This window comes from Siphateles boraxobius, unplaced genomic scaffold (genome assembly GCF_051911475.1).
Source record: "Siphateles boraxobius isolate OS27281-9 unplaced genomic scaffold, OSU_SipBor_1 76, whole genome shotgun sequence".
In the NCBI taxonomy this organism is placed as follows: domain Eukaryota; kingdom Metazoa; phylum Chordata; class Actinopteri; order Cypriniformes; family Leuciscidae; genus Siphateles; species Siphateles boraxobius.
In genome coordinates this window covers 712791-856969 of record NW_027509204.1, presented here as the reverse complement: position 1 = coordinate 856969, position 144179 = coordinate 712791, and the positions used below count along the sequence as shown (strand labels likewise).

At 41.2% G+C, this 144179-nt stretch overlaps 4 protein-coding genes across 13 annotated transcripts; 3 read left to right on the top strand and 1 right to left on the bottom strand.

Annotated features, from left to right (window-relative positions):
- Window positions 1-2239: 2239 nt before the first annotated feature.
- Window positions 2240-6198, top strand: gp9 (glycoprotein IX platelet). The gene is made up of 2 exons (XM_077217775.1): window positions 2240-2389; window positions 5318-6198. The coding sequence occupies exons 1-2, from the start codon at window positions 2332-2334 to the stop codon at window positions 6010-6012; spliced, it is 753 nt and encodes a 250-aa protein (XP_077073890.1). The 5' UTR covers window positions 2240-2331; the 3' UTR covers window positions 6013-6198.
- A 25027-nt stretch (window positions 6199-31225) lies between these two features.
- Window positions 31226-37376, bottom strand: cnbpa (CCHC-type zinc finger, nucleic acid binding protein a). 4 transcript variants are annotated; one of them, XM_077217770.1, is made up of 5 exons: window positions 37290-37376; window positions 36125-36236; window positions 35974-36042; window positions 34132-34330; window positions 31226-32190 (listed from the first exon to the last, which is right to left on the bottom strand). In XM_077217770.1, the coding sequence occupies exons 2-5, from the start codon at window positions 36231-36233 to the stop codon at window positions 32073-32075; spliced, it is 495 nt and encodes a 164-aa protein (XP_077073885.1). In that variant the 5' UTR covers window positions 36234-36236; window positions 37290-37376; the 3' UTR covers window positions 31226-32072. The 4 variants fall into 4 exon arrangements, with proteins under 4 accessions (XP_077073885.1, XP_077073889.1, XP_077073887.1 ...); XM_077217774.1 differs by having other exon boundaries at window positions 35974-36039; window positions 37290-37375; XM_077217772.1 differs by lacking the exon at window positions 37290-37376 and adding an exon at window positions 36906-37249 and having other exon boundaries at window positions 36125-36252.
- Window positions 37377-38554: 1178 nt separating this feature from the next.
- On the top strand, window positions 38555-121545 carry LOC143724567 (RAF proto-oncogene serine/threonine-protein kinase-like). 7 transcript variants are annotated; one of them, XM_077217715.1, is made up of 18 exons: window positions 38601-38810; window positions 57229-57420; window positions 59957-60069; window positions 63815-63917; window positions 63999-64156; window positions 64462-64548; window positions 65385-65487; window positions 65669-65722; window positions 74810-74834; window positions 74917-75026; window positions 78489-78606; window positions 78679-78763; window positions 82763-82939; window positions 83044-83090; window positions 84335-84453; window positions 84557-84688; window positions 88296-88430; window positions 120909-121545. In XM_077217715.1, the coding sequence occupies exons 2-18, from the start codon at window positions 57253-57255 to the stop codon at window positions 120975-120977; spliced, it is 1803 nt and encodes a 600-aa protein (XP_077073830.1). In that variant the 5' UTR covers window positions 38601-38810; window positions 57229-57252; the 3' UTR covers window positions 120978-121545. The 7 variants fall into 7 exon arrangements, with proteins under 7 accessions (XP_077073827.1, XP_077073830.1, XP_077073826.1 ...); XM_077217711.1 differs by lacking the exon at window positions 120909-121545 and adding an exon at window positions 96306-96976; XM_077217712.1 differs by lacking the exons at window positions 65669-65722; window positions 120909-121545 and adding an exon at window positions 96306-96976 and having other exon boundaries at window positions 38555-38810.
- A 2275-nt stretch (window positions 121546-123820) lies between these two features.
- Window positions 123821-124503, top strand: LOC143724570 (uncharacterized). Its single transcript, XM_077217724.1, has 2 exons — window positions 123821-124133; window positions 124256-124503. The coding sequence occupies exons 1-2, from the start codon at window positions 123844-123846 to the stop codon at window positions 124482-124484; spliced, it is 519 nt and encodes a 172-aa protein (XP_077073839.1). The 5' UTR covers window positions 123821-123843; the 3' UTR covers window positions 124485-124503.
- The last annotated feature ends 19676 nt before the right edge of the window (window positions 124504-144179 follow it).

The window sequence follows — 144179 nt, the reverse complement described above, 5'->3', positions numbered from 1 at the left end:
GGGACCAGGTGGTGAACCTGCAAGCGCTGCCCCTGGAGGAGGCAGACCCAGCCTTGGACAGAACGCAGTGTTTCAGGACCTCAGACCAGCTCTTTGTCTGTTATGGTGGGAAGCTGAAGGGAAAGGCTCTCTCAAAGCAAAGGTTGTCTCACTGGATAGTGGACGCCATTGCTTTGGCATACCAGCAGCAAGGTCGACCGTGCCCCCTTGGTGTGACTGCCCACTCCACCCGGAGTGTGGCATCCCCTTGGGCTCTAGCGCATGGCGCCTCGCTAACAGACATCTGCAGAGCTGCAGGCTGGGCGACACCTAACACATTCACCAGATTCTATAATCTCCGAGTGGAGCCAGTGTCCTCTCGTGTACTCGCTTCAACCAGCTAGTACCGGACCCGCTCAGGTGTCTTCGCTTGCTCGCCATTCCACTCCACGGACTGGATACGTGCGATATTCTCCTCAGGTGAGCTTCCCCGAAAGCCCTGAGCTCCTCCAGCACTCCTGACGTCGGCGCCAGTGTCTATTGCCTGCGCGTCGGCTAGGTGCCTCCCGTGTGCACGGTCCCTCCTCTGAGCGATCCCCACATGTGTATTTCCACTGTAAGCCTCTTTGAGCATGTGTCTTTCCCTTGGCAAGCCACCTTGCCACCCCTGGGGTTGAAATATTCCACCTGCGGCTGGACACCCCAGTGTTCTCCATATGTCTCCTTCGGGTCATATGTGTATTCTCTAAGTCCCCCCTGGGTTGGCAGTAATTGCATATTTCTCCTAAACTTTGGGATATGCTCCCCAGTGTACCTTGGTATTCCTGTGCTAAATAGGAGTCCTTCGTCCGTGCCGGTCTCACGACAGGGATCTCAGATTTACGCAGGGCACTGGAAGACAGCTGAGAAGGTGGCGTGATTAGACTGGTAACCCCATTCGTCGTCATCCGACGTAACTCGGAGTGACAACGAAAGGGAACGTCTCGGTTACGTATGTAACCCTCGTTCCCTGAGTAGGGAACGGAGACGTTACGTCTGCCTGCCACTTTCCGCTGTACCGCGGGGATCGCCTGAGCTCAGTCTTGGCTCCTCAGCGAATAAACATATCTGCATGTTGCCGGCGTCCTCCTTTTATACCCACGAGGTGGGGCGGAGATACGCTATGCAAATTCCGTAGACCCATGGCATTTCTTTGCCATTGGCTCGTTTTGTAATACTCGAAGTTGATAGGCTTTCTAAGCGAAACCCCATTCGTCGCCATCCGACGTAACGTCTCCGTTCCCTACTCAGGGAACGAGGGTTACATACATAACCGAGACGTTTCATGTGGTTCTTCTCCCTCGCTGTATTATGGGTTTGCTATGTGGGGGGAAATTTGCTGGTTACGTTTGTGAGACAATCAACTAATTACTATTATTATATTGCGTATTAAGACCCTTGATCCTCACCTGACTATGGCTTTGTAAACTTTATCCATGATGTGGTTTATAATGGACTGTGGTACAGAAACTTGCTTTACTCTGGCTATTCTCTGCCGTCTCAGACGACGATGTTTGTCCTGTTTGAGACACCGTAGCTTCTTCGAAAGGGCAGGGGTGAGCAGTGGGCTGAGCCCTTAGTGTAAACTGACAACCGAACCGCTAGATGTTGCTAAAAGTCACACACTGCACCTTTAAACATGCCCTGTCTGATAACTTTAAGATAAACTGCCTCTGTTATTAGAGATGCATACAATCTTTAGATCTATTGTCCATACTTAATGTTTATATTTGACTATAGTTAGAAATTCACTTATACTTTTACTGCTTACTTATTTTCTTATTATTGTCTTTTTGGTGGTTGTAATTTATTGATGAACATATGCAGGCAGTGTTGTTGTTTTATTGTTGTTTTGTTTGTTTGTTTGTTTGTTTGTTTGTTTTGATTTTTCATTTCTCTGTTGTTATGTAGCTAATTATTGTGTTTTATGTTGGGACCCCCTCGAAAACGAGAGGATACTTCTCAAGGGTTTTATCCTAATAATAAACAATTTGAATACGAAAGTCAATTTTGCTTTGGTGGCATGTACCCACTGCAGGCTAAACATTCAGATATTCAGTTTTCAGTATTTTTGAACTGATCTCAACTGCAGATATAAACATGCAGGGCATGTCTGATGTGCTCTTGGCAGATAGTCTTATCCCCTGCTCACACAGGCCACCCAGTGATGATCACATGACCTGCACACTCATAGAGCTCTTATTGGTCAAGAAAAACTATTAGACATGAGAAAAACATTTCCAGTGGTTTAAGGTTTACAGCACCAGTTATGCCCATTTTAATATACAGAAACGTTCGAAAGAATAAACGTGGATGTTCCTCTCCGCCTACACCCAAGATGATTATCAGACACCCCCACATATGCTAAAAGGTAGGTCTTACATCCATTATGCATGCACAAGTCTGCCTATTTACACTTTTTTTAAAAGTGTGACTTAAGTGTCCAAATAAGGAACATTATGTTGTTATAGTTAGAGTGTTGAATTGGGCATTTCTGCTCAAAGGCTTGTCTGTTTCTGTCACACTTCTTAAAAATGAGGCAGTGCTCGTCCTTGATGCAACACATTTATTTCTGAAAAATAAATAATAAAGACACGTTATGTTGTGAACACTCTCCATTGCGTGTACACGAGCGCTCTTTCACTCTACTAGCGTCAGTTTTCTTAACCATGTATCAGAAATAAATATAATGTCCCATAGTGCAACCATTTATGCATATACATGACACTGGACACATTTTTATTGACACCGGTTACCTTCTCTAAATCCATAAACATAACACAATAAACATAAACGTGTTCTATAATCACTCTTACACGGCATAGAAGTATAACTGATAACAATATCGCATCACACACCTTTTACACAAAAACAGGTGAGTAATGCACAAACTCTATACTCATAACCATGAAAATGACAATTTAGTATATATTCACATAACTTCAGCATTTATAACTGTATGCACTTTGTCTTATTGCTCTTTTTATCATAATTTAATGAGTTAGTTTGATCACAGTTTCAACCCAATATCTGTTACTATATATTAACATCACATTCTCACTAAATTAATAATAAAAGCATTTTAAAACTGAGTCTGCCTCGAATTCTAATTGATATTATACCATGAAATGCTCTTTTTACAGCTAATGGCTGACTAAATGTCGTTAGTCGGGTGATTATAGGCCTGTGCACACGTACAATATTTATGTGTATCTCTTTAAACTGTCAAGAAACAATGAGGGCTACATTTCCATGACTTTTATTTTTTAAACCATATCTGTCAAAAAGCTCATACCTTTTATAAATTAGCCAATATATGTAGTGTCAGCGTGGCAGAAGCACACTCGACAGCCACAGTCCTCGTCAGTGCCGTTTATTATGTCTAACCTTGAGATGTATGACCTTTTCAGCATCACTGATAGACATACTGACGTTACATACTGATCTCTTTTTTGTAATAATTGTTTTGTTTTATTGTTGTTCTTTATTATTGAACTCCAATTCAAATTCAACACAAGTTAAGCTCTATGGAAAACATCTGTGACAAACAACAACAAACTGTGTTTACAGTTTTGAAATGTTAAAAAAGGATAAAGTGCTGATTTTAATTCTTCCAAAAATAAAATTTTCATGCCCATTTTTGGTGTATATTAGTTGTGCTAATCAGTATAGCCATTTTTGCTTGTTTCTACACATTTAAGGTTAGGTCGCAATTATTTTCTGTCCTATTCCCGCAAATCACAAATGATTTCAGTAGAGTTCGATGTTAGCATTTAGCTAAACTGTTCAGTTTATCAGCCTAAAAATACACATACAAATACTGGACTTTTTTATTACACTGAACATGTGTCATTGATTATTTTAGGTAATTATATTCATAATCAATGTTACTCTCCATCATTGTTAGATCTATTATCTTGGATTTATTTTATCACTATGCATTCTGGGTTTGTCTTATGAAAATCAGTATTGTATGCCTATTGTAGTCAAGTCATCTTTATTTCTATAGCGCTTTATATAATACAGAATGTTTCAAAGCAGCTCTACAGTGATAACAGGAAAATAATGATCAATGATGCAAACAAAATGTAATTCTGCTAGTGTGTACGCTCGAGGCAAAACATTTCAACACAGATCTTCTTTGTTCAGTAGAGTCTTATCAAGCTCGTATACCTGTCACAGATGCTGCTGATAGAGCTTTGCACTTGGTCGTGAACGTTCTTGTACTTGTTTAATATTACTTGATACTGATATAACCACATTCATGAACAGACAGGCCTTTCCGATGTTGAGAGGATTTTACAGTACCTCTTTTCTACAGTAAATCGGTAACACTCCACAATAAGGTTCAGTAGTTAACATTTCTTAATGCATTAACTAACATAAATAACAATAAGCAATACATTTGTTACAGTATTAATTAATCTTTGTTAAAAATTTTAAAATGGAAAATCCAGCTGTTCATTGTTTATGTTAGTTCACAGTGCATTAAATAATGTTAACAAATTTGATTTTAAAATGTTTTAGTAAATGTCGAAATTAATATTAACTAAGATTAATTAATGCTGAAGAAGTATTGTTCATTCTAAGTTACTACTAAAGTAGTTAACTAATGTTAACTAATGAACCTTATTGTAGAGTGTTACCAGTAAATATGAGGTTATATACCCAAAGACAAATGAATATCAGAAACTACTTAAGACTTGTAGGATTTTTAGGAACATTAGTTAGAATAATCACCTTCATTTATACAGCAATTTTAACAGTATGGATTGTTTCAAAACAGATTTACAGTGATAATAGAAATTACAGTAACAGAGATTGTTTTGGCTTAACAGCAGCTCTAGAATAAAGTTATTGTCCAGCTAAAGTTAGTTTTGATTGATTCACTTCCGTCGCAACGATCATTAGTTATTAACTTAGGAGCCGGTAACACGACACCGTTCTGACAGAAAACCCTTAATGCGGTCCGGCCGCTCATCCGCATAAAACAGTGCCTGGTGCTCGAGAACGAGACACTTAATGATCTTAATGAAGTTGAGTACACATAATTCTCTTCTTCTGAAGATCAGAACCAGAAAGAGCTTTATTGCCAAGTGTGCTTGCTCACACAAGGAATTTTCCTTGGTACTGAAGCCTTCCAGTGCACATATACAAATACAGATACAACAAGAAACATAGTAATACAAATTCTACAAATAAAATTATTTAAAAAAAAATACATGAAAATGCTATAAAAATATATGGTCACAGTTGGGATATGTCTAACTGTTGTATCATCTGTGTGTGTTCTCCACAGATAGGATGCTGTTTTCTCTTGTTCTGAGCTCAGTGTTTGCACACGTCAGCTGTGACTCCTGCAGGTGCACGACTGTCCTGTATAAAGGTGTGCGTGTGAACTGCAGCTCGCAGAGCCTGAGAACGCTCCCTCAGCTTCATGCCAACACCACAGATCTCCTGCTGCAGAATAACCTCCTCACCACCATCTCTCCAGGGCATTTAGACATGCTTACAAACCTGCAGCTGCTCAACCTATCCGGGAACCCGTTCCACTGCGACTGCAGGATCCTGTACCTGAGACAGTGGCTTCAGAGAAATAAAGCCGTCTCTGTGAGTCCGGTGTGTGCCAGTCCTCCAGAACTAGCCCACAGGCCCATCGATGAGCTCACTGATGCCGATCTGCCCTCCTGTGCCTCTGACTCCTGCTCTGAGTGGCTTTATAACACCATCTTATGCTCAATGCTCTGCTTTCTCATTGGTTTGCTGCTGTGGTGCGTGCAACTCGCAAGAAACTCTACCTTTACTCTGGGCATTGATGAGAGACACACTGGATTTGAGGCAGAATCTCTTCGATCGCTCAAACCCAAGCACAGAGCGAGGGTGAGATGTAGCATTGGGGATGACATGGACAAGCCTTTACTCAACATGGACATCCTCCCTCAGATACTGGACGTCCTGCACAAGCAACACAACATTAAGATTAAAGTACCATGAGAAACTGAACTCTACACTAATCCCCTCACTTGCTTGTGTGTAGTGGGACACTGCAATTGTGCTTTGATTTGATTTGTAACATGGACTGAGATATAAGGAAATTGTAAATCCTGCCAGTTACTTATATTTTTGCTCTGTAAGGTGGATTTTAGTCAGTGTACTGTGGTAAAAAAGAAAAGAAAACAACCTCTGATGAAAAAAGCATTAACTGGGAAGGGAAAACGTATTTTATTTGTTCTATTTGCCAAGACAATAAGTACTAATATAACTATAACTGAAATAAAAATGAATTATAAAAAAAACATATATACATATTTTATTGATAAAATAAAAAAAACAATAATAAAAAATTATATATATATAAAAAATTTTAATTATTAAAATAAAATAAAAGCTATAATAATATTGTAAGGTTTGTGGACTAGTTTTGGCCACTAGAGGCCCTCAGTGTTTCATTTCAGTTTCCCGCCATTTTATCATGTGCAATTGTTCTCACCTGTGCCTCATTTCCCATGATTGTACTGAAGTTGTTCTGTTTCTCTGTTTTTCTCTCAATGTTTGTAATGTTGAGATCAACCTCTCCAGTCTTTGGGTAAATTCCTCTTGTGATTTTCTCTGGATTTATTCGCTCTGTTTGATTATCTGACTTTTTCATTTTGTTGTCCTTATTTTTTACCCATGGAATGTTTTGGGATTTTTTGTTTTGCCTTTGTGTGAAACATAATTTATCCTTTGATGTTTCTAGACCCTCTTTGGGATTTTATGTATTGGTACATTTGGAGATTCTGTTTTGGAAGTACTTTCTGGACTAATTAAATTAGACATTAGGTGTATTCCCTGACTGAGCTCTCGTTTCTGCAACTGGGGAAGCCGCAACAAAGGGGGCGAGACCATTGAGAAGAGTTGTTGTAGAAGAGCACATTTGTGAGACTGCTAAAGCTCTCGCATTCCTCTTTTCACATTTATTGCAATACAATACGTAACACAAATGCAATAGCATGTTATAAAAGCAAGATGACAACATAAGTTATAACTGTAATTAAACTAAACGATACCTGTTCTTTCTTCATGCAGCATATAACTGTATTCTCTGGCTCTGAACCTTAACAGTTCCCACGCGAGCGATTTATAGATTATCATGACAGAATATTATAATAAATGACTTGAAGATAGTTAACTCCACATCAGTTACATAAATTCATCAATTTAACCATTCAGAAACATCATGTTGCATTCTACATGTTGTCATTTCTTTGAGTCTCTCCATCATTGTCCGACTCTTGAACATAAAAGGCAGAAGAGTTTCTGACATTTTAATGCCTGTGTGTGAGGTAATCAGAGCTCCTGACACACAAGCTCTTGAAGCTCCACCCTCTGTGCCGGGAGCAGCAGAACATTTGCATTTAAAGGGACACACACAAAAACGACGCAAATCTTTGCTCACCCTCAAGAACTGACAATTTTAACTTGCTATAAAAATCTGTGGGCTATTTTGAGCTAAAACTTCACATTGTGTATGGGGACATCAGAGAATTATTTTACATCTGGTAAAAAGGGGCATTATAGGACCTCTTTAATGTAACCTACTATCTATGTAATGTAAAACAGATAGAATATTCTGTGTGGGGTCCCTTTAAGAGTTTTTGACTGTACAGGCAGAAAACAGCGCAATAAAACAATACAAACATCCCCCTCAATTTTCAATTTCTTTTAAACGGTCAGATCCCTTCTCTTCCCCTCAACAAATAAACAGAAACTATTGTTTGAAAGATCTGGCTCACTCGTGTAATGCTAAGAAGGGAACGAGAAACTGCATAAGGAGCCGTCAGGGTTACACTTTATTTCGATAGTCACTTTAGACATTCTACTAACTATAAGTAACTTTTCAACTACATGTCAACTAACTGTCATTAGAGTATTAGTAGACTGTTGTAAACTGTCAGTAGACTTCTAGGTTATGGTTAGGTGTTAGAGTTCGGGTTAGGAGAAAAAGTTGACTTGTAGTTGCTAAGTTACTTATAGTCAGTAGAATATCTGTTGGGGGACCAACAAAATAAAGTGTTAGCAGATATTAAGCAGACAGCCTACTAATACTCTAATGACAGTTAGTTGACATGTAGCTGCAAAGTTACTTATAGTTAGTTGAATGTCTAAAGTGGACTCTCGAAATAAAGTGTTGCCACGGTCGGTATGAGGAACTCCTCCGGCATGACGGTGTAAGGGGATTTACTGTCAAAGACCCAGAACCAGATATGATGAATGAAGAACCCTGAGTCAGATTTATAATAAATTCAAGAAAAGTTTTACTGAAGATAGTTTGCAGTTTCATCAGCAGAAGTCAGCTTCAAGATTCACAAGGAGTTTGTAGGCCGCCCTGTTACAGTTACAAATATCACAGCAATTATACCCTACACCAAGGTCTAAGCCACGTCCTTGCTTCAGGTTGAATGATTCTCATTGGCTAAGAAATAGATAAACACAGTAATTTTCCACACATATACAGATAGACTGAAGCATATCTCCATCGATTATACAGCTGACACTCAGACCCTGAAGTTAGGCACTTCGTAACCTTCCCGGTTGCAGATTTGGGTTGCTGGATGCCTTAACCTGTTCCTCAATCTGTAACCAAAAAGACTAACACACACACCGACACACAGCGTTTTCAAGGTTGGATTTGGCCAGACTCTAATTATAAATAGGAGAGTCTTACCAAAACATCAAGATAATAAGTTCTTGATAATAATAATGACCAACACCATAAGATGGCATCTGCATCATCGCATCTTCACATAATCAGATTGTCCTGTCTGAAGGAAGATGCGCAGGCTTGCCTGGAGTATGGCAACAAGAAACAAGGTGCGTTCCATTCGACCGTAAGTGGACTACGAAGTGGACTTCACAGGGTATTTCGCCATCTTAAGTGAGATTCCAATCCGAAGGGAACGAAAATGTTCAGTTCGAAGGGCACTGCAAACGGCATAGGGAATAAGGGAACATCGATACATCACTTCACAGGAAGTGGAGAGCGTGATCACCCAACTGTCATTGCGCACCACGTCATCACCAGTCAGAGCAGTCATAAATAACAATGGAGGAGTTTACGTATGTGTGTAAGTATTCATACATTTTGTCATTATTATACAAATTTCAGTATTTTTAACGGTTATTGGGGTGAATATTACATTTACATATACTATTTTTGTATGTCCTAGGGACTTTATTTATAAATGATTATCATAATTTATCTCAGTGAATGTAGCCAGCTTAGCTAGTTTGTGAAGTTAACCAAATAAAAGTTTATTTTCAAATTGCATGACACTTACAAAAGAGTTTAAATTCTGTTAATAGTCAAGTAATAGCAGCAATAGTCAATTAAGTCTTTCAAATTAAGTTTAAACGTTTTTCATTATATTTAGCAGGCTACTTAATGTTTTATTGTATAGTGTATATATTTTAAATGTGATATTACATTAAATTAACATATTAATGTAAGCCTATATCTATTTATGATAATATCATAATCTGTGCGACCCCGTCGTTAACTTTCTTTGATGACGTCTGCAGGGCATTCCAAATGAGCGGTTATTGTCAGTGAAGTCCACTTCAACTGATATACCGTGCTCAGGGAGTAGGGAGCAGTGAACACTTGTGTAGGGACCCTGTCGAATGGAACGCACCTACAGCATCTTGTTCCCTACTCAGGGAACCAGGGTTACATGCATAATCGAGACGTTATCTTTCAATGCTGCGTCATGTGCTGATACTATGGGGAACTGTATACCCTCTATGCCATACTGCAAAATGCCTGCCCAACAAAACTGTAAAAAGGAAAGCTTGCAGAGGTTTTGAAAGGAAATCAAATAAATAAACATAAAAATACCTTAGAATCTGGGGTCGAATTCATGTTCAAGCTATAAAACCTGATAAATGTGTGTGGTGAGACCCAGCACAAATATCTTGCAAAGACATGCCATGGCAAGCATCTTAGACAAGGCCACAGTAGAGTGTATCTTAACTTCTATGAGTGAAGGATACCCATAGGCTAGAACAGGGATGGGCAAACTCAGTCCTGGAGGGCCACTGTCCTGCAGAGTTTAGCTCCAACCCTGATCAAACACATCTGAACCAGCTAATCAAGGTCTTCAGGATTAATAAAAGGCTATAAGCAAGTGAGTTTTATCCGGGTTGGAGCTAAACTTTGCAGCACAGTAGACCTCCAGGACCGAGTTTGCCCATCCCTGGACTAGAGCAATCGCATCCTTGATCCAATGCAACATGCAGAACCTGCATCCACCTAAGCACACCAGTACAGTAACTGACCTGATTTACGCCACTGAGCTGAGCGTTCGACGTAAATCTTCAGAGCCCGAAATGGTCCTGGAGCCTGTCTCTTGCTCCGACAGCTGGAACGGCAGAGGGAAGAAGGGCTGTACAAGCAGAATCTTCAGAACGTAATCTGGCCGAGGGTGCAATAATACTTTGCCTAAGTCTAAGCAGAATGAGGCAACTGAAAGCGCCTGCAAATCTCCCACTTCCTTTAAGGGATTTAAAATTTCTCAGACGCTGACTCCAATGCCAAGTTCACACGCCACGATTTTAGCCTAGATTTTCATTCGCAGACAGGTTTTGCAAAATCGCAGACAAATGTCTGAAATCTGAGGCAAAACGGTGCTTGATCACGCGAGTGACAATCACGCAGTGTGCATTGCATTATCAAAGGGAATTGGGATGAATCGCTGAGTCGCTGAGTCGCAGATGCCCGTGAGATATTTGGCATGCTAAATATCTGGACCTGTCTGAGATTTAAAATCCTGCTGTGTGAAATGTTTTCTGACAAAAAAATACATTGGCGATGACCTACAGCCAAGGACAGAGCAAGATACAGGGCAGCGGGAAGTTCAGGGAGGAGTTATAGACCAGAATATCAGTTTTTTAATATATATGTTTACACTTATATCAAACAGAAACAAAGCAGAAACATTTGCTTGACCAGCAGCAACAGCAGCACATTGCAAAATTATTTACTTACCCTGCGTCACCCCAACCATTTCCTCCATAATCTGTTTTTCTTTTTCTCCTTTTCACTACAAATCAGAACACAAACAATTTGAATCGCAAGCTTCTTGTGGGCTACCATTTTTAATAACAATTCCAGTCTCACGTATCTCACTTATTTCTTTATCACTTCTCACGTGTGTTTGGTTGTGAAACGTAGTTTGCAGACCAGACAGAAGTTGTTGGTAGTTTTGCTTTGGTCAACGAAAATTATGACTAAATATCGTCGTCAACGAACCTGTATCATGTGACGAAAACGAGACGAGACGCAATGTAAATGCTAGTCATGTGACGATGACTATAATTAAATGAATAATGCAATTTTGAACATTGTTAACGAATAAAAACAAGACTAAATGTGGTTTACAAAATAAAAACTATGCTAAAATGTCTCTTCATTTTCGTTGACCAAATTTTCAGTCGCGTTATTATTATTATTTTGCAGTATTTCTGTTTCCTGTGTCTCACTTGAGGGGCTGCATCAGGTTGCACTGCGCAGACGCAAGCGACGTCACTTCCTCAAGCCCCACTCGCGGCATTATTTAGAAGATGCCGCTGCGTGAGTTAGCTTAAACGACAACAAACAGTGTTAAGTCTGATACAGAGAAAGGGAACGACGGCCGGCCAGCCGGGGATCATCTTTGGGAGAAAAAGAAGAAACAACATTTGGAAAAACTTTCATTACATAGAAGTGGAAAAGAAAATAGAATGTGTTGTGGAAAAAGATCGGGAGAAATGCGGCCACAAAATCACAGGAAAAAACACCACGAATCTTAAAATAAATAAGTTGTAAATTCAAATCAGAGCGTCTTCCATGTCGGAGATGGATGTATTCTTGAGTCTATAAGGTAAGTCAAGTCAAGTCAAGTCACCTTTATTTATATAGCGCTTTTTAAAATACAGATTGTATCAAAGCAGCTTCACAGTGATAACATGAAAATAATATAACAGAGTTTGTTTCTAAAAGAAAATTGAGTCAACGTCCACCTTAAGTAAGGCAGATCAATAATATTATTGAATATTAAATGTCCCCAACTAAGCAAGCCAAAAGCCAAGGCAACAGTGGCAAGGAACCAAAACTCCATCAGGTGACAGAATGGAGAAAAAACCTTGGGAGAAACCAGACTCAGTCGGAGGGCCAGTTCTCCTCTGGCCAACGAAGGAACAGTGCATGATTTATGATTCGGGCAGCATTACAAGTCAGATTGGATCGGAACATTTAGAATATTTATCCATTTCCATCTTTTGGAAGTCCAAGTAATCACGCCGGTGTTGAGACGAGTTGTTGAGGATCAGTGCCGTCCACCATAGAGGGTCCATATCGCCGGTGTTGAGTCGTCTCTTCACAGGCTTTGTGATTGGGGTATCTGAAGTCTCTGTGAAAGGCTGGATACAAACTGGAGCTGACGAACGCCGTTTTTCTCGGGACTCGCGTCCCGAGATAACAGCAGAAAAGCAAAAAGCGAAAATAATTAGCGTAGCTGCTGTTCATAATGTTTTCCATAACACGAGCGTAAATGATAAAAAACATGAAGACAGTGATTCTTGCGTCCCAGAGTCACACCCCTCCGTCCCCCACTCAACTCAGCCCTGCTTACTGACCTCTACATCCCTCCTGCTGCTGAGACCCAACCACAATCTCAAAATCTCTCCGCAGCGCAACCATACGCGCCAACCCGTTTGACTAAGGCTGTCGAGCCCCACTGTCGTCGTTAAAGCAGGTTCAGTGGCAACGGTTCCGTATGGCATACCACCTACCGCAAAACACAATATCTGCCCAACCACCCGTCATTCACGCAATATACACAGGAACGTAATGACTGTAAATACTATGCAACCTATACAAATAACCTACAGACTCTTCAAGTTTTATAATATTAAATGCATTTGATCTGATTCAGCAGTGGTATAAAAGGTAAGCATTATGTAAATGCTTGGCTAAAGAGATGCGTCTTTAATCTAGTTTTAAACTGGGACAGCGAGTCAGAGCCTCGAACAATATCAGGAAGGCTATTCCAGAGTTTTGGAGCTAAATGTGAGAACGCCCTTCCTCCTTTAGTGGACTTAGATATCCTTTGAATGACCAGAAGCCTCGAATTTAGTGATCTTAAAGAACGCGATGGATTGTAGGGCGATAGAAGGTCCATTAAATACACAGGAGCTAAACCATTTAGGGCTTTATAGGTCAGTAATAGTACTTTGTAATTGATACGGAACTTGATAGGTAACCAGTGTAGAGATGATAAAATTGGTGTTATATGATCATATTTTCTTGACCTAGTAAGAACTCTAGCAGCTGCATTTTGCACTAACTGTAGCTTGTTTATTGAGGATGCAGGACAGCCAGCTAATATAGCATTACAATAATCTAGTCTCGAGGTCATGAATGCATGAACTAACTTTTCTGCATCAGAAACAGATAGCATGTTACGTAGCTTTGTAATGTTTCTAAGGTTGCAAAAGGCTGTTCTTGTAACATATGGAATATGATTTTCTAAAGACAAGTTGCGGTATAGTATAACACCCAGGTCTTTTACTGTAGTGGATAAAGTAACTGGACATCCTTCTATATTAAAGTTGTATTGTAAGTGAGTTTGTGGGTAGTTTTTTGGACCAATAAGTAATACCTCCGTTTTATCTGAATTTAGTAGCAGGAAATTACGCGTCATCCAGCATTTTATATCTTTGAGACACTCTGTCAAATTTGATAAGTTAGTGTTTTCATCTGGCCGTGATGAAATATATAATTGAGTGTCATCGGCATAACAGTGGAAATTAATTAAGGTAACAATAATATAATAAGATAACCTTGTTTGAAATGGGTTTGGCTAAAAGCAAATTTCGGTTTCGTCTATACTACTAGGTACTTATACTATATTGACTGGGTTAAATAAAAATTCAATTACTAAAAAGAGACTAAAATACAATTTTCTAAAACTAGACTAAAATAAATACAAATAAATTTCAGATTGATGTTTGAGGTCTCTTACCCCCGTTGTTGTCTACAAAACTTCAGTGCCGACACTTCGAAATAAAAGACAGGGAATCACATCCAGCCAGGAACCTCCGTTTCTCATAACAAGCGCGGGTGAGCTCCGATTGAAGCTCGTCCTCTGGCACTGGCTGCTGCTGGATTTGTAAATCGGGTTGGTCCGGTCCGAGATCCTTTATCCTTTTTTTTCTTTTTCAGCAAACGCCTTGTGAAAGGTTTTTTTTTGTAAATCAATGACAGAATTTGTTTTAACTGCTGCCATTATCTCTACGAAAGTGATCAGCCTAGCAAGTTCTGGCAGAGTCGCCTGCGCACTCGCAGTAGTGGCCAAGAGCGTAAAGTTGAATGACAGGTGACGAGAACCAATCCGATTGGATAAAATAACATGTATCCAATTCTGATTCGCCAGGGACGTAGCGACCTGGTTCCGTAGGAGAATCTTTAAGAAACCAATTAGAGACCAGCTTCAGGTCACATGCTGCCCGAAAATTTAAGGACTCAGATAGACATTGATTTGTCCGCCGTCCCTCGCCATTGAAACCGCATGAAACATATTGAAAAACATAGAAAATAGTTAACCGATTAAAGCCAGTTTTTTATTAAATGCTGAGGCTCTTATTACCAGCCTGCACATCGTATGAGTAAATTATTTTATTTTTTATTTTTATTTCATTTTTATATCATTTTTGTATGCATGTATATTTCTGGAATTTTGATGGGGGCGGCGCCCCAGCGCCCTCTATTGACAAGCCGCCACAGGTATGAATGTGACTAAAACTAATAAAAACTAAAATGACAGCTTGACACAAAGACTAGACTAAAACTAAAATTAAAACAGGTCGCCAAAAACAACACTAGTTGTCGGCAATTCTTCCTATTGTAAAGTCATGCAATGTGAAACCCTCTGTCGGCGATCCATGCAATGTGCACACAGCAGCAACTGAGTGCTATCCCAGATAGTCATGCAGTGTAAAAAGAACAGTGATCCGACGACTTCATGCAGTGTGAACTCGGCATAAGGGTTCAAATGGACTGCATAATAATCCTCAGGACTATAGAAATGTCCCAGGAAGGAACTCTCAATGGGCAGATAGGCCTCATCTAGGCCTCATGCCTTCCTAATGACGTGCCATCAATCAACACGTGTCCTGGCCGCTGCATACACCTTCAGTGAAATCCTTTCCATAAGTCCTGTAGTTGGGGGACAAAACACCACTCTTCCGTTTCGATAACAACATTAAACAGTGCTCCCCACTCAGTGAAACACCCACTGAGAATCCTGCTGAATGTGCCCTAGTTATTGGCGATTCTATTACATGGAACGTGAAAATAGAGACACCAGCCACCATAGTCACATGTTTGCCGGAAGCCAGAGCGCCTGACATCAAATCAAATTTAAAAGTGCTGGCTAATGCTAATTGTAAATTCTCTAAGATTATTATTCACGTCGGCACTAATGATGTTCGACTTCACCAGTCGAAGAGATCACTAAAATTAATGTTAAAGAGGTGTGTGAACTCGCAAGTACAATGTCAGGCACTGTAATTTGCTCTGGCCCCCTTCCTGTTCGCAGGAGTGATGAGATACTTAGTAGACTGTCCTCACTCAGTGGCTGGCTGTCTAAGTGGTGTCCGCAAAATAATATAGAATTCATAGACAATTGGAAATGTTTTTGGGGCAGACCTGACCTGTTGAAAAGAGATATTCATCCCTCCTGGGATGGTGCTGCTCTTCTCTCTAGTAATTTGGCATATAGTCTTAGAGCTCAAACATGACAATCTGGGGCTCAGGTCAGGAAGCAGACAAACTGGCTAAACCAACCGTCTGCTAGCGGCCTCACGTCACTGAGGTCAGATAAATCCCATCACATAGAGACTCTTTCACCTAGATATCATATAGAGACTGTCTCTGTTCCCAGAATTAGGAAATACAAAAAACTCCTAAACCCATTTAAGGGAAAAAATTTAATTGAGGTTCAACAAATAAAAAAGCAGATCTAATACGGATGAATAAATGATAAAGCTTGGGTTGCTGAATATTCGATCCCTTACTTCAAAAGCACTTATTGTTAATGATATGATTACTGAATATAACCTAGATGTGCTGTGTTTGACAGCAGGCTCAAACCAGACGATTAGATTACTTTAAATTTGTCCACCCTGCTAGATTACTGTTATAAACATGAGCCTCGTCTGAAAGGCAAAGGGGGAGGTGTTGCTGTAATTTATAGTAATATCTTCAGAATTACTGAGAAGTCTAGTTTTAAATATAATTATTTTGAAGTGTTGGTGCTTAATGTAACAGTATCTAATGTAAATGATAAATCACATTTGAGATTTGTGACTTTATCAACGAATTTGCTGATTTTCTATCTGGAGTTAGTACTGGCTGTAGATAAAGTCCTAATTGTTAGTGATTTTAATATACATGTAGATAACCCTAACGAAAAAGATGCATTGGGATTGGCATTTAAAGAGATTCTTAACTCTATTGGAGTTAGACAACATCTGTCAGGACCTACTCATTGTCGTAATCATACTCTAGATCTAATATTATCACATGGAATCAATGTTGATGCTGTTGAAATTCTGCAGCAGAGCAGTGACATCTCAGATCATTATCTAGTCTCGTGTAAACTTAATTTAGCCAAGGCTGCAAAGCCAACTCCGTGTTACAAGTATGTTAGACCTATCACTTCTGCCACTAAAGATTGCTTTATCAATAATCTTCCTAATCAGTTTCATCATCTCAGCATCCCAGATAGCATAGAAGAACTTGATATTGCAACAGAAACTTTTAACCCTCTCCTTTCCAGCACTTTAGACACAGTTGCTCCGTTGCGCTTAAAGAAGATTAAAGAAAATAGTCCAACGCCGTGGTACAACGAGCACACCCGGGCCCTTAAGAGAGCAGCCAGAAAAATGGAGTAATCATACTCTAGATCCAATATTATCACATGGAATCAATGTTGATGCTGTTGAAATTCTCTTGCAGAGCGATGACATCTCTGATCATTATCTAGTCTCGTGTAAACTTAATTTAGCCAAGGCTGCAAAGCCAACTCCGTGTTACAAATATTTTAGACCTATCACTTCAGCCTCTAAAAAATGCTTTATAAATAATATTCCTGATCAGTTTAATCTCCTCAGCATCCCAGATAGCTTAGAACTCAATATTGCGCCAGAAACCTTTGACTCTCTCTTTCCCAGCACTTTAGACATAGTTGCTCCTTTGCGCTTATAGATAGGTCATAGATCCTCTTCTTAATATCATTAAATCATCTTTGTCATTAGGATACGTACCAAAAACTTTTAAGCTGGCTATGATTAAACCACTTGTTAAAAAAATGCAACTTGATCCAACAGAATTAGTCAAATACAGGCCGATCTTGAATCTACCTTTTCTATCAAAGATACTAGAAAAGCCAGTATCCTCACAACTATATTTCTTTTTAGAAAGAAATGGTATCTACGAGGATTTTCAATCAGGATTTAGACCGTATCATAGTACTGAGACAGCTCTCATTAGAGTCACAAATGATTTGCTCTCATCATCCGATCGTGGTTGTATCTCTCTATTAGTGCTACTCAATCTTAGTGCTGCATTTGATAGTAAATGAAGAGATGTCTTATCGGTCAAAAGTTCAGTATGGTGTACCACAAGGCTCAGTACTAGGACCGTTGCTGTTCACTCTGTACATGCTACCCTTAGGAGATATCATTAGGAAACATGACATTAGTTTTCACTGTTATTCTGATGATACTCAGCTCTATATTTCTTCACGCCCAGACGAAACTTACCAATTCACAAAATAACGGAATGCATAGCTGATTTAAAAAACTGAATGACTAGTAATTTCCTACTACTTAATTCTGAAAAAACAGAGATTCTAATTATTGGACAAAAAACTTCCTCACGTAATAACCTAGAATACCGTCTAACACTTGATGGCTGCTCTGTCAAGTCCTCGTCGACGGGTTAGGAACCTGGGTGTGCTCTTTGATACCAATCTTTCATTTGAAAGTCACGTGTCTAGTATCTGTAAACCCACATTTTTCCATCTTAAAAATAAATCTAAATTATGTCATATGCTCTCAATGACAAATGTGAAACATTTAGTTAATTCGTTCATGACATCAAGGCTAGATTATTGTAATGATCTACTGGGTGGTTGCCCTGCACGCTTAATAAACAAATTACAGCTGGTCTAAAATGCAGCCGCTAGAGTTCTTACCAGAACCAGTAAGTATGACCATATTTGCCCGGTTCTGTCAACACTGCATTGGCTCCCTATTAAAGGGGTGGTTTACGGCTTTTTTTCTTTGCATGATTGTGTTTATGGGGTGCAATATAACATGTCTTCGTATTTTTTTCTTTTTTTTAAGCCTTATTTTTCATAAATTTCACCTTTATTGCAAGCCGCTTTCTCCTCTGTAATTTGAACGACCGGTTGACTTCCTGATTCTATGAAACCACTCCCTCAGAAACAGGCAATGGGCTCAGATTGGTTAGTTGTGTAGGTGTGTTGTAATTGGCTAAACTGAGTAGCGCACGTTGTCCGGAAACTTCACACCCATTACCTTTACAGGCGAAAGTTGCATGTGCTCTGGTCAAATGTAAATTATCTATTCACAAAACATAGTTTACTATGTGTATCGTTTTCTTTAGGTGTACATGTGGCAACTGCGGTAAAATGCCAACAGAACGTGAATTTTTAAAACTTTATACACGTTTGTTTTATACACACAAAATAGCATCGAACTAACTGGCTACTATAAACAAACAGCGTTGCCATTGGTTTACATTCTTGATCAAATTGAAAAATTATGTCATAAAGTATAAATGGAAAATACATTTACAAAATTAGTACATAATTACAAATTCAGGTCCAAAATGTTTGTACGCGTTTGTCATAGATACACGAAATAGCATAACTAAATGGCTACTAAAGCCAGCGCTGGCATTTGTTTACGTCCTTGATAAAAACTAAAACATTACGTCTAAAATTATACATGCAAATACATTTATAATTATTATGTCTTACTTACAGGTTGTGGCCCAACAACTGCTGCCTCTGGTTTTAAAGTTGGAACTGCTTCATGCTTTAGTAACAGTTTGTTGTTGAATCCGGCATGGAATTTGTGGAGATTCTGGAAGCTGTCTTCCGTAAAATGCGCAGCACAGAGAGCTAAATTACGATTGTAATTTTCTGGAACATAATCAAACATAAATTGTAGCCATTGTTGACGAACTACAGCGTCCGTAGGAAGCCTGAACACAGAAGACCTGACAGGTGGGTGAAAATAACACACTTTCGACGGCATGGCTACTACTCTCCACTATAACTCTTCCTCTTCGACAAAGCAGCAGAAATATGGCCATGCCTCCTTTTTTGCATATTCCGGAGGGAGGGTTGATTATGGGTTAGTTACGTATAAAACCCGGGAAGTATCTCGTTGTAGTCCAATTCGAGTCGTTTTTGTAGGCATTAAACTTCCTGATTTTTAAAAGACGATATCTCTGCTTACGTTGAACTTTCAGCGCAGCAACTTTGCAGATATAGTTCATGCACCAACAGCAACATTACACACTATTTAAAATGAAAAAAGTGAAATCGCAATCAACCACCCCTTTAAACATTGTATACATTTTAAAATATTGCTGATTACTTACAAAGCACTAAATGGTTTAGCTCCCCTGTACTTGAGCAAGCTTTTAATGCATTATAATCCTTCACGTCTATTGCAATCTCAAAGTTCCGGCCAGATAATACCTAGAATATCAAAATCGACTGCTGGCGGTAGATCCTTTTCCTATTTAGCACCAAAACTTTGGCAAGGCAAGGCAAGTTTATTTGTATAGCACATTTGCACATTAAAGTGCTTTACACAGAAGAAATTAAAATAATCAAAAGAAATCAGAATAATTAAAACAGTTTAAAATAAAAGATAAAATACAGAAATAATAAAATGAAATCAGATTAATTAAAACATAGAATAAAATACAGTACAAACAGTCGGACGAACAGTGGTACAGTGCTCATTCAGTAAATGCACAGCTAAACAGATGTGTTTTGAGTCTGGATTTGAATGTGACTACTCCAGGAGCACATCTGATCTCTTCTGGAAGCTGGTTCAGCTGCGGTTGGCATAGTAGCTAAAAGCAGACTCGCCATGCTTAGAGTGAACCCTTGGTATTTCTAGCCGATGTGATCCTAATGATCTGAGTGATCTGTTGGGTTTATATTCAGTGAGCATATCTGCAATGTATTGAGGTCCAAGGCCATGGAATGATTTATATACCAGTAATAATACTTTAAAATCAATCCTATATGTAACTGGCAGCCAGTGTAAAGACCTGAGGACTGGTGTGATGGGTTCATGTGTTCTGGTTCTGCTCAGCGTTCTGTATGAGCTGCAAGTGTCTTATGGTCTTTTTGGGAAGGCCAGTGAGGAGACCATTACAATAATCCACCCTACTGGTGATGAAAGCATGCACAAGTTTTTCTAAGTCTTGACTGGAAACAAAGCATCTAATTCTTGCACTATTTTTCAGGTGATAGTATGCTGATTTAGTTATTGCTTTGACATGACTACTGAAACTAAGGTCTGACTCTAGAGACACACCCAGATTCCTGACTTGATTTTTAGTTGTTTGACCCCTAGACTGAAGGTATGCGTTCACCTTGAGAACTTCATTTTTGTTTCCAAACGCAATGACTTCAGTTTTGTCTTTGTTTAACTGAAGAAAGTTTTGGCACATCCAATTGTTTACTTCATCAATACACCACCCCCCATAACATTAATATCATTCATATCATCAGTAACACTCTTAAGTTTTGACTCTCAACTACATGCTGAGTCAGATCAAAAGTGTTTAAAACAGTTATGATTTCTTTTGCCATATTGGTTTCTGCATTATCTATGTGAATGTTAAAATCTCCAGCAATGGCAAAGCAGTCAAACTCTGAGGAAATTGTTGATAACAGTTCTGTAAAGTCCTCAGCAAAGGCTGGAGAGTATTTTGGAGGCCTGTAAACAATATTAAGTAAAATGCATGGATCACCTTTTAACACAATACCCAGATATTCGAAAGACGGGTAATTCCGAATGATATTTGCTTACATTGATAAACATCTTTATAAAGAGCAGATAAACCTCCACCTCTTCTAACAGCTCTGCAGACACTCATAAAAGTAAAGTTAGGAGGGGCTGTTTCATTGAGGACTGTTGCACTGCAGCTGTCTTCTAGCCAAGTTTCATTTAGCAACATAAAATCCAGGTTGTAAGTGGTAATTAAGTCGTTGACTAAAAGTGATTTATTTTTAAGTGAGCGGATGTTTAAAAGTGCTAACTTAACAGTCCTACTTTTTGTCCCCACAGCAAACTTAGTTTGTCGAGTAATAGGCACCAGATTAGATGGGTTTGCTGTACGGCTTTTGAAGGCCTTACACTTTCTATCATGTAATCAAACAGCAATAGAGAAAGATAAAGATACAGGCACACTGGGTTCCCGCTTGTTCTGTAAACATTTGAGAAAGTTATTGTTATCATAGCGGGGACCCGACACATATCACTGAGAGCTGGTATCAGTTGTTTGTGGATCACCTGGAGCCGCTGGAGGAGGGTGTGGGCCCTGGCGCTGTGGCAGAGGCCGAAGAGCTCTCATAGGGGGAGGGGGAGGGCGAGCTGGGCCCGCAGGCTTTGGTGGTTGCAGGGCCTGCTGTTTTGGAACAATCTTCCTAACATTGTCCGGGAGGCAGACACAGTTCAGTTCAAATCTAGACTAAAAACACATCTCTTTGACTTAGCATACACATAACACATTACAGATTTCTATAATTCAATGTTAGGCTGCATAGATTAGGTCAGCCAGAACCGGGAACACTACACATAAATCCTGATGTACTTGTACATCATAAGAAGGATGGCGTCTACGCTAATATTAGTCTCTCTGTTTATCCTGAGGTTTAGACCGCATCCAGGCCGTATCCAGATCTGATGAAGGGCCAGCGCCTGGACACGACGACAACGCAGTCCTGAAGTGTGAACTAGTCCCTCCCTGTGAAGGCCTCCTTCCCTTTACCTCTGTATATGTAGCGTTGCGGTGCGAGCGATTAGAGAGGTGTGTTTACCACACTCTTTAAAAGAAAGAGGCCAGCAATGGTAATACAAGATCGACTACGCCACCCCGGACAACCAGGGAAATAATAGCCCTAAGGGCACACAGGTTCGTCTTGAATGAGTAGGTGAGAAGGATTACATGATCTAATCCAATTTAAGACATTTTTTTAACAACCAATTTTTAAGATTTGATCCAAACCGACAGTCGCAATTTGATCAGATTACTTTTGATCAACTGGGGCCCCGGTACTCTAAGTGAATTAACCTGGGCCATAAACCACCGTCAGTCCAAATCCGATTTTATATGTATCCGATTGGAATCTGATCTAAATGATTGACTGAATGATTGATTGTCTATCGCAACTGTTCAAATCCGACTGTGTGTTCCGTGGCGCTCTTTCGTTTTCCAGAAAATCTGCACTGGTTTCTATGGTAGTGACGTTGCATTGGTAGGCATAGGCCAAAAACAACAACAGTAACAACATGGAGGGGTTTGCAATACAGATGTCTTACATGTTTACTCTGTTGTAGTTAAAAAGGGATGTTGTTACTTTTGAAACTAAGCTAATAAAATATTTTCACTATAGATCTTTAATTTAAGTTTGTTTTATAGCTAATTTGATTGCATTTAATAATGCTTTTGCTCTTTTTATGTTTTCTTAGATGTTCTCTTATGTTTCACTCAACCCATAGGGGTCAAGTCACCTTTATTTCTACAGCGCTTTTTACAATACATATTGTTTCAAAGCAGCTTTACAGTGATAACATAATAATGCAACAGAGTTTGTTTCTGCTGTACAGCAGACCTAGAAGAAAGTCATTGTCCAGATTAAGAGTTCAGCATTGATTCATTTCTGTTGTAAAAATCATTAGTTCATCATTTAGGGGCCGTTTACACAACAACGAGCTTGTTAAGGGAAATCAATCTTCCTTTTTTGTAAAGATGAAAAAGCACAGTTTCACTATTGCCCTGGATGAAAACTTCTGGTCAGGAGATAAAATACTTTTCTCTCATGGTATTAATCGGTCAACGGGCATTGCTATACTTATAAACAATTTTCCTGGGAAGATTTTAACCACTGTTAGGGATACTTGTGGTCATTGGACAATCTGTGTTTTGAAATAGACAATATTTCTTTGATTTGGATTTGTAAAGGATTTATGTCAGAGGTATAATATAATTGGAGATTCAAATGACAATCTTCACTTGACAACATTTCTGTTGATAAAGCCAAAGGAGCATATATAAGATCGAGAGTGAAGTGGATAAAGAGCGTAATGCTGTAAAGACTCTGATAATCAATAATCAAGGACACATAGACCTTGATACGATGAAGGAAATGAACTATTTCTACAGTAAACTGTGCTCCTCCTGTTATTAACACACATACGCTGATACTCTCTCTGACCATTGGATCCCAAAAGAAGAGGAGTTTCAAAAATGTATGTGAAGAAGATATCAGTATGGATGAAGTGGAAAAGCCATGAAAAGTTTCTCATTAGACAAATCAATGGGATCAGATGGATTAACAAGTAACTTCCATAGGCATTTTTGGGAGTATCCTTATTTTTCATGTTAAAAGAAATATCTGAATCCTGCACTCTTCCAACTGCTATGAAGCAAGGGATCATCACTCTCATCCCTAAATCTGGGAAAGACTCTAAATTAATAGACAATCTTAGATCCATAACCCTGCTTAATAACGACTATAAAGTTTATGCCAGCAACAGATTATCAACATGACAGATTTTTAAAGGACACTTAATTTACAATAATATACCATTTGCGTTTGACATACTGGATTATAATTATTTAATTCAGGATGAAGCTTTTATTTTATTTTAAAATTTGTTTAAAGCTTTTGACACAATTGAACACAAATGTGTGTTTCGTACTTAAGAATGATTTGGATTAGGAGAAAACTTTATCAATCGAGATAAATGAATTTATAAGGACACTAATAGCTCAGTTCTATTACCACAGGGTCCATCTTCAAGATTTTCATCTGATAAAGGGATCAAACATGGTTGTACCATCTCACTCTTTATTGCTGGAGCAGAAATGCTCTCTATTCTTATAAAACAAATCTGATTCTGAAATAGTGTCAGTGTTCGGGCAACAGCTGTGGCTAATGACACAACCATATGCATGAAAAACATAACCACGTTCTGAAAATTCTCCAAACTATAACTCTTTTCTCTAGTAGAGGGCATATGGTTTAAAATTAAATCTTAAAAATGTGAATTACTACCAGTTCATAACTCCCCTCTGTCAACTTTTTACAATATTCCTGTTAAAGATACTGTTGAATACCTATAGACATTTCCAAGGATTATACCTCAATCATCTCAACAAGTGAAACTGTTATTTGAATTCATGGTCTCAGACATATTTCTATTATTGGCCAAATTTCTCTTACAGAAATGTAATGCATTTCTAGACTCATCAAGCTCATTTGCAATGAATGCAATAAAAGCCATAAACCAGACCAGTATTCATTTTATCTGGAAAATAAAACACTACATTAGAAAAAAGGAGTTTTGTTCATCGACATAAATTGAATGTATTAATGGTAATTTTAAAACGAATTGGCTAAGATTTTATTTTAAAAAAAACAATAGTTTTTGCTTTCTTATTCCCAGCCAAATTCGTGTGAGACTACGAGGCAAACATTGATTTAGACCCGAAAAACTCCCAGTTAAGTTATAATTTCATCAACAGGTTTTTACCTCATTGGAAAGTGATCTAAAAGCATTATTTCAGTCCTCATAACATCTGTTACATTCGGTCAGGAACGAAACGGAGAGTGAATCCAATCGCAATCTTTTTTAATAACATAAACAGGTAATCCAGGGAACTCAGAACAGGACAGAGATAGTTACAGGAACCATGTAACATTAAACAACAACCGACAGCCAACAACTGAAACACAGGGGTTTAAATACACAGACAAACAAGCTAAACAAGATAACAAGGGGGCGTGGTTAACAAGAAACACCTGGGGAGACTAATAAACATAGACGAGGAACACCTGTGGACACTGAGCAACAACAAACAAAAGACAAGACACATGGCAGGATCACATGACAAACAAGGAATCACGTGATATACAAGACACAACAAAAACCCACACGTAACATAGCCCCCACCTATGGGCGGCTCCCGACGCACCTAGTGTAACACACAAAAAAAATTCAGGAGGGTGGTGAAGCGGAGGCGGTCTTGGGGGAGGGACGGAGGGCCAGGTCTGCACAGGGAACGGGGCCAGGGCCATGGAACGTGGGCAAAGCAGGACGTGAAGGCGGTGGCCAGGGCGGAGCAGGCTGTGCGGGCGGCCAGGGCGGCGAAGACCCCTCGGGCGGCCAGGGCGGCGAAGCCCCCTCGCGGCGAAGACACTTCGGGCGGCACCGGCTCAGGAACAGACACCGGCTCAGGAACAGCAGACACTAGAACAATAACGGCCACAAGAACAGGCTCGGGAACAGACAACACACACACAGGCTCGGGAACAGACATCACACAAACTGGCTCGGGAACAGACATCACACACACTGGCTCGGGAACAGACATCACACACACTGGCTCGGGAACAGACATCACATACACTGGCTTGGCAACAGACATCACACACACTGGCTCGGGAACAAACATCACACACACTGGCTCGGGAACAGACATCACACACACTGGCTCGGGAACAGACATCACACACACTGGCTCGGGAACAGACATCACACACACTGGCTCGGCAACAGACATCACACACACTGGCTCGGGAACAAACATCACACACACTGGCTCGGGAACAGACATCACACACACTGGCTCGGGAACAGACATCACACACACTGGCTCGGGAACAGACATCACACACACTGGCTCGGGAACAGACATCACACACACTGGCTCGGGAACAGACATCACACACACTGGCTCGGGAACAGACATCACACACACTGGCTCGGGAACAGACATCACACACACTGGATCGGGAACAGACATCACACACACTGGATCGGGAAGAGAAAACACAGACTCTGGATCGGGAACAGGAACAGACTCTGGCTCGGGAACAGGAACAGACTCTGGCTCGGGAACAGGAACAAACTCTGGCTCGGGAACAAGAACAGACTCTGGCTTGGAGGCGGACATTTTGTCCGTAGACACTGGCACGGAGGCGGCCATCTTGTCCGTAGACACTGGCTCGGAGGCGGCCATCTTGTCCGTAGACACTGGTTCGGAGGCGGCCATCTTGTCCGTAGACACTGGCTCGGAGGCGGCCATCTTGTCCGTAGACACTGGCTTGGAGGCGGCCATATTGTCCGTAGACACTGGCTCGGAGGAAGTGACGTGAACAGTCTCTGGATCGGCAGAAGTGATGTGAACAGTCTCTGGCTCGGGAACAGGAACAGACTCTGGCTCGGAGGCGGCCATCTTGTCCGTAGACACTGGCTCGGAGGCGGCCATCTTGTCCGTAGACACTGGCACGGAGGCGGCCATCTTGTCCGTAGACACTGGCTCGGAGGCGGCCATCTTGTCCGTAGACACTGGCTCGGAGGCGGCCATCTTGTCCGTAGACACTGGTTAGGAGGCGGCCATCTTGTCCGTAGACACTGGTTCGGAGGCGGCCATATTGTCCGTAGACACTGGCTCGGAGGAAGTGACGTGAACAGTCTCTGGATCGGCAGAAGTGATGTGAACAGTCTCTGGTTCGGGAGACGTGACTTGAACAGTCTCTGGGTCGGCAGACGTGACTTGAACAGTCTCTGGGTCGGCAGACGTGACTTGAACAGTCTCTAGGTCGGCAGACGTGACTTGAACAGTCTCTGGATCGGCAGACGTGACTTGAACAGTCTCTGGATCGGCAGACGTGACTTGAACAGTCTCTGGATCGGCAGACGTGACTTGAACAGTCTCTGGATCGGCAGACGTGACTTGAACAGTCTCTGGATCGGCAGACGTGACTTGAACAGTCTCTGGATCGGCAGACGAGACTTGAACAATCTCTGTGCTGGACGGGGCCAGTGGCGAAGGCTCAGTGCTGGACGGGACCAGCGGCGAAGAGAGCCTTGAGCTGGGCAGAAAACCATAATTTACGTGATCAAAGTATATCTATAATCGAGTTGTCTTACAACTTATCTTAAAATAATGTAAGGCCTGATCCAGAAAGCTTTTAAAGAATGATATTCTTTTTTTTATTACACTTTTTAATACTTTTGATGAAACTAAGGTTTTAAGAACAAAATATTTTTAATTCCCAGTTGCACCAAAAGCAAAGGAAGTCCACTTAAAAATGTTAATGGAGTAAATCCTTCCGGAGGATTTTAACATGTTGATTTGGTCTAGATCAGATTGAAACAATAGAACATATTTTAGGATAGTACATTTGCCTGTGCCTTTAGGACTGTGTATTTACTAAATTTGCTGATTTATCTGTATTAAAAGAAAAATGTAACATTTGGTAATTTTGTTTAATAAAAGATAAAACATGACTTAGCAATTAACATTTATACTTGGGTAATTCTTTTTAAATAGGAATGGATTCCTGAAAATGCTTCCAAATTCTTGCACATTTCACAACTGTCATTACTTCTCTAATCTGATAAGAGGATCTTAAACCCCCTAGTTAAACCCCTAATTAAAAAAAAGATTTTTAGTGTTTATTTTTATTGATGGTTAATACATTTTCTATTTTTTACTAAGCCATTTAGGAAGTTTATATTGTTCAATAAAGTTTTTTGCAGGAAAAAACAAGAAGTTTATAAAAAATAAGCAAGATGCCGTTGAAATATGTGAGCTGTATGGTTATGGTTATCTATACAACAAATGTTATTTCTCGTGCCATTTATACGCCAAAAAGAGTTTTCGCGTGCATATGATACGCACTTTATTGTGTAATACGCACCCCACCCTAAAGCCTGTTTTATGCTTCTGCGTCGAATCGACGGCGTACCCCCGCAGACCCCTCTGCGTCGCCGCGAACCCCTCCGCCGTAGCTCGACGTGCACCTCCAAAAAATGTTAACTACGCGTCGAGGCGACGCAGACCACAAGGGCTGTGATTGGTCGCGATGCAACTCATCCTGACGCAGAACCATAAAACGGCCACGACGCCGTAGGAGTGACGGCGTAGCTACGCCGTGGACTTGACGCAGAAGCATAATGATGCCTTAACCCTACCCAAGGGGTTTTCAGTGCGTAGCATATGCACACTAAAACCATTTTTGGCGTAAAATTGGCACGAGAAATAACATTCGTGCTAGATACGTACTTTCATGAGATTGTGTTGGGTTTATTTAAACTGCAAAGGTAAAGCCTGACAGATGTGAAGCAGAATTGACGGGAAACACCAGGGGCCTCATTTATAAAACTCTGCGTAGGATCCTTAATAAAGGTGTACGTGCGCCCGAAAGCCAAAAATGTTGTACGCAAAAAAATATTCAGACTTGATTTCCATTACACGAGAGTAGATGTTAAAACTTCATGCTGATTTGTACTCGGCTTTCGCCAAGATAATGACCAACTAAGACGTAGCTTTACAGTAACCTATGCTTCTCCATCCATTCTTTCCATCTGGTGACGTGAATTTTCAGTCTGGTGTTAATACAGTGTATTGCGCGTCAGCACACACAACGGCTGCAACCACAGTGCGGTCCCCCCATAACAACCCTCTGGATTGAGCTGAGTAGGGAACATCTCTAGGGTCTTCAAGTAGGCACCTTCCGTCCTCAGTGTTTCGTCGACTAGCCCACGACACCTCAAGAGGGCTCGACAGTGACTCTGGCGTCCCAGAGTCACCCCCTCCGTCCCCCACTCAACTCAGCCCAGCTTACTGACCTCTACTTCCCTCTTGCTGCTGAGACCTAACCACAATCTCACAATCTCTCCGCAACCCAACCATACGCGCCAACCCGTTTGACTAAGGCTGTCGAGCCCCACTGGTGCGTTAATATGCAGTTTCAGTGGCAACGGTTCCGTATGGCATACCACCTACCGCAAAACACAATATCTGCCCAACCACCCGTCATTCACACAATATACACAGGAACGTAATGACTGTGAATACTATACAACCTATACAAATAAACCAACAGTTGCTGCTGAGACCTAACCACAATCTCACCGCAACCCAACCATACGCGCCAACCCGTTTGACTAAGGCTGTCGAGCCCCACTGGTGCGTTAATATGCAGTTTCAGTGGCAACGGTTCCGTATGGCATACCACCTACCGCAAAACACAATATCTGCCCAACCACCCGTCATTCACGCAATATATACAGGAACGTAATGACTGTAAATACTATACAAAGTATTTACACTTATAAAACCGTGCGTACACTAAGATTCTGCGCAGAATTCACTTTTTAATGGAAAAAGACAGATCTTGTTGTGCATTATTTGCACAAAATTCTTTTCTCAGACAATCTGCTATTATCATGATAAGCAATTAATCTCTGTAGTTAAAACATTAAAACATAGCATGCCAGAGGAAAAGTGTTCAAAAGCATTGCATTCACAACAAATATTTATATTTATTGAATATAAAAATGTTGTTACTTCTCAGTAATGATTTCATGTAGTTTAAGTGTTTAACACCATTAATGAGATTGGCATATTTAATCTAAATGTTTATATCAGAAGTAAAACATAGTTTGAATCATTCTTTTATTTATTTAAACTGTTATTGTGAACATGCACTGTATTTATGATTAGGACTTATAATGAAGATTTACGGTTTTAGATAGGCTGGGTTGGATGTTTGCTTCAGGCTTGGTGAGTGAAATTATGTTTGTATTATCTTTCTGTATATGTATAATTGTCTTTAGATTTTCTGTCTAAAAGTGACCAAAAAGGCATTTAACTCCAGCTCACCATCGCTGTCGCCAAACTGCTCCATCTCAAATTTTACCGTCACGTTTGTTTTTATAAATCACAACTTATGCGTCGGAAGTGGCGTACGCCTCTTTCAGGGCCTGTTTTGTGCGTACGCAATGGTTATAAATGAGGCCCCTGGGATGTGCACTGAGAGGTTTGAGATGGAGAAATCGGATCGGCTTCCAGTCACAGGCTGCAGGAGTGAGGAAGCATCTGTTTGAGAAGAGTTATAGAGAAACTGAGGGACTCTGTGCTGGTGAACGTGGGGAAAGCAGACTATCCTCTTTTAAGTGCACTGACTACAGGTGTAACAATACAATATATCGCAATACAAAAATCCAACAATATGTGTCGTGGATAGGTCACGGCCAACATTTCTGTGCGAGAAAAACTTTTCAGAGATTGAGTGTCAGTACTACATTAAACTAACATATATAATGTATAATAATGCAATGGAGGAATATTTGTGTGTCCTGATAAAGCCAAATGCCTGATTTTACCTGTAAAAACTGGCCTACATTATTTTAATTTTACTTTTTATATTTAATTTTACATTATTCTGTATTTTCAGCTCCAGAATCATGAATATTGTTATTCTGGTGTCTCTATTGTCCTGTGCGTTGGGTTTCCAGCACCAAGTCCAAGCCTATTCATTTACACCTATTTTGTATGCCTGTTTGTCAATTAGCAACTCAATATACAACCACAAAGTTTTATTTAAAATATTTTCTAATTGACTACATTTGATCATTTATGTTTTTACTTGTCTATATTTGTCTGCATGCATGTTCTATATGGATGTACCACTGAGAAGCACAGAATATCATTAGAGTTGTGCAATGACAATAAAAAAGTATAATTCTAATACCAATCAAATACATCAACACAATTAATAATCAAAAAATAATCAAGTAATCAAAAGTATTTTTTTATACCCTTTTATCATGTCTTTGAGTATCGCAATAATATCGCATGGTGACATAAGGGTATCCTTACACCCCAATACTAAACTCTTCAGAGCATGTCATCTACTAAATAGGATGACATTTAAAAAGCAGTATTTTTTTTAAGTTGCTTTTGAAATCTAAGACCTAATGGCAAATGCCTTCCTCAGGAATGCTTTTATATTTTTCTAGATGATAAAATGAATGAATGCAGACAGACTCCCCATCCTCCTCCAGCTTTATTGACAGTTTAAAATTACACATCTATGTTCTAGGACTTAAGTTGCAATTTCCTCCGACTTAAAAACTGAGTACAAGCACTGATATTCTTACAGTAGTCCAAGTGATATTGTACAAAAATATCTGATTTCTGTGAAAACATTCTTTTTGCAAATTGTTGCTAATTCCTTTTGTCTCTTTATTGTTCCGGATAATTTAAAGGTAGAAAGGACTAAAATTACTCTATAACTTCCAGCATTAACAAGCATCGTTTGATGAACCTGCAACATGACTTTAGAAAAACGTCAAACAAAATAAAAATGCAACAAAAAAAAAGACTTCTGATATTCAAATTAATCCAAAATACCAATATAACATTTCCATAGTAGAGACACTTTGCTGTAATGGAGCTCCTGTGATCGATGAAAACGGTTTTGTCTATCCTCTTAAGCCAGCTTACACTTTTCTCCATATAACCACAAAAAATAAAACAAACGGCCGAGTTGAGCCTTCACCTGACTTCTCTTATTTCATTAAGCTTCCTCTGCGTGATCCCAGAGGTCCCGTGGCGCACGCCGTCCCAGTCGCGGATCCGCTCACCAGCGCATGGGAAGGGCTTCTTTAACCAAGCGCCATGCGTTACACCTCTACCTACCTAAATAAACATCTCATTTTAAACGCAATATGATTTTTTTTTTTTACCCCTCTTCTTTATAACAAAGGAAAAACACAACTCAAAGCTGCTCACTGGCCTGGAAAGGCCTCTGTTTGCCAGGCATTGGCCAATGAAGAGGATTTAGAGAAGAGAAACAACCATCAATCAGGAAAGGAGGGGTGTGGAGGAGGAGTTACGCGGACGCTTCGATGGTGCACTCTCGGGCCAGGTGACCGGTCTTCCCACAGTTGTAGCAGTTCACCTCGGTGGCCTTGCTGCACTGCACCGCCACGTGCCCGATCTCTCCACACCTGCAACACACACACACTTCAGTCCTGGCAAACACACACCCTCCTGTCCAACACTCTCTAGTAGCAGTAGGGATGAATCACGGTTTTCAAATAGTTGATTTCATTATAGAATATCGAATAGGTTGTGCGATTATTGTCTAATAAAATCCCCATGTTTTCGGTTCTGATGCGTTCATGTAACCAGAGGGTGACGCTGCCAATGACGCGTCTAAAAGCCGTCAACCAACTCCGACAACAGAAGAAGAGCACGTCGCCTCACGCCAGAGCAAGTGAGCGGAGAGAGGCTTTCTGGAGACTCGGCTGAATCCCAGAATGCCCTTTGTGACGTGCTGGTTACAAAATATGTGAAATAAGTAGTCCTGTTCAGTTGTAGTTGTTCATTTAAGTAAACTAATCACATTTAAATTAATTGAATTACTTAAATATATACTGGAGAGAATATTAACCATAATGAGCATTACCGTAATGTTATATATATATTTATAGCCTATTCTGCACTCAAGCACACGCATAAAGCTTGCCACAAAGAACCAGCAACAGTAATGATTAAGAATGTGTCAAATATAGCAAGGAGACATTAAAACTGTTTATTACTAAACTAGTGTTTTCTGTGTCAGTGTTGGACTCCGCCGCAGAGATGAAGTTGAGGAACACAGATGTTTGGAGACGAGTCGCTGTGATGAAGGACAGTGTGAATGTTCGACTGAAGTGGCACAGCGGCGCCACGCTCTTACAGCGATCGGTCACATGTCTATTGAACACGTCATGAGATCGATGGATGACGATAAAGCTTCAGCAGCACTAAGTTATCCCAAAGCCAACAATTGGAGTAAAAATATTTCCTCGATGTAGCATATTGGTAATCATGTATTAGGCCTACTAACTCCCGTAAAATGTAATCTAGGCCCAATCCCCGCTCTCCAATATTTATTTGTGCGCGCTCATGTTCATGACACTGTTAACCGTGTTCTCTGAGGAGCTGAGGGAGAGTAATGCGCTTTAGTAGTGATTGTAATAATAGTTCTCGTCAAAGGGATATAATGCGTTTAAAAACAGATCATTAAGAGTGAAATATGAGACAGGCTGTTGTTGAAAATGAAGTGACTTAACTGCTTACATAAAGGTTCACTATAATGTTTTTAAATATAACAGAGATAAAAGCTACAAAGTTTTTGACACCGTTTTCAACTGAAAACTATGCGTTTTGGGCCGTTCATTTAGGCCATGTTTTCACGGAAACAATCTGAAGATAAAACGCAAAAGTGGCGTTGCGTTATCACTTTTTATTCTGCGTTTAGACGAGCGTTATGGGGGGAAATCTGCGTGCATATGGTGATGCAAAAGTGTGAGAAATTGGAGTAGTACGCACTCCAGGCGGCAATGTGAAGCACTGCCACACAACAACACCTAGTCCGCGCGCCACCTTCCTTCTACTCTCACTTGTAGCGCAAAATCAAAACATGCTGAAGCGAACAGCAAATAGACTCTTGTACGTTTATCAGCTGCTAGGGCAACTTGAAGGTCCGACGTATGGAAATAATCCGACACGTTGGTTGTTATTTTCCTGTACTGGCGCATGCCTGTGACGTAAATGCGTACGCAACGAGAGCCGCCGTGAGCAGAACGCGATGGTGGAGTGACGTCATGCGTGTCAGTGCTCAGCCTATAGGTGCATAGAGTTTCTTTACAAACCGCATTGAGTCGTTTTTGCGGATCCTTGTGAACCGGGATCGTTTTGAAATGTTGCCATCTGTACTTGGAAACTTTTTCATTGCTGTCGTGTAAGCGTACCCTTTGTCAGTTTATTTCTCTCATTGGTGTGGAGGCCACAAGTGTTTCTTTGAGACGGGACGCCTTTTGGTTACAGCATATGGGCGAGTAAATAATTCTTATATTTGGGTGAACAATTTCTTTGAAGCACAAGCTTTGAATAGGCCTTACCGGTAACACTTGACCTTGTCACACAGTTTCTGGATGTGTCCGAAGCCCCCGCAGGAGTAGCACTTCTGCTCGTTGGCGTGGTCACAGTCGCGAGCCACGTGACCGGCTTTACCACAGTTATAGCAACACTGCTCCCTTTCCTTTTTGGGCTCTTTACAGTCTCTGGAAATATGGCCACTCCTGTGGCAGTTGTAGCATGCTGGGTTAAAACAACAAAAAAACATTTAATCAACCATGTAGAGGACCAACAATGCAAAACAGGGCTCGACAATAAGGACTGTGTCATACGTCACAACAAGGCGACAATGTCTTTTCGCCTTTCTTCGCCATTGGCTTTTGGCTTGATTAGTTGGGGACATTTCATTTTATATTTAACAATATTATTATAACATTATTTTCCTGTTATCTCTGTATCTGCATTGTAAAAAGCGCTATATAAATAAAGATGACTTGACAGCCAGGGGCCAGCGTTAAAGATGACAGCCGATCAGGCCGGCGCTGCATCCTCACAGACGTGGATAATTTGCACCTTTTAATGCCTTGCCAATTTAAATATTCCAGCACATGCAGATGCGAAAGTACCAGTAACACGCATCCAAAGTGCGCACGCAGAAATTCACACAAAATTGTCAAATTGCCCATCTTGAGTATCATCATAAACAGTCGGTTGTCTTGCGTGAACAAACATGTGAGATAAGATTCATGCGTAACATTATACTGGATCGTGCAGCTCTTAAAGTGACCGCAGGCTACTACTCCTGTTTTTATGCTAATCAGACAAAAGACAACAAAAAAATTGCTCAATGCTCTTGACTGAATAACTTTAATGAGGGTTAATCTATATTTATACAGTGAAGACTATAAAGTAATATTTTACAGTTGATTACTAGTTCTGTACCTGAACATCTAGTTTAGACCTACATTAAAAACCTGAAAATAACTGTTTATTTCATTTTTATGTTTGTTCTTTTGTATTTATTTGTACTATTGCTCATAAATTGATAATTTGTTCTTATTACACAGCTCTGTGGAATACTTGATTCTGATTGGTCAACCGCTGAAAACAGAAACACAGGCTCATCCGGGTCACTAAAGTCAGCAGCGCTATAAGCTTGGTGAGCTAATAAATATTAAAACTCAGTCGAATCAATATTTAGTGTACAGTTATGCCATCCAGTATTGTGGCCTCGCTCTTTCATTTCATACAAACACAGCCGCCGCCATTTTGATGCTTTGTTTTATACACTGTAAACTTTTTAAAACAGCTTAATCTGAAACCAATATCTCTTATCACCATAATTATTTGTGTTGAAATGCTGTGTGATAAGTGTTATGACTGTGAACCATATCTCTTAAATGTCCATCTAGTTTGAACTTGCTGCTGAAACTGCTCTCTCCGCGCAAGCTTTGCGTTTAAAGACCTAATGAAATATTTCAGGATCAATATTTCGTGTCTAATTATTCACTTATGTGGCAAGTAGTCGTGTAATAAACGGTTAATGTACATCCAGCCGGTGGTTATCTCAGAATAAACCCCTGATCTGATCCTGATCACCCTGTCGGGTTTATTCTGAGATAACCGGTTGGATGTACATCATCCCTTATTTTATTAAAGACTGTCTTTAACAACATTTAAAATTTATACGAGTTAGGCTACTAGTTTTCGGTGTCATAACCTTAATAAATTTACATGGATCTAAAACAATAACCAGGCCTATTTTATTTTATGTATTTATTACTTTTTTTTGTGGTGGGGTCGACAGGGCCAGTAGAAAAATCCTTGGTGTTGAGCCCTGCAAAAGATCTTCAAGCTCTACCCAATGGAAGTGTGAAGAGTCTTACCATCCTCGGTCTGCTCACAGTCTCTGGCGATGTGACCCTGCTCTCCACACCGGTAGCAGAACAGATCTACTGATACAGAGAGAGAGAGAGATCATGAGTCAGCTCCTGGACAGATGCGGTGTGTTTAAATAAAGCCCTGCAGTCCTCCTACCCTTTCCTCGGCCCCGACCCCGGCCACGGCCCCGGCCCGCGTTAGGACAGTTCTTGATCCAGTGTCCGGAGCGGCCACATCCAAAGCACTCGCTGGTACTCATGTCCATTCTCTGCGGAGATTAAAACCTCATTACCCCTGTGACCGGGTTCAACAATTCACCTGGGAACCTCATGCTGCAAAGACTAACAGAATGCAAAAAATGTCCTAAACATAGTTTGTTTTTAGACACTACTTTGCTTGTAAGAGACATTTGAATAAAACAAGTGTTTCTATACTTGCAGTTTCTATATTCATAATAAACCTTCCTTCTCAAAAACCCATTTTCAGTGACAAATCATGATAGACACCATATTTCTAGGACAGTCGATCCAATCTAACTAAGCGTTTATTTGTAGTGTGAGCTTGCAAGCACAATTGTAACTTTAATAACTTAATTATGTCAGTGGCAATAATCCACACTCATATGGTGTGAATGGGAGGCACATGGCACGTGTCCTAGCCTCACTGCTAGTGCTAAAGACAAATCTAGCAGAATTAACAGGGCTGACACTTAACACAATTATCAATACTCATAAACGTATTTAAACAGGAGTTATTAAGGCCTACACATCCGCATAATGGTTTAATACTTGTACTAGTCATTAAATCCTACATCAGCACGAGTAAAAGCAGCACAACAGAGTAACGGGAACTGCTCTCGGCAATACTATATTCATACTGCATATAAATGAATAAACGAACATAAGTTTATAGATGTAGTTTGCAGCTGATAAATGACACGATTGAAGTAAAGTCACATGTTCACCGTCCACAGCCTTACCACCTCAACACTGGGCCACACCATGCAGGTTCAACACAAAAACTTCACAAATACACTCAATTCTATCACTAATCTGCAGTGATGTGAGTATTTATGATCTTCTGTGAGTTTTATTTCTGGAATGGCACACGTGCACGTGCACTTCTACGAGTATTTCCCGCGCAGGCACGCGCTGCTGCAGGCCTCGACTAGCTAAACGCGCGTGATTAAACACAATCACTCGCTACACACACTGCGGTCAACATATTCAAAGCCGGCATTTAAGATGTAACTGATCATTAAGTTAATATGAACAAAACCAGTTGGAATTGAGAGTTTGTCTCTGATAATGTTTGTACTCACCTATAACAGAACACTAGCCTGTTAGCTGTGACTAACTGCTGTTTACTCCTCCCTTCAGCACTGCGCATGAATCCGCTGAGCGACAGGTACAGTAGCCAATAAGAGATCCCGATTTAGCGCAGGGGCAACCAATGAGAATCGAGTGCCCGGAGACACCCCTCCTTTCTGTCCAATCACTGATCTAAAAGAAACACTTGTCATGCCCACACAAACAAAACACCGTTGGAAATATTCAGAAATGGAATATTATCGTTGTGCGTGTTTATACATCATCTGCAGCCTATTATTAAAACAGACAACTACTGGAATATATAACAAGTGTTATTTCCAAACATGTTAATCCAAGTCTGTGGTTAGGTTTATGCAGATCCTACAACATCTCAGAGTTTAGCTATAGGAAGAACTCAAACTGACAGTGAGTTATAATAATTTGAATAAGCAGTTCATATCTCGCATTCTTGCTTCATATTTCATTCTGTTCCCCGATAAAGCAACCCGGAGCCGCTGGTGCATCATCAGTTTTTCAAATCTAGTCGCCAAATCGGATTAAAACAAATAATAATAGTCAAGTCACCTTTATTTATAGCGCTTTACAGTACATATTGCTTCAAAGCAGCTTTACAGAAATAACAGGAAAATAATGTTGCACATATATAAAATTAAATGTCGACATTTAATTTAAAATAGAGTAATATGCGGACAACTTCTTTCGGTGTCAGCATAGCAACTCTTACTATTTCTGTCATATTTACATGCCTCAACCATATGGTTAGCATAAAAAGTGTCTTTTAAAACTGCATCCACATTTAATTGAGGTCATGGAAATCTTGTAAAATATGTAAGAATATATGCTCTTCATTTACTGCAACTTAAACCTATCTGCATTAAGTCATCCAACTATTATTATTCCGATTTTACATCATATAAAGCAACATGGCTAACTTATTTATAAATTATATTCATAAAGTAATGAACGTAATATGACTCAACATAAAGTAATCATACAGGTGATTGTTTAATATTCATTTCAGTACACGAGTACGAACAGTGATTCAAATATCAGTTATATTCTTTTACTAATTCTCTACTATACGTGTGTGTGTGTGAGTGTGTGTGTATGTGTGTGTGAGAGAGAGAGAGAGAGAGAGAGAGACTCAGAGAGAGAGAGAGAGAGAGAGAGAGAGACTGAGAGAGAGAGAGAGAGACTGAGAGAGAGAGAGAGAGAGAGAGAGAGAGAGAGAGAGAGAGAGAGACTGAGAGAGACTGAGAGAGAGAGAGAGAGACTGAGAGAGAGAGAGAGAGAGAGAGAGAGAGACTGAGAGAGAGAGAGAGACTGAGAGAGAGAGAGAGACTGAGAGAGAGAGAGAGACTGAGAGAGAGAGAGAGACTGAGAGAGAGAGAGAGAGAGAGAGAGAGAGAGAGAGACTGAGAGAGAGAGAGAGGTTCCACTCGTCTTGTGTCGGTGACGTCATTGTCGTTTCTTCAGGTTATGGCGGAGCTCAACTCTTCAAACTTTCTGTGGTGAGTGTGTATCGCTCCTAAAATGCATTATGAGTTTTGTAATGACCGTGTAACATCTCATGTCAGCTTTTCGTCTGGTGACAATAAAAATATAACTGGCTTGTGAAATGTTTGTAGAGTTTGCTGATTGATTTAATAGGTTTATGTAGAAAAAGAAATAGGGCCGCTGATGTAAAAAGATCTGCTCAAGAACATTCATACCAGTGTGTGTAACCAATGCCTTTTAACAGCATGTAATGATTGCCCTGCGAATAAAGATCATTATATTAGCTTAACATGTTTTCCATGATGTTTACACCCCTTTTCCGATTACATCCTTGCGACTGGACTTGTGTTTGTTATGAATTTCTTCTGCTCAAACACACACTGAACATGCGTTATTAAACACAGTCGAGCAACATCAACAGCTTACGCGAAAAATAGTGTTTATTGGGGATATTTATGAAATGTACAAACTCTGATAACAACACTATTAATGTAGTGCAGTTAACGTGTTCTGCCTAAATTTATATGATTTTGACAGCTTTTTCCCCCTAGAAAATATATGTAAAAGTTACAGAATCTGGACTGCCTGTATGTTTGTTTGTTTCATTATTATGACATGATTTATACAATTCCAGTAAGTTTCTGTTTTTGAGAAGAGATGTCACTGCAGTTGTGTACAATTGTGTAAAGCCTAACAACAGTTAAAGGCAGGGTAGATTATTTGTTGCTAAACATTTTTTGTTTTTTTCTGGTTAAAGGTGCTCTTAGTGATGTCACACGTTATTTAGGCCAATTTTTTTTTGTCACATACAGCAAACATCTCCTCACTATCCGCTAGCTGCCTGTGCCCTGAACACACTGTAAAAAACTGCTGTCTCTGCAGACACCCCAGGCTCCACACAGGCATCAAAAACAAACTGGGCTAACCCGCACCACGAAAAATAACAAACTGTTCCAGCCAATTACCGACAAGAAGGATTTGGGGGTGGGGTTTGGGGGGGTTAGTGCGTGGACGAGGAGGAGGGAGGGTCTAGCTAGCCTCCGTTTTGTTTGACAATACTTCGAACGTCAACAAGAAGTGACGTCACCCAACATAGCTTAGAGCACCTTTAATTGTCCCTTCACATCTTGAAAGCGAACACTAAGTTAAGTGGTCTAAAAGTATTTATAATATACCGTCTGTGGAAGGCGTAGGACCATACAATGTTCATCCAGTCATTGCATTCGGTCGTACCTGCCTGTCAGCGTATTTATTTCCAATAATATTCCAAGTATTTGGAAGATATGGAAACCCATGACATTATACTCGGAGCTGTTCACGACGCAAATTTATGCGTTTGTATGTCAACACAAACCTGCCTGTTTTGGTCCTGCGGCCTGCCTGAGGATGCTTTGATATTGCAACATACTTTGGCACATGGTCAGACTATTGCCATGACCAAGTAAAAAAACTTAGGTGTTGTGTTTGACCCAGATTTGAAATTTATTAAGCAGATTAGTGCCGTGGTTAAGAGTTGCTTTTTCCAGATTAGGACTATTGCACGTTTAAAGTCTATTCTGTTGAGAAAAGATTTAGAAAAAGTTATTAATGCCTTTGTTCTGTCCTGCCTCGACTATTGTAATGTTTTGTATGTAGGGTCCAGTCAGACCACTATATCACGCTTGCAGTTAGTCCAGAACGCGGCGGCACGGCTGTTGGTGGGTGCTAAGAAAAGTCTGAATATTTCTCCTGTCTTCGCTTCTCTGAGGTGGCTACCAGTGGATTTCAGGACAAAATATAAAACTCTGCTGTATGTTTTTAAAGCAGTACATGGGTTAGCTCCTGCTTATGTATCTGAGCTTATTGCTCTTCATCAAGCACCTAGGCATTTAAGATCAAAAAATAAATCATTGCTCTCTGTCCCTCGATCTCATGTAAAGTTAAAAGGTGATCAGGCCTTTGCTGTTGCAGGTCCGAGGCTTTGGAATAGTCTGCCTCTTGAACTAAGATAGATAACTTCTTTAAATGTATTTAAAACCAGTGTTAAAATGATTTCTTGTCTTTAGCCTTTGAGAGGTTGGGCTAGTTATCTGTATTTGTAAGTTGCATGTTGTTTTTATGTGTTGTTTGTTTTATGCTGCTCATTGTACAGCACTTTGTCTGCAGTTGTAAAGTGCTTTATAAATAAATTAAACTAAACTAAACTTACACTATCAATGCCGAAATAAATCTGCAGCAGTCAGGTGATACAGTTCAGTGCTCTATAAGTTGTTTGGTCAAGTCAAGTCACCTTTATTTGTATAGCGCTTTTTACAATAGATTGTTTCAAAGCAGCTTTATAGAAATAACAGGAAAATAATGATGTAATAATATTGTTAAATACACGGGCGTCAGTTTGGTTTGAAATGTGCTGGGGATAGAGACGCATTCGGAAGTGCATTTTCAGAAGTGCTGGGAACAAACTTGTAAAACTGTGCAGCCTCTCTGCTCAACCCGTAAATAAATGCATCGATCCACAAATTTTGTTTGAGTTCTTTAATGGTCTAGTGGTAGATCTTTTCCCAAGCGTGTCAAAGGTTCTAATCTGCAGTCGTACAGTTTTTTTTCTCTCTCATCAAAACTGAATATGTTCATCAGTGGTTACAGTCTATATCAAGCAGGGACATGTTTGTGTGCATTTTATTTTGTGATTTCACCGGAATGAATAGAGAGTCCTCAACGGCGAAAGATTGAAGCGCGCTTCCGAGTGAAGAGAACACGGTATCCATGACACTAGCTTTGAACTGACAGACTGTGTCTGCTTCCCGGACAATGTTAGGAAGATTGTTCCAGAGTTTTGGTGCTAAATAGGAAAAGGATCTACCGCCAGCAGTCGATTTAGATATTCTAGGTATTAGGGCTGCAACAAACGATTATTTTGATAATCGATTATTCTAACGAACGATTCTTCGATTAATTCGAACGATTAATCGTTGATTTTTTTTGACGACTAACCAGTAAGTTTGGAACGATTATTCAGCCTTTTCAATTAGTTAAAACATTGAGTTATACATATTCTAACTATAAAAAAGAAAAATCACTTAATCTTTTGAAATGTTGTTTTAATGAACTTTGAGCCAACTTCTTCCAACTATCTTCCGAGTGAAGAGAACACGGTATCCATGACACTGATCGCCGCGGCAACGTGCGCTCAGCTTGAGCTCAAAAACAACACATTTTAGCGCTAGATCTCTTATTTAATAGCGAACTAAATGAATGCTCTGCTAGTTAACTGGAGATGTTTTATTTATTTGTATTAGGTACATCCGTGCCTCAATGTTTCAAAAAGTGGTGGTCACAAAATGACTCATGACGAAATCTGGTGGAGACGCGTACCCACCGTCCTCACCGAAATCAACGCCTATGGTTAAATATACAATTAAATGTCCCCAACTAAGCAAGCCAAAGGTTAATGGCGACAAAGGCGAAAATGGCGACAGTGAAGGAACCAAAACTCCATCAGTGACAGCGTAGAAGTAGACGTAAAAAGCGTAGACGCCATCCTTCTGATGTAACAAGTACATCAGGATTTATGGGAAGTGTTCCCGGTTCCGGCTGATCTAAACTATGCAGCCTAACATTGAATTATAGAAGTCTATAATGTGTTATGTGTATGCTTAGCCAAAGAGATGTGTTTTTAGTCTAGCTTTGAACTGACAGACTGTGTCTGCTTCCCGGACAATGTTAGGAAGATTGTTCCAGAGTTTTGGTGCTAAATAGGAAAAGGATCTACCGCCAGCAGTCGATTTAGATATTCTAGGTATTAGGGCTGCAACAAACGATTATTTTGATAATCGATTATTCTAATGAACGATTCTTCGATTAATTCGAACGATTAATCGTTGATTTTTTTTGACGACTAACCAGTAAGTTTGGAACGATTATTCAGCCTTTTCAATTATATGAGTTATACATATTCTAACTATAAAAAAGAAAAATCACTTAATCTTTTGAAATGTTGTTTAAATGAACTTTGAGCCAACTAAACAGGTCATTCTCTTAAATTTTTCAGATTTCTGTCCAACTCAAATCACACACAAATGCTCTCTAAGCATTGTTTAAATATTCTGTTCTTTTTCAAAAGAAAAACAAACAAACATAAATGAATCAGAATCATGTTTAGAATTGACTCTGTAAGAGCAGCGGCTTGCTGAGGAGTAGAAGAAAAGTCATCAATAGGCCCCACTGCTTTTCTTAGAACTAAAACAGAAAAATGGACATTTAGTTCAGGACACAATTCACAAAGAATGGTTGGGCCTAAAATATGAATCTGCAAACAATTATTATAAGTATAAAATTACATTTTTTTTTACATGACATTTGAGCTGACACAGACAATTTCATTCACCATTTAATTAACAGTATGAAAAAATAACTTGCATGTTATTCTTCCTAACATCTCCTTTTCTAAGTCTTTATGAATATGGAACAAATTACAGGCAAGTAATAAGACTATAATACCTAATAGTGTTACAATAATAAAAACAGCCCTGACTCCTAAGCTCCATCAAGCTTTATTCTATGCAAAATATATCATCACATTACTGTAATTATATTATTATTGTTAATATTATTACTAGTAGTATTGCATTCTCTAATAAAGAGATGTACAACTAAGTTAGTTAGTTAGCTCCAGCTGGAGAACACTCACCTCTCACCGGCTCCATCTTGTGCCGGGATGTTTCCTCTTTAAGTGCTCCAACATGCATGTTGTGCTCCCGTGAAAAGCAAGTTCCGCCTTGCATGTAGGCTATTGCACACAACAGCATTTTTGGTTTGAAGTTTTGTGAAACTTTCTCACGCAATAGTATTTGTAAGGGCTATATTACACTCTAGCGCTACAGCGTCGTAGCGGTCAAATCGCGATATTGCAGGCCCTTACATTTGGTCACGTGAGATCTAACAGCTACTCGACAACAAAGATATTTGTCGACAACTTTTCATTGTCGACAACAACTAATCGTTTCAACCCAAATAGGTATTATCAACTGGCCGGAATTTTGAGATTGCAATAGACGTGAAGGACTATAATGCGTTAAGAGCTCGCTCAAGTACTGGGGAGCTAAACCATTTAGTGCCTTTTAAGTAATCAGCAATATTTGAAAATTTATACAATGTTTAATAGGGAGCCAATGCAGTGTTGACAGAACCGGGCTAATTTGGTCATACTTCCTGGTTCTGGTAAGAACTCTAGCGGCTGCGTTTTGAACTAGCTGTAGTTTGTTTATTAAGCGTGCAGGGCAACCACCCAGTAGAGCATTACAATAATCTAGCCTTGATGTCATGAACGCATGAACTAGTTGTTCCGCATTTGTCAATGAGAGCATATGACATAATTTAGATATATTTTTAAGATGAGAAAATGCGGTTTTACAGATACTAGACACGTGACTTTCAAATTGAAGATTGGTATCAAAAAAGCACACCCAGGTTCCTAACTGACGACGAGGACTTGACAGAGCAGCCATCAAGTGGTAGACAGTAGAGCCCGACTGATATATCGGTCTGCCGATATGAGACTGTCGCAGATATATCTGTATCGGCGTATATGATGCAAATATGCCGCCGATATGTAGTATTTTTTTTACAGAACATATAACGCGGATAAAATGCTTGTAAATTGTGTTACTACGTAGTTTGTCCAGCAGAGCGCGCTCCATTGTTTGCTACTGGCGACCCAGGTCACTGTGGTGACACCAGCCAATGAAACATGGCTAGCTAGCTAATGTAGCAAACGCGTATGATAAGCTTGTTGTGAGAGTAAAAGGACATTGTTTATTTACTTTATATTGTCTCATGTGGTGACATTTAAGGTTTAACGTAGCGTTAAATCACAATTTAGCAGACTCCACTGCACTGCTAACTAGTTAGCAACTTACCTTTAAGACTCCTCTCTGGTGCTGCCTGAACAAGAGACAGTTGAACCCATTATAATCAGTCATGTTGTTCACACTGGAGGTGGCGCGAGCGACAAATCTCTGACAGTAAACTGATGCCTCGTTCTGCTTTGTAACGGGCGCTGTGCCGCGTCCAGGTTAAACAGCTGTTGCGACGCGAGCAACAACGCCTACGTCCGATGTAGACACAGTGTTAAAGCTCATTCTGCCTTTAACGCTACGTTACAACATCAAGCAATGTTCCTTATAATTTATATAATTATAAAACTTTATATAGGGCCATTTTGCACAATGAGTAGTTTCAAGTTTAATACATTTTGCTGACTAATTATTTAAAATATTATTCAAGTAAAAGTACTGTACTTATGTAATGAAACATGTTTTCATTATGGTATTATTACTTTTAATTTAGTAAAATATCTGAGTACTTCCTTCCTTCACTGGTAATACACGATAACAAGGTTTTGCCAGTGACACTTATTTATAAATATTTATTTAATATATATTAAATATTTATTGATACAAGTTATTTTTTATATATAACGTGACTAAATAAAAAGACAAAGTCATTAGTGAAGATTATGCAACAATATTTAGAATAGAATTTAGAATAGAACATGCAATGCAAACTAGTTTGTTTACAGCTCAAACGTATCATTCTCATTCTATCATTCACTCTGCCTCCATTACACATCTTTGTCACACACAAAAGTGTTTGATCACAACATTTGAGTGATCATTGCAAAAAATTTGTATAATATATATTCTGTTTATGTATACTGTATTCTATATACAGTACCAGTCAAAAGTTTGTACAAACAAATGGGAAAGTGTGTCCAAACTTTTGACTGGTTCTGTACTATAATATACACATAAATAATATTGCTACTGTATTATATACACATACATAATATCGGCCGATATATCGTTATCTGGCTTTTTTTTTACTTCATAATATCGGTATCGCCCCCCCAAAAATCCATATCGGTCGGGCTAAGGCTGAGCAATTTTATCGATTCTGCGATATAAATCGATATTTTCTTTCCCAAGAAAGTATCGATTTTTAAGCCGCGAGTATCGATACACAAGTCCCATGCAAATACTCCGTGTTTACCCCCATTCGCTTTAAAGCTTGGACGTTTTCGGTTCTGCTGTCGGTACTGGAGAAAATACACGTAGGCTACTATTTATTATTGATATAAAGACATAATCTTGAACATGTTTATCTTGCCAGCCAGTTCTATATATAATAATATTAAACCATTTGTCTGTGATGCAACTTTGCTATTCGCAGACCAGAAGTGGACTGCAACGAGACAAGAAAAGTATAGGCTACTTAACTTTGGACTTCATGTGCGCATCTAAACTATCAAATATACACAATAATATAAAAATGACCAGCTCTGAGATTCACTGAAACACAGTTTATTCACTTAAACAGTTTATGTCTTAAATGGACGTAAATAGTTAGGAGAAAATAATGGTGCATCAGTCACCTATTAGATCTGCACTCGGTCTTAAAGGTGCAGCGTCTAATAAACCTGCTGACGATGGAGCCATTATTGTGAATCAAACAACGAAAGGCACTCACAGCTCTTGAATGAATAACTTAAACTTGTGTAAATCAAGTTTTTAGTTTTCAGTTCAAATAGTTCAATCCAAGTAAATGGAACACTCACAAGATGTCACCAAAATCACTCTGTCCCCTTTAAATCTTTCAGAAAATTATGTAAGTGTATCGAATTATATCGAATCGTATCGAATCGTATCGTTGGCTGAATATCGTGATATATATCGTATCGTGAGCTGAATATCGTGTATTGTATCGTATCGTGAGATTAGTGTATCGCTACAGCCCTAGGTCGGGCTCTATTAGACAGTATTCTAGGCATTACGTTACATGGTTATAATCGCCATGTCACCCTGTAGCCCAAGACTGGTCCCCCACTGAAGCTAAGCAGAGCTGAGACTGGTTAGTACCTGGATGGGAGACTCCATGGGAGAAAACCAGGTTGCTGCTGGTGTCACAATCAATAGACGGAAGCAAAGATGCAAGTAACTCGTTTATTTGTAAGGTCAGAAGTAACACAGTCCAGGAACACGGGTGGGCTTGTGGCGCAGGGACTCGGTGATCAGCGTGCTGGTGCAGAGAGATGGTGAAGAATCCAGTGCAGGTGAACATCCAGACGAGATGACAACCACGAAGAAACCAAACAGGAACTCGAACCAGGACAGGACTGCAGACAGGCACACGATACACAAACACGGAGGACACCAAACCGACGATCTGACAAAGAGGGGAGAGTGTGATGAGTTTATATAGATGAAAGAATTGGCAGCAGCTGGTGCAGGGAATGAGATCAGCTGGCAAGTTGATCAGAGTGAAATGAGCGGTAACGCCCACTCACACACTCTCACACACACACAACAACAAATACACGAGACGCGAAGAAAACAGTAAATTCATGAATCGTGACAGTACCCCTCCTCCTAGGAACGTCTCCTGACGTTCCCAGACTCCCTTACCTGTCGATTGTAATCATCAATAAGGGAGTGATCCAGGATGTCTCTAGCAGGCACCCAACTTCTCTCCTCTGGACCGTAACCTTCCCAGTCCACCAAGTACTGGACTCCGCGTCCCCTCCGCCTTGAGTCCCGAATATGTGGGTTCCCCTTCTACGAGTCGCGGCGGTGGGGGAACCGTGGCTGGCGGGTTAATGCGAGAATGAAATACGGGTTTGATTTTGGATACATGAAAAACGGGATGGATTCTCCTGTACACTGGAGGGAGGTTAAGGCGGACTGCCACCGGACTAATGATTTTGGTGACAGTGAACGGCCAATGAATTTGGGAGCAAGCTTATTAGAAACGGAGCGGAGAGGAATGTTCTTGGTAGAAAGCCACACTTTGGAACCGACGACGTATACGGGAGGTCTAGACCGGTGGCGATCGGCCTTGGCCTTGGTGCGCACTCCCACTTGGAGTAGAGTCTCACAGGCTCTCGTCCAAGTGCGACGACACCTCTGGACGAAAGCGTGGGCGGAGGAGACCGCGACTTCGGATTCCAGACTAGGAAAAATTGGTGGCTGGTAACCTAGACTACACTTAAACGGAGATAGGCCCGTGGATGACACTGGTAATCGCAACCTTCTCTCCAACCAGACATCGCAACCTTCTCTCCAAATCCTGGTTGGCTCTCTCAGTTTTACCATTGCTCTGGGGATGAAACCCTGAGGACAGACTCACAGTCGCACCCAGTAATCTACAAAACTCTCGCAAAAATTTGGACACAAATTGGGGTCCTCTGTCGGAAACCACGTCTGTCGGGAGGCCATGTAACCGAAAGACGTGGTTAACGACTGTTAACGCTGTCTCCTTGGCTGAGGGTAATTTGGGCAAGGGAATGAAGTGGGCCGCCTTCGAGAACCGGTCCACCACAGTCAAAACTACCGTGTTACCCTGAGAGGGTGGGAGGGCGGTGACAAAATCTAGAGCGATATGGGACCAGGGTCTCGAAGGGACCGGCAGCAGTTGAAGGAGCCCATCTGGGGGTCGATTGGAAGTCTTACCAGTGGCACAAACTGAGCAAGCCAAAACAAAACTGTGAACGTCGCGAGCCATGCGTGGCCACCAAAATCGTTGCCTGACTAAAGATGTAGTGCGACTAACTCCTGGATGACAAGCCACGTTTGAACAGTGCCCCCACTGAATGACGTCGGACCGCAATTTCTTTGGCACAAATAAACGGTTCGGTGGACAACCGACCGGAGGCGTTACCCCTTGTAAGGCCGTCTTGACCTTCGATTCGACCTCCCATGTGAGTGTAGAGATAATTAAGGTCTCTGGAAAAATGCACTCGGGAGTAGACGGGCGATCGGAACGGTCAAAAATGCGCGATAAAGAATCGGGTTTGATGTTCTTAGAACCCGGGCGGTACAAGAGAGTAAAGTCAAAACGTCCGAAAAAAAGTGCCCACGAGCCTGCCTAGAGTTTAATCTTTTAGCGGTTCTAATTTATTCCAGATTCTTATGGTCGGTCCAGACGATAAAAGGTACCCCCGACCCTTCTAACCAGTGGCGCCATTCCTCCAACGCTAACTTGACTGCCAACAACTCTCTATTACCAATATCATAATTACGTTCGGCAGGGGACAAACGGTGAGACAAAAACTCGCATGGATGCACTCTGTCGTCTGTAGGAGAACGTTGGGATAACACTGCACCTACCCCCACCTCTGACGCATCGACCTCCACCACGAACTGAGGTGATGGATCAGGGGTAACCAGGATGGGGGCTGAAACAAAGCGGCCTTTCAGTTTGGCAAACGCAGCTTCAGCTGCGTCTGACCACCTGAACGCAGTTCTGGGGGAGGTCAAGGCGGTCAGAGGCGAGGCTAGTTGGCTGAAATTGCGAATGAACTGCCGGTAAAAATTGGCGAACCCCAGAAACCTCTGTAGGGCCTTACGGGAATCTGGACTTGGCCAATCCACCACAGTCTTAACCTTCTCAGGATCCATACGCATTCCCTCAGACGACACAATGTACCCTAAGAAATGAACAGACTGTGCATGAAAAGCGCATTTCTCCGCCTTGACAAAAAGCCCATTCTCTAGCAACCTCTGAAGCACTCGTCGGACGTGCTGCACATGTTCCTGGAGAGAAGAAGAAAAGATCAATATGTCATCCAGGTAGACATATATGAACTGGTCGACCATATCTCGCAGCACGTCATTGACGAGTGCCTGGAAGACTGCTGGGAAGTTGGACAACCCGAAAGGCATGACCAAGTATTCAAAGTGCCCCCTGGGGGTATTAAAAGCAGTCTTCCATTCATCCCCCTTCCTGATGCGGACCAAATGATAAGCATGACGTAAATCCAACTTTGTGAAGATCGACGCTCCCTGCAACCTCTCGAAGGCTGAAGACATCAGCGGCAAAGGATAAGTATTCTTTACCGTGATGCTGTTCAGCCCCCGGTAGTCAATACAAGGTCGCAGGGATCCGTGCTTCTTCCCCACAAAAAAGAACCCCGCCCCCGCTGGAGAAGAGGAAGGACGGATGAACTCCGATGCCAGAGAATCAGAAATATATTTCTCCATAGCCTCTCTTTCTGGAACAGAAAGTGAATATAACTTGCCCTTAGGCAGAGACGTACCTGGCAGTAACTCTATAGTACAGTCATAGGGACGATGCGGAGGGAGAGAAGCAGCACGAGACTTACTGAACACCTCCTTCAGGTCTAGATACTCCGTGGGCACGTTTGACAAATCCACTGCTTCCTCCTGAAACGTAGAAACAGAAACAGACGGACAAGCAGACACAAGACAGGACTCATGACATTTACTGCTCCACTCTGATACTGATTTCTGCTGCCAGTCTATTTTGAGGTTATGTTCAATGAGCCAGGGGTGTCCTAAAACAATGGGTGCGAGGGGGGAGTCCAGAATGTAGAAGGAGATAATTTCCGTGTGGTTGCCAGATACGCTGAGTGTGATGGGTCCAGTGGTGAATGAAATGGTGGGAATTTCTTGGCCGTTGAGAGCGTGAACTGCGATGGTACGGGTGAGAGGCCGAAGGGGAACCTGAATCTTGAGTGCAAATGTGTAGTCCATGAAATTACCTTCCGCGCCAGAGTCCAGTAGTGCTCGACAGTCGTGAATGTGGGCTGACCACCTGAGTCTTACCGGGAGGAGTGTAGATGTTGATGAGGTCTTCTCAGCGGAGATCCCACCCGACAGTAGCCTCAGATTTACTGCCGGGCTTGCCCTTTTACCGGGCAGTTGAAAGCAAAATGTCCCGCTGTGCCACAGTAAAGGCAAAGGCCCTGGGATCTCCGCCTCTCCTTCTCCTCCCGGGAAAGCCGAGCTCGCCCAACCTGCATGGGCTCGTGATCGTAAACGGGGCTGACCGCGTCCCCGCCGCTGGTTTGCGGAGACTCCACCGCTCCAGACCCCCGAGCGGGTAGTCTCCGACGTTTGACCCGGGAGAGTCGGGAATCCACACGGAGCGCCAGTTCGATCAAACCATTGAGGGTAGTAGGTAAATCCAGTGCGGTCCGCGCGGTCAAAAACTCTCTTCATTTCGGCGGCGAGTGTCTGGAACGAGGAACAGCATGGATCCTGGTTCTCCCACACCGCCGTCCCCCATAGAACTGCCCTCCCAGTCAGTAGCGTGAGCACAAACGCGACCTTGCTTCGTTCCTCCGCAAAGGTCCTGGGCTGCAGAGAAAAGTGCATTGAACAGCGTGTTAGGAAAGCTCTGCAAAAGTTAGGCTCACCGTTGTATGACTCGGGCACGGGTAGGCGGGGCTCTGACTGGGAGACATTCTCTGGTGGTACGGGGGGAGCGGGCGGTGGGGGTGGCGCAGTGGGAACTTGCATAAGTTGGAATCGCTGGGTGAGCTCGGACACCTGCGCCACAAGAGCTTGAATAGCCCGACCCGACTCGTTCATACTCCTCTCCTGAGAATCCATCCGTGAAATGCTGGATCTGATGAATTCGTCCAAAGAAGAGGAGGTTCCACTTGCTGCTTCCATGCTTGGTCAGATCGTTCTGTCACAATCAATAGACGGAAGCAAAGATGCAAGTAACTCGTTTATTTGTAAGGTCAGAAGTAACACAGTCCAGGAACACGGGTGGGCTTGTGGCGCAGGGACTCGGTGATCAGCTTGCTTGTGCAGAGAGATGGTGAAGAATCCAGTGCAGGTGAACATCCAGACGAGACGACAACCACGAAGAAACCAAACAGGAACTCGAACCAGGACAGGACTGCAGACAGGCACACGATATACAAACACGGAGGACACCAAACCAACGATCTGACAAAGAGGGGAGAGTGTGATGAGTTTATATAGATGAAAGAATTGGCAGCAGCTGGTGCAGGGAATGAGATCAGCTGGCAAGTTGATCAGAGTGAAATGAGCGGTAACGCCCACTCACACACGCTCACACACACACAACAACAACAAATACACGAGACGCGAAGAAAACAGTAAATTCATGAATCGTGACAGCTGGAAGAGGTGTTAGTGAGGCCAGCAGGGGGCGCTCACCCTGTGATCTGTGTGGGTCCTAACCAGTGGTGGCTGCTGGTCTTTCAAAGAGGGGAAGCTCATTGTTTTTTTTAACTCTAGTGTCAGGTGTGGGGATGGAGAAAGGAGCGAGGACTTAGGACCAGAGTTGATGGGCTTTATTTTAATAATAAAATAAAACAAAATACAAACATTCTACAAAATTCATCTTCTGATTTTTTTTAATGGTGGTTGGCAAACAACTTTTTAATGTGCATTACTAGCACAAAACTGCAAACACAAGGAGAATAAATAGGGAGCAAACAAGGCAGGTAACGAGGGAGGACAAGTGGGGCAAATGAACCAATAATCAGGTAACAAGATGGGAGTCGACACAATCGACAGGAGAGCACATGGCACAAGGAAACACATGACAAGCCATGTGCTCACACCAAACAAAAAACACAAGCACATGGCCAGTAAAACAAATCACAAGCAAAGTGCTCACACAATGAAGAACATTGACATGAAGAACAATGAGAACACTCATAAGCCACGTGTTCAGACAGAACATGCCATGAAAGCACACAGCTAGTGTAAAACACAAGCTGTGTGCTACACAACACAAGCTGTGTGCTACACAGCACAAGACAAAACATGACATGAAAGCATGCGGCCGATGTGAACACGCGGCCGTGCTACACAAAACACACGTGAACAGAGCGAACACGAAACCGCACGTTCACACGACAAGACAGAACGTTATGCACGAGAACGAGCGGAAGCTCATCCTGTGCGCTCACAATAGAAAACAAACACGAGGAGCATGAATGTCCGAATCCCGACATAAAACCGAAACCAAACGAGACAGATGTGCTGTGATCCAAACACCAATGCTCCGCACATGTAACAAAGGCAGCTGAGATCGGCGGAGGAAATGTGGGAATTAGGTTAAACTGTGAAATGTGTGATGAAAATTGGCTAGCAATTTCGCCAAGCAAATACCAAGAAATAGGTTACAGCAGTTTGTCTTTCGAGTACACAAAATCCGCGATGGGCCTGAGCTCGAAATCCGTGACAGCGGCTTTTTATTGTACAAAATCGCTGTCAATCAAAAGGAGATGCAGTCTTTCGACAGAACCCTCCAATGATCACGGAGAAGCCCAGCGTCCAGCCCCATAATCGCAGCATGCGATGAGACGTTAAACCGAGGTCCTCACTCTCTATGATCTTTAAAAATCCCAGGATGTCCTTCTGAAAGAGTAGGGATGTAACCCCGGTGTCCTGGCCAAATGTGCCCCTTGGCCTCTGTTCATCACGACCTCCTCATCATCCCCATATACTAATTGGCTTCATCACTGTCTCCTCTCCACCAGTAAGCTGGTGTGTAGTGGGCGTTCTGGCTCAATATGGCTGCCGTCGCATCATCCAGGTGGAGCTGCACATTGGTGGTGGTTGAGGAGATTTTCCCTTCCATGTAGAATACCCAGAAAAGCGCTATATAAATGTAACAAATTATTATTATTATTATTAATTAGAATCTTTAGAATTAAGTAGTAGGAAATTACTAGTCATCCAGTTTTTTATATCAACTATGCATTCCGTTAATTTTGTGACTTGGTAAGTTTCGTCAAGTAGTGAAGAAATATAGAGCTGAGTATCATCAGCATAACAGTGAAAACTAATGCCATGTTTCCTAATGATATCTCCTAAAGGTAGCATGTACAAAGTGAACATCAACGGTCCTTGTACTGAGCCTTGTGGTACGCCATACTGAACTTGTGATCGATAAGACATCTCTTCATTTACTGCTACAAACTGATAACGGTCAGATAAGTATGATTTAAACCATGCTAGTGCAATTCCACTAATGCCAACATAATTTTCGAGTCTATTTAAAAGAATGTTGTGGTCAATGGTGTCAAATGCAGCACTAAGATCGAGTAACACTGATAGAGAGATACAACCACGATCGGATGATAAGAGCAAATCATTTGTGACTCTAATGAGAGCTGTCTCAGTGCTATGATACGGTCTAAATCCTGACTGGAAATCCTTGCAGATACCATTTCTTTCTAAAAAGGAACATAGTTGTGAGGATACTGCCTTTTCTAATATATTTGATAGAAAAGGTAGATTCGAGATCGGCCTGTAATTGACTAATTCTGTAGGATAAAGTTGCGTTTTTTTAACAAGCGGTTTAATCATAGCTAGCTTAAAAGTTTTTGGTACGTATCCTAGTTACAAAGATGAATTAATGATGTTAAGAAGAGGATCTATGACTTCTGGAAGCATCTCTTTCATTAGTTTAGTTGGTATAGGGTCTAACATACATGTTGTCGATTTAGATGATTTAACGAGTTTATAAAATTCACCCTCTCCTATAGCAATGAATAGGGGTGTGACGATAACCGCATCACCGCAATATCGCGTTAATGAGATGCCTATCGCGGTGTGATGTCATCACTGCACTTTTTTTTTTTCTCTGCTGAATGTTATAGGAGTGCATATGGTGTGTGATATGAACTACAAACACATTAATCTTTGCTTATAATTTACTGTATTCCGCGAGTCCTATGTTCAAGGGCTGCTGGAGAAAAAAAAAAGCTTCCAGCGCAAGGGAGGGACAGTCCATTAAACATATGGGGGATTTATTTTTTGTGTGTGTCTGATTATTAATAATTAACTGCTAGGTTTCAGTACTTGTGATGTTTACAAATAATGTTCAATTATATACACACAAACGCAGGCATAAAAGACAAAAGCATAACGTAAACAGTTAGAGTTAGATTTTAATTGCAAGCAGCAAAACTTCTCTTATGTGGTATTGGCAATAACAGTTGACGGCGCTAGCCGAATGACATTATTCAAAAAATGGCCACGAATCTAGTGTCTAAGCCAAATACTGTGTCGCCTATTTGGGAACATTTTAGCTTTGAGGCAGGTGACAAGGGGCATTCGGTAAATTTGGACGAGCCAGTATGCCGTATTTGTCGAACAAAAGTATCCGCCTCGCGAGGAAATAACCGCCGGTTAACCGCCAAACCGCGAGATTTGTTGCTTCTTCACCGCGGTAAGAAAAAATCCGTCACAGCCGTAGCAATGAATGATTCAAATTTTTCGTCAGTGAGACTACACTGCACCGTCTGATGCGATACTGTAGTAGACGGTTGCATAGTTCTAATTTTCTCCCTGATATTATCAATTTTGTAAGTAAAAAAGTTCATAAAGTCATTACTGCTGCGCTGCTTGCAAACGTCTGGGCTTGAAGCTTTATTTTTCATTAGTTTAGCCTCTGTTTCAAATAAATACCTTGGGTTTTGTTGGAACCCAAACCCAAGGTTGGAAAATAAGCAGATCTAGCAGTTTTTAAGGCCTCTCTGTACACAATCGTGTTCTCTTTCCATGAAATGTAAAAGTCTGTAATCATATCATTAACAATAAGTGCTTGTCAAGTAAGGGATCGAATATTCAGAAACCCGAAGTTTTATCATTTGTTCATTTGTGTAATATCTGTTTTTTATTTGTTGAACATCAATTAAATTTTTACCCTTAGATGGGTTTTTGAAAGTTTTTTGTATGTCCTAATTCGGGGAACAGACACAGTCTCTAGGCCTATATGATATCTAGGTGAAAGAGTCTCTATGTGATGGGATTTATCTGACCTCAGTGTAGAGCTGCACAATTATGACAAAAATCATAATTGCCGATTATTCCCTTGAAATTGTAATTGCGATTATTAATTACGATTATTACAATTTACATTGAATATATATAGGCATATTATAATACATGTTTACACACAAATTGTTAACACACACACAAGTACTGTCCCCCTTTACTTAACATACACATCAATTGTATGACTCATATTAAAGACTAGAAAAACATTAGGACTATGCTAAAGAAATTAAATATAGCAGTCCCAAACTAGTTTTTGTTAATACAATGTTGATATGAGCCACCACAGTCATTTAAAAATATAAAAAATAACACAAAGTGAAAATAAAGTGGCATTTTTGGGTTATGGAAACGACAGTTTGCATGGTGAATACACAATATACTAACAAGAACTGTTAATGAAACAGCTCCTGGTGAATAGAATGAAAATCATACCTGCATGCAAATCCTTCTCAGCTAACACGTGATTTATTGGTATTTTACTTTTATATCGTGACATACTAATTTACATTGTAACAACGTTGCATGCTTGTAGTTTCTTTTGCACTTTATACAGTGAAGCGATACACAGCGTGCGCCGCCGCAGTTGCGCGTGCAATTGAAGAATGCTCGCTACGAGCACAGTACGCGACAGGACAGTAAAGTCCTTTTTCTGAGGTGAAAGTGTTTTTATTTCAGCGTACACTTACGTCACTGCCTGGTATGTCATATTGTGCTGGGTTTTCTGAAGTAGCCGTGATTCGCCTCTCATAACATATTTATGCTCTAAAAACACACGCAGAGTGGATATTCTTTTGTAATCGTGGCTTTGAATGATTACGTAACGTGGCATCCGTAATCGTAATCGCAATTAGAAATTCGATTAATTGTGCGGCCCTACCTCAGTGAAATGAGACAGCTAGCAGACGGTCGGTTTAGCCAGACTGTCTGCTTCCTGACCTGAGCCCTAGATTGTCATGTTTGAGTTGAGTTCATTACTGTAATGTTGTGTGCAAGGTAGTTTAACACCGTCTCGTCTCATGATGTTTTTCCGTCAGTGCTGTGTGTGTTCATGTGTTTCGGAGGAGGCTTTGGAGACTCTCTGAACAGAGGCTTGCTAGCCTCTCAGAAAATCGCCTACCCTACCTTAAAATTGTGATTTAAAATGTTTTTTGTTTTTTTACTGGGTGATCAGCCCCACCACAAACAAACTAATTATTAATAAATATTGTTTTCATTGTTTCAAAATTAGATAGTCTAATTCTAATAATCTTCTCCTTTGAAATCTTTATTTTCAAGGTCCTTATATGGTTCAATCACATAGAAATGGGGATCCCAATGCGACTCCATGTTCAAATTGTTGAATTTTACCCATTTTTAATGGTCAAAAACCAAATGTGGCTATCTTTTCAAACATTAATGAAATTATATTCTGCACTAAACTTATTTTTTGCCTCTAACTCAATCACAGGTGACTGAAATTGTACAATTTAGTAGCCATTTGCTAATTAAAGACATTTTTTAGTCGCCTAGCATGAAATTTGCTCGCATAATACGCGAGTGATTTACTCACATTGCCTTAACCATACATAACCAAGCAAGCTGATCTCTGCTATTATTCATGGCCCAAGATTTTTTTTTTATCTTGTGTGATTATGCAGCATTTTACACACAGGTTGGAACTGCCATCAAAGTTCAGTAATAGTGATAGTTTATGGGTATTTGGTACCTCACACTGTGCTGAAGAGTTCCTTAGTGATTCAGCGTATTACAGTGTAGTAACAACATCCTTTAACTGAGCAGCTCTCCACATCACACTCATTTGTTCTGTCTGCTGTTTCCCCAGACGTAAGTGTGCGAGGGCATCGTAATGGACCAGCTTCAGGGAGTGTGGAGAAGCGTCACCAACGGCCTGGGAACCAAGGAGTGTGTGTTTGAGAGCTCCTGTATGATCCAGTCTCCTCGGCGCCAGTCCTCAGACGAGCCCCAAACCAGCCGGACCATCCGAGTGTTCTTGCCCAACCAGCAGAGGACAGTGGTGAGAGCCATAGACCCGTGTTCATGAGAGAGGTCTCCAACAGCCACTTCAGGGCTTGTTTGATTGCTTTATGGAAAAAACGGCAATTGCGATTTTTTTAAGATCATACTCACCCCCTTCATTCTACTTTTGAATTGCTCCCATCAGGTGTAGTTTCAAAATTAATTTGGCCAGAAGAAACGTGTATTAAAAATTGTTTGTCCCAATGGCAGTGATTATCTTAAATCGTAAAATTTTCTAAAGGGATACAATAGAATGGCTGCCATTATAGCGTGTGTTTGTTTTTTTGGAATGATTGGAACAGTGTTTAATTGCTTAATTTAGTTAATTATGTGTTTGTGTTGTTAATGTGTGATGTGTTTTTAAGCGTTAATTTGAATCTCACCAGTGTCAAAGACGAATTTCCGCTCTGTAACAAACAGAAACCGACAAGTTCAACTCAACTCACAGACCGGCAGGAAATAGCATTTCAGTCATATTCAACAAATATTACAAAACACTGGGCTTCAGCCGGGGACAGGACTGGTGCTAAACACTCAGTAGTGCAGAAGAGTATGGTCTAAACTGGTGTGTGACTATAGATATTACAGTATTCTAAGTAATAAAGTTGCAAGAGATTGAAACAATTTCCTCAACAGTAATCTGCCTCAACTTAAATATTATTGTTGCCATGAATTTTGAAGACTATCAAATCCAGTGGCCAGCTCCTGCTTTTCTTACATAAAATGCCAGTATAATTTTCCAAAGGCATGTGTTCATGGCTGGTGGTGTGTGTGCAGGTGAGTGTGGCATGTGTTCATGGCTGGTGGTGTGTGTGCAGGTGAGTGTGGCATGTGTTCATGGCTGGTGGTGTGTGTGCAGGTGAGTGTGGCATCTGTTCATGACTGGGTGTGTGTGTGCAGGTGAGTGTGGCATGTGTTCATGGCTGGGTGTGTGTGCAGGTGAGTGTGGCATGTGTTCATGACTGGGTGTGTGTGCAGGTGAGTGTGGCATGTGTTCATGGCTGGGTGTGTGTGCAGGTGAGTGTGGCATGTGTTCATGGCTGGTGGTGTGTGTGCAGGTGAGTGTGGCATCTGTTCATGGCTGGTGGTGTGTGTGCAGGTGAGTGTGGCATGTGTTCATGGCTGGTGGTGTGTGTGCAGGTGAGTGTGGCATGTGTTCATGGCTGGTGGTGTGTGTGCAGGTGAGTGTGGCATGTGTTCATGGCTGGGTGTGTGTGCAGGTGAGTGTGGCATGTGTTCATGGCTGGGTGTGTGTGCAGGTGAGTGTGGCATCTGTTCATGACTGGGTGTGTGTGTGCAGGTGAGTGTGGCATGTGTTCATGGCTGGTGGTGTGTGTGTAGGTGAGTGTGGCATGTGTTCATGACTGGGTGTGTGTGTGCAGGTGAGTGTGGCATGTGTTCATGGCTGGGTGTGTGTGCAGATGAGTGTGGCATGTGTTCATGACTGGGTGTGTGTGTGCAGGTGAGTGTGGCATGTGTTCTTGGCTGGTGGTGTGTGTGCAGGTGAGTGTGGCATGTGTTCATGGCTGGGTGTGTTTTAGTGCAGGTGAGTGTGGCATGTGTTCATGACTGGGTGTGTGTGTGTGCAGGTGAGTGTGGCATGTGTTCATGACTGGGTGTGTGTGTGCAGGTGAGTGTGGCATGTGTTCATGACTGGGTGTGTGTGTGCAGGTGAGTGTGGCATGTGTTCATGGCTGGGTGTGTGTGCAGGTGAGTGTGGCATGTGTTCATGGCTGGGTGTGTGTTAGTGCAGGTGAGTGTGGCATGTGTTCATGACTGGGTGTGTGTGTGTGCAGGTGAGTGTGGCATGTGTTCATGACTGGGTGTGTGTGTGCAGGTGAGTGTGGCATGTGTTCATGGCTGGGTGTGTTTTAGTGCAGGTGAGTGTGGCATGTGTTCATGACTGGGTGTGTGTGTGTGCAGGTGAGTGTGGCATGTGTTCATGACTGGGTGTGTGTGTGCAGGTGAGTGTGGCATGTGTTCATGGCTGGGTGTGTGTGCAGGTGAGTGTGGCATGTGTTCATGGCTGGTGGTGTGTTAGTGCAGGTGAGTGTGGCATGTGTTCATGGCTGGGTGTGTGTTAGTGCAGGTGAGTGTGGCATGTGTTCATGGCTGGTGGTGTGTGTGCAGGTGAGTGTGGCATGTGTTCATGGCTGGGTGTGTGTGCAGGTGAGTGTGGCATGTGTTCATGGCTGGGTGTGTTTTAGTGCAGGTGAGTGTGGCATGTGTTCATGACTGGGTGTGTGTGTTAGTGCAGGTGAGTGTGGCATGTGTTCATGGCTGGTGGTGTGTGTGCAGGTGAGTGTGACGTGTTCATGGCTGGGTGTGTGTGCAGGTGAGTGTGGCATGTGTTCATGGCTGGGTGTGTGTGCAGGTGAGTGTGGCATGTGTTCATGGCTGGGTGTGTGTGCAGGTGAGTGTGGCATGTGTTCATGGCTGGGTGTGTGTTAGTGCAGGTGAGTGTGGCATGTGTTCATGGCTGGTGGTGTGTGTGCAGGTGAGTGTGACGTGTTCATGGCTGGGTGTGTGTGCAGGTGAGTGTGCGAGCCGGCGTGACGCTGCACAGCTGCTTGATCAAGGCGTTGAAGGTTCGAGGGCTGCAGCCGGAGTGCTGCGCTGTCTTCAGTCTCCATCCCGGACACAGGAGGTCAGTGCACACTCGCCGCAGACCTCAGGTCCAGGCTGGCCAGCTGGTAGCGATGTGGCCAGAAATATTATCCATATTGATATTATCCACATGATTTTCACCATTAATGGGGAAGGAAATGCTCTCCACATATTTTTTAGACATTGAGAATGAATATAAACAGAGTAGCTACCATTTAATTTAGGATTCTGTGTTTAATGATTGAATCATCCTTCCCTCGCGTTCTGTAACAAATCCTTCCCTTGCGGGTCAAAATGACCCAAAGCCCTAAAAAATTATACTTAATATGTTGTTTTGTCCAAAAAGTTTATTTCATTTTGATAATATTTTTTCTATTTTTTTAATGCAAGTTTTTTGTTATTTTATTTACCTTTAAATTACTAGATTTGATCAGTAAATAATAAATAAATATTAATTTAGTAATTTAAGTACAGTGTCTTTGCCGCCCTCTTGTGAAAAAAAATAGTATTACATGATATTTCATGATTCTTGCCACTAGATGGCCTTATAGCTCTATATGGAGCAAATGAGCTGTTCCTCTGGGTCCTAATTTTTTGTTAAAGTTTTAGAATTTTTAGTTTGAATTTTTAGGTTTTTCTATGTGTACTGAATCATTCCTTGCATTCCAGTCTGTCACGATGCTGTGTGAGGCAAGTTCAAAAGAGTTCACGAAGGCAAGCAAATCCTAATAATAGCAGTTTATTCCAGAAGACGAAGGGAACAGGCACACATACGGGTGATACAAACAATACCGGACAACAGACAGAGCACAAGCAGGAGCTAAATACACAGAGATAATTAACAAATGACTAACAGCTGTGATGAAGGTGATTGGTGTCCATGGTGACTGATCAGTGGCAGGAAACACAGTGACAGGGAAACACATGTGAGGAGTGAAACTGTGACATAATGCCCCTCTCGGTAGGCACGAACTCGCGTCGTAACAGAAGAATAAAGGTAGGGATGGAGGGTCTAGAAGGTGGGCGAGGCCGCAGGCAAGGAGCCAGGAGATGCCCAAGGGATGGTCAAGGGTAGGCAAAGGAAGCTGGAGGAGGTTCGGGCGGAGGACGGATGTCAGGGAGGAGACAGAACTGAAGGGTCCAGGGTGGTGCAGATTCTGGCTAGAGCCAGGGAAGGGCCTTGGGGAGGGGCGTGATTGAAGGTGCCCAGGCCACAGCCAGAGTGGTGCCCCATGGCGGCGTCGACGGAGGGAGGAGCCATGGAGGAATAGTGACGAGGGCCGCCATGGGGGTGACCGGAGGTGACGACGGCGAGGATGGAGCCCACCGCCCAGTCAATGAGCCGAGGTAGTGGAGAGATGGTGAAGATCCTGGTGACCGCGACGGAGCCATGGCGACGACCTCCCGAGAGTGAGGTGGGGATCCGGAGGTCTGAGGGCGAGTTTGAGCGACCGAGGGTGGAGGTGGAGCCTGAGGTAGGGCGGAGCAAGCCGTAGCAGAAGGGGCGGAGAACCAGAGAGCAGTGGACGGTTCGCAAGTCCGCAGCAGAGGTGAAGGGATTGTCTGACCTCGGTGTAGCGACATGCCGAGGGAGTCCGGCGAGACCGAGTAGTCGATGGTACACGCCGAGGTCGAGGGTGGAAGGAGCGCAGTTTCGGGAGCCACGCGACAGGTCGAGGCAGAGCGTAGCGTACCGAGGCTGCAGGCGAAGTTTCTGGCTCTTCAGGAGAAGATGGCTCCCGACAGGTCCGATGAGGTACCCCACTATTGAGAGGCAGAAGTGTTAACGAGGGACTGAAGGGTGACAGAGATGTCGGGGTGGTACAGATGGGTGGAGACTGGGGAAGAGACTGAAGTCCAATGCAGAAACCAAAAAAATATATAGTGTTCGGGAAACCTTGGAGAGGTGGTGGGAGAGGGAGTTTGGGCGGGGCTAACGAGACAGGCAGATGAATGACAGGATCGGGATTGACAGGTTCGGGCAACAGAACAGGGGCTAGACAAAACTCCTCTCCAAACTCAAAATCAAAAGGAGTACCAGCCATAGTTTGGTCCGGTACTCTGTCACGATGCTGGGAGAGGCAAGTTCAAAAGAGTTCACGAAGGCAAGCAAATCCAAATAATAGCAGTTTATTCCAGAAGACGAAGGGAACACGCACACATACGGGTGATACAAACAATACCGGACAACAGACAGAGCACAAGCAGGAACTAAATACAAAGAGATAATTTACAAATGACTAACAGCTGTGATGAAGGTGATTGATTTCCATGGTGACTGATCAGTGGCGGGAAACACAGACAGGGAAACAAATGTGAGGGGTGAAACTGTGACACAGTCATTCCTATTGGGGTCAAATTGACCCCTGCGAGGGAAGGATTTGTTCAAGTGCGACAAAAGTCGTGGGGTCTTGGACCCCTCCGATGAACACTCAAATTAATATTTTTAATTTTCTGGGTTATATTAAAATATTTTTTGGGTCAAGATGACCCGAGGGAAGGATGAGGGTTTATAAATGTAAATAAACTTTAACAGTTTAATCAAGCTTTTAAAATTTAATCAAATGAAAATATAACCATTAATATACAACAAAACATTGCATTTTTATGTTTGTCAAATAAAATGCTGCAAAATAGAACTGTAAAAATGTAAAACATGGATGAAAAAATATCTTGTATGATATTTCTTAGAAATAATAATATTATTATTATAGCTGCAAGCAGCAATTATCGGGCCCAAGCCCAAAAAGGACCAACGGGACATGCAAGCATGGCAGTGAGCTTCAGAAAAACTGCTACAATGAGGTGGCAGAGATATCACAAATCCAATCACTTGCAATATTATTAACTTGCTTATCACTTTTGAACAATCGGTGGCGCTGTTACCAAATTAATATAGTGTGGTCAGTGTGAGGTGTCAATATGCCAAAGTTTTGCCAATTTCAGCCTCAAAATCAGCTTGGCATCATTGATGTGTTATTCGAGGATGGCTTGATCTATTGAAAAGCTTTTGATAACCTTTTCCTGGCATGGTCTGAAGATGATCTGGGCAAATTTTGGTGTGAATCGGACCAACGGCCTAGGAGTTCGAAAAAGTATGTTTTCAAAGAAAATAAAGATGGCGGACAGCAAATTCAAGCAAATATGGCATGATTGGTATAATTGCTGTCGGTATTACTCAAGAAATCGATCAAGATCAGTTTAATTAAAATAGGCAAAATTAATCAAACATTATTAGCATTTTTTGAAATGTATAAAATTTTACCAGAAGGTGGCGCTGTTCTAGAACCTGAGTACCTTCAAGGCATAGTCCTGATAACACATACAGAGTTTCGCAATGATACGCTAAGGCATTTGTAAAATAAAGCATTTTACAGCTAAATACTGTATTGTAGTTAGTGCTCATTTCATGTTTTGTTTAATTATAGCTCTAACAATTGGCGCAATCCCACCACTTTTTAATGTGTCCTCAAAGTGCGCTCATACATGTGCGTCAAATTCTGTGAAAATATCTAATTTCGGCCAATATTTATCATATCTGCCTCAAATTTCCAAGTATGGTTTTTCATTGCCACGGCCAGTGCTTGTGTGTCTGTGTTTGAATGAAAAGTGTGTGTACACATGACAGGAATAGCTTGACATGTACCAGCAACTATTCCTTATTTAAAGGTTTTCATTTGGTGGGATATTGATATAGGATCTGTTGTTGTCAAGTAACTTTTGTTCATAATGTGTCTGCTTTACATTGGTGTTGTCCCTCATAACTGGTGAGCGTGTGTTTACAGCAAGAAGTGTCGTATGGACTGGAGCACAGACTCGACCTCGCTCATCGGGGAGGAGCTTCTAGTGGAGGTTTTAGACCATGTCCCCTTAACCACACACAACTTTGTGAGTGCTATACAGGCCTTTTCTGCACACCGGAAGAATTCTGTTCATAGTTCAAATAAAAACTATTATTTCTTTTTTTAGGTTAGGAAAACGTTTCTGAAATTGGCTTTCTGCGACATATGCCAGAAGTTCCTGTTAAACGGTTTCCGGTGCCAAACGTGTGGCTACAAGTTTCATGAGCACTGCAGCACAAGAGTGCCCACGATGTGTGTAGACTGGACTAACATCCGACAACTGCTGTGAGTGTCGCTTTACTCCTTATCAGCCTTTTAAAAAACACCCAACAACTTAAAATTAGGGGTCACAGTCGATTAAAAAGTATCTGATTGTTTACATGATATGCTGATTTATTGATCAATTGAACTGTGAATATTCACATCATTATTTGCTGAGAAAGATTATACACGACATCATTGTATAAGCTTAGTGGCTGTTTATACAGAAATTCCCCATTCAGTCTGAGTGGTTTTTCAATTGTTCTCATTTTCCATATGAGTCGAATTATTTCTCAATGAACGACCCTTGACTGCTATGCGTTTGACAGATTGTTTCCCACTCCGGGTGAAAGTGGGACGCCGTCTCTGCCTACACTCACATCTCGGAGGATGAGGGAATCCCTCACACGAAACAGGTGATCATCATTCACATTACATGAGGCAAAGCAGATTCAAAGCAGTCAAAAGCAGTTCATATATTTCATCTAATTCCTTTTGCTCAGAAAAAAACTATATAATAAACATTACCCTTTCTAATCCTTCACATACTTCTAGAGTTGTCAAAAAGTACCAACTTCGGTACCAGTCGGTTCTGAAATTTTAAAAATGTGAACACAATGGCCAATCAGAGGTGTTTACGAATCCGTCAACAGCGCTCTCAGCGTCACAATTTTAAAGTTTCAGTACCGACCTGTTACCAAAGTCGGAACGTTTGGACTCTACATACTTCAATAATAATTTGTGTTTTGTTGAGAGGTATGCTATTACTTCTCTTGGCAATCACATTTACCTTTTTGCCTGGTGGATAGTAAAATAAAAAAAATAAAATGCAAAATATACATGTATTAAAAAAGAGACCCAAGCAATATATGGTGGTCTCTTTTGACTTGGCCCGTCCAGCTAACACTCAAAACACATGGACCGGTGAGTTTAGCTTGGGTAGACGCCACTAAAGTTTTCTTCAGGAAAATCTAGGAATCTAGTTTGGGTTTTATGCAAGCTCTTTAAATAACATTTGTGGATTCTTGGAGCTATGACATACAGTGTGTTGTTGGTAAGGCCATCTTGCTTTATGAAATTTGAGTAATAAATTTGAATAAAACTTGCTATTTGTCTTCAAGTTCCCCCATCCCCTAGTTTCAGTGATGTTCTTGTTTCTAGATACTGCAAGGGTCCTTTTTAGCAGAAGCTTGTCTGTGTATGTGCAGTTTATTGGTGTATCCATTAGACACTCAAACCCTCCTGTGTTCAGTTACTCCAGCCCTTCAGCTCTGACACCGAGACTGCGCTCCACCTCCACACCCAACGTCAACATGCTCAGCACAACCCTGCCCGTACACACCAGTCAGATCCAGGTACACACACCTCACACACTGTTTTCCACGTCTCTTCAGCTCTACTTCCCTCTGTGTGTGTGACAGTTGGCAAACTCTCAAGCTCCTAAAATGATTGATTGGATTTGGTGTTCTCCTCTCTCTTTCACTCCACCGTTTCTTCCGTTTTCTCTTCTCTGTCATGTTGTTGTGCTGTGAGTAGCTAGACACGTCCCCGAGCTCCAGGTGCCAACAGCAGTCTTGTCTGAAGAGAAGAGTAGGTATTGTTCTCCTCCTCAGTGTCTAACGCTGCCAGGCATAAGGTAGTGCTTGACTGACAGCTTTCTCACACTCCCCAGGGCCTTTTCTCACCTGGCTTGTTTTCTCTATTGGTTCGGTTCGTTAAGACACATATAAACACGGCAATCGCGCTCGAATCCGCACAGAAACAATCGCTCAGAGATGGGCTGAACGAGGTGGTCTCGGTCTGACTGAAACTCAACTCAGTTTCGGTTCGGTTCGGTTGAGGTGAGAAACAGGGTTCGTACGAGGTGCGTAAAATGCTTGAATTTGACTTTTGGAAATTGAAGTCCTGGAAAATCCTTGAAAACAGCCATATTTATGAAAGTTGCTTGAAAAAACGCTTGGATTATTGAAAGACAATATATGTGAAATTAGTGTTTAATTTTATAGATAAAACGAACTTTTCACACAAAATTAACTCTGCAGACCATCTGATATAGATATAGAGCCATTTCGCATGGCTATGAGTGTGATATTGCTCATAAATATATTGCTCACAAGTATATGATACAGCTTTCATTCTTCAGGTCAATCATATGTTAATGGGAGAAAAAATCAGTTTGAACAAGTCAAGTCACCTTTATTTATATATAACAGTGTATGATTATGATTCAGGCAGCATTACAGGTCAGAAGTCAGACGGGATCAGAACTTTAACAATATTTATCCAGTTCATCTGGTTGGGGGTCGGAGTCATCACACCGGTACGGAGACGATTTTGGTGAGGTGTCCCTGAGGCCTTCACAGGGTTGATGAGGCTGGCACTTCAGGGATGCATTGTTGTCGTGTCCAGGCGCTGGTCCTTCATCAGATCTGGATATGGCCTGGATCCGGCAGACTGCGGTAAACCTCGGGATAAACAGAGAGACTAATATTAGCGTAGACGCCATCCTTCTTATGATGTAACAAGTACATCAGGATTTATGGGAAGTGTTCCTGGTTCCGGCTGATCTAAACTATGCAGCCTAACATTGAATTATAGAAGTCTATAATGTGTTATGTGTATGCTAGGCCAAAGAGATGAGTTTTTAGTCTAGATTTGAACTGACAGACTGTGTCTGCTTCCCGGACAAATTTAGGAAGATTGTTCCACAGTTTTGGTGCTAAATAGGAAAAGGATCTACCGCCAGCAGTCGATTTAGATATTCTAGGTATTATCAACTGGCCAGAACTTTGATATCGCAATAGACGTGAAGGACTATAATGCGTTAAGAGCTCGCTCAAGTACTGGGGAGCTAAACCATTTAGTGCTTTGTAAATAATCAGCAATATTTTAAAATTTATACGATGTTTAAGAGGGAGCCAATGCAGTGTTGACAGAACCGGGCTAATATGGTCATACTTCTGGTTCTGGTAAGAACTCTAGCGGCTGCATTTTGGACCAGCTGTAGTTTATGTATTAAACGTGCAGGGCAACCACCCAGTAGAGCATTACAATAATCTAGCCTTGATGTCATGAACGCATGAACTAATTGTTCTGGACGTCATGGACGTCCTCAGCATACAGCCGGTGAGTCCCATGAATCTAGTGTTTCTCGACAGGCCATACTGAGTGTAGAGAAACAAGCCGATCGTTTTACTAATCGATGGCACAAACAGGGTGCGAGACCCAAAGGCATGTGAGACATCAGATTTTCACGAGGATCACATATTACTGCAGTAGCATCCTCTACCCCAGATACGGTTCTGACAAGGACTGCAAACACTGGTCTCCTACCACCGCCTATACATCTTGAGAACAGATTTGAAGTATTAATGAATGAGGAATCCCCAAATTTGATGAATGTGATCGCACACAGACTGAATCAGCCAGTAGCTAACACTGATGCTAACTGGGGCTCAAGGTCGACCAGACAGCGGCACTCAGCTCAGAGCGCAGCCGGGCCCAGGACTCTGATAGTGGGCGACTCCGTAATCAGAAACATTAATAGCAGGGATACAACAACGTGCTGCCTTCCACAAGCAACAACATCTGATGTAAACAGGGAACTTGAGAACATTCTGATGAAACATAAGACTGCAAATCGACTCATCATTCATGTGGGGAAGAATTATATTCATAAAGGGCAGTCGGAACTTCTTAAAAAGGATTTCAATGAACTTTTTGAAACACTTAAAAGACTGAAAGTTCAAACATTCATCAGTGGACCACTCCCAGCAAGAGGAACAAACAGGTTTTCACGGTTGCTTGGGCTTAATACATGGCTGCAAAAAACCTGCAATATAAAAGGAGTGAACTTTATTGACAACTTCAATCTTTTCTGGAGTCAGAGGCAACTGTTTCAACAGAATGGCCACCACCCAAACAAACTTGGTTCAAGAGTGCTAAAGGACAATATCTACTTCTCCCTCCGTCATCCTTCTGCAATGTGTGCCAATCCACTCAACCTGAATGGCACACACACACCTGGATACAGTATGAATGACCACAGGATTTCACTTCAGTACCTGAATGGACATGCGGTTGACACATCACACAAGGACAGTGATAACACCACACGGACACAATCTCAGCTGAGCCCTGCCCACAGAGCTCACCACAGACAGACTGTGACATACCAGCACTGCTCCAAGATACAGCACCCAAGGACGACTTTCTGGAAAAAAGCCAGGGAAACCGGGACAGCATATTACAGCCTCCAATAACACCAGAGCAACAATTCCTCTCACCGGAAACGTTATCACTCTCTCCAGCATCTCCACTTCTGTGCTTCTCAGAGAAAATGGAACAACTGGTGCATGCTGGAACTAGACTATCCCACTCTTTTGCTGCGAGCCCCCAGATACCAACCAAAAAACGCCAGGCCCCACAACCACCAAAGCCTACGGGCCCAGCTCGCCCTCTCCCTCCCCCTGTGAGAGCTCTTCGGCCTCTGCCACAGCGCCAGGGCCCACACCCTCCTCCAGCGGCTCGAGGTGAACCAAAAACAACTGATACCAGCTCTCAGTGATATGTGTCGGGTCCCCGCTATGATAACAATAACTTTCTCAAATGTTTACAGAACAAGCGGGAACCCAGTGTGCCTGTATCTTTCTCTATTGCTGTTCGATTACATGATAGAAAGTCTAAGGCCTTCAAAAGCCGTACAGCAAACCCATCTAATCTGGTGCCTATTACACGACATACCAAGATTGCTGTGGGGACAAAAAGTAAGACTGTTAAGTTAGCACTTTTAAACATCCGTTCACTTAAAAATAAATCACTTTTAGTCAACGACTTAATAACCACATACAACCTGGATTTTATGTTGCTAAATGAAACTTGGCTAGAAGAAAGTTGCAGTGCAACAGTCCTCAATGAAACAGCCCCTCCTAACTTTACTTTTATGAGTGTCTGCAGAGCTGTCAGAAGAGGCGGAGGTTTAGCTGCTCTTTATAAAGATGTCTATCAATGTAAGCAAATATCATTTGGGAATTACCCATCTTTCGAATATCTGGGTATTGTGTTAAAAGGTGCTCCACGCATTTTACTTATCATTGTTTACAGGCCTCCAAAATACTCTCCAGCTTTTGCTGAGAACTTAACAGAACTGTTATCAACAATTTCCTCAGAGTTTGACTGCTTTGCCATTGCTGGAGATTTTAACATTCACATAGATAATGCAGAAAACAATATGGCAAAAGAAATCAAAACTGTTTAAAAAACTTTTGATCTGACTCAGCATGTACATGGACCCACACATAATCGTGGACACACTCTAGATTTACTTATCAGTAAGGGTCTAAACATTTCATCAATTGTTATTAAGGATGTAGCACTGTCTGATCATTTTTGTATTTTCTTTGATATATTGATCTCTCCTGCCATTGAAGCTAGATATGTGTCTGTCAAGAAGAGATGCTTAAATGAGAACACTAGTGTACTATTTATGAAGGCTATATCTTTAACACCAAGCATATCTGCTGACTCTGTTGATTTTCTCCTTGATTCTTTTAACTAAAAAGTTAAGAGTGTAATTGATGATATTGCTCCTGTGAAAGTCAGGAAGAAGAGTGGCAGACAAAAAGCACCTTGGAGAAACTCAACAGCAGTGCAAAATATGAAAAGACAATGCAGAAAAGCAGAGCGCATGTGGCGGAAGACAAAACTTGTAGTCCATTATAACATCTACAAAGACAGCATCCATGCTTTCAATAAGGAACTAAGCAAAGCTAGACAGACTTTCTTCTCGAATATTATAAACAGCAATATAAACAACACACACACTCTTTTTGCTACTGTAGAGAGACTGACAAACCCCCCAAGCCAGATTCCCAGTGAAATGCTCTCAGTGAGAAAGTGCAGTGAGTTTGCTTCTTTCTTCTCTGAGAAAATCAATAATATCAGAAAGGTGATCAGCTCATCCTTGAGTTGCGCTGGTGTCAGGCAGATCAGACAACAGCCTGAGAAAGTAGCCACTATGTCTGATTTCGAAGAAATTGATGGCAAAATTTTGGAAGAAACCGTACAGCACCTAAAAACATCAACCTGCGCCCTTGACGCACTTCCCACATCTTTTTTCAAAAATGTGTTACACAGCTTAGAAGCAGATCTCCTAGAAGAGGTAAATGCCTCACTTCTCTCTGGGAGTTTTCCGACCTCCCTGAAAACTGCTGTTGTCAAGCCCCTCCTGAAAAAGAGCAATCTGGATAAGACCATATTAAACAACTATAGACCGATCTCAAATCTTCCTTTCATAGGCAAGATCATTGAAAAAGTTGTGTTCAATCAGCTGAACAAATTCTTAAGCTCGAATGGATACTTTGACCATTTTCAATCTGGTTTCCGACCGCACCACAGTACAGAGACCGCGCTCATAAAAATAATAAATGATATTCGCTTAAATACTGATACAGGCAAATTATCAGTGCTGGTACTACTCGACCTCAGTGCTGCATTTGACACTGTCGATCACAAAATACTTCTTGACAGGCTGGAAAACTGGGTCGGGCTTTCTGGGATAGTCCTAAAATGGTTCAGGTCATACTGAGGAGGCAGAGGTTATTATGTGAGTATAGGAGACCATAAATCTGAGTGGACATCCATGACATGCGGAGTCCCGCAAGGCTCAATTCTTGCGCCACTCCTATTCAACCTGTACATGCTCCCAATGAGCCAAATAATGAGAAAGAACCAAATCGCTTACCACAGCTATGCAGACGACACACAGCTCTACTTATCCCTATCGCCTAACGATTACAGCCCCAGCCTTTGCCAATGCATTGATGAAGTAAACAATTGGATGTGCCAAAACTTTCTTCAGTTAAACAAAGACAAAACTGAAGTCATTGCGTTTGGAAACAAAGATGGTGAACGTTCTCAAAGTTCTCAAGGTGAACGCATACCTTCAGTCTAGGGGTCAAACAACTAAAAATCAAGTCAGGAATCTGGGTGTGTCTCTAGAGTCAGACCTTAGTTTCAGTAGTCATGTCAAAGCAATAACTAAATCAGCATACTATCACCTGAAAAATATTGCAAGAGTTAGATGCTTTGTTTCCAGTCAAGACTTAGAAAAACTTGTACATGCTTTCATCACCAGTAGGGTGGATTATTGTAATGGACTCCTCATTGGCCTTCCCAAAAAGACCACAAGACAGTTGCAGGTCATACAGAACGCTGCTGCTAGGATTCTGAGCAGAACCAGAAAATATGAACACATCACACCAGTCCTCAGGTCTTTACACTGGCTGCCAGTTACATTTAGGATTGATTTTAAAGTATTATTACTGGTATATAAATCATTCAATGGCCTAGGACCTCAATACATTGCAGATATGCTCAGTGAATATAAACCCAACAGATCACTCAGATCATTAGGATCACATCGGCTAGAAATACCAAGGGTTCACTCTAAGCATGGCGAGTCTGCTTTTAGCTACTATGCCAGCCGCAGCTGGAACCAGCTTCCAGAAGAGATCAGATGTGCTCCTACAGTAGTCACATTCAAATCCAGACTCAAAACACATCTGTTTAGCTGTGCATTTACTGAATAAGCACTGTGCCACTGTTCGTCCGACTGTTTGCACTGCATTTTATTTAATGTTTTAATTACTCTGATTTCATTTGATTATTTCTTCATTTTATCTTTTATTCTAAACTGTTTTAATTGTTCTGATTTCTTTTGATTATTTTAATTTCTTCTATGTAAAGCACTTTGAATTACCATTGTGTATGAAATGTGCTATATAAATAAACTTGCCTTGCCTTGCCTTGCCTTCTGCATTTTTAACTGAGAGCATATGACGTCATTTAGATGTATTTTTAATGTGAAAAAAATGCAGTTTTACAGATACTAGACACATGACTTTCAAATGAAAGATTGGTATCAAAGAGCACACCCAGGTTCCTAACCGACGACGAGGACTTGACAGAGCAGCCATCAAGTGTTAGACAGTATTCTATGTTATTATTGTCATGGATCGCTCATTAATGTCCCGCTCAGGTCATCAAAGATCACCCTCACCTGAATATTGAACTTAGGGGGCTTTCACACTGGCAGTTTAGTTCGGAACGGGGCACGGTTCGCATGAAAAATCGCTAATGTGAACACTGTCATGGGACCCGGGTGCCCACTGTGTCCCGAACCCGAGACTACCTGGAGGTTGTTCGGTTCGGTTGTTCGCGCTGCGGTTCGCGCGTGTGTGAAAGCAACACGGACTCGGGTGCGCACCTGTTCAGGAAGTAAAGTATCCTGCGCATGCGTTTTAGCCGATTATGATGTATTAAGTTAAATAAAACACACGTAAGGGATGAAGATTTACCCTGGATACAAGTAAGAGTTAGTCTGCACTATATTCGCGCATAGTGCGTGCAATCAGGGCAACAAATGAATGGAAATCCACTGTCTCCTCAAAAGAGTCCAGTTGCAAGCAGCGGAAAGACATCTTATGCGACACACACACACACACACACACACACACACACACACACACACACACACACACACACACACACACACACACACACACACACACACACACACACACACACACACACACAGTTAACCTGCGTTGTTTACTCAGCTATGCATAATAGCACCAAATTAATAAAAACACAATATATTGACCCGCGTCGTTTTTTCTGCCTGGTATCGTTGCTGAGTTTGGATCCGCCCTGTTTTCCAGTTTGTCATTACTGAATTCTCTCTGCCTGCTTATCTTTAATAAAGTTTCTGCAAATGGATTCGCACGACTCTGTCTCTGCATCACAATTATGTGAGGAAGTTTTTTGTCCAATAATTAGAATCTCTGTTTTTTCAGAATTAAGTAGTAGGAAATTCCTAGTCATCCAGTTTTTTATATCATCTATGCATTCTGTTAATCTAAAATAGTTTTTAAGGCCTCTCTGTATGCAATCGTGCTTTCTTTCCATGAAATGCGAAATACCTCTAGTTTTACCTCCTATAAGGAAAGCGATATCTTTGTCATAATATCCTTTCAATGGGTAAAGTTACCACAGTCATTGCATCTGCTCCACTTTATTTGTACCATTTAGCTTTATTGGTTTATTTTTGTTTATCTATTTACCTTTTTTAGAAGTTGAAAGATATTAAAAATATTGTTTGATAAGTGAGATCTCTGATTTAAGTTATTAGAAAACCAAAAAAGTAGTGCTTGAAAAGTCCTTAAATACTGGAATTTCATTTGACAGTATCTGTACGAACCCTGTGAGAAAGCAATCCGACCTAACGGACCAACGAACTAAGCGCTATCATAATTCATAACGGGAAATGTGTTATAAAAAGCAGCAGTGTCTGATTCTGTGATTCTACACATTAGTTATCGCAGTTGAAAACCAAAGAGAGCCTCTTTATTATAAAATATAGTGTGGAATTGATCTTCTCCATGCGTTGCCAGAATGTTGTCCCGACGAAGCCTTGATTCCCGCTCTACCTAAGCGGGAATGATGGCTACATTCGTGTAAGTGTTTGGTGTGTCTTGACAGCTACAGAGAAAGGCACAATAAGCTTGCGGAGTGAACTCGTCAATCCATCTTGATGGATGAAGCAGAGGAAACTCTGACCAATAAGAGGACAGCTTAACTCACATGTGACTTGAAGTAAACACATGTTGGTGAAAGTTAACCGGACCAAGAAGAAAATTCAACATTGTAATGAATGAAGTCTCTGATGTGGAAATAAGCAAACGATGTCCAGGTGTGAAAGGCCCTAAGAGTGAGCTAGGTCAGTCTATGAGTGGCTGTGCTTAAACATACACTCTCGCTGCGATAAAGCCTACTCCACAACCCAAACAGCTGGTTACTCTGTCGTATTGATCACCAAACATGATTTACTCAACCTTGGGTATAGTATTTTGAGGGCGGTTGACATATCCGTTCAAGTCTGGAAATAGTCTAGCTGTGGAGACTGGGATTGTTGTAACAATTTGCTTTAATATCTGTAAAGTACAAAGATTGCATTTATTTCTAAAGCAGCAAACAGGTTTAAATATTACAAATATTAAACTCTATTGCTTTGGAAGTATTTTGTGTGCTCTTTGTGGGTCCAGTAGACATAAATGGGTAAAGTAGTGTTGCGTCCCTGCACATCTGCTCAGCTATAGTATTTCTAATTAACTTTTAAGTTTTATACAGTTTATCAAATTAAACAAGAGAATCTGTGCTCTGATTAATTTACATTACTACAAATTGTAAACTGATTTGAAATGTAGCGGACCCGTTCTCCTGGTCAGCCGCTGTGATAAATGGCCAGTGATATTGTGAGCTGAGAGAGCATAAGACAGTGGTGGAATCTAAAGAAAACTGATCAGACATGGTTTAAGTCCTTAGCTGCTTCTGTCTTAGCAAGCTCTAAAACCTTCGCCATTTGCTTCTGTTCTGTGCGTTGAAATATGACTTTCATATAGTTTGTTGTCAAAAATCAGCTCTAAAGAACATAAAGAAGGGAGTTATAGGATCGTAAGTGAGTGAATGATCAGTCTAGTTGTCTATCATAACATTAGCAACATTACAGGTAATTGTGTAAACTGCTCAAGCAACACGCTTCTGTCTTGCAATGTGAAAAGATTGAACAGTTTTGTGTTATTTTTTGATATTTTTCTCTTCTGTTTGCGTTTCATCTAGGATGCCATGCGTGTTCACAGCTCAGGTGAGAATTAATCATCAGAGTAGACTGTGGTTTATTTGTGGCATGAATAGGGGTGATGTATATCAGTTTCCCTGTGTCTCAGCTGGCGGTTCTCCGGCTCAGAGCCCCACGGCCCGGACCCAGCCGAGTGTCCCCACCGTGGCCTCCAGGGAGCGCACACCGGCCCTCGGCCCGCAGGAGAAGCTCACCATCGTAAGCTCTGCGACTCTCCTTCTGTCTGCTCTTTAGACAATACTGTTGCAGGAAACTCGAAAGAGAAGAATCGGGTTCGTCTTCTGCAGAATTATATATCACAACCTTTCTGTGTCGTGCTGCAGTCTTCGAGGCAGAGAAACATTGTAGTTCATATACATTTCAGTGGACAGTCCTTAGAAGTGGAGGCAAAGAACTCAGGTTTCGACCTAAACCATGGCGTGCAAATGTTAGCGGTGATAGGAACCCGGCCGGAGCCCATTCTGATACTTACGAAAATTAACCATGGTTTTATTATAGTAAAAGTGTAGTAACCAACTATACAGTTCTATAACCACAGTTTTACAACAAATACTGTGGTTTAACTATGGTTAGTGTAGCAAAACCATAGTTAATTTGTAGTTACCATGGTTTAACTATAGTAACCATGGTTTTCGTAAGTGTATCATAGAGATAAACGCCCTGGTAATGGTATTATACCTGGTACTAAGATGTATTTTCAATGGTCTGATCACAAGTGGTCAGCATTACAGTTTACACCTGGGGCCATCTGTGTAAAACTTCTCAGAAATGCTCTTAAGAATAGTTTTAAGCTTTGACTTAAGTGTCCAAAAATGTGAAGGTCCAAATGTGAGTTTCAGTGCAGCTTCAAAGTCTCTACACGACCCCAGCCGAGTAATAAGAGTCTGATCTAGACAAACCATCAGCCATTTTCTAAAAAAGAATAAACATTTAGTATATACTTTTTTAACAACAAATGCTCATCTTGCACTAGCTCTGCGATGCGCCACAAATTACGTAATCAGGTTGAAAGGGTCACATGAGCGTCTACACTATGAAAGCAATCTGGTCAAAAGCGCTGTCGACTACCTATAAAAGTCAAGTCACCTTTATTTCTATAGCGCTTTTCACAATACTGATTGTTTCAAAAGCAGCTTTACAGTGATAACAGGAAAATAACGCAACAGAGTTCGGTTCTTCTGTACAGCAAATCTAGAAATAAATAGCATTATAGTCCAGTTCATCTTTGTTGTATAAAGTTATTAAAGTGGTTGAAAGCGGACAAGCTAAAAACATTTTAGTCCCCCTTCTCACCTGTTTAAAATAAACATGTTAAATATATTTGGCGTGTTTAACCCATAAACATATGACCTGTACTATCCACTTGTGATCGGAGGAAAACACTTCTTATTACCAGGTGTAAACAGGGCCAAAGAGAAGTCCACACCTGTGAACGACACCAAGAGACATCGCAGACAAAAGCCGGTTTCCAACCTACTAGATCATAATCATTCAGATGATGTCATCATCTTCACCTGAAACGTAAAATACTGTGCACATCACTTCATGTGGTAGAGGGGAACTATATAAATACTGTGCTTTATGAGTATGATACTCGTTCAGTGTCACGCCATGTAATCCAAGCACCATGATATTCCCACTGCTAAACCGATATACACACATACACACAATGATGTATACTGTACAATTGTACTTTATGATTATAAATATTCATTACAGTAATGATAATTTAGTTGGAAAATGTGCTTAATTGTTGTTAAAGGAATATCACAATGCAAAAAAATCTGATCTTAAAGAGGTTTTAGCACACTTTCTTAAAGGGGTCATATGATGCGATTTCTTGTTTTCCTTTTTCTTTACTGTTTTATGTAGCGGTTAGTGCAAGTATAAGATCTGCAGAGTAACAAAGCTCAAAGTGTCAGACCTAAAGAGATATTCTTTATAAACGTTAAAGCTCAGCCACGCCTTCCTAAAACGCTTCGTTCACACACTCCTCCACATCTCTACGTCAGTGTGTGAAGAGAGTTTATAACACCGCCCACATGTACACGCAAAGAAAGAAGGCACAACTTTTATTATTGTTTTTTATATAGTTATTGTTGCTGCCATGTCATGGAGATGCTGTGTTTTTCATTGCGAAAGCCAAACTACTTTGTTGGGCCTTCTAAAAGAGGACACAATTAGAAAACCGTGCTTAAGCTTTATTTACAACACTATTCCAGAACAGTACAACCAAAATATTCGACTGTGTGCTGCGCATTTTTCAGAGAACCGTTTCCTGAACCCAGGAGTGTTACAGAGCCGGCTGTGCACAAAGCTGATGCCAAATACAGTCTGGTCACAGACACAGCCTGCAGCCTTTACTACTAACTATTCAAACGTGAGTTTTGAGCAATATAGAGTAGCGCTTGCTTGTCGTTTCTAGGATCATAAATGCAGACATGGTTTCATGTTAACATAGTGTTCTTACACCCGTAGCACGGCGCGACGCGTAAAAGACAGTATAAGTCATTATAATCAGTTGTTATGTCCACAATCAACTAAAACCTTACCAATCTGATATGATCTGCTCCAGTCGTGCTGGCTAAGTTGATGGATCAGCTTGGACATCTGCATTTGCCGGATCAGATTCGGGCTCGAATTGATATTGTAGTACCGACATTATCACCTGTCTGTCAGGTATGTGAGAGAAAGGACCCAAATGCGCTGTAGCAATGTAACAGTCTTTAATAAGCTTTGGAAACTGTCCACAGGCAAAATCAGAAGTAAACGGAATATTGCAGTCAATAGTTAATCTAGAACATAAAAAGCCAGCAGAGTAGACTTGAAGAAACGAAACGTAAATCTTCCTTCTAGGACAGCGTAGCGCAGAAAGAGACAGTGGTCCCGGGAGGAGAACTGCAGGCTTCGGAAACCTCGGGATACCAGAGCATAGAGGATGGCTGGATACTGGCGCTGGTCTCTGCAATAGTTTGAGCTGGGTTGAGTTCAAACTGCGAGTAACAGCATACACAGAAAAATACCTGCAGCTGGTTATCGTCTAGCAGTAACTCTTTGATGACAGGACAGGAACGAGAGGTGAGAACGCTGTGATTCTTCAAGTAGGTCCATGAATAATCTGGCGACAAGACAGGGGAAAAGGAGGACTAGAAGAAGCAAACACAATTAGGACGAAAGGGGGAGCAGGTGTAGGAATGATTAGTTCGATTGCAGGGATAGAGTAGGAACAGCTGAGAGTGATGAGAGAGCGTGTATAATGGGTGTATGCTTAACGAGTGGTGAGTGAGTGATCAAGAGAGGGAGACAGAGAAAAGAGAAAGATTCCAGGATCATGACACTGTAATTATTGCTTTGGGAGCAAATATGGTAACGGGAGTGACATTTCAGTCACGCTTAAGGTTTTTGGGCCAATCACAATGCTGTGGATCGCTGGCCAATCAGAGCACGCTTTTCAAAACGATGAGCTTTGTAAAAATCGACATGTTTCAGAAAGGCGGGGCATAGAGGAGCAACAATAATCTACAGTATGTGTAAAATAAAGACTTTTTTTAACCTAAAACCACGTAAACACATTGCATTAAACCAAATGCACAAAATAATGTTATTTTTAGAACCATCATATGACCCCTTTAAGTGCCAACATAAGTTATTGTTTTTTAGCGGCCACGGGATAAAAGAGACTCCAGCTATTACTGGGAGATTGAAGCTAATGAGGTGATGCTGCTAAGCCGGATCGGGTCGGGCTCCTTCGGGACCGTGTACAAAGGGAAATGGCACGGTAAGCATCGGTTTAACCTCGTCAGCTTCAGTCTCTAATGACCCGGTTAACTCACGCTGTAATTCACTGTAGGAGATGTGGCTGTGAAGATATTGAAGGTCACCAACCCAACCCCGGAGCAGTTTCAGGCCTTCCGCAACGAGGTGGCGGTTCTCAGGTGAGATGCTAATGTTGATAACTGCCAACCTTTTATGAGTTTATGAGGTTTTAGAGCAGTGTGTCGATGGCTTTGTTGATTGGCATATTACAGTAATTGTTTACCCAGAAATGAATACTCTTGCCCCATGTACTCATTTAATGGTTTAATGATAGTTCCGTTAAGTGAACTTAATGCCAGTACAATGTAACTTGCTCTAACATTTAACACCACTAGTCTTCTGATTGATTGCAAACACACAGGAGAGCAATTGCTTGTAAAATTGTTTATAAAATTGGGTTGATTTTCTCGATAATTGTTTGGAGCATGTTGAAAATGATCAGCGACCCACATAACTCATGTATTATATAATGTGAAGGCGTTTTTTTATTGTTGCCTTTCATTATTTCATTACTCATCATTATAAATAATCATGTTAAAAAAAATGGGGTGAGTGTACTGCAATGCTGATAAAATATTCATGCTTTAGTTATTAATAGTATTTTACATGTTTGTCATTAGCGTTTGATCACTGTTTAATCGATATGCATTATTGTAATATTTATTATATTCTCCCCTTTCCGTTCATAGGATCTAATACACAATCTAAAATGTGTCATTAAATAGTCAAAACGTCCAGGGCCTGTATGTATAAAGCCACTCAGAGTAAAATTATTAAGTTTCTTAAGTGTGTCAAAATTCTAAGAATGACGTAATTTTACTCTTATTCATAAAAGGTTCCTAAATCTTCAGACTAGGTCTCAGCTACCATTCAGATCAAAAAGAAAGTAGAAAGCACTTAAGAGGCACGAGACTTCTTTTAGCGTTAAGTGCCTATTACCAACATTTACATTAATTCATTTAGCTGATGCTTTTATCCAAAGCAACTTACAATTGCTATATTTCAGAGGTCGCACGCAACTAGGGGTTAAGTGTCTTGCTCAGGGACACATTGGTGTCTCACAGTGGATTCGAACCCGGGTCTCTCACACCAAAGGCATGTGTCTTATCCAACATAATCAATTCTGAATTAAATGAATACATCGTTCAACCGGACCTAACTGTTTTATATATATAAATATGTATATAGTTATAACTAAAAGATTCACCTGACCCAGTGGTACAGAGTGCCAAAGTCCAAGTCAGAACAGGAAGAAGATGGGACGCATCACAGGCATTAGACCGGGCCATAACCAGGCTGAAACACCAGGAGGTCGTAGTGGTGGTGCAATTTGGCACGGCAGGTTTTTGATGGCGAACACCACCCAAGCCATGGTCCAAAGCCTCAAGGGAGGAAAGGATCAGCTTGTGATTTCGGAAGTCAGGAGGAGGGAAGAGGAGGGCTTACAGGGTTATGGCAGACTATAATAATAATCATATAATAATAATCATTATTATTACAGACGCCCTGTGGTAAAATTACGTTACTCCATCTACCCTTGTAAAACTAATCCCATCCGAATAGGGCTATTCTGTTAACAAAAAAAACGGTGTAATAAAATTGTTAGGACTACTACTGAATGAATACCTAAGTTGTTAAAGCAACACTAAGTAAGAATTTTTAGATTAAAATAATGTTTCCAAAATCGTTTCAGTGGTTCATCAAGTCGTGACATGGTGAAATGCACTTATGCCACAGCTTTGCGGTCCTTTATCTGATATATCCACGCTATGTAAGATAGTCAGATCGGGTCACGTTTCTGTAGTTCTAATGAGACATAAGAAAACTACTAATTTGACTTGCTTTACGGCAAGCGTTACAATTGCTCGTTTGTGATGTTGCAATACATCATACTTTCATAAAATCATGCATCATACTCTACCTCTACCTTGGCCATTGTTGATTCCAAAGCCGGTGCTGGATAAACAGCGAGCGTGTGCGTGCGACAGTAGGCTGCGGTAGGCTAAATTATTTACGACAGAGGTAATGGACAATTCCGCTTCCAACCTGTAGGGCGACCGCAGAGGAAGTCACTTGGTGTTGCTTTAATAGTTAAAAATATGATTTTACAAACCATCTCATTATTATACAGTAACTGTAATTGTAAGTGAATGTAATTTAAAGCCCATTGAAAAAAAAAACGTTTTCAAACAAGTAGCTGAAATTGCCCGCACACTAAAAAAATGCAATCAGACCAAAAAAAGTCCATAAAATCTTTAAAGGTGCAGTGAGTGATTTTTAGCGGTATCTAGTGGTGAGGTTATTAATTGCAACCAACAAAAGTTACGGTGGCCGACAGGAAAATATGTCATCGTCTGAGACAGCAGAGAGTAGACAGTTCAGCAATGAGGTTTCTTTACATGGATAAATTAAGAACTTTTGTTTACTTAATTATTCAGTAAAACTATATGTAATTGTGAATATTATTGTTACTTGTTCATCATTGTGTCAGTGTTTTATTCGCTGAACTAAGCTTGCTTCCTTGCACGAAGAGCAACATAGTAACGAAACTTATTTGTCCGTTTAGGGCCACCGTAGAAACATGTCGACACAATATATAGACCTCCATAGAAGGGGGAGCCTGCGGTTATGGAGATATAAATGTCTCATTCTAAGGTAATAAAAACATAACGTTCATTATGCAAGGTCTTTAAACACCACTGAGAACATAGTTATGGATCTTATATTGCATTTCTGTCAATAGATCCTCAGACATATTACAGATTGCAGCTTTAACTTTACTTATGCATGTGAAAAAATGTGCAAAGTGTTTAAAAAATAGAACCAGAGAGCAGACGTTTCAGCCCACGCTCATAGAACATCACATCACTATTTTGTAACCACAATTACAAATTGTCACCAGCTGAGCTTAATCAATGAGGGGGAATTACTAAAACCAATAGAGCAATTTCATAGGAGACAAAACGGTACTTTTTTCCTCTTAATATTAAGTATTGCCTTTAGAATTCGAATATAATATAATTTTGCTAATATTTAAGAAAAAAAATCATTTCGCTTTTCAACTATTTTGACAGCCCTACTACACGACTTTGTTGGGATATTTTCTCAACCTTTCTGTCTAATGCTGTGATAATCCAGAAGTGTTTGCACTGCATCTGGCGGTCATCTGGAATTCAAAGGAACCACAGTTACATGTGTAACTGGCGTTGTCACTCAATAAACGGGCAAATAACAAATTAACAAATGATCAGACACTATAAGAATGATGGTTATGGTATTTATTGTTTGAATTCAAAAAATGATAAAATTTGAAAGCTGAGACTTTGTTTTATACTAAAGTAACCTGCTCCGTCTTGTCTGTCGGCGCGTTGTCAGTGTTCTCTTTGCTCCGTGATGTGTTTTTCACTTTAAGAGAACATTGGTTTACATGTGCACCAATAATGCAATTATTTCCAGAGTTCAGAGTTAGGACTTAATCGCAGTAAGATCTTTACATGACATGAGCAAACTCCTATTAACATTCAATTTTTTATTATCATGATCATTCGATAATTATATTGGTTATTGTGATGATAGTTTACTACGATTATGAGGTTTAATTTGTTAACCTACTTAGCATTGTCCTGCACAGTTTACTGCAGCAAAAGTTAGCAAGCAAATGGTGGCACATACGCTCTCTGGAGTGCATTTGCTAAATTCTTGCTAATGTCCTGACCAGTCATTTGTGGTTAAGACCATTTAAAGCTCAGTGTTTAGCCATTTTAGGCTTTGCCCAGTTATTTTTCCCAGGAGTGTATATTGTAGTAGTATATAAGCATAGGTATATTTAAAGATTGATTCAAGACAAACTATTGCTGAATTAAAGTGTCCAAGAGCAGACTGATCTATTGTGTGAAGCACAACAAATGTATTTAAGTTTGAAGAAGCATGCCTGCGGTGTTCACACTTAATGAATTGCTTTGGGAAACCAGATTAGGGAAAAATGTGCAAAGGCCACACAAGTACATGATTTAAGATTTCGGTCACACTGCTCACCACTATTGCAATGCATAAGCAGCACTTTTGCGTTTGATGCATCTGAATTGTTGTGTCCTGTTGCCTTTTTTTCCTGCATACAGGAAAACCAGACATGTCAACATCCTATTGTTCATGGGCTACATGACAAAAGACAATCTTGCGATTGTAACGCAGTGGTGTGAAGGCAGCAGTCTGTATAAACACCTCCATGTGCAAGAGACCAACTTCCAGATGTTTCAGCTGATAGACATCGCTAGACAGACGGCTCAGGGCATGGAGTGAGTTTCACATCCTGGGCTTGAGGGATTCGTCTTCCTCGAGTGTGTATAACTTCATTGTGAATGTTTCAACAATTATTTATGGTGTTTGCTTTCTCTCACAGCTATCTACACGCAAAAAACATCATCCACCGTGACATGAAATCAAACAGTATCCTTTTTATGACACATAATTTCCTCTCCACTTTTGTTTTAGGTCTAAAGGCAGATGTGATAGTTTTAGCTGTTTAGCTACAGTCACAGCTACAATATTTAGTCTCTGTCCAATGTTGGAGCATCTGATACATATTGCACAAAAAAATCCTAAATCACAAGCTCGATTTTTGCAATCTCATGACATATTTGAATGACATTTGAAACTTTGAATATTTCAGTTGACTTGCTTCAATGTACCCCACCGATACCATGAACTTTATAGGGTGTTGCATCAAGCTGCAATGTTGAAATGATGTTTTCCACACGACAGCCACTTTTGACTACTAAATGTTTTACTGATGATTCAGAACTTCTACTAGCCAAAACAAAAATATCAGAATAAACCTGATTATCATTCACGGCTAACATTTTTAATATATCTAGTTAGATTATTCAGTTTGATTGTTAAAAATGTAGTAGTGACATGAATGCTGCCTGTTACCCGCTATGGTTGATTTTCACTCTCACTTGACTAGTTGTCGGATGTTCATTTTAAACCCTGGTTATATCGTAATGCTTAAAGTACACTATGTAACTTTTGGCCCTCTGGCAGTAAAAACACGAAATACTTTTAATAGCCTTAACATAGTGAATCAGTGTAAGACAAAAACATGAGTTTAGAGGAAGGATTGATGATGCATTTATTCATTTAAATTTTTATCATTTTTAAAAGAAAACTACTTCCATATGCATTATTAGAGATGGGAATTTAATGAATATCAAGTTGTTTTTTATGCCACTTGCTTGCAAATAAACTTCAGCCATGCATTTCGAATAGTTTGATGTTTTACGAAGGGTTGTCTACATCCAGGGGCAGAAGAGCGTCGGACAGACATGCATTCTCAAGATTTATATAGTAATATTAAAGGGTGTGTAGAGGAAATCGTGACATCATCCAGTAATTTCAGTGAGCATAAATCTGACAGGCCTCATGTGGACACAGCAAGGTCCATATATACAAGAAGTACAGATGAACATGACTGACCCCCAGAAAGCCCTAACCTGAACCTATACTTCCCTCCAGCTTTATATATCTAAAATGATTCTAATGGCATATAGGGAAAAAAGATTCATAAATGTGTTTTTTTGCATGAAGCAATATCGCTACTTTTTCCTCCCTGTCGGAGCGAGCTGATCTTGCCTGTAAGAAGTGGACTAGCCTGTATGCAGATTGCCAGTAGGACTTTAACTTGAGCACAGACATCTTCTTACACGAAGGGCTGGCGGTGAAGATTGGGGATTTTGGCCTGGCCACTGTGAAGGCCAGGTGGACTGGTTCTCAACAGGTGGAACAACCTTCGGGATCCATTTTATGGATGGTCAGTGCTATGCTCAAATTCTCAGATTCTGCTGGCTTTAATCCATTTTGAACAAGCATCTGTCATTGACCCTTTACCCACATTTATGCTGTTTACCTGTCAGGCACCCGAGGTGATCCGAATGCAGGACAACAACCCTTACAGCTTCCAATCGGATGTCTATTCTTATGGCATGGTGCTGTTTGAATTAATGACAGGAGAGCTGCCCTACTCGCAGATAGCAAACCGAGATCAGGTAACACACGCTTGGTCAGGCTTGGCTTTTTTCTTGGTCAAGGCACATGGTTTACCCATGTTATTAATGTTGCATTATGTTTTTCAATAGTTAATTTGATTGGGCAGTCATGAAAGAACTTGAAATATATTACATGTATATGCAACAACACTCCAGCAAAGTGCCTTACAAGCCTTTCAGTAACCATGAAGCTATTCTGCAGCTAATGGTTTCCCAGCATGACTTTGCATGCGTCTGTGAACATGCACACAGGATCTCTCAGTCTGACCCCAGGCGTGTTCAGCCTAAATTTAGACATTAACTAGTCAGGGCTCCAGAGACTGAAGAGCATGCACTGGGCTCACTCCCTAGCCCCTGTCGTGTGTGTGTGTGTGTATGTGCGTGCATGAGAGTGTGTTCTTAACAGTTAAGCGCAGTCATTGTTCCCATTACAGTAATTAAAATAATACTGTCCAGACTTCTTTTTCTTTTTAATCGGTAGAAATTTATAATGCCACGATGTATACTTACCTGTACATGACCATTTTATGTATTAATAAATAATGTGTGTGTGCTTAATTGTCCAAGAAATCATGTCATAGTGAAAAGCATCAACAATGATTTCAAATATAGACTTATATAATACAATTATAAATGTAAATTTTTTTATTTGTCAAAATGTGATCTGAACGTTTTTTGACACTTTTGACCATTTTTGTGATATTTATCAGTATTGTGTTAAGATTATCAGAAAGTTCAATCTACTACAGACAATTAAAGGGGTCCTATAATGCTTTTTCACTTGGTCAACTTTAGTTAGTATGTAATGTTGCTGTTTGAGCATAAAGCAGATCTGCAAGGTTACTACATGTTTTTTCCGTATCTTATTAAAGGGGTGGTTGATTGCGATTTCACTTTTTTCATTTTAAATAGTGTGTAATGTTGCTGTTGGTGCATGAACAGTATCTGCAAAGTTGCTGCGCTGAAAGTTCAACGTAAGCAGAGATATCGTCTTTTAAAAATCAGGAAGTTTAATGCCTACAAAAACGACTCGAATGGGACTACAACGAGATACTCCCGGGTTTTATACGTAACTAACACATAATCAACCCTCCCTCCGGAATATGCAAAAAAGGAGGCATGGCCATATTTCTGCTGCTTTGTCGAAGAGGAAGAGTTATAGTGGAGAGCAGTAGCCATGCCGTCGAAAGTATGTTATTTTCACCCAGCTGTCAGCTCTTCTGTGTTCAGGCTTCCTACGGACGCTGTAGTTCGTCAACAATGGCTACAATTTATGTTTGATTATGTTCCAGAAAATTACAATCGTAATTTAGCTCTCTGTGCTGCGCATTTCACGGAAGACAGCTTCCAGAATCTCCACAAATTCCATGCCGGATTCAACAACAAACTGTTACTCAAACATGAAGCAGTTCCAACTTTAAAACCAGAGGCAGCAGTTGTTGGGCCACAACCTGTAAGACTTAATAATTTTAAATGTATTTGCATGTATCATTTTAGACGTAATGTTTTAGATTTTATCAAGGACGTAAACAAATGCCAGCGCTGGCTTTAGTAGCCACTTAGTTATGCTATTTCGTGTATCTATGACAAACGCGTACAAACATTTTGGACCTGAATTCGTAATTATGTACTAATTTTGTAAATGTATTTTCCATGTATAATTTATGACGAAATTTTTCGATTTGATCAAGAACGTAAACCAATGCCAACGCTGTTTGTTTATAGTAGCTAGTTAGTTCGATGCTATTTTGTGTGTGTAAGACAAACGTGTATAAAGTTCAAAAAATTATATGTAATCGCAACAGCAAACTTCAGCTGCTGTTATCAGATGTTTTCACGTTCTGTTGGCATTTTAACACAGTTGCCACATGTACACCTAAAGAAAACGATACAGAGAGTAAACTAAGTTTTGTGAATAGATAAACGGTTGTTCATTATATCGATAAAACAATAACTTTTAAAAACGGTATTACTCAGTCATTTATTCAGTTATATTAAATATTTAATCTGGAGAAAACCGTATCTCTAAAGCTAACAAGCAGCAGTAGCATTTTCAAGTAACAGCATATTGAAATTCTTATATAATAATAGTAGAATAGAATAATAATAATACAAAAATGTACCATTCAGAAACGTTCTGTAAGAGCCGTGTTTGGGGAGGTTCTGCTTGACTCTCTTCAGTGCCGCTTTCTGGGTCTGATTCTGGCTCTAACTGATGCGGCAGTATTGGCACCATTATTTACATTTGACCGGAGCACATGCAACTTTCGCCTGTAAAGGTAATGGGCGTGATGTTTCCGGACAACGTGCGCTACGCAGTTTAGCCAATTGCAACACACCTACACAACTAACCAATCTGAGCCCATTGCCTGTTTCTGAGGGAGTGGTTTCATAGAATCAGGAAGTCAACCGGTCGTTCAAATGACAGAGGAGAAAGCGGCTTACAATAAAGGTGAAATTTATGAAAAATAAGGCTTAAAAAAAACAAAACACAAAGACATGTTATATTGCACCCCATAAACACAATCATGCAAAGAAAAAAAGCAGTAAACCACCCCTTTAAGTCATAATGAAATGCCTTTGGTGATAAATAATGTTCCTCATTTAAATAATCTCCACCCATGGAATACGCAAAAAAGTTGGCGAGGCCTGGTTGTGCTGCATTAGAGATGATGAAAAGTGTTGTCACTGTTTTCCATCCTGGAAAAAGTGTGTCCAAAGGCTGAAGAACCTCAAAGTGTGTCTGTTGTTATATATCGCTGCACATTTAACGGAGAACAGAAGACAGACAGGCTAAACGCAAAAAAGCTTCTCCTGAAAGACGGAGCCGTTCCCATTTTGTCGAGACAATCTTGTTTGTGGATCACAACTTGAAAGTATGTCTTATTATTTCTAGTTGTGTTTTCTATTAACAGTTCCAACTATAAGTTTTATGCAGTTGCTATGATTTAAAAGAAGGACAAAGCTTTGCCTCCGCTAGCCTGCTAACTAACATTACAGAATTGATGTAGTGTTTACTGTAGCTTTTGTAAGACGGTTCAACGCCCCTAAGGAAAATTATCCTTGATTTTGTGATAGATTACTGTTTGTATTACCTTAGTTTTCCGACAAATATGATTAAATGATGGATAACATCATATCTATAATCTATCAGAAACAAACAAAAAAACATACCACTCTGAAACGTCCTGTGAAATCCATGCTTGCAAAGTCCGTGCTTGCAATCTATTCAGATTTAGGATAATTCCGGTATTTAGCACTTTGAGTCTGTTTTCTAGTTTGTTTTGGATGAACTAGAGTGGTGGACACAGAAATTTTGACGATGGGTCCTGTCTCAACTTTTTGACTCTTTTAGAATCGCCTTTGACCGCAACACCACTAATCACTCGGTGAGTTGCACAATTTTGAAGCATGAAAACATATTCTAGTACACCCCAAAAACAAAATCAAGACTTGGTAAAGGAGCATAATAAGACCCCTTATTTTTTAAAGAGTCCTACAATAAATAGCTACGCTGTGCAATACTGTGCTGTTGTGTTTTTAGAACTGAATCGCTGAATCATTGTTTTCCTGTGCTTCAAGCTGTTTTATTTACTGTTTTTTGCAGATCATTTTCATGGTAGGTCGGGGATATCTGTCCCCAGACCTCAGTAAGCTGTATAAGAGATGTCCTAAAGCCATGAAGAGACTGGTGGCTGACTGCATCAAGAAGTCCAAGGACGAGAGGCCTCTCTTCCCTCAGGTGTGTTTGATTTAGTGTCATGTATGTTTAGTTAAAGGAAAGCAGTGACGACATAGAGTTGCTGCTTGTTTTCCAGTATACATAGCATATATAAGAATGACCAAGATGAGTATTTAACAAAAAAACAAAAATTATATATATATATATATATATATATATATATATATATATATATATATATATATATATATATTTATATATTTCCATCAATTAGGCAAGGCAAGGCAAGGCAAGGCAAGGCAAGGCAAGTTTATTTATATAGCACATTTCATACACAATGGTAATTCAAAGTGCTTTACATAGAAGAAATTAAAATAATCAAAAGAAATCAGAATAATTAAAACAGTTTAGAATAAAAGATAAAATACAGAAATCAGAATAATTAAAAACATAAAATAAAATACAGTGCAAACAGTCGGACGAACAGTGGCACAGTGCTCATTCAGTAAATGCACAGCTAAACAGATGTGTTTTGAGTCTGGATTTGAATGTGACTACTGTAGGAGCACATCTGATCTCTTCTGGAAGCTGGTTCCAGCTGCGGCTGGCATAGTAGCTAAAAGCAGACTCGCCATGCTTAGAGTGAACCCTTGGTATTTCTAGCCGATGTGATCCTAATGATCTGAGTGATCTGTTGGGTTTATATTCAGTGAGCATATCTGCAATGTATTGAGGTCCTAGGCCATTGAATGATTTATATACCAGTAATAATACTTTAAAATCAATCCTAAATGTAACTGGCAGCCAGTGTAAAGACCTGAGGACTGGTGTGATGTGTTCATATTTTCTGGTTCTGCTCAGAATCCTAGCAGCAGCGTTCTGTATGAGCTGCAACTGTCTTATGGTCTTTTTGGGAAGGCCAGTGAGAAGTCCATTACAATAATCCACCCTACTGGTGATGAAAGCATGCACAAGTTTTTCTAAGTCTTGACTGGAAACAAAGCATCTAATTCTTGCAATATTTTTCAGGTGATAATATGCTGATTTAGTTATTGCTTTGACATGACTACTGAAACTAAGGTCTGACTCCAGAGACACACCCAGATTCCTGACTTGATTTTTAGTTGTTTGACCCCTAGACTGAAGGTATGCGTTCACCTTGAGAACTTCATCTTTGTTTCCAAACGCAATGACTTCAGTTTTGTCTTTGTTTAACTGAAGAAAGTTTTGGCACATCCAATTGTTTACTTCATCAATGCATTGGCAAAGGGAGTCAATGGGGCTGTAATCGTTAGGCGATAGGGCTAAGTAGAGCTGTGTGTCGTCTGCATAGCTATGGTAAGCGATTTGGTTCTTTCTCATTATTTGGCTCATTGGGAGCATGTACAGGTTGAATAGGAGTGGCGCAAGAATTGAGCCTTGAGGGACTCCGCATGTCATGGATGTCCACTCAGACTTATGGTCTCCTATACTCACATAATAACCTCTGCCTCCTAAGTATGACCTGAACCATTTTAGGACTATCCCAGAAAGCCCGACCCAGTTTTCCAGCCTGTCAAGAAGTATTTTGTGATCGACAGTGTCAAATGCAGCACTGAGGTCGAGTAGTACCAGCACTGATAATTTGCCTGTATCAGTATTTAAGCGAATATCATTTATTATCTTTATGAGCGCGGTCTCTGTACTGTGGTGCGGTCGGAAACCAGATTGAAAATGGTCAAAGTATCCATTCGAGCTTAAGAATTTGTTCAGCTGATTGAAGACAACTTTTTCAATGATCTTGCCTATGAAAGGAAGATTTGAGATCGGTCTATAGTTGTTTAATATGGTCTTATCCAGATTGCTCTTTTTCAGGAGGGGCTTGACAACAGCAGTTTTCAGGGAGTTCGGAAAACTCCCAGAGAGAAGTGAGGCATTTACCACTTCTAGGAGATCTGCTTCTAAGCTGTGTAACACATTTTTGAAAAAAGATGTGGGAAGTGCATCAAGGGCGCAGGTTGATGTTTTTAGTTGCTGTACGGTTTCTTCCAAAATTTTGCCATCAATTTCTTCGAAGTCAGACATAGTGGCTACTTTCTCGTGCTGTTGTTTGATCTGCCTGACCCCAGCGCAACTCAAGGATGAGCTGATCACCTTTCTGATATTATTGATTTTCTCAGAGAAGAAAGAAGCAAACTCACTGCACTTTCTCACTGAGAGCATTTCACTGGGAATCTGGCTTGGGGGGTTTGTCAGTCTCTCTACAGTAGCAAAAAGAGTGCGCGTGTTGTTTATATTGCTGTTTATAATATTCGAGAAAAAAGTCTGTCTAGCTTTGCTTAGTTCCTTATTGAAAGCATGGATGCTGTCTTTGTAGATGTTATAATGGACTACAAGTTTTGTCTTCCGCCACATGCGCTCTGCTTTTCTGCATTGTCTTTTCATATTTTGCACTGCTGTTGAGTTTCTCCAAGGTGCTTTTTGTCTGCCACTCTTCTTCCTGACTTTCACAGGAGCAATATCATCAATTACACTCTTAACTTTTGAGTTAAAAGAATCAAGGAGAAAATCAACAGAGTCAGCAGATATGCTTGGTGTTAAAGATATAGCCTTCATAAATAGTACACTAGTATTCTCATTTAAGCATCTCTTCTTGACAGACACAGATCTAGCTTCAATGGCAGGAGAGATCAATATATCAAAGAAAATACAAAAATGATCAGACAGTGCTACATCCTTAATAACAATTGATGAAATGTTTAGACCCTTACTGATAAGTAAATCTAGAGTGTGTCCACGATTATGTGTGGCTCCATGTACATGCTGAGTCAGATCAAAAGTTTTTAAAACAGTTTTGATTTCTTTTGCCATATTGTTTTCTGCATTATCTATGTGAATGTTAAAATCTCCAGCAATGGCAAAGCAGTCAAACTCTGAGGAAATAGAACTTAACAGTTCTGTTAAGTTCTCAGCAAAAGCTGGAGAGTATTTTGGAGGCCTGTAAACAATGATAAGTAAAATGCGTGGAGCACCTTTTAACACAATACCCAGATATTCGAAAGACGGGTAATTCCCAAATGATATTTGCTTACATTGATAGACATCTTTATAAAGAGCAGCTAAACCTCCGCCTCTTCTGACAGCTCTGCAGACACTCATAAAAGTAAAGTTAGGAGGGGCTGTTTCATTGAGGACTGTTGCACTGCAACTTTCTTCTAGCCAAGTTTCATTTAGCAACATAAAATCCAGGTTGTATGTGGTTATTAAGTCATTGATTAAAAGTGATTTATTTTTAAGTGAGCGGATGTTTAAAAGTGCTAACTTAACAGTCTTACTTTTTGTCCCCACAGCAATCTTGGTATGTCGTGTAATAGGCACCAGATTAGATGGGTTTGCTGTACGGCTTTTGAAGGCCTTAGACTTTCTATCATGTAATTGAACAGCAATAGAAATTACATTTTTTCACAGGCAAAAAAGAGGCAACTAAATAAAAACTAGTTTTGAATGACAAAAACTACATCTATCATGTAATTGAACAGCAATAGAAATTACATTTTTTCACAGGCAAAAAAGAGGCAACTAAATAAAAACTAGTTTTGAATGACAAAAACTATGACGTAATTCTATTGACATTTTTGTCAACGAATAAAAAACAGACAAAAATGTTCGATTGTGAGGATTTGGAAAGTGATCCAGTCAGAACTGATGTCCTGTGGACATACAGATCTGAAAAAGAGTGACGACGCAAAAAAGAGCTCTATTCGATGCGTTTTTCTGTGGGCACACACCCGACCCGAAGCGTGCTGCCATAAACACATATACAGCGTGCGAGTCCTGAACTGAGCCAGAGACTATTTATATAGAGACATGCCACTTCCTCAATGCTCAATACAACTATATAGGGAAAACCCGTAATGCCAAAGATGGCGGTTGTATGCACATGTCCCGCCCCTCCCGCTGGAAAGCCAATCGTCTGCTTTTAACAGTCAAGCCGGGAAACATTTAAGCTACCGAAGGCGCCATCCCGCGGCTCCCACCCCCGCCCGTTCACCCGGGCTGGCTCTGGAAGCCGCAGGGGGACGCCACAGCCCTCTCCAGTCCCGCCCCCCGCTATACGCGGGGTTAAGCGACACTCTTGACGCGGTGCGCCGCCCCTGAGCCGTGCACCCCTCGTCCCCCTCTGTCTCAGAGCCGGATGACAGTGACGGTTGCTGTCAGGGGGCGTGCATATCAGTACGCTGTTATCCCATTCGCGCTAGCCTCGCGCTAGCCCTGTCTCCTCGCGCCTTCACAAAGGTTGTCGAGGCAGCCCTTGTTCCTCCATGGGAACACGGGGTTCGCATCCTGAACTACCTTGGTGTCTGGCTATCCTAGCTCACTCTCGAGACCAGGTTTGCGAACACAGGGACCCAGTGCTCCGGCACCTAGCTCGTCTGGCCCTTCGGGTCAATTGGGAAAAGAGTAAACTTTGCCCCGTGCAGAGGATCTCTTTTCTCGGTATTGACTTGGTCGCCTTCTCCACTCAGCCACTGCTGACTTGCCTGAGACAATCAAGCGCAAGAGTGCGGTTCCACTGAAGGATTTTCAGAGGCTCCTGGGGCATATGGCGTCCGTAGCCGCAACATCGCCGCTCGGATCGCTCATATGAGACCGCTTTGGCTTCGCGACCGAGTCCCGAGGTGGGCATGGCAACACGGCGTGCTCTGAGAACCAGGAGCTTTTACTCCGACCTGCCGTCAGACCTTCACCCCGTGGTCGAACCTCAGTTTCTACGGGCTACTGCCCCTGGGACGAGCTTCCGGGCATGTTGTTTCTCAACCGGGCCTCCACCACGGGCTGGGGTGCCATGCGCAATGGACACGCTGCGGCCTGCTCCTGGACAGGACCTAGCGCCCTTAGCATGTCTATTGCATCGAGTTGCTGGCAGTATGCCTTGTTCTGCACCGCTCTTGCGTTGCTCAAGGTCAACGCGTACTAGCCCACTCTGAAATTACTGCGTCAGTAGTGTACATCTACCATCAGGGTGGTCTGTGCTCCCACTGTATGTTCCAACTCGCCCGCCACCTCCTTATGGAGTCAGAAGCATCTGAGGTCGCTTCAAGCCATTTTTCCTGGAGCCCTGAACTGGCAGCCTACAAGCTCCCACGGCTTCAGCCCCTCCATGGAGAATGGTGACTCCATCCCCAGTCGGTTCAGCTGGTTTGGGACCAGTTTGGGGACGCACGGGTAGATCTTTTTCCCTCCCACAACTCGACCCATGCGCTCTGTTTTACTCCCTGTCCGAGGGTACGCTCGGCACGGACCGACTGGCGCATAGCTGGCTGCGGGCCCCCGCAAGTATGCGTTTTCCCCCTGTGGGCTGTCTGGCACAGACCTGTGCAAGATCAAGGAGAACGAGGAGCAGGTCATTCTGGTCACGCCGCACTGGCCCGCCTGGACCTGGTTCTCCGAACTAGTACTCCTCACGACAGCACCTCCCTGGCCAATTTGTCTGAGGAAGGACATCCTTTCTCAAGGACAGGGCACCCTATGGCAACCTCGTCCCAATCTTGGAGCCTCCACGCGTGGCTCCTGGACGGGACGAGGCAGGTTGAGTACCCTACCACCAGCAGTGGTGGCTACCTTCACTTCTGCTAGAGCGTCGTCCATGAGACACGCCTATGCTTGAAGTGGAACCTCTTTGTCAACTGGTGCTCTTCTCACCCAGAAGACCCCCGGAGATGTTCGATCAGTGTCGTGCTTCCTTCCTTCAAGAAGGCTTGGCGCGAAGGCTGTCTCCCTCCACCCTCTAAGTATACGTTGCCGCCATTGCCGCACACCATGATACGGTAGAAGGTAAGTCTGTTGGGAAGCACGACCTGATCGTCAGGTTTCTGAGAGGAGCGAGGAGACTGAATCCTCCTCGCCCTCCTCTCGCTCCCTCTCAGGACCTCTCAGTGGTTCTAACTGCCCCGCAGAGTGCTCCCTTTGAGCCTTTGCAATCAGTGGAGCTTAAGTTCCTGTCAAATGAAGACAGCACTCCTGGTTGCATTGGCCTCCATCAAGAGGGTAGGGGACCTGCACGCATTCTCCGTTGACGAAGCGTGCCTGGGATTCGGGCAGGATTACTCTCATGTGATCTGAGACCCCGGCTTGGATATGTGCCCAAGGTCCTACCTCCGCGCATATGTAAACAGAACGCAGTGTTCAGGACCTCAGACCAGCTCTTGTTTGTTATGGTGGGAAGCTGAAGGGAAAGGCTCTCTCCAAGCAAGGTTGTCTCACTGGATAGTGGACACCATTGCTTTGGCATACCAGCAGCAAGGTCGACCGTGCTCCACCCGGAGTGTGACGTCCTCTTGAGCTCTAGCGCATGCCGCCTCGCTAACAGAAATCTGCAGAGCTGCAGGCTGGGTGACACGTACACATTCTCCAGAATCTACTATCTCCGTGTGGAGCCAGTGTCCTCTCATGTACTCGCTTCAACCAGCTAGTACTGGACACGCTCAGGTGTCTTCGCTTGCTCGCCATTCCACTCCACGGACTGGATACGTGCGATATTCTCCTCAGGTGAGCTTTCCGAAAGCCCTGAGTTCCTCCTGCACTCCTGACTTCGGCGCCAGTGTCTATTGACCGTGCATCGGCTAGGTGCCTCCCGTGTGCATGGTCCCTCCCCTGAGTGACCCCCACATGTGTATTTCCACTGTAAGCCTCTCTGAGCATGTGTCTTTCACTTGGCAAGTCACCTTGCCACCCCTGGGGTTGAAATATTCCACCTGCGGCTGGACACCCCAGTGTTCTCCATATGCATCCATCCGGGTCATATGTGTATTCCCTAAGTCCCCCCCCCTCTGGGTTGGCAATAATTGCATATTTCCTCTAAGCCATGGGATATGCTACCCAGTGTACCTTGGTATTCCTGTGCTAAATAGGAGTCCTTCGTCCGTGCTAGTCTCACGACAGGGATCTCAGATTTACGCAGGGCACTGGAAGACAGCCGAGAAGGTGGCGTGATTAGACTTAATCCGACGAAACTCGGAGTGACAACGAAAGGGAACGTCTCGGTTACGTATGTAACCCTTGTTCCCTGAGTAGGGAACGGAGACTTTACGTCTTCCTGCCACTTTCCACTGTATCGCGGGGATCGCCTGAGTTCAGTCTCGGCTCCTCAGCGAAGAAACATATCTGCATGTTGCCAGCGTCCTCCTTTTATACCCACGAGGTAAGGCGGAGATACGCTTTGCAAATTCCGCAGACCCATGGCATTTCTTTGCCATTGGCTCATTTTGTATACTCGAAGTCGATAGGCTTTCTAAGCAAAACCCCATTCGTCGCCATCCGACGTAACGTCTCCGTTCCTTACTCAGGGAACGAGGGTTACACACGTAACCGAGACGTTTCCATTATATAACTACTACAAATAAATTAAATGTGGCCACAATTGAACTTAAACAATAGAACTGAAAAACAAAGGGACAGATTAATAATAAACATCCTTACGTTTTAGTTAAAACTAATGAATGAATGAATTAGCCTAAACATTCTTGTAAGCTGTGTTATTATCGTTACTGACAAATAAAAATAATGCTGTGTGAAATGCTGTGTGATAAGTGTTATGGCTGTGAACCATATCTCTTAAATGTTCGTCCAGTTTGAACTTGCCGCTGAAACTGCTCTCTCCGCAAGTAGCCGTGTAATAAACGGGATAATGTACATCCAGCCAGTGGTTATCTCAGAATAAACCCCTGATGAAGACTTGATCCTGATTACCCTGTCGGGTTTATTCTGAGTTAACAACCGGCTGGATGTACATCATCCCTTACTTAATGCCTACCGAGCCTAGCTTGTACCACACCAGTGTTGAATGCTTGATTCTGGTTGATAACTGAAAAATGTAGATGAACAGTTTTTCTGAGAGCTGTGGAAGTTTCAGGAAATAACACACTCTTGATGGCTTTCTGGCATTCGTGTCCACAGATCCTGTCCTCCATTGAGCTTCTGCAACACTCGCTGCCCAAGATCAACCGCAGCACGTCTGAACCCTCTCTGCACAGAGCATCCCAGAGTGAAGACATCAGCTCCGGCACACTGGCCTCCATGAAGATGCCGGTCTTTTGACGCCCACACTGCTACTGAGATGAGACTGTGAAAGGATTTCAAATGCAGAGATCCATTCATACTGTCGCTTTTCCTTGACCTCCGCTCAACGGCCTGTGTGATCCTGAAGAGCTCGATCCGCCGCTTCTCCTGGTGTGTTTTGTGAGCGTTGGAGCTGAACTCTGCAGGACAGTGGCTTGAAGACCTGTGATGCTCTCAGAAACAAAGGCTGTTTTCCGTTTGCAAGCCTGGGACAGATACAGGGATTTTTAGATTATAAGAAATTTGCTTCAATCCCTCATTTTTATGGGTCTGAAAAGATGTTGCCCTAATGCTCAAAGAGTGATGATTTTTATATATTATATACTGTACACAAAAAGAGCTTCATAATTTAGTCAGTATTGAGTTGCCATTGAGTGGTGTTCAAGATGGGACTTAGTCTTACGCAGTTTGAGATCAGTTTTGTGAGATCAAGTATTTTGAAGGTGTTCTTGATATGTATAGAGTACATACAGTTAATCAATTATTTTAATAAAATTAAGTTAAATACCCTTTTCTATCCTTGCATCTCTTCTTTTGCTGGGTTAATGCCTTTTTAACCATCACAGGCTTTATATAATTATGCTCATGGATTAATATACCCTTTAAGTTAAGTTATTAAATTAATATTAAGTTGTTTTTTTAGCTGCTTTGAAGAAGCACAACAGATATTTAATATATATTCCACAATACAAAGTAATGAGTCTTACACAGATTATCTCTCTCATTGGTTATCGTACTGTCGGCATGCGTTTTCTCCTTGAGCATCTGCTGACTGCTGTTGGTTTTAGTGAGTTGCGTGTGAATCCCTCAATTGTCTTTTGCGTGGCAAAAGATCAGCTTTACTCTCAGGGCAGTCATTTTCAGAGGGATAGAAAGAGGGCGCAAAATGTTTTCAAGAAAAAACAGACAGAGCATCATTTGACTACTGTGTGTTTTTTGTTGCTTTCCAAGCAGAAAGTACATAAATGGAAGAAATTAAAACCAGCGTTCCCTTTCCCTCTGAATTTTCTTTTTGCTGGGGAGAGGCGGAGCTTAGCTTGCCTTTTATCTAGCTGTCAGTACAGACCAGTGTTACCAACTTAGTCAATTTTCAGACCTCTTTAGCGACTTTTTTACAAAAAAGCGCCTAGCGACAAATCTTGCGAGTTTTTGGACAAACCTCAGCAACTCCAGATGTGGCCAGTACTGTCCTGCAAGCGCGAGGTCTTGCTTTCCCGCTTCAGTCACACCCCTCTCTGTCTGACTGAGAGGAGCAGCACATTCTGTTGAACAATTTAATGTAAACAATTTAATTTTACCCTTTATTCTCGTCATGCGCTTATATTACTCACTCACACTGCAGACACGTTTCAGTACGAAGTCCAGTACGAAGTACGAGTCCATATTGGTAAAACATGGATTAATCACATTGTGGCAACAATGCATAATCATCACCAACCCCTAAGAAGAGTAAAACATGAAAGTATGATATGGGCTATCTTCAGTCTGCCTGTATGGTGGCTGGGACAGATGCTGAACCGCTACTCCAGTGTATTATATGCGCAGATGATAGCATGAAGCCATTCAAGCTGAAGCGCCATTTAGAAACCAAACACCCGACACTCAAAGACAAACCTTTAGATCTTTTAAAATTAAAGTTATCTTGCCTTGCACAACAGAAACGCAACATTTGGTGTCAGAGAAGGTGTCAGGTCTCCTTCCATGTCTCACAGCGAGTTGCCAAATTAGGAAAACCTCACACAATTGCCGAGATGCTAATCTTACCTGCTGCCAAAGATGTCTGGAGAGAGTGTCTCAGCACAGATTACTGACATCACTTTTTCTAACGACACCGTTAGCCACCGCATATCTGACATGGCAAGCGACGTTAAGGAGTGATTGCTAGCTAACATCAAGCAAAGCCAGTCCTTGTCCCTGAAGCTTGATGAGACAACTGATGGTGCAGGACTGGCACAGTGGCTTACATGTCAGATATATCAAAAATGACAATATTGAGGAGGACATTCTTCCAGCGCACGCAACTGGCAAGGCATTGTTTCAAGTTCTGGATGGGTTTATATGGGAGGCAGGCATGTCATGGGATAAATGCAGGACAGGGCCTGTTCAATGACTGGGAGGGTTATCGGTCTGGTCGTGTCCAGCATTCACCCCCTTTAGTCAAGTGGACCCACTGTATGATTCACATTGCATGAAAATGCCTGAGTCTCTGGAAGTCAGTTTTAAAGCAGGCAGTGAAAATGGTCAATTTCATTAAATGTTTGCTTGTTTTCCTTGCTTTGTCAGGAAATGTGAGGCGAGCATTAGATGCAGGTTTGGTGGCTCTCCAGAGGTCGGGTTTTACATCGCCTCTACGAATCGCGTTCAGAGGTGAAGACGCTTCCTGCTGATGTGAAGTCCGATGTTATGGTGGTACCTGGTCGAACCCCTTTGGTTAGAGCAGTTTACACACCTTTTCCACAGGTTGAATTTGTTGAACACACTGATGCAAGGGAGAGATGCCAACATCTTGCTTCTTTCAGACAAAGTCAGTGCATTAATTTGGATCTTTGGCTTGATCAGCTGATTAATAAAAATGTTGAAATGTTTCCCAACTTAGCTGACTGTGAGCAAGAGACAGGGATATATATATCTCTCCTTTGATGAACACAGAAGCTCAACATGTTGAAGGACTCAAACAACAATTCGGACGTTATTTCAGTGAGGATTTCAGTTCATTTGCCGATCAGAGATCCCTTCAGTTACCCAGGAAAAGACCTTTCCGTTGACATGGAGGAGCTCTATAGCTCTTGGTTGGTCTTCATTTTGGTTGAGTGTGATGACTGAATAATCCTCAGTTGTCTGACGCCGCCCTAAAATTACTTCTTCCATTCGTCTCAACTTATCTGTGCGAGTCCGGGTTTTCAAAATGGACTGCCTTGAAAACCAATTACCGAATCGGCTCCAGGTGGAGGGTGACATCAGGCTTGCGCTGTCCAAAATTGAACCGCGAATTGTGCTTCTTTGTTCCACTGATGGATTGTCATGGCTAACTAGACAGGCGCTTTGTCCCAATTTTCACAATTCGTATGTGACTTTTTACAATGCAAGATGAATCTAATGCAACATGTTTTACATGTAAAATAGTATGTTTTAAATTGGCTTATGAGAGGCAACTTACTGAAATCCTATTTAAAGTTATTAGTTGGTGCTTGCCAAAGGCAAAGTCAAGTCAAGTCACCTTCATTTACATAGCACTTTTAACAATATGGACTGTTTCAAATCAGCTTTACAGTGATAATAGGAAATTAAAGTAACAGAGATTGTTTTGGCCTTACAGCAGCTCTAGAGTAAAGTTATTGTCCTGCTAAAGTTAGTTTTGATTTATTCACTTCCGTCGCAACGATTTGATTTGATTTTGATTTGATTAGATTTTAATTTTTTTTGGTAAATTTACACTGAAATAACCAAAAAAAAGGAGTCGGCTGAACCCGAGGCTTATATTTGCCTACCCTATTTAACCATATACATGAATGTGGCGAAGGACGGCCGAGGGAATTGAGAGAACGGCGCGAGGCCGGTGGTCCGATTGCTAATGAGCAACACCTGGGTAGCACACCGGTCTCGCATCTCTCACGCAGGAGCGGAAGCATAAAGGAGGAGCGACAACGTTGATGATCGAGAGAGGAACAGGCCTGTATTTTAGTTGTGTTTTGTTTTGTTTTTGTATTTGTATTTTACTTTTGCCAGCAGTCGTTCGCGAGGGGCTGCTGGCAGTTATATTTAGTTTCGGTAGCCAGCAGTCGTCCGCGAGGGGCTGCTGACGGTATTTTGGTTTGTTTGTTTTATTTTAAATAACTTATATTTTAATTGTTCGGCGGTTTCCGTCTCCTCCTTCCCTGAACATTGCTACACTGGTGCCCAAACCCGGGAAGAGGGAGGAACGCGCTGTCAGAGAGTCCTCGCCGCTGTGGGGTATCCGCGGTTCCATCGTGCATGCCCCCGGGAGCAGGGAGCGGGGGACTCGCGGCCATGGACGCTTGAGGCGGTGCGCTGGAGTGAGTTGCCGGGGGGACGGCCGAGCTCGCTGCCGGCCGCCTGGGAGTTGGAGGGGCGGCTGCCGTCCGGGAGGGAGCGGGGGAGTCGCCGCCGCTCGCCGTGGGCCGGAGCCTGCTGCCGTCCACCAGAAAAAGGGGAGGAGCAGGGAGCGGGGGACTCCTACCGTCTGCCCTAGAGCCCAAGGAGCCGTCGTCGTCCACCGGGCGGCGGAGGAGCGTTGAGCCGTCCACCGAGGGCTACCCAGCATCACCGCCAGGCACCGCGGAGGAGATCGCCCAGCTGGTGGGGGACGAGATGGCAGAAGCGTGGGAAGCGAAAAAAAGTTTTTTTTTGTTGTTTTTTTTCTCTCCCCTCTCTCGATCTATCGCTTCTCATGCTTCCGTCTCAGTTTACGTCTCAGTCGTCCGCGAGGGGCTGCTGGCAGTTATATTTATTTTCGGTAGCCAGCAGTTGTCCGCAAGGGGCTGCTGGCGGTATTTTGGTTTGTTTGTTTTATTTTAAATAAAGTATATTTTGATTGTTCGCCGGCTCCCGCCTCCTTCTTCCCTGAACATTGCTACAATGAAGAATCAGCATTATAAATGATAAAAAACAGTATACATAATTATACAATACTGCACATAATTTTTTTTTACATAATATTAACAAGTTTTACGTACTAACTGAATAATCATTAACAATTTTCTTTTTTAAAGATCTTTTAAAGCTAAACAGAGAAGTACATAATTTCAAATCATCTTTTAGTAAATTCCATAGTTTCACACCCAAAACTGATACACATCTCGATTTTACATTAGTTCTTTCTCTTCCACATTCAAACATAAACAGGCCTCTTAAATTATATCTACACTCTCTTAACTTAAATAATTTCTGAATACCAGATGGAAGACTTTTATTTAGTGCTCTATACATTATTTCCAATATTTTTATATATACAATATCTGTAAATTTTAAGGTATTACTTTGAATAAAGAGTTTATTAGTTGGTTCACGATATCCTACTTTATTAATAAGTCTAATAGCTCTTTTTTTAACTTAATTAATACAGCTATATTTGTTTTATTTGCATTTCCCCATATTTCTGAACAATATGACAAATAAGGCATTACTAAGGAGGAATATATAATACTCGAACCCTTTTTATTTATTAGATCTTTTGTTGTATACAATATTCCTACTGATTTTGCTACCTTGCTTCTAATATATTCAATATGTGCTTTCCAAATAAATTTATTATCTATGATCAAACCTAAAAATTTGGTTTCATAGGCTCTTTCGATTTCAACTCCATTTAAATGTAACTTTGCATTACTATGAGTCCTATTACCATCATAAATTTAGTTTTCATAAATTATCATATCATAAATTTAGTTTTATTTTCATTTAAAGATAACTTATTATAGTCAAAACACTTGTTTAATGCAATAAATTATTTTTGTACCAATTGCAATTCATCCATATTTTTTCCAGTGCAAAAAATATTTGTGTCATCGGCGAACATTATAAATTTCAACATTGTAGATACTGTAAAGATGTTGTTTAAATAGAGAATAAATAATTTTGGTCCCAAAACTTAGACTAAACGATCATTAGTTATTAACTTAGGGGCCGCTAACACAACACCGTTCTAAAAGAAAATTCTTTAATGTGATCCAGCCGCTCATTTGCATAAAACAGTGCCTGGTGGCTCTGAGAATTTTTTAGCGCTTCCGCGTAGCCACGTGAATCGGAATCATCCCGACAACGTTTTATCAGTACAGAGGTAAAGGGAAGGAGGCCATCAAAAGGAAGAGACTAGTTGACACTTCAGGACTGCGTTGTCGTTGTGTCGAGGCGCTGGTCCGATCCCAATACGGTCTGGATCCGGTGGACTGCGGTAAACCTCGGGATAAACAGAGAGACAAATAGCGTAGACGCCATCCTTCTTATGATGTACAAAGTACATCAGGATTTATGGGAAGTGTTCCCGGTTCTGGCTGATCTTATCTATGCAGCCTAACATTGAATTATAGAGGTCTATACGTATTGTGATATGTGTATGCTAAGCGAAAGAGATGTGTTTTTAGTCTAGATTTGAACTGACAGACTGTCTGCTTCCCGGACAATGTTAGGAAGATTGTTCCAAAGTTTTGGTGCTAAATAGGAAAAGGATCTACCGCCAGCAGTCGATTTTGATATTCTAGGTATTATCAACTGGCCGGAATTTTGAGATGGCAATAGACGTGAAGGAGTATAATGCGTTAAGAGCTCACTCAAGTACTAGAGAGCTAAACCATTTAGTGCTTTGTAAGTAATCAGCAATATTTTAAAATTTATACGATGTTTAATAGGGAGTCAATGCAGTGTTGACAGAACTGGTCTAATATGGTCATACTTCCTGGTTCTGGTAAGAACACTAGTGGCTGCATTTTGGACCAAAGCCCGAACTATTACTATTGCGGTTTTTATTCCGCCAAAAGTTTGACGCGCTACTCCTCCCGCACCGTTTGTCGCAGATCCATGATTGATTCGTCAAATCGACCGGCTCATTGGGGAGAAGTGTGCCATGACTTTTATAAGCGATCGGGTGTACTGTGTTCGCCCCAGGGATGAAAAAGCGGCCGAAAAAGTCCCATAGATTTTGCATTGCATCAAACTTTGACGAGTCATAGCTCCGAGCAAGGATTTCGCAGAAACGTGTAATTTGCCACATTTGAAGAGGCTGACAAGCTCTGTAAGAACATACCTCACAATGGGGTAAAAGTTGCACCCCCTGGGGGCAGGAGCGGCCCAAAGTTTCCCCATTGATTTAGTATGGTGAAGGTCGGTCCATGAAACGCATGTTTCTCCTACTTTGGTAAATTACATAAGGATTTTGTATTTAACATAACTCTCGATCACAGTGTCATAGAGACAAGGGGGCGGGCTTATTTTACTCAGACGACCAAACAGTCTCTCATGATCATTGTGAAGCTATCAAGCCACGCCCTAGCAACCATTTAGAGCACCCTAGCAACATGTTTCTTAGACTTACATTGAAAGAGATCAAAGGGATATATTTGGATAGAAGTGTCATAGGAACATGAGGATGGTCTCGTTTGACTCGAGGCAGCAAACAGCCCATCCTGAATCAACTCAACACTTACTGGCCATGCCCTAGCAACCAAAATCAAAAGAGAGATATCTTCCATTCTGAATGTCACAGAGTCATGGGAGTTGGTTTATATCATTCATACTGACAAGCAGCCTTTGAAGCTTCATCATTGGCAGCTCCATAGCAACCAAACAGTACCATAACAACCATTTATCAAGACCTATATCTCTGCTTCAAAACATGGTATAGAGAAATGTTACTGAAATCCTATTTAAACTTATTAGTGGTGCTTGCCAAAGGTAAGACATCATTAGTGTTCTCTTGCATACTTATTAAGTTGGCTTGTGAGAGCCAACTTACTGATATTGTACTTCAACTTATTAAGTTGACTTGTGAGAGTCAACTTACTGATATTGTACTTAAGATTATTAAGTTGGCTTGGAAAAGCCAATTTACTGATATTGTACTTAAGATTATTAGTGGTGCTTGCCAAAGGCAAAGCATCACAAGTGATCTCTTGTGTACTTATTACTAGTGTGTGCTTGCCAAAGGCAAAGCCCCAACTATTACTATTCCATTTATTAATCTGCCAAAAGTTTGACGTGCAACTCCTCCCACAGCTTTTGTCACAGACCCAGGAATGAGGCATCAAATCGTGTGGATTATTCGGGAAAGGTGTGCTATGACTTTTATAAGCGATCAGGGGTACAGTGTTCGCCCCAGGGGCGAAAAAGAGCGAGGATTTTGCTTAAACTTGCGGTTTACCACATTTGAAGAGGCTGGCATGCTCTTGGTGACAGGTCTGTCTAAGCAGTTGTACCTTGTTTTAATCCTCACTTGGCGGATAAATCCCCTCTTATACGGTATAGTATGGACAATTTTACCCATAATCCATGAGTTTCGAGGGGCAGCATCATTGACAATGAGTACAACATCTCACACTTGAAAATTTCTTTTATTTACAAACCATTTCTGCCGTTCCTGTAGCTGAGGTAGGTATTCCCTCCTCCAAAACAGGTCGGCCATGTATTGTACTTGTCGCCACCTACGACTCACATATAAGTCCTCCCTCTGAAACAAACCAGGGGGTAAAGATTATTGAGTTTTCAGAAGTAACAGATGGTTAGATGTTAGAGCCTCTAGATCTTTGGGATCCATAGATGATCTTGTTATAGGACGGCCATTAATAATTTACTCCACTTTGCACAAAAGAATATTAAGACCCTCTTCATCTAAACTCTGCACCCTCAAGATTGAATTCATAATCTTCCTCACGGATCGAATCATCCTCTCCCAAACACCACCGTGATGAGATCCCGTAGGAGGATTAAATATCCATTTTTTACTCTTCTGGATTATAACATCATTGATCTTATGATGGTTCCAATTTTTTATGGCTTCTCCCAATTCTCGTTCGGCTCCGACAAAGTTGGTTCCATTATCGGAGCGTAATTCTAATACTTGATCACATCGTGCTATGAACTGCCGTAAGCCGTGGATGAAAGAATCCGTATCCAATGATGCAACCACTTCGACGTGTATGGCTCTTAGGGCCAAACAGGTAAAAATGACTCCATATCGCTTCACAGTGCTTCATCCACGTTTGATCTCGAATGGGCCGAAACAGTAAATTCCAACTTGGGTAAATGGTGGTTCATCTGGTAAGACTCTGCTTGAAGGTAAATTTGCCATCTGTTGAGAACCTGCTGTTCCTTGAAGTCGTTTGCAGATTACACATCTGGACAAAATTCTCCGTATGGCAGTACTTGCTCCTGGTATCCAATACCGTTGGCGCAGCCTAGCCAACATGTAATTTCGTCCGCTGTGCCCGACCTCATTGTGAACATGCCTTAAAAGAAGTTCAGAAATATGCAGATCCTTCGCCAGAATTATTGGGTGCTTTGATTCTTCAGGCATGGCTGCATCATCTAGACGTCCATACATTCTTATAACACCTGCCTCAAGTACTGGATTGAAACGGTACAGAGGACTGCTCTGTTTGACATCTTCACCTCTTTGTAGAGCTATCAATTCCTCTGGGAACCTCATCTTCTGGGAAAAGCGTATAATCGCCATTTCACCTTCCTCTAGTTTGTCTACTGAAAGATAGCCTTCACTCATACTGGATCGTAGTTTAAGCATGTTTCCATTGATAACTTCCAGTGGTTGATTCAATTCAGTACAATCAAGAGTTTCTTTCAATTGTTTTCTCCTTTTACTTAGAGCTAGTAGGGTTTTCTTCAGCCTGAGGATCCAGGCCACAGCCTTCCTCAGACGTGTCCATGATGAATAATGATTAATAAGCCGTGATACAGCACTATATCCCTCCTCAGTTTGAACCAGTAGAGTGTTAACCACAAGTTCTTGCTTGATTTCTAGGTCTTGAACCAAACTCTTTCCCAAATCAATTGGCATATCTTGCCACTCTTCTTTTGATCCAGTTAGAAAGGGAGGGCCAAATGTCCACATCTGCTCCTGAAGTAAAATATCCACCTTCAGCCCTCTTGAGGCAAAGTCAGCAGGATTGTTGGCAGAATTTGTATATCTCCACTGAGCCGCTTGGGATGCTCTCAAGATCTCAGACACTCTGTTGGCAACAAAACACTTAAATCTAGAGGACTCATTTTGAATATACTTTAGCACAGAAGTGCTGTCAGACCAAAACACAGAATCTTGTAATTTCATCCTTAGATCTCTTTTCCATAGCCTGTCCATCCGACTTGCGAGAGTGGCGGCTGTAAGTTCCATACAGGGAATGTTGGTAGATTTCACTGGTGCTACTCGAGCCTTACCTATCAAGAAGGCAGAATGTACAATGTTCTGACTGTTATGGAGAAGCAGGTAGGACACAACGCCATAGCCTTCCTCACTGGCATCCGAGAAATGATGCAACTGAGCTGCCGTGACTTCTCCAAACTCCACAGGTTTCAAACATCTTTTGGTCTCAAATTTCTCCAAGCCATGAAGATCATCGAGCCAATTTCTCCATTTCTGTACATATTTGATGGGTATAACACTATCCTGTCCAACCCCTTCCCTGCAAAGATCTTGAAGAATCTTCTTTGCAGAAAGAACTACTGGAGACAAAAATCCAAGAGGATCATAAATGGCACTAACCACTGAAAGTATCCCTCTTCTGGTAAAAGGTCTGTCCCTTATTACTACCCTAAATCTGAAGGTATCAGATTCGGCACACCACTGTACACCTAGTACCCTTTCCATCGGAAGTACATCATGGTTCAAGTCAAGGTCCTTTACCTATTTCACCCTGTCTTCTTCTGGTATGGAATTTATCACCTCCCACCTGTTGCTCATACATTTGGTCAGATGGAATCCACCTTTAGCACACATTGCATGAAGCTCCTTATATAGTTGGATAGCATCAGATTCTGTGGGCACTGAAGTAAGACAATCATCCACATAGAAGTATTTCCGGATGACCTCTGCCGTCCTGCAATTAAACAAACTTACATGGTCCTCTGCACATTTTCTGAGTGCATAATTAGAACAACTTTGGGGATGAAGAAGCTCCGGACAGATGTAAAACAATTCCGAATTCCTCCAAGGCTTTACTCAAGTCGCCATTTGACCACCACAGAAACCTCAAAAGGTCAGAATCCTCCACAGGAACCTTCACTTGATAAAACATGGATTCAATGTCAGCCATTAAGGCGACAGACTCCATTCTGATTCCTGTAAGAACACTTATTAAAGTGCTTGTTAGGTCTGGTCCCTGAAGTAGCTGTCCATTCAATGACACTCCCTGAAATGAGGCACTTCAGTCAAAAACAACCCTGATCTTTTTCTTTTTTGAAAAGGTGCCTTGTGTAATATCCGCAAAAAAAAATCAATTCATAATCCACATTATGAATGATTTTTTCATAATCTACTCTAGAGAAACAAACGAGAAACGGCATAGTCTCTATGCTCCGCCCCTACCTTCACAACGACCCTAGAGCCATAGCCGAAGCCGAGCCAACTCCTATGAGGATGTTTTGACTCCAGAGGAATGTTGGTTGATGTCAAGTGATTTTTAAATGACATCTTGAAGCTACTCCCCTTCACCAGTGAATGTTCATATTCGTTTTGTTCATATTACATTTTTATTGTTAGTTTGAATTACATTAATTTGACAGACAGCATTCGCTGCTGTTGACCAAGCTAGCGCCATTCAGAGCTGCCAACTCTCACGAATTCACCGTCACCGATTCTGTCAATGTTATTACGCAATTCAAACAAAAAATACCGTTTTGGCGCTTGTAAATGTTAACGTTACACGACAGATCCCTAGCGCACGTGAACCGATCATCTCTACTAGCTAATAGTAAAAACACACGAACACTGTTACAACTTACACACACAACTTACCAAAATGTATTCTTCATACATAATACCGACCAATCATTTTTTTAATCAGCGTGCAGAGGTCAATAACATAGCTGGAGAACAAATATGTCAGATTTACCTCAGGAAAGCAATTTAGTAAACATAATATAGCTCACGTAGTTCTCATTACACCTTTCAATGTAGCCATCGCTAACTTTAGAACTTATATCGAACAGCCTTCGATAAATTTCTATGTTATAACTTCCCGAAAAAACTAAACAAACATATAAAACAAACTTGTAGCGAAATACTAACAGCATCTTACTTACCAATCCAAAAGAAGAGTCAAACTTCAATTCTTTCATTTCCATTAGCTGTCTCCAACGATGGAAAGCAGTGCCAATATTAACTCTGGTTCTTCTCCTTTTTTTATCCGATTTTATTTGTGATTCCGAGCGCGTTTTTTTCCCTGCAGCGGGTGGTTGTGGTAAGGGTCTCTTGCCAAGGGCTTCAGCCATTCTTCCGCTCTCTTCCCTGAACTGAACTGTAGTAGTGGGGTGTAGTTTCCACACGATTGACATCAGGTTCAAATACGCCCACAAGCCGTGCGACTTATTCGTGTATTGCAGTTTGGCTGGTGTTGCCCGCATACCGCCTCCCATGGCCTCAACTGGTATTATGACATCTGTCGGGCCGGGGTTAGTAATTTAACCTAATTCAGGTTGATATCTCTGCAACACTATAACTTTTTATTTTTTTAATGACATCATCGCCCTTATTTCTTCTCATTCTTTTGATCCGTGTGACTCATTTTTTGTATATTTTTAACTCAATTCTGACACAGGGCACCTTTAAGCGGTCCATTCACTGTCCATCCAAGTATGGTTCTTAATCCATATGGTCCATTCATTTGACTGCGAACAACCTGCCATGGCTCCAGTGCCTCTGGTACATTTGCTCCAATTAAAAGCTCAACTCCTGCTTCGATTGAGGGCAATTGTATGGGATTTAAATAAGGCCATCGAACAAGATCACTCTGCATGGGAATATTGGATTTAGAAACTGGCATACTTTTCTGGGAATACACTTCAGGAAGTGAACAAAAATGTGCCTGATCCAATCCAGCAACTTCTAGATCCTTAAGAACATAACTGGAAACCGATTTGTCTTGATTCATTGTTTCAAGCAGAATATTCAGTTTTTTGCTAGAAAGAACAAGCTTATTCATAAGACTTTCTGTACAAAAGGTCGCTGAACTGCCTGGATCTAAAAAGGCATATGTTTCCACAATTTTGTTTCCATCCTTAGATTTAACACAAATTGGAAGAATGGATAAGGCACAAGCATCTTCACTGGCCCCAGTATTACTACTGGACTGAACAGAGATCAGAGCACTGCTCTGGTTCCTTGCCAGAGCAGTACAAAGTGCAAGCAAAGCAATTGCTTTGGTTCCTGTTTTATCTCGCTGAAAGACATGAAGGATGCTGGGATGTTTAGAGCCACACACACTGCATGTTATGCGCTTCTTACAATCTCTGCTAATATGACCTGTACACAGATAGCCAAAACAGATTCCTTTGTTCTTCAGAAAGTCCATCTTTTCTTTATGGATTTTTTTAGCAAGCACAGTACAGGAATTCAAGAAATGTTCTTCGCCACAACAAAGACAGTATACCCGTCCTTTATTAGTTTTCCTAACGTCTTCCATACCTGGTACAGTAACAGTGGTAGCGAAACTACTTCCCTTAGTCTTGGAACGGATCATGCTTCGATCTCCACAAAAAGGAGCCTTTAAGATGTTTCCAAACACAGTATCTGTTGCAATTTTTACTTGCTTTTCTACTAAATCCACAATGTCTTTAGATGCTGCTGGTTCCTTATGTTTTTCCTGCAGATCACATGCCACTGCTCTCCATTTGTCTCTGAGCTTAAAAGGCAACTTTTAAAGAATTATTTGCATGTTGGTAGCCAAGTTTAACTCTTTCATATAACGAACATCCTCCATAGCATTACAGCAAGCTCTAAGAAAAAGATGATAATCTTGTAGAGCCCTTGTATCCTCAGGTTTTATGAACTTCCAGGAGAGCACCTTGTCCATATATGCAGAAGAGATTTTGAGTTCGTTTCCAAAATGTTCCTTAAGCAGGGTCTAAGCTTTCATGTAACCCTGCGTGGAAGTCATGTGTTGACAACTTCTGACAAGTTCTCTAGGGTGACCTCGGGTATACTGCTCAAGAAAGTAGAAACAATCACCATAGTAGTTTGCTCTTCTTTCCACAACCTCCTCGAATGACCGTATAAAGCATTGATATTGCAAAGGATCTCCTTCAAAAGATAGAATATCTCTGTGAGGAAGTAATAAAATATTACGTTGTTTTACCAACATGGCAGTAATTTCATTCTGTTTTTCCATAAGACGCAATATATTTCCTTGTTCTCCATCAGTTAGTGATTGTCTTGAAACAGGTACTTTGCCACTACAGTCTTTATTAGACTCATAAAGTACTCATAAGTACTCATAACTCATAAAGTAGCTGCCCATTCACAGATGCAGTTGGCTGAAATAGTGTTATGGACCTCGGTTGTTGCACAGGCTGAAACTGAGAATTACTTTCCTTATTTCTTGCACCTCCTGTTGAATTATTTAACAGACAGAGACTGTGACTTGACATACGTGTCAACTTGAACTGATGCCACTGGCATTGAATTAGAGCAGATCATTTCATCCTTTTCCTTTCTTGGTTTACTTACTTCCAAATGCATGCTTTGTTCTGATTGCAGCAGACCTTTACACATTGGCTTTAGCCATAGACACAGCTATTTTAGTTTGAAGATAAATTTGTTCCTTTTTTTTTCTTAAACGATCCTCTTCTTCTTCCACAGCATGCCTCTGTTGCAGCATTTGCTGACTGGCTAAAAAAGCCGCCACTTCAGCTTCAGCTTGAAGGCGAGCAGATAATGTAGATGATCTACTAGATCGTGAATCAGAAGAAGAAGAGCTCCTTTTACTTGATCTTTTGCTCTGAACCGGGACCTCCGGGACTGGAACCAGGGGATCCGAACGCAATTGGGAGACAGATTCTCCCAGAGCGTGATGATTTTCCCCTGGAACAGTCTCAGGATGAATCTTTAAAACATGCTTTTGAACAGGTCTGTACCATCGATTGTCAACCTCTCCAGCCCGCTCGACCGCTCACTTATCCATATTTTGCGATTCTGAAAGACCGGTTGTATAGAGTGATACAAGACACTCAAACAAAAGAAATTACAACCCAGTTGTTAGTGCCAAAGAGCCGTTGGGAAATGCTATTCCAGGCGGCTCATTCAAATCACATGGCTGGACAGCAGGTAAATCCGCCAGCCACCCCAAATGTGCCATTGCGCACGCTTCTGTTGATGGAGGTCCCCTTCCAACGAATTGTGATGGACCTCATCGGGCCATTAGAACGGTCAGCACGGGGACATCGCTTTGCATTAGTCATAGTTGATTATGCAACGCGATATCCTGAGGCAGTGGCACTCCGCAGCATCTCCGCTAAAAGTTTAGCGGATGCCTTGTTTCGTCTAATCTCCCGAGTGGGTATCCCGAAAGAGATCCTCACTGATCAAGGCACGGCGTTCATGTCACGTACTTTACGCAAACTTTACGAGTTATTGGACATTAAATCGATTCGCACCAGCGTCTTTCACCCAAAAACGGACGGCTTGGTGGAACGATTTAATCGCACATTAAAGACGATGATTCGTAAATTCGTTCACGAAGATGCCAAAAATTGGGATAAATGGTTAGAACCCCTATTTTTTGCTGTGCGCGAGGTCCCGCAAACCTCCACGGGGTTTACCCCCTTCGAGCTCCTTTATGGTCGTCAGCCCTGCGGGGGTGCTAGACGTGCTGAAGGAGACTTGGGAGGAGGGGCCTTCGGAGAGTCGAAATGAAATCCAGTATGTCCTGGACCTGAGAACAAAACTCCACACTTTGGGGCGGCTCTCAATGGAGAATTTGTTACAGGCTCAGGACAGACAGACCCAGTTATACAATAGGGGAACAAAACTAAGAGAATTTTCACCGGGAGATAAAGTCCTTCTATTGCTTCCCACGTCGAGTTCTAAATTACTCGCAAAGTTGCAAGGACCCTTTGAGGTCACACACCGAGTCACATGTGTGCGCGGTCCTCGGAGCGCTGAGACTGGCTGGGCTGACGGCCAACCCAAAGAAGTGTGCGGTTGGGCGTATAGAGGTCAGGTATCAGGGATTCCACTTGGGTCACAGGCAAGTGTGTCCCCAAATTGATAAGACAGCAGCAGTTGCGACACGCCCGAGACCCAAGACCAAAAAATGGTGGCACATAGGCTCTCTGGAGTGCATTTGCTAAATTCTTGCTAATTTCCTGACCAGTCATTTGTGGTTAAGACCATTTAAAGCTCAGTGTTTAGCCATTTTAGGCTTTGCCCAGTTATTTTTCCCAGGAGTGTATATTGTAGTAGTATATAAGCATAGGTATATTTAAAGATTGATTCAAGACAAACTATTGCTGAATTAAAGTGTCCAAGAGCAGACTGATCTATTGTGTGAAGCACAACAAATGTATTTAAGTTTGAAGAAGCATGCCTGCGGTGTTCACACTTAATGAATTGCTTTGGGAAACCAGATTAAGGAAAAATGTGCAAAGGCCACACAAGTACATGATTTAAGATTTTGGTCACACTGCTCACCACTATTGCAATGCATAAACAGCACTTTTGCGTTTGATGCATCTGAATCAAACGCAATAAATCAAGTTTGAGAATTCTGCTGGCAACTGTCTACAGGCCACCAGGGCACCATAAAGATTTTATCAAAGAATTTGCTGACTTTCTATCAGAATTAGTATTGACTGCAGATAAAGTCCTAATTGTTGGTGATTTTTATATACATGTAGATAATGGAAAAGATGCAATGGGATTGGCATTTAAAGACATTCTTAACTCTATTGGAGTTAGACAACATGTGTCAGGACCTACTCATTGTCGTAATCATACTCTAGATCTAATATTATCACATGGAATCAATGTTGATGCTGTTGAAATTCTGCAGCAGAGCGACAACATCTCAGATCATTATCTAGTCTCATGTAAATTACATTTAGCCAAGGCTGCAAAGCCAACTCTGTGTTACAAGTATGTTATGGCGCTTTTCCACTACACAGTACCAGTTCGCCTTGGCTCGGCTCGACTCGACTCGACTCGCCTTTGTTTGGTTTTCCACTGTGTAAAAGTTGTACCTGTACCTGCTTTCGGGTACTTTTTTTCGTACCACCTCCGGCGAGGTTCTAAGCGAGCTGAGGCGAGCTAAGGCGATACTAAAATGTGACGTGAAAACAATGCCGACTGCTGATTGGTCAGAGAGAATCGTCACTATTCACTGCGTCATCATTGCACGCGCCAGATGGAGTATCCAGAATAACCCCGCCTTTTTTAAATAGTTTAGCCAGAGATAGTTACTAAACTTACTACTATTATTATGGCAACTCGGAAGAATACGCCGTGGTCAAACGAGGAGGTGCAGACATTCCTTTGTTTGGTTGCTGAAGAGAGGATCCAGCGAGAGCTTGATGGGGCAACGAGGAACGAAAGGCGTCGCTATGACGACCGGGTACTATTTGTGGCGATACTTTCTGCAATGGAAAACGGAACGAAAAGCGAGCCGAGTCGAGGCGAGCCAAGGCGAGTCGAGTCGAGTCGAGCTGGTACTGGTAATGGAAAAGCGCCATTAGACCTATCACTTCTGCCACTAAAGATTGCTTTATCAATAATCTTCCTAATCAGTTTCATCGTCTCAGCATCCCAGATAGCTTAGAAGAACTTGATATTGCAACAGAAACTTTTAACTCTCTCCTTTCCAGCACTTTAGATACGGTTGCTCCGTTGCGCTTAAAGAAGATTAAAGAAAATTGTCCAATGCCGTGGTACAACGAGCACACCCGGGCCCTTAAGAGAGCAGCCAGAAAAATGGAGCGCAACTGGAAGAAAACAAAACTAGAGGTATTTCGGATTTCATGGAAGGAGAGCTCGATTGCTTACAGATAGGCTTTAAAAGCTGCTAGATCTGCTTATTTTTCAACCCTATTAGAAGAAAATAAACATAATCCAAGGTATTTATTTGAAAAAGTGGCTACACTAACGAAAAAGAAAGCTTCAAGCCCAGAAGTTTCCAAGAAACACAGCAGTAATGACTTTATGAACTTCTTCACTTATAAGATTGATAATATTAGGGACAAAATTATAACTATGCAACTGTCTACTACAGCATCACATCAGGGAGTGCATTATAGTCTCCCCGAGGTAAAATTTGATTCATTTGTTGCCATAGCAGAGGAAGAATTTTGCAAACTCGTTAATTCATCTAAATCGACAACATGTATGTTAGACCCTATACCGACTAAACTACTGAAAGAGATGCTTCCAGAAGTCATAGATCCTCTTCTTAACATCATTAATTCATCTTTGTCTCTAGGATACGTACCAAAAACCTTTAAGCTGGCTATGATTAAACCGCTTGTTAAAAAAACGCAACTTGATCCTACAGAATTAGTCAATTACAGGCCGATCTCAAATCTACTTTTCTGTCAAAGATACTAGAAAAGGCAGTATCTTCACAACTGTGTTCCTTTCTTAAAAGAAATGGTATCTGCGAGGATTTCCAGTCAGGATTTCGACCGCACCATAGCACTGAGACAGCTCTCATTAAAGTCACAAATGATTTGCTCTTATCATCCGATCGTGGTTGTATCTCTCTATTAGTGTTACTTGATCTTAGTGCTGCATTTGACACCATTGACCACAACATTCTCTTAAATAGACTAGAAAACTATGTTGGCATTAGTGGAATTGCACTAGCATGGTTTAAATCATATTTATCTGACCGCTATCAGTTTGTAGCAGTAAATGAAGAGATGTCTTATCGATCACAAGTTCAGTATGGCGTACCACAAGGCTCAGTTCTCGGACCGCTGCTGTTCACTCTGTACATGCTACCTTTAGGAGATGCTACCTTCCTACTACTAAATTCTGAAAAAAACAGAGATTCTAATTATTGGACAAAAAACTTCCACACGTAATAACCTAGAATACCGTCTAACACTTGATGGCTGCTCTGTTAAGTCTTCGTCGTCAGTTAGGAACCTGGGTGTGCTCTTTGATACCAATCTATCATTTGAAAGTCATGTGTCTAGTGTCTGTAAAACCGCATTTTTCCATCTTAAAAATATATCTAAATTACATCATATGCTCTCATTGACAAATGCGGAACAACTAGTTAATGCGTTCATGACATCAAGGCTAGATTATTGTAATGCTCTACTGGGTGGTTGCCCTGCACGCTTAATAAACAAACTACAGCTAGTTCAAAACGCAGCCGCTAGAGTTCTTACCAGAACCAGGAAGTATGACCATATTAGCCCGGTTCTGTCAACACTGCATTGGCACCCTATTAAACATCGTATAAATTTTAAAATATTGCTGATTATTTACAAAGCACTAAATGGTTTAGCTCCCCAGTACTTGTGCGAGCTCTTAACGCATTATAGTCCTTCATGTCTATTGCGATCTCAAAACTCCGGCCAGTTGATAATACCTAGAATATATAAATCGACTGCTGGCGGTAGATCCTTTTCCTATTTAGCACCAAAACTCTGGAACAATCTTCCTAACATTGTCCGGGAAGCAGACACAGTCTATCAGTTCAAAGCTAGACTAAAAACACATCTCTTTGACCTAGCATACACATAACACTCTATAGACTTCTATAATTCAATATTAGGCTGCTTAGATTAGGTCAGCCGGAACTGGGAACACTTCCCTCAAATCCTGATGTACTCGTTACATCATAAGAAGAATGGCATCTACGCTAATTTTAGTGTCTTTGTTTATCCCGAGGTTTTCCCGCAGCCTGCCGGATCCAGGCGGTATCCAGATCTGACGAAGGACTTTCGCCTGGACCTGATGACAATGCAGTGCTGAAGTGCCAATTAGCCTCTCCCTATGGAGGATCCCTATACCACTCTACAGATAAAGCGTTGTGTAATTTTTCGGTTCGCGTACCTACCCAAAGTGATAAGATAAAATAAAAATTCTGCATCAAAATTTATAGACAAGTAGTTTGTTTAGGCATGGTTTGTAAGGAATTACAAACCTGCGCACATATATTCAAACGCACATAACTATAGAATCAATTCTTAATGCGCATCAGCGTCTATCACAGGTTCGCGTTTAATTTAATAACAAATGATCATTTAGACGGAAGTGAATCAATCAAAACTAACTTTAGCTGGAAAAAACATTTTTCAAGAGCCACTATAAAACCAAACCAATCTCTGTTACCTTCAATTATATCTTTATCTCTGTAAAGCTGCTTTGAAACAATCTAGCTTTTTAAAATTGCTATATAAATGAGGATGACTTGACTTGACTTGAATTGTTGTATCCTGTTGTCTTTTTTTCTGCCAACAGGGAAACATGTCATGTCAACCTCCTATTGTTCATGGGCTACATGACAAAAGACAATCTTGCGATTGTAACGCAGTGGTGTGAAGGCAGCAGTCTGTATAAACACCTCCATGTGCAAGAGACCAACTTCCAGATGTTTCAGCTGATAGACATCGCTAGACAGACGGCTCAGGGCATGGAGTGAGTTTCACATCCTGGGCTTGAGGGATTCGTCTTCCTCGAGTGTGTATAACTTCATTGTGAATGTTTCAACAATTATTTATGGTGTTTGCTTTCTCTCACAGCTATCTACACGCAAAAAAACATCATCCACCATGACATGAAATCAAACAGTATCCTTTTTATGACATATCATTTCCTCTCCACTTTTGTTTTAGGTCTAAAGGCAGATGTGATAGTTTTAGCTGTTTAGCTACAGTCACAGCTAGGGTTTCCAACCGTTCCGTATAATACGGAATCGTCCTGTATTTGACACATAAAAGTCTTGTTCCGTATTGAACTGATACTGATACGCACTTTGTTCCGTATTTTTGAGAATCAAAAATGCCTTATTAAGGGTGGGGAGGAGACAGGGTACAGGGAGCTGGTTAATGACATAATTGATTATGGAGAGGAAAATGACCTGTTCCTAAATGTAGACAAGACCAGGGAGCTCGTCATAGATTTTAGGAAGAAAACCCCTCCTCTGCAGCATCTCACTATCAAGGGTACTGTGGTGGAGAGGGCCGCCAGCCATAAATTCCATGGCCTGCATTTGACATCTAACTTGAGCTGGACTACAAACACTGTTACCACAGTGAAGAAAGCTCAAAAACGCCTTTATTTTATCAGGCTTTTAAAGAAGGCTGGGCTTGGGGTGTGCTCTCTTACTCATGCCTATAGAGGACTCATAGAGAGTGTCTTGACATATGGCATCATCGTGTGGTTTGGAAATGCTACACAGGCAGAGAAGAAGTCTCTCCAAAGTATTATAAAGACTGCAGAGAGAATCATTGGGACTAACCTCCCACCCATAACCACACTGTACATAGAGCGCTGTAAGAAGAAAGCCCAGTCCATACTTACTGACATTTACCATCCAGCGTATTCACTATTGAGGCCCAGATACAAATCCTATAGTCTGAGACATACAAGAGCGGACAGTATCATCACACACAGAACACGCTTTTACAATAGCTTTTATCCAGCAGCAGTGAGACTAATGGCAAATTCATATAAATAGGGGATATTTAGTATAAATGGCTAGCAAGCCCTGGTGCACTTTGTTTCTTGACTCTAAGGGTGATGCAGTACAATTCCTATGTATGTGTACAAATTCTTTTGTGCCTTACAAATGGCAAATAAAACTTTGAATTGAATAAAACTTTGAATTGAATTGAATCAATCAGTATTATTGTATAAAGATATTTGCACTACACTTCCTTAAAATGTTGTCTAATTAAATTAAAAATATTATTTTTTGCACTGGAAAGAACATTCTAGAAGTCTAATTCTATTGAATAAGTTCGCACAAGGCTACAGCAAACTGTTGTGTTTATTTTTCTTCAAATGCAGTTTAAGCCGATGAGTTTTGAATGTTATATGTTGTATTTGTTTAAATAAAAAATAAAACGTATTATAAACTAAACATATCCATGGTTCATTGTTGGCAAAATGATCATGATAGCCTTTATAGGCTATATCTATGTGGTTCAGTCTTGTATATTGATTAGGCCTACTTTCCTATTCTATAAATATATAGACCTAATAAGTTGTATTATAATATGCTATAATGTATGATAGCATACAATATTCACCAGAAGTCATCATTTCAGGGGTTATTTTTCAAAATTTTCTTCCGTGAGGGAGATGTGTCTGCGGGATGAATGGTGCAGTAATCTGCAAGTATGTGTATGTGAGTGTGTGTCCAAAAGGTGGAGACAGAGTAAGGAGGAAGAGAGCCAGGATCATGACAGAATATTTGAATGACATTTGAAACTTTGAATATTTCAGTTGACTTGCTTCAATGTACCCCACCGATACCATGAACTTTATAGGGTGTTGCATCAAGCTGCAATGTTGAAATGATGTTTTCCACACGACAGCCACTTTTGACTACTAAATGTTTTACTGATGATTCAGAACTTCTACTAGCCAAAACAAAAATATCAGAATAAACCTGATTATCATTCACGGCTAACATTTTTAATATATCTAGTTAGATTATTCAGTTTGATTGTTAAAAATGTAGTAGTGACATGAATGCTGCCTGTTACCCGCTATGGTTGATTTTCACTCTCACTTGACTAGTTGTCGGATGTTCATTTTAAACCCTGGTTATATCGTAATGCTTAAAGTACACTATGTAACTTTTGGCCCTCTGGCAGTAAAAACACGAAATACTTTTAATAGCCTTAACATAGTGAATCAGTGTAAGACAAAAACATGAGTTTAGAGGAAGGATTGATGATGCATTTATTCATTATTTACATTTTTATCATTTTTAACAGAAAACTATTTCCATATGCATTATTAGACAGGCGAATTTAAAGTAACACTAGGTAACTTTTCAACCTTCATAATATATTTCCAATTCTCTTGTGATGGTACATCGACTTACAATAGGTTGAATGACACGTCTGCCATAGCCTGACAGGGTCTGTAGCGTTTTTAATCGTACTTTTAAACTTCGGGTTTCGGGTAGTAACCGGCGAACAAAGGGAACTACAAAATTCGACTGCTTTACGGCATATACGTCACTTCCACCACCACCCCCACTTTCTTAAAATCGGACGTGCGAGCCAAATGTTATAGTCATGGCCGAAGCAGCAAAGAAAAACAAGAAAGCAAAGGTTTTATCGGAGCAAAGCAAAAAGAGAAAAAGAGAAAGTGATCGCGTTAAAGGCAGAACGAGGATCAACATTGGGCCAGCGTTTTCTCGCTGGCGTGAGCTGAAGGAGGAGGAGGGGTGCCCGACCGATGCGGACTTGGCTGTCATGCTTTTGGACTAGTAAGGGGGCTTTTACACTGGGCTCGTTTGCTGCGGTCCGAAGCCAAGCGCTATTGTTCCCGGCGCCCCCCACAGCGTTGGTCTCGTTTTACACTCAACTTGATTCTATCGAACTCTGGTGTGTTTGCGTGCATCTTACGTCATTGCAAACGTGCACGGCGCATGATAGAAAACACGACGCGGGTCAATATATTGTGTTTTTTATTAATTTGGTGCTTATAACTTTGGCAGCTATTAATTCATAGCTGAGTAAACAACGCAGGTTAACTGTGTGTGTTTCGCATAAGCTGTCTTTCCGCTGCTTGCAAATGGACTCTTTTGAGGAGACAGTGGATTTCCATTAATTTGTTGCCCTGATTGCACGCACTATGCGCGAATACACTGCAGACTCACTCTTGCTCGTATCCAGGGTAAATCTTCATCCCTTACGTGTGTTTTATTTAACTAAATACATCATAATCGACTAAAACGCATGTGCAGGATACTTTACTTCCTGAACAAGTGCGCACCCGAGTCCGTGTTGCTTTCACACACACGCGAATCGCAGCACGGTTCGGGAGCAACCGAACTCAGACCACCTCCTCCAGGCAGTCTCGAGTTCGGTACCCTAGATTTTTCATGCGAACCGTGCCCTGTTCCGAACTAAACTGCCAGTGTGAAAGCCCCCTAAGTATATTGCTTGCATACTATCTCTTTGTTTTTTTTTGTCTGCCTCACTATGTTACGGAAGCTATCTTATCCTCAGTTTATCTTCATGAGTCAAGAAATGATAGAGTAGCGAATTATCAATCTGGTAGCTAGTAAACGATATTCTAGTTTTTGATAGATTCAGTAAAACGGTAACCAATAGACTAGGCTACTATAATGACGCTGGCTTGTAAACGTGATCATCGCGATCATTTGTCGTTAGAAAAAAAATAAAACCCATGAAATTATATTCATATGACATGCTGAAATATATGCCACTGTACCTGGGATGAAGACATTTCACACGCGACGCAAGCAGAACACCTGCATGTGACCGCGTCCTACAGTGATCAGGAATATCATGGTTGTCAACAAATGCACGTGCATGTAGGATGACAGAGTTAACGACAGTAGTAGAGGACAATACTGTTTCCCAACTGTAGAGGGACCCCGAGAGCAAAAGTTACCTGGTGTTACTTTAATAAATATCAAATTGTTTTTTATGCCACTTGCTTGCAAATAAACTTCAGCCATGCATTTCGAATAGTTTGATGTTTTACGAAGGGTTGTCTACATCCAGGGGCAGAAGAGCGTCGGACAGACATGCATTCTCAAGATTTATATAGTAATATTAAGGTGTGTGTAGAGGAAATTGTGACATCATCCAGTAATTTCAGTGAGCATAAATCTCAATGCGTGTAATGGCAATTCTGTTATTTTTACAAATTATTAACCAATCGAAGTGTTGAAAATAGCTTGTGAGCAAACCTCTTAACTCCATTGGACACTTCAACTGTCTGAGAAACCTCGTAACTCCACCCCTTCTTCACTTGGCGCCGCCACACAGGGAGCTTCGCAGCATTTTTTCTCCTCAGGATTGGAAGTCGCAGTCCTCGTCGAGCAACACGTCCTCTGAGGTAAATGTCCTTATTCATGATTCAGTTATATAAATTATATAATAACAGTTTATATATTATATATAACAGTTTTATCTCGATCGAAGTAATGGTAGTGCTAGTGTAGTGTAATGTATCGTTTCTGAGGATGCTAGATTTTTCTTTCTGCTAGGTCTTGCATTGGACGCTAAGTTAGCTAAGTTAACTTATCTTGTTGATTGAAATCTTCCATGGTTTTGTTTCTGACGAGGAAATTTAATTTAAACCTCAAAAATTGCCTGTTGTTGACTTAGTTAGCCGCTATGTATTGGTTTTGTCGTCATGTTAGGTGAGATAGCTAATGTGATTTTCGTGGGGCTTAAAGAAAAAATCTCTCGACCACCGCTAACGCTAGATCTGGCACTCGTCTGAGGAACAACATTATAATTTAATGTAATGTTACAATGTCCGGATTGTAGCTTACAATGTCAAGGCATTCTGTCATGTTCAACAAGTAACGTTAGCTACCGTTTACTTCATGTTCATCACTAAGCAAGCTAGCTGGCTTCTTGCCTTATCATATGTAAACATGCCGTATAACTTAATGAAACAATCATTTGACCTTTATTTATTTTATTTTTTGCAGCAACCATGTCTGTGTCCTCAGAGGAACTCTGTCAGATGGTCAATGTGCCATATGATCAGGCAATGGCCCAATAGACAGTGAGAGCTCTGATGGAGAGAGTGTAACATTAGAGAGAGAGGAAGCAACAGTGGTGGAGGATACAGTGGTGCATGCAGGTAGAGTGAATTTCTGAGAGATAATCATGATTTCACATGCCAAAATGAATGAGATTTAATGCAGATGGATTTCACAACAATATAAATAAAAATTCACACTAATTGTACCATGTGTCTGAAAAGATTTCTCTGGTGGTGTGTGTCACACTACTGCAAGGATGAAGACTAAGAGAATGGCGTTAACAGGTTTTATTTTAGACACTGTATGCAACTCCTGAATACAGGAATGAGCTTCGAGATCCACACAGGGAACACAGGGAGAAGACTTGAACTTGAGTCCGTCTTGTAGATACTGGAAATAGCTGACCACTGGAATCCTGATAGAGATCCGCGAATTCCACTGTAGAACACAGAGAGGCGGTATGGAGAATCCCGGGGAACCACTGCACACAGAGGCTGCTTGGAATATACACACACACTGGGAGGTTAGTGTAGAAGGACAATACTTGCATAGATATATTGAGGATACTGGAACCAGACCGAAGGGTTTAGGAACCGGAGAGTCACTGGCATCAAAAGACGAGACCTGACAATGAGCTGTAGACTGACTGGGGTTTATATGCAGAGCTGGCGTGGTGAGTGAAGTGATGAGGGTGCAGGTGAGGTGAATCAGAATTCCGGTGATTGCGATCGGGACCAGGTGTGTTGGGTTGAAGCCGGCTGGGGTGTGTCGTTGGGTGAATCCGTGACAGTGTGGAGGAAGAGGAGGCCTCACTGCTGGCTCCAGAGCAGGTGCAGTTTGACACGGGTAGGTTTGATGCTTTTCTACATTTTCTCATTAAATTGGATAAGGTCCTTCAACTATAGCCCTCACTGTTGACAGTTTATAAAGATGTATCTCATTCATCCACGTTTAGTTTGTGTGTGTATTTTGAAGTTTTCCATGGTGGAGGCGATGAGGACTCGGATGCAGAGCATTCATGCTCAGATGCTGAGGAAGACGCACCTCCAAGGAAAAGACAGAGCTGGAAACACCTGGAAGAAAGTCATCAACAAGAAAAGAAGAATGGTTGGGAAGTCATACGTTGGAAAACAGAAGCAGAAGGAAACAATGAAAGAGCCACGGGATATGGGGCCTAGATGTTCATCAGCAGCATGTGCCAGGTCAGCTAAACATCACTGTAGTGCAATCGGCAAGCCTGAGAGGAATAAGATTTTCAATGACTTTTGGCAACATGTGATCTGGGAGGAGAAGAGAGTGTATGTGCGTGGTCTAATTGATGTAGTCCCCGCGCAAAGGAGAAGGGGGGCTGAAAATTCCCGAAGATCAAGTTCGCTGTTGTTTTTTTTTACGGATCAGCGGGCAGAGAAGACGCATCTACAAAGGTGTGTTTTTGTCTATCCTAGGAATAGGCGAGTGGTCTGCTCTTAACTGGGCAAAGGAGGGGCACACGCAGGCAGATACAGAGGGTCAAACACACAGCAACGCATGTTGTTCAGTGGCAGGCCATGAATTAATTTGCAGTTTTTTGCACGATCTACCTAAGGTGCCCTCACACTATTGCAGATCCACAACATCCAAACAATATCTGGAACCTGTGTTTCAATCGATGGCTGATCTGTGTGCAGTGTTTTGTCGTGCTGCTGCAGAGAAGAATGTAACACCTTTGTCAAGACAAGTGTTCACAAATGAGTTCAAGCGTCTCAACCTAGGCCTTTACCACCCAAAAAAGGACCAGTGCAACATCTGTTGTGCTTTCAAGACCGGCAACTTACCTGATGAAGAGTGGCAATACCATCTCCTTCAAAAAGAAGAGGCACGCGCCGAAAAGTTGTCCGACAAAAGCAAGGCCAGCAACAACACTATGGTCTTATGTATGGACTTACAAGCTCTCCTTTTGAGCCCAAAGCTAAAAGCCTCTGCCTTGTATTACAAAACAAAGCTTGCTGTTCACAATTTTACCATGTACAACAAGCTGACACACAGTGCCACATGTTATGTCTGGCATGAAGGCGAGGGATCCCTGTCTGCCAGTGAGTTTGTTTCATGCATCGTCGACTACCTCTCTGCACACACTGAGCCTGACACATTTATCCTGTGTAGTGACAGCTGCGGGTATCAGAACCGGAATGCAGTTTCCAAGCAATGCATTTCTTCTGTTCTCCATGAAGAATAACAAAGTCGTCATTCAGGAGTACCCTGAGAAAGGGCATACTCAGATGGAATGCGACTCCGTTCACAGCGTCATCGAGAGGCGCATGAGGGAACAGGATGTTTTTCTCCCAGCAGAGTATGTTAACCTGATGAAGAGGGCCCGTGTGAATCCTCATCCATATGAAGTCAAGTACATCGACCACACCTTCTTCCAGGACTTCACCAAGCTGAGGCTGTGCAAGTCTCTGCGCCCTGGAGGAAGGCCTGGTGACCCAACTGTCCATGATATCAGAGCCATCAGGTAATTACCAATGCAAATCTTATGTCTTACCAATATACTCTAGGCATGACATTATGATGTTGCATATTGTTTTATGAAATCTTACAGTGATTATGTTGTTGTGTTATATTTTGTGCTATTAGGTACAACAACATTGGAACGATGGACTTCAAAATCAACCACTCTGATGACTGGCATTCACATCCAAGTCACCAACTCCGAAACTCCACCTCAGACAGCCACACAGTCACCCCACTCTATTCAGACCGCCTGAAGATCAAAGAGCTGAAATTCAAACACCTCCAAGACCTGAAGGAAGTCATCCCAAAAGGACTTTCACAGCTTTTACGACAATTTACTTCACTAGATTAATATAGGATGCAGTAGTAAAGGAGAACTCCGGCGCAAAATTAACCTGGGGTGTAATAACATACTGGTACCGAGTCAACCGTTCTCTAGGATTTGTTTTCATGATAATCGAATGTAAAGAGTTTTATCTCTAAAAACTGTTTAGCTTATAACACTAGTATATGGGGGCATATAATAAGTAAAAAGAGATCCCTAGTTAATACCACTAACAAGGCTCAAAATAGCCCCACACTAACACACTAGCATAATGAGGGTCCAAACCGAAGCACTGAGAACTTTGTAAGTGTAAAGACAGTTTAATAATAATGTACTTTATAAAGACAGTACCATCGCGTATACAGGCAGGAGCCATCTTTGGGAAACAGCCTCGACCAGGCGAACCACTAACGGCGTGCTACGAGCTGAACTGTGATATTCCAAGTCACAGTTCAGCTCGTAGCACGGCGTTCGTGGTTCGACTGGTCGAGAGTGTTTTCCAAAGATGGCTCCGCGATGGTACTGTCTTTATAAACTATATTATTATTAAACTGTCTGTACACTTACAAAGTTCTCAGTGCTTTGCTTTGTATGTAGAGACCCTCATTAAGCTACCGTGTTAGTGTGGGGCTATTTTGAGCCTTGTTAGTGGTATTAAAGTAACACTATGTAGTTTTTCAACCTTCATTATATATTTCCAAGACCCTTGTGATGGTACATCGACTTACAATAGGTTGAATGACACGTCTGCCATAGCCTGACAGTGTCTGTATCGCTTTTACTGGCACTATGTAACTTCGGGTTTCGGGTAGGAACCCGAGCACAAAATAAACAAAATTCGACTGCTTAACGGCATACGTCACTTCCCCCACTTCCTCAGATTCTGACGTGAGAGCCCAACTAGCGTTTGATACCCGTCTGTATGTTGTTTTCATGACCGAAGCAACAACTAAAAGGAAGAAGGCAAAGGTTTTGTCAGAGGAGACTAAAAGAAGAAAAAGGGAGAGTGACAAATTAAAAGACCGGACGAGGATCACTATTGGAGGGAGAGCAAGACAGTTTGAAGACGGTGAGAGCGTGCCTGCGCGACCGGCTCTCTCTCTCTCTATACTCGTTTTTTCAGTAACTGTCACAAGCGCAGCAGTCAGTCATCTATAAAGTGTTTATACATTTATAAATAAATCAGGGAGTCTGGGAGCTGACTATCGCGCGAAATGTACAAGGCTGAATAACATGGCCTGGCCATGTTACGGAATCTGTCTGGTCCTCCATTTATCTTCATGAATCAAGTAATGCTAGTAGAGTAGCGAATGATCAATCTGGTAGCTACACTAACATGCTAGTTTACGATGGTTATAATAAATAACAGGATAACTATCCTAATGTCTGCAGGCTGATATGTTTGTGTATTTACTTTTCCAGTGAAAGTGTCTTGCCTCAGGCTATAATGCAAATCGATTTTCAAATTTGCAGATTCATCTATGGTAGCTTGATATTATAATATTAATGATATATGGCTATTACCTACCACACAAACATTGAATTGAATTAGCATATCCGTAATGTAAAACAAAACGTTATGCATCTCAGTTATGTAAAACAGGCTACTATAATGACGCTGTCTTGTAAACGTGAGCTACGCGATCTTTTGACGTTTGAAAAAAATTAAACCCATGAAATTATATTCATATGACATGCTGAAATATATGCCAATGTACCTGGGATGAAGACATTTCACACGCAACGCTGGCAGTCTGCCCGCGAGAACTCAAGACAGTATCGGCTTGTCAACAAATGCACACGTGTATCGCCTGTTGTAACCATGACAGATTTTACGACAGTAGTAGAAGACAATACTGTTTCCCAACTTTAGGGGGACCCCGAGAGCAAAAACCGCAAAAAAGACAAAGTGTTGCTTTAACTAGCGATTTCTTTTTACTTATTATATGCCTCCATATACTAGCGTTTTAAGTTCAACAGTTTTTAGAGATAAAACTCTTTACACTCGATTATCATGAAAACAAATCCCAGAGAACAGTCGACTTCGTACCAATGTGTTATTACACCCCAGGTTCATTTTACTCCGGAGTTCTCCTTTAATACAGTCATGATGGCAATGTAACAACACACACAGAGCCTCACAGATACATGCACGAAGACAAGGGCTAACCATACTCACAAACACAAATCCACAAGCCTTAACTGTGATTTTATTATATTAAAAATATTATTTTATATTAATATTATTTATTTTATTTTATTGTTAAACTATGATATCAGTTATTGATTTAAATGTCTACTTATTACTAGGCTTATTATAAATGTGCATTGAAGTTTTAAAATGTACTTTAATGAACACTGCTGGCAGCAGCGAAGTCTGCATCCGTTCTATTCTTATCAATGACAGTGCAAACTCGTATCTCCCTGCTCCCAAGTCATAAACCTCGTATCTCCGATTAAACATGCTTTTGGGGAAATGTTGTGTTAATGTTGGTACACAACAGTATATAATAGCAATATAATGAATACCAACTTTAACGATACAATGTTTAATAACTCAAAAAATATGCAGTTTTTTTTCTTTTTTCTGAAAAATAATGGTTTTGGAGATACGAGGATTCCGCCCGACAGCGACGATATATAGGAATGACCGAGATGAGTATTAAAAAAAAAAAAAAAAAAAAAAAAAAAAATATATATATATATATATATATATATATATATATATATATATATATATATCAGTTTACATCAGAGCAAGTAAAGATGGCAGCCAACCAGAATAATGTTTTTGCCGCCACTGAAACCACAGCTGTTTCTGTGTCCAGTACATATGCAGCTTTGACTGCTAAGTGACCAGTGTTCATTTTTTCACAGACGAAAACGAGACGATAACTAAATAAAAACTAGTTTTGAATGACAAAAACTATGGCAAAAATCTATTGACATTTTTGTCAACGAATAAAAACTAGACAAAAATGTTCGATAGTGAGGATTTGGGAAGCGATCCAGTCAGAACTGATGTCCTGCGTTTATGGTAGATGCGCACATTTGTACTGTAACGTGCTGATCTACCCAGGGGCGCAGATGGCACTGGGGACAGGGGGGACATGACCCCCCCAGATTCATAGTGACCCGATCCGTCCCCCGCCCTCACTATCCCTGAGAAAGGCGTCAAAAATCGGTAAAACAGAGGATTAACCAGTATTTTCGCTATGTAACTTACATAAGCCAAAGTAGTGTCCCGGCCCGCCGCTGCTTCTGAATCGGGTCGGGGCAGACGCAGACTGACACAATAATAATCTACACCGGTCACCATTACTTTGTTTGTACCCACGTTCTCACTACACGCTGCTCTGTTGTCAATAAACACACGATGCCATCATGCCACCGACGTTTATACTCTCTCTGTGTGTGTGTGTGCTACGACTCCTGAGTGACGTCGCCGGGGTCCTATGAGGAGCTGGTAGCTGCCTCAATCGTGCCTGTAGGAGCGGACCGGTAACCATAGTGATCATATACCATCTATGACTGAGCTGAGTCTGTGATTTTTTGAACTTAAAAAAAAAAAAAAAAAATTCGACTGTATAAATGCCACATAAAGGTGAATGAAGATCAACAAAATGAAGAGACAAAAAACAATCACCTCGTTTTTTCAAAAAACAAACAATGTAAGTATCCTATGCCTGTTGACTTTCCCAGATGTGGCAGATTAGATTTGTTAAGAGGAAATAGCTAGTCTGACAATAATGGTAAGAAGGCTTTTGCACTTAGTAAACACAGCAAAATGTGGAGACCATAACTATGCATTTAGGTGAGTGAACAGAGGCAAATAATGAATGAACACAAAAAGAATGGTTGGATAAATCAAACAATTTATCGTTGTCAGGAAATAATGTTTTATCTTACAATTTAACCCATTGTACTGTATAAATTGACTGAGGTATGTTCACTGTCGTGTAAGCCACTATAAAAATAATTATAATAAGTTAATTTGTGTGGTGCAAGGTTTATGCAAACACCAAATAAAGGCCTACATAAATTTGACATCCTCTTATAGCAGGAAATCATGTTTTTTTTTATTGTACGGAGCGATATAGATTCTTAAATTATGAGCTATGAAAAACATTTCTTAATATGTCATACATAATTTAAAAGATATCTCTAATCTATAAATTGCAACAAACTTGTAATTAACACTTAAATTTAAAATTTGGAGTTATTCTTAGACACTTTTGAAATAGTAGTTTTAGCCATTAATTCTCAGGAATATGTTGTATTTCACATTGTTGTGAAATTCTATAGAGGCATAGAGGGTTAACTGAAATTATAAGATTTAAAATGTTGTCCTCCTGGCCTGCAGGCGATTTCTGATGACAGTAAGACAGGCCCTAGTCAGTCAAGTGAGGATCTGCGGGAGGGCAGCCACAGTAGAAAAAGACAGCATGAGGAAGGAGAGACAGTAGAATTACAGACAGAAGAACAACAAGGAGGGAGTCGAGGGACAGGAGGCAACACAGAGGGAGAGGAAGTTGACATGATAATGACATATACAAAGCCAAATCAACCTGAACCTAAAGTTTTGCAAAAACAAGTGATGAAAGACCGGACACTGACATTCCAAAAATCCTGGTATGAGAAGTATCCTTGGCTGCATGTTAGTATGGGTACAGATGGTGTTCTGTGTTTTCATTGCTCTAAGTATTTTAAGACAGGGAAACCAGCACAAGCCAAGAGTATAGACCCAGCTTTTGTCAGTACTGGATTTAAAAACTGGAAAAAAGCACTTGAAAAATGTTCCATGCATGAGAAATCACAGGGTCACAACATTGCTGTTACAACTGCTGCCTATGAAAACAGACCAGTTACTACATAGTTGAGCAGTGGAGTCAGTACACAGCAGGCAGAAAACAGAGCTAGCCTGTTAAAAATAATAGGGGGTGAGATGTTTCTGGTGAGGCAGGGATTGGCCTTTAGGGGGCATGAACATCATCAAGGTAACCTTGACCAGCTTTTAAAATACAAAGCTGAAGATGATCAATCATTCACTAGGTGGTTATCTGCAAAGAGGGGGGTGCACACATCTTAGGATTGTCAAAATGAGCGTATAAATTTGATGAGTTCATCGATTATCAGGACAATTGCAGATGAGATCCGGTCCCTTCCAGTGTTGCAGTATTCGATAATTATGGATGGGACAAGGGATATCTCTGGTGTTGAGCAGGAGGCGCTGTGCCTACGTTATGTTGACACTGATTTGCTGGTGCACGAAGACTTTATAGGGTTGTATGAAACAACTTCTACAACAGGTGAAAACCTTGCCAGAATCATTTTGGACGTTCTGTTGAGACTGAATTTGCCAATATCTGGCCTCAGAGGTCAAGCATATGATGGGGCTTCAAATATGTCTGGAAAGTACTCAGGTGCCCAGGCTGTTATTCAGCGAGCACAGCCACTAGCGCCATATATACATTGTGGAGCACACTGTGTTAATTTAATTACACAACATGCTTGCTCAGCCTCCAGTGTCGTGCGAAATGCACTTGACTGGATACATGAACTTGGCACATTTTTTGGGCAGTCTGGTAAGCTGAAAGACAAGTTTAAAGCTATTGTTGCAGCTGAAGGGGAAGGGCCAGCCCTATCCATCAGGCCTTTATGTCCCACTAGGTGGACTGTACGCTCACCTGCTATCCGTGCTGTTCTCAGCCAATATGGGATGGTACTAAATGCACTGGATGAGATGGCTGCAAGTAATTCTGGATCTGCAAGCCGGGCAGAGGGCTTACGTGTTCGACTGCAACAGGGTAATGTGGTACTGGGACTTCTGCTTGCTTTAGATGTGATCAGTGAACTAGAGGTTCTAAATGCATCTCTCCAGAAAAACACTCAGACAGTGGAGGGCATGCTCTCTGCAGTCTCTCTTGTCCAAGAAAGCTTGAAATCCAAAAGAAACACTGAACATTTTGAGGCAGTCTTTAAGGAGGCAGGAGACATGTGTGACAATCTGTCTCTAGAGACCATTGTTCCACCACGCACACATAGGCCCCCTAAGAGATATTCTGGGCAGGCTCCTGCATACACACCTGGATCAGCTGTGGATTTTTACAGAGTAGAGTTCTACCGTGTCCTTGACACAGTAGATGCACAAACTACTGAAAAGTTTATGCAACCAGGCATTCAAACTTTAAAAGAACTGGAAAACTCACTCCTGACTCCCATTACAAATAATGCAACAGTTTGTAAATATCCTGAACTGAACGAGGAAGACTTGAAAGTCCAATTATCCATGTTTAAAAACAAATACAAGGTCAGCACAACTGCAGATGCTGTGCATGTTTTGAGAGAAATGCCCCCTGAAGTCAGGGGCCTATTTGATCAGGTAGAGACATTAGTAAGATTGTTGATTGTGGTGCCCATATCATCTGCTGAGGCAGAGCGCAGTTTTAGTGGGTTACGCAGGTTGAAAACTTGGTTGCGATCAACCATGACACAAAAAAGACTCAATGGCATTGCTGTGTGCCATATTCACCAAGAGAGGCTTGACAGACTGGACAGACAAGAAATTGCCCAGCAGTATGTTCAGGGTAATGAAAGGAGGAGAGATGTTTTTGGGTCCTTCATTGAGTAAATTTGTTTGGCTGTACAAGACGGAATTTCTCATACTCTGTATACTTATTTTTATTTATGTTGTTATTTTATTTTATTATTATTTTGCACATAGGTTCTTTGCTTTTTTGTTCGTAATGATAGACTTTGTATGCTAAGATAAGCAAATGTTTAAATAAAATATACTTTGCTGAAGACATGAAGTTTTGGTGGGTGATTGGCATACTAGTCAAATAACAGTCTGATCATGCATTGCTAGTGGTGATCAGGTAGGCCTTTGTTTACCTTTGTTCATTGTTGTTTATCCATGATTTTAAATAAGAATCCCCCAATGGCTTTTTAGTGCAAATCATTAGCCCAAATTATGCAAAGTAACTACTTGAGCACTAGTTAAAGTCCAAATTACGCAAAATAACTAATTGAGTTTAAATAATTTGCTGACAGCTTGGTCCCCCCCAGTTAAAAAATCCTATCTGCGCCACTGGATCTACCCATAGACAGTAAAAGAAATGGACACAGCGACCCCCTTGATTTCAGCGGAGGAAAGTGAAGCCCATTAGAAAACCCTCTATCTATGGGCTTTTCCCTTGACTTTATGCCTCCATGTCCCCCTGATTGCCTCATAGACAGTAAAAGATTGCCTGCGAGCTTCTCCTCCTGTCTATACGGTAATTCATCTATCCTGCGACAGAGAGTCGCGTGGTTATGACGTTTTTTTACAAAAACGGCTTCTACGGGGCCATGACATAAGATACAAAGTAATGGAGCCTTTTATACATTGTCGTGTTTCTTTAGAAATAAATAATGGACAAATTAAGTCTTTGGACGCCTCAGATGTAAAGCTATCAAAGTGACGCCAAAATGAATGAGAGTCAATGGAATGCTAACAGCAGGTGAAGTTCTGCTACAATGGCGGCTCCCGCGAGGCTTCAGTTTCCGGCTGATGGATTACACACTTGGATCTACCCAGCGGCACACGCTGCATGTCTCAAAAAATGTAAACGTCTCGGAGAATGAGTAGAGCGGACATATAGATCTGAATAAGAGTGACGACGCAAAAAAGAGCTCTATTCGTTGCGGTTTTCTGTGCGCACACACCCGACCCTAAGCGTGCTACCATAAACACATAAAAAGCGTGCGAGTCATGAACTGAGCTCTCTTTCGTGTCTGAATGGACAAATACACAACATTATGTCTAAATGTCCGTTTTGGAGAGTATTCACGTAAACTATGTCGGTTATGTCTTAAACAGTTGTGAGTGTATCGGATGTGCATCAGTGCAATTGGATCCGCATGTCATTGGACATGATCCGATGTCTTAAAGTGACAGTGGGTAATAAACCTAATGCGGTCTGTGTCCTTAATATTGATCAAGCAACAAAAGAAAAAGAGAAAAGCATTCACTGCTCATTAATAGCTTTAATAAGGATTAATTATTTTTAATTCATACAAATAAATATGTCTGCTTGAAAGATGTACAGTAAGTAGTTATAAAGAACGCATATATCATTCATTGTTCTACTTTAGGAAAAGTGCTTTTATTTAATTTTAAGTTATTTTTGAAGTCACAGTAGTTAGATCTGTGTCTGTATTGCATGTTCAAACTTTAAAATCATTCATATTAACAGGTTAATAGATGTTTTCTCCAGGAGTATGGGTTTGGACATTTTAGAAATTCGAAATTAATGCATTAGCCTACTATTTAACTAAACCCATTATATTTTAGTCAACTGAATCTACTGTAGATTTATTGCTAATCCATGTATTGGCTACATGCTTGTTTAAGTCATCTGGGTAAGGGCCCGGACGCCATTTTATCCATATCCTGCTATCAGAGAATAAATTTAAAAAAAATTGGCAAATATATTTTCGCTGTCAGATTGTGGTTTGGGGATGTTGGCATATGGTTTTGCAGTTACAGATTACATTGTCGTTACAAACATTACAGGATTTGTCTCCATTTAAAGGGTTAGTTCACCCAAAAATGAAAATTAAGTCATTAATTACTCACCCCCATGCTGTACCAACCCCGTAAGACCTTCGTTCATCTTCGGAACACAAATTAAGATATTTTTGATTAAATCTGAGAGGTGGATCACTGCTACATAGGCTGCCAGAGGGAATGAAACTTGACGGCCCAGAAAGTCATTAAAGAAAATGTTTAAATATTCCATGTGCCTACAGTGGCTCAACTATAAGTTTATCAAGCGACGAGAATACTTTTTTCCCGAAAAAAAAAAACATAATAACGACTTTATTCGACTATTCCTTTTCTTCCTTGTGGGCCTGAGACGAGAGTTCAAGAGATTTCCACGACGCATGCGCGAGAACTGAGAAAAGAACGTTCTTCTTCTAATACTTCTTGTTCAGTTCTCGCGCATGCGTCGTGGAAATCTCTTGAACTCTCGTCTCAGGCCCACAAGGAAGAAAAGGAATAGTCGAATAAAGTCGTTATTATGTTTTTTTTTTCGGGAAAAAAGTATTCTCGTCGCTTGATAAACTTATAGTTGAGCCACTGTAGGCACATGCAATATTTAAACATTTTCTTTAATGACTTTCTGGGCCGTCAAGTTTCATTCCCTCTGGCAGCCTATGTAGCAGTGATCCACCTCTCAGATTTAATCAAAAATATCTTCATTTGTGTTCCGAAGAGGAACGAAGGTCTTACGGGGTTGGTACAGCATGGGGGTGAGTAATTAATGACTTAATTTTCATTTTTGGGTGAACTAACCCTTTAATGCAAGTAAACATCGATCCAATTTTTTATGGACCCCAGCCAATAGAAAGGGTCTTCTCTAGCGAAATCAGTCATTTTCAGGGGGGAAAAAAATCTACTTTTTAACTACAAAAGTTTGTCTAGGTCCAGCTCTGCAAAGCGCGTTCACGACATGGTTGAGTGAATACTCATGTAATGTATAGCTGCTTTCCAGCGTCGGGACAATCTGTTCTCGTGGCTTAAGCGTTCCATCCGGTGCTGATCCGGCCCAGCCGCTGCGGATATGGTTTTGTTTTCCTATGGAACTTATAATGGAGCTCTTTCCAATCTCATAGAAATGTGTCAGTGGTTTCCTTGGTAACGCAAGTGTTTACAGAGGTGGGAGATGTAAATTTTGACCATGTTATGGTGGATGATCAGATATTTCTTTTAATTTTATTTTTAATTTGGGTTTAGATCCAGATCCTGTCGCATCTTAATTTACATTAATATGCATGAATATCCGCGCCTTCACCCAATCACACGAGCTCACTCGCTCAACTTTACAAATACTGGTTTAATTCAGCCATACATGTTTGAACCAGAAACTGTTACAGAAGAAGAAATGAAGAGTGAATTAATCGATGTATCAGAATGGTGATGCGTTTTATGTATCGCTCTTTACAGCTTTGGACACATAACGATAATTAATATGATTAGCCTTTTGCTTGAATACGTTATTAAACAGCTAATGTGTTGCTAATGTTACCAAAACCATGTTCCTGTTCGCATCTCAGAGTCAGACACCCTTCTAACAATCATCAGAAACGCTTTGAACAACTCAGAATGTCAGTGGAGAAAGACATATAGTTCATCATAACATTGTAATATACATCACACACATGCTATATTGCTAAATGTACATGATTTTTCATATACCGTGATAACCTGGCTTCTCTCGAGACTCCCCTGCTTCAGAGTATAGTTAATGATATGCTAAAGCCCGCCGGCACGTTGATCTGATTGGTTACAAGGTAGTTTGTGACGTCAGAAACACCAGCGATTTCAAACCGTGTTTTTGAGACTGTCTTTGGTTCACTGCAGTTTTAAGCAGAAAATACTCAGCAATGCTGTCGACTTATGAATTTACACATGGTTTGTCTTAAAGCATATTAAAAACACCACATAGACATATAAACAACTTTAAAAACTTGATTTTCACCACAGGGGGACTTTAAATCTATTCATATTTACAGGTGCACTTTAATTGAATTTATTATTTGTATGCATTTTTATTTAAAACAAATTCAAGCAACATAGTAAACATCAAGACTGTGAGCTTATGCTTATGATTTACTTCAGGCTACACAGTACTGCGGCGTATTTTAGATTCGACTCATTTATCATGCGTTTTATTACTCTTTCCATAAAATAAAAAAGTGATTTTGCATGGGAACATTAAAAGTGGTAGCTTAATATTATCAACACATTATTTAATATGCCATCACAAATACAAGTGTTTGAAACGTGCATTTAACAATTCGCTCTAATAAAACTCAATTTTTTGCAACGGGTCAAGCACATAGCCTACTCTGTTATTACTTATTTGTCCTTTTTTAACAGGACATGACATGCAGAATAATTCATGAGCAGATTGGTATAATTTGTTTCCATTTATATAACTACAAATAAACTAAATGTGGCCACAATTGAACTTAAACAATAGAACTGAAAAACAAAGGGAGAGATTAATAATAAAACATCCTTACGTTTTAGTTAAAACTAATGAATGAATGAATTAGCCTAAACATTCTTGTAAGCTGTGTTATTGTCGTTAATGACTGTAGCGACAATGAGTCTTACATTAAATTAGCTCAAATTATATATAGGGAATTTAATAATTAATCATGAATGATTAATATATTGCACATTACAGTTAAATTATTGAAGCTGAAAATAGATTGATTGTATATATGAATGATCACCATAATGGGTTATGGTTCGTCATTAATATATCAATAGTCTTATTACAGATCGATTATATGAGATAACCTTAAATGGAATGAATTTAGTTATCGAACAATCGGTTTGTCCACCAAACGGCCGTAAGATTAACTCATCAACTTCCCAACACTTCTTATAAACTCCAAGAAATATTAATTTTCTGGCCGTGAACATTAATTTTCCTGTGTTTATAAAATTAAACTACTCAACGTAGTAAATAATAAAGCTTTTTGTAGCTAAAGGATCGAACATTTCATTGACTTTGTAAAAATGAGCATTTTAGACAGAAAGCAATCAAGAATATGGTTTTAATAAAATGAAACTACGGATACAGAATTCTACATTTAAACCCGGGATACATGTATGTACAGTCAACAGTAAAACTAACAAGACAAACGAATAACAACGGGAGTGAGAGAGAGAGAGTTTGAGTGAGAGAGAGAGAGAGAGAGAGAGAGAGAGAGAGAGAGAGCGAGGGAGAGAGAGAGTAAGAGGATGAGGATGAGGATGAGAAAGTGAAACTAACGGTCAGGATGAGAGAGAGATCACGGGGGTGATCGCAGCATGGCAAAAATCACAGACAACGTAACCCTTAGAGAGGCAACAAGAAATCACATCAATCAAATCAAGTCAATAACCTATACTTGCGTATGGTTCTCTTTGTGTTGCTGAGGAACGCAGAGTCGTGTGCGTGTTTGTCCTTCGGCGCTATAGGCTTGTTCTCTCGTGTGTTCCGGGGCCAGCCGGTCCCGCAGGAAGTTTTAAAGGTTCACCGAACGTGAAGTTACCAAGGAAATAATTCAGAGTTCATCTCCCTCGTGGAAGGAGAGGCGAATATGAAAATAAAACTTAGTAAAGAAAGGAAAAGAAAGATCGGGAGTGACGAGGAGGTGCGCGTCCGAGACGGTGGCCGAAGTCTGTCCGAAGCTGGTGTTTCCCGAATTTTGACCGAAGAGAAGAGGGATGAGAAACGGGCGAGTTCCTCTTTTGAGGGAATCCCATCCCTGCCCCTTTTTGCGGGGAGGGCAAATCATCTTGGAGCATTTTGAACGGGAGAAGTTCTTCTTTGTTTCGTCAGGAGAACTTATTTGCATAGTTTATGATGGTATAAAATTTCGTCATTTCTAACTAGACAGGCTGTACACATAGAATAATACATTTTACTGTAATTTTCCATGTATGACTAGTTCAGTCAAAGCACGACGATCCTGAGGCTACCAAACATGAAATATGAAAGTAGAAGAAAACCAAAGTGACATTCATATGCAGAATTACAAGCATTTTAAAGTTTGATTAACACACAATAAAATTGTCAGTTCCCGTGTGGCATGTGAAGACATCGACGCACAAAAGTAATACATTTAAAAATATTTACAGGCACTTTTTCTCTGAAAAGTGCCATGGCTGGTCTTTATGTGTTCAATGTGTGTGTGAGTGTCAGCGGTGAAAAGTTCATCAGCGCTTTACGAGTGGTGGACAGGTTACACAATGTTGCCTTGTTATAAAGTCATGCGGCGCTTGGGGAGACTTCAGCCAACGTGGCACTAGGGAGTTAACCCTAAGGCGGTCAAACAGAAGCTCTTGTCTTCTCCTCTGACAAAAGGGCTGTGTTTGAAAGTCATGATTCGCTAATTCAATTCAGAACATCTGGCCGGATAACCTGTCATTATTCTTACATGACAACTAAAAATAATGTTGTCTGAAATGCTGTGTGATAAGTGTTATGACTGTGAACCATATCTCTTAAATGTTTCGTCCAGTTTGAAGTTGCTGCTAAAACTGCTCTCTCCACAAGTAGCCGTGTAATAAACGGGATAATGTACATCCAGCCAGTGGTTATCTCAGAATAAACCCCTGATGAAGACCTGATCCTGATCACCCTGTCAGGTTTATTCTGAGATAACAACCGGCTGGATGTACATCATCCCTTACTTAATGCATACCGAGCCTAGCTTGTACCACAGCAGTGTTGAATGCTTGATTCTTGTGGATAACTGAAAAATGTAGATGAACAGTTTTTAACAAACTCTTGATGGCTTTTTGTCATCCGTGTCCGCAGATTGTGTCCTCCATTGAGCCTCTGCAACACTCGTTGCCCAAGAACAACCACAGCACATCTGAACCCTCTCTGCACAGAGCATCCCAGAGTGAAGACATCAGCTCCGGCACACTGGGCTGCATGAAGATGCCGGTCTTCTGACGCCCACACTGCTACTGAGAAGGGACTGTGCAAGGGTTTCAAATGCAGAGATCCATTCATACCGTCGCGTTTCCTTGACCTCCACCGTGTGACCCTGAAGGGCTCGATCCGCTGCTTCTCCTGGTGTGTTTGTTAGCGTTGGAGCTGAACTCTGCAGGACAGTGGCTTGAAGACCTCTGATGCTCTACGAAACAAAGGCTGTTTTCTGTTTGCAAGCCTGGGACAGATACAGGGACTTTTAGATAAGAAATTTGCTACAATCACTCATTTTTATGTGTCTGAAAAGAGGTTGCCCTAATGCTCAAAGAGTGATGATTTTTATATATTATATACACAAAAAGAGCTTCATAATTTAGTTAGTATTGAGTTGCCATTGAGTGGTGTTCAAGATGGGACTTAGTCTTACGTAATTTAAGATCAGTTTTGTGATGTCAAGTATTTTGAAGGTGTTCTTGATATTGTCACAGTTCGTGAATTCACTGGCTCCTCCTCGTCTCGTGTAATTGTTGTCATGAGTGTGGGCGTGGTCTCTGATCACTACCGCTGATCAGTGACAACAGCTGTATCTGATCAGCGGTGCCTATTTATGTTCACAGTTTTCGTCCTGTCTTTGTCAGATCGTTTGTGGAAGTCCCGTGTTTGTTCCCCGATTCCTTTTCCTGTCTGACGTCTGTATCATCGTGTGTTCCTGCTCTGGATTGTCGTGTCTTGTTCCTGTTTGGATTACCTGTTCACCCAGCATGTCACGGACATGGTTTCACCTGTCTTCACTTCTGTCCTGGATCGCCCATCTAAGTCCCTGCGCCACTATACTGCCTCCGTGTTGTGTGTGCCATCTGACTTTCTGTTTATCTCAATAAACTATGTGTTACTCGCTATTGCATCAGCCTTTTGTATATAGTCACAGAACGATCTGACCTGAACATGGAAGCAGCGAGTAAGTCGACGATTACCTTGGAGGCAGTGCAAGCTCTAGTGGCACAGGTGTCCGAGCTCACCCAGCAGCTTCAACATCTGAGCGGTCCCGCTGCGCCACCCACACCACCAGTCAACCCACACTATCGGAGCCAACCGATGGATACTCACCGTTCTCCAGCAAGGTAACCGCTCGGTTTCAGACTACTCAATCGAGTTCCGGACTTTGGCGGCAGAGTGCAAATGGAACAAGGAGGCGCAGTGGGATATATTCCTGCATGGGCTGGCTGATCGTGTCCAAAATGAAATCTGTGCCCTGGACCTTCTGATGACACTCAACGGGCTTATTGATCTGGCCTTAAGGGTAGATGCTCGACTCACCAGAATGAGAGGACGAATCGAAGGTCAAGACGGCCTTAGAAGGGGTAACGCATCCGCCCAGTTGCCCACCGAATCGTTTGTTTGTGCCGGAGGGATTAAGGTCCAACGTTATTCAGTGGGGGCATTGTTCCAATGTGGCTTGCCATCCAGGAGTCAACCGCACCAGTTTTTTGGTCAAGCAACGATACTGGTGGCCATTAATGGCTCAAGACATTCACAGTTTTGTTTTGGCTTGGCTTTGCTTTTGTGCCACTGGTAAGACTTCCAATCGACCCCCTAGATGGGTTACTCCAACCGCTGCCTGTCCCTTCGAGACCCTGGTCCCTCATAGCGCTAGATTTTATCACCACCCGCCCAGGGCAAGACGGTCGTTTTGACCGTGGTGGACCGGTTCTCGAAGGCGCCCATTTTATCCCCTTGCCTAAATTACCCTCTGCCATGGAGACAGCGGTGACTGTTGTAGATCACGTCTTTCGGTTACATGGCCTCCCGATAGACGTGGTTTCATGAGTGTGGGCGTGGTCTCTGATCACTACCGCTGATCAGTGACAACAGCTGTATCTGATCAGCGGTGCCTATTTATGTTCACAGTTTTCGTCCTGTCTTTGTCAGAGTGTTTGTGGAAGTCCCGTGTTTGTTTCCCAATTCCTGTTCCTGCTCTGGATTGTTCTTCGTGTCTTGTTCCTGTTTGGATTACCTGTTCACCCAGCACGTCACGGACCTGGTTTCACCTGTCTTCACTTCTGTCCTGGATCGCCCATCTAAGTCCCTGCGCCACGCCACCGTGTTGTGTGTGCCATCTGACTTTCGGTTTATCTCAATAAACTACTTGTTACTCGCTATTGCATCCGCCTTTTGTATATCGTCACAGATATGTATAGAGTACAGGTAATCAATTATTTTAATAAAATTAAGTCAAATTCCCTTTTTCTATCATTGCATGTCTTTTTACGCTGGGTTAATGTTTTTTTTTTAACCATTACAGGCTTTATACAATTATGCTCATGGATTAATATACCCTTTAAGTTAAGTGGTTAAATTAATATTAAGTTTTTTTTTTAGCTGCTTTGAATAAGCGCAACAGATATTTAATATATATTCCACAATACAAAGTAATGAATCTTACACAGATTATCTCTCTCATAGGTTCTCGTACTGTCGGCATGCGTTTTCTCCTTGAGCATCTGCTGACTGCTGTTGGTTTTAGTGAGTTGCGTGTGAATCCCTCAATCATCTTTTGTGTGGCAAAAGATCAGCTTTACTCTCAGGGCCGTGGTTCTTGAAGAGATCGGAAAAGGGTGCATCATTCTGTGTATTTTGTTGCTTTCCAAGTAGAAAGTACATAAATGGAAAAAATCAAAACCAGCTTTCCCTTTCCCCCTACATTTTCTTTTTGCTGAGGCGGAGCTTAGCTCGCCTTTTATCTAGCTGTCAGTGCAGACCAGTGTTGCCAACTTAGTTCATTTTCAGACCTCTTTAGCGACTTAAGCACACTTACGTTCACATTTTAAGAGGTGTTCTGAGTAAATGTGGTTTGATTTGTTAACATTAGTTAATGCATCAGGCTAACTAACACGAACCATGAGCAATACATTTGTTACTGTATTTATTAATCTTTGTTAATATCACGGAGGTGTAGGCTATTCGCCTGTACACTCTGCAACGTCCCACACTCGTGTATACACTTCAACACACTCAAATCTTACATTATAATGGAAACAACACAGCATGAACAAACCTCAAACCACTAAGGCAAAGTGCAGGTACAGGCGGCAACCCTGATTGATAACTGTCCGTGCGTTGGTTCAGACAAAACCTTCGCCACTAAATCATTTCCCTTAATCAATCTTCGGAAAACAGACAAAAGGATTGTGAATTTCCACAGTAAGTCCACGTAATACGGCTTCACATCATAGTTGTGAAAGAGAATAACCAGAACTTATCTCGAGATGGGTCCCTTCTCTGTCACTAGCTCTTTTCTCGCTGCGTCCTCTGCTGCGTTCTCTGCTGCTTCGCTCCCGATCCTCTCTCGCGGCCCCAACTCACGTTTCTTTGCTTCTTCTTCTTCTTTGTCGTTTTACGGCAGTTGGCATCCAACATTAATGGTGCATTACCGCCACCTACTATACTGGAGTGTGGACCTGAGATAAATAAATAAACCATCAAAACAAAACTAACCTTTTAATTTTTCCTCTTTTTCTTTATCCTTAAAAAAACATATAGAGCAACCTAAATCCTTTCTGCCAGTCTTGTTTCCTTTAAGAATCGAAATACCAATGTACTCATACCATTTAATGATTTCCCCAGCAATTTCCTAAGTGAATTCCCTTGCCCCCCTAACTCTCTTATGCCCTCTTTCATCTTTTCCCTTTCCCTCTCATATTTCTGACACTCAAAAATCACATGCTCCACAGATTCAATATTTTCACAAAATTCACACCAACCCGATAAGTGCTTACCCACAATATGTAAATACTTATTTAACCCACAATGTCCTATTCTTAATCTCGTGAAGATCATTTCTTCCCTTTGTTTCCTTCCAGTGACCCTCTCTGTCCCAACCTTTTGTTGAATGTTATATAAATGTCTCACTTTCTTCTCCGCATCCCAGTGTGCCTGCCACTTTTTATTAAATTTTGACCAGATTTGTGCTTTAGCTTCTGCTTTACTTATTGTAATTGCTATTTCAACCTCTTCTCGTTTACTCGCTTGCTTTGCCAATCTATCTACCTTTTCCTTACCCTTCACCCCCACATGTGCTGGAACCCATGTAAACTTTACCGTTATCCCCATCTGAGAAATCCGTGAATGAAGTTCTAGTACTTCATATATTATGTCCTGTCTTGCTTGTGACTTAAATGATTGCAAACTTTTCAGAACTGCACAAGAGTCTTAGCATATGACAACTTTGTCTGGTTTAACTTCCTCTACCCAATGCAATGCCAACCAAACAGCCACCAACTCCACTGTGAATACTGATAAATTATCAGAAATTCTCTTCTGCATCTTCACCCCCATCTTTGGTACACTGAAAGCAGATCCAGCTTTTCCCGACTCAGGGTCTTTAGGCCCATCAGTAAATATGACCAAATATTCACTATACTTGTCACTCATCCTATCACAAAATACTTGACATAAATCCACCTCCGCTCTATTTCTTGAGTGGGTATTTAAAATCTCTAGGTCCACACTAGTCTGCCAAAAAAGCCAAGGTGGTCTGACTGGTAGCGGAACTTTTGGGCTAAATTCCTTTCCCTCTAATTCCATCTCTTTCCCAATAGTATCACCCACCCATCCAAAACTCTGAATTTTAACCCTTTCATGCTCCCATTATACCTGCATAACTGCTCTTGTGGGGTGAGACCTACCCTGTCCTTGCAGGTTTGCCCAATAATTGGCTGCCATTCACCCATCCAAAACTCTGAATTTTAACCCTTCCATGCTCCCATCATACTTGCATAACTGCTCTTGTGGGGTGAGACCTACCCTGTCCTTGCAGGTTTGCCCAATAATTGGCTGCCAGCTGTCAGAAGGTGACACTAAATGTCACCTTCCTGTCCCTTTACCTCTTCCATACCTCTTCCTCTCCCTTCTTAATTGTAGCGGCATCTCACCCATTTCTACCTGCATTGCAACTGCAGATGACGAACGAAACACCCCAGTACATATTCTTAATGCTTGTGTTTGCACCACATCCAACTTGGCCAATGTGGTTCTAGCTGCATCTCTGAAAGCTATACATCTATAATCTATTATTGATTTAATCAGTGCACCATATATCCTCTTCAGTGCTTTTCTATTCGCGCCCCAATCAACTCCTACCAAACACTTTATCACATTTAATACCTTTTTAAATTTAACTATAACTTTCTCAATATGGCCGGCCCATGTCAACCTAGCATCAAACACCATTCCCAAAAACCTAAAGGACTCAACCCTCTCCAGTACATGTCCATATAATTTAAGATTGATCTCTTCCCCCACCTTTTTCCTTGTAAAGAAAACCACCTGCGTTTTTTCCCTTGAAAATCTAAACCCCATCCCAGTGACCACCGCCCTACTAGATCTATTGCTTCCTGGATCTTTCTAACTGTATGATTTATGTTCCTTCCCCTTTTCCACATCGCCCCATCATCAGCAAACAAAGATCTTCCAATCCCAGGCCCTACATCTGAAAATACATCATTTATCATGATGGAGAAGAGCAAAGGACTAATCACACTTCCCTGAGGGGTCCCATTTTCTATGAGGTATCTGCCAGATATTTCTTTTCCAACTCTCACTCGTATAGATTGTCCATACAGGAAATCCTTCACCCAGTTAAAAGCCCTACCTCCTATTCCCAATTTATCCAGTTTAATCATCAGTCCCTCTTTCCACATCATGTCATATGCTTTCTCCACGTCAAAAAATACCGCTACCACTGTTTCCTTATTGATCTGGGCTTTCCTTATTTCGTCTTCTAGGCAAAACACTGGATCCATTGTTCCCCTACCCTTCCTGAATCCACTTTGACATGATGTAATTAATTCCCTCTTCTCCAAAAAATAAACCAGTCTGTCCGTTATCATTCGTTCCATTACTTTACACCCATGCAATGTTAAAGCAATTGGCCTATAGCTAGTAGGTTTTGTCGGATCCTTCCCTGGTTTCCTAATTGGAACTACAACTGCTTCCTTCCAACTCTTTGGAAGCTGCCCATCCTCCCAAACTCTGTTATATAGCCTAAGCAGTCTACCTAATGCTACCTCACCCATACATGAAAACATAATATAGCACATTTCATCCTCTCCTGGTGATGTCAAACCTGCTCTAGCAATTGCTCTGTCCATTTCTGCCTTAGAAAATGGAGCACTCAGTTCATCTCCCACATCCTCCCTTTTTTCCAAGACCCCAGGATATGCGTTCAATGTCATTT

Excerpts from the sequence above, each read along its gene's own strand:
- gp9 (XM_077217775.1), top strand. The coding sequence starts at position 2,332 with ATGTTCCTCTCCGCCTACACCCAAGATGATTATCAGACACCCCCACAT. Across the intron at positions 2,390-5,317 it reads ACCCCCACATATGCTAAAAG|ATAGGATGCTGTTTTCTCTT; the intron begins GTAGGTCTTACA and ends TGTTCTCCACAG.
- cnbpa (XM_077217770.1), bottom strand. The coding sequence starts at position 36,233 with ATGGACATGAGTACCAGCGAGTGCTTTGGATGTGGCCGCTCCGGACAC. Across the intron at positions 34,331-35,973 it reads CTGTGAGCAGACCGAGGATG|CATGCTACAACTGCCACAGG; the intron begins GTAAGACTCTTC and ends GTTTTAACCCAG. Across the intron at positions 32,191-34,131 it reads GACAAGGTCAAGTGTTACCG|GTGTGGAGAGATCGGGCACG; the intron begins GTAAGGCCTATT and ends TGTGTGTTGCAG.
- LOC143724567 (XM_077217711.1), top strand. The coding sequence starts at position 57,253 with ATGGACCAGCTTCAGGGAGTGTGGAGAAGCGTCACCAACGGCCTGGGA. Across the intron at positions 65,488-65,668 it reads TACACACCAGTCAGATCCAG|CTAGACACGTCCCCGAGCTC; the intron begins GTACACACACCT and ends TGCTGTGAGTAG. Across the intron at positions 65,723-74,809 it reads AGTCTTGTCTGAAGAGAAGA|GATGCCATGCGTGTTCACAG; the intron begins GTAGGTATTGTT and ends CGTTTCATCTAG.
- LOC143724570 (XM_077217724.1), top strand. The coding sequence starts at position 123,844 with ATGAAGAATAACAAAGTCGTCATTCAGGAGTACCCTGAGAAAGGGCAT. Across the intron at positions 124,134-124,255 it reads CATGATATCAGAGCCATCAG|GTACAACAACATTGGAACGA; the intron begins GTAATTACCAAT and ends TTGTGCTATTAG.